This window comes from Pholis gunnellus (assembly GCF_910591455.1).
Source record: "Pholis gunnellus genome assembly, chromosome: 1".
Lineage (NCBI taxonomy): Eukaryota > Metazoa > Chordata > Actinopteri > Perciformes > Pholidae > Pholis > Pholis gunnellus.
The window spans coordinates 13,991,903-14,132,094 of record NC_136528.1 but is presented as its reverse complement, the minus strand read 5'-3'; the positions used below and the strand labels follow the sequence as shown (position 1 = coordinate 14,132,094).

Genomic DNA, 140,192 nt, shown 5'->3' with positions numbered 1-140,192 from the left:
GTCTGCCATGAAAAAGGTGTAAGCCTATTTAATTATTAAAATACACACACACAAGAGAAAAACGTAAAACACCAATAATAAAGCATCTTGCTCAAAAACTGAAAGCAGTATTGTAATATTTTGTAAAATGCTTTGCTATTTGAGTTAAAGAATATCGACCTCTTTAAAATATGAGAACGGTATCAAACTTCTCACCAAGAGAAGATTGCAAGCATAAAATTTGGCAGTTTTTTTGGTGGCCCAACTTTCAAGGAGAGCTTCCTCCAAAAACCTTAAGTCCTTGAATTTATGCTTTATGGATTTGTTGTTACAGTAACTGCATGTTGAGATTTAGTATGGTACAACAAAACATAAAAACAAACTTCTTTTCTGAATGACAGATGCAGTTTATAGAACAGATAATTCAAATCAGTAGCAATGCAGGCCAGCCAACATGAACACAGATACAGATTGTAGGTCTAAATATTAGAATAGCCAATACAGCAGCTACAGTGTAATAGGAAGCTATTAGATGCCTTTAAAAGTTTAAATACATACACTTTAGCTAATAGTGTGACATTACTCGTCACAGCTGCATTAGGTGCAGTTGAATGTTTGTATTTGTATTGAAATATATTACAGCAAATTGCATCATTGTTTTTAAAAAATCCCAAAACGCTCCAATCCCCTACCCTACTTCAAAATTGGTGTGCAACACCAATTTTCCTTTCTTTTCTTTTCATTAGCCAAGTATGCCAGTCACACCACCAAAGAGCAAACTGAAGCAGGGGGAAGGGAAACACTGTCACTCATGTATTCTTAGAAGGGAGGGAAAATAGAGCAAAACACTAACCTGATTCATCCTAACCGTAGAGCTGCCAAGATGCAAAAATCTTCCACAACCTTGACCCCTAATTTGCATGTTGTCAACCCCTCCAGGAATGTGTAGTCATCTGCAGCACATTTCAATTCACAAACTGATCTCTGAGGATGAGCTGGTTGATATAATTTATGGAAAGATGACATCCACCTCATAGTCTGTGTGTATGTGCGTCCACCTAGCAGCTGATTTCTCTTACTGATAATGCTTTGGATTAGGTTAATAAAGGATTTTCAGGGGCGACTAATTGAGCATATGACAGGAAGACGAAGCTCAACAAGAGGAGGATACATTATCCAGAAGTTATGGGCCAAAGGAACAACTGTCCAACTGTGTGATTATGTAATGCAGCCAGCTGTTACATATGACTAACTGACCGACAGACATGAAGCATCCAACCTGGACTTTTCTGTGTCCTTCCAACCAGAGGGCTGTTTATTCTTCAGGGCAAGATTGATGGAAAACACTTCAAGGGATGGATAAGTCATTTGGGGTCGACTGAGTGAGGGAGCGGGTCGTCCTTCAGTCAGAGGGCCGGCGGTTCGATCCCCGGCTCTGCTAGTCCATATTAACCCCAAATTGTTCCCGTAGGCTGTTCCTGCTGTGTATGAATGGTTTGATAGCCCTGATGGGCAGATGGCACCTTGCATGTTAGCCCCCGCTATGAGTGTATTAATGGGTGTGATTGAACATGTGTTAAAGCGCTTTGAGCAGTTGAAAGGCGCCATAAGTACAATTCTCATTACCTACAATTTACCATTCACAGCAGGACGTTTTTCAAGCCAGGCCGAAGATCCAAACTGGTGGAGAGGTGGATTTCTATAAATTTGATATATAAGGTATAAACTTGATTAAAATTACTTTATATGACCTTCAAGTAATATGATACAATACGATGCAAGGTGCAAAAGAATGCAAGCTGCTCCAGTTTTACAGAGTAAAGATAGTCTCATCAAATGCAAATACTATTCATTGAAACGCAGTGTAATACTATACTGAAACACAGAATGAAACATGGAGCAATATTGTAATTCACAGCAGGATGTCATAGTTAATACCTATTCTACTGCATTTTATTCTTTCAGGCGTATGTAAGGCAAATATAATGTAGGAAGCACATTTCTAAAGGGAAAACAGTGCTTCAACAAGAAACACGTATTCAAATATTTATCAAAGAATGCAAACTACATTTAATAAGTTGTATCTGATGGCATGCATATTAATGTTATTTTGATCCTGTGGATTTGAATTTTGACACTTCCCTCCACCAGACCATTTTTATTTGTCAGAGCATGGAAAGCACAGATTTAGAGGCTTTGGACACTTACTCAAGTTAAGTTAATTTATTCGGACTAATGACATTTATAAAGTGATATGCTGTGCATACTGTCTCACTGACACACTTAAATCAGATGGAGCCATAATGTCATTAGTTACACCTGTGTTTTTACCTTCTAAGATGGGTCAAAATTTATGTTGTGAAAAAAAGGTCTTAAAGCTTATATTATGGACTACATTTACCATCTGCCATTTTATTTGAGTGTCACTACATTGTGCACTCAAAAACGTCGCACAATAGGAGTGCATCCCAAGTCTCTGAAATTGCATCCACTTTTCCCTCACTTACGTCTTCTCCTAGCGTCTTGCCCTGCATAACCGATGACGGTATGCAAGGAACAGACGCAAGTCAGGGAAATAGGCATGCAATTTAAGAGACAATTGATGCACCTATGCCTTTTTCACAGCATACATTTTGACTTGACAAAGTAGGAAAAGAACAGGTGTTACTAATAACACTAACGATGACTCTGTTCTAATCATGTGTTCCAATGAGATACAGAGAGCAAGCATGTACAATACCAGGACCCTGAAGTCAAAGCAGCCATCATTCGTTTTACACCTGTGTTTTTAGTGTGACATGTCAAAATGTCTTCCACAAAAAAAGGCCTCATATGATGACTGTTTCAAACAACACTTTAGTTCAGGTGTGCTATTAAGCCAGGCCAGTGAACCAGCGTTGACTGTTTCAGGGTAATAACACTGGCAGACCTAGAATGCCATAGAATACAAGTCATTGATGTTATTTGTCCCACCTGTGTTTGACAAGTGAAAAACAACTGTAGTGAGAAAAGTCTGTATTGTAACATTTCAGTCCCTGCGAGACAGTTCCTTGGATTCACTGCCCTATGAATGCTATCATTTGATACCGTATCATACTTTAGTATTCTTCAGGTGTAGTTACATGGAGAAAACCTGAGATTGCTGCGGATTGTAATTACTGCAATTACCTTTCACACTAGGTGACTTGTTGTCCTTTAATGTCTTACTCTTCTTTCTTGAAAGCCGAGTTTAACCAGCTGGATCCACTCAGACACTGTCCAGTATCACTGTGACAAGTTGTCCAGGATTCCGCCCCACTTCATCTCCCCATGGCTTTCCCTTCCTCTCCATCACTGGACTATAGAGCTGCTCCTTTTCACCTCTCAGTGCTTTAAAAAATCCTCCCGTGTGTCTAGAGGTGCGTGTGTGTGTGTGTGTGAGTGTGTGTGTACGTTTATGTGTACCACATATACAGCATGTATTGTAAGAAAGATAACATTGTGTGACCTGCATGTGGATGTACTGAGCATGTGCTGTGTCGCCATGAATTATATATATATACTGTATATATATAGTATTTGCTTGAGTATGTGTTTTGAGTGTGTCCTATGGGTGTGTACTTGTCCTGCCCTCTCTCCCTAACCAATCTGGCTGAGTTTAATTACAGCTTTATGTGTCTCAGTGGGCACAGGGAGCCTGCTCCTCCTCCTGCCATTAAACAGAGACCAAATCAGGTCTGCAGCCCCAATGGGGAAGAAGGAGCAAACCATTAAAGCACAGAGGTGGACACTATAATTGTTGAACAATAAGTGACGCACCACCCAAGAAGCACAAGGTGGGATCTTCGGGTCATTAGACATGACGAGGTACAACAGAGCTGCCATTTCTGACCCTGATAGATGAGATGTTGAACTGAACCATAGCACTAAGCATCCAACCGTTAGCATGTAGTTGGCACAAACAATGCTGTATTACTTCTGCTGGTTGACAGTTTTATAGCAAACACACATGACAACAAGGGAGGGGGAGACATAATTTATTTCCGTCTGTGATACAGTCATCTGGGTGTAGTTTTCAGTTGACAGCTTTAGATTAAAAGGAAGTGCCTGCAAATAGAATCCGGTCACCATATCGCTCAATGGCAAGTATATCACTTTGATTTGACAAATCATTACATTTTAAAGCCTGTAGCTGTCTTATTCCAGGGCCCTTGAAAATAGCTCAGTTGGGCTCCTGCAACAGGAAATATCTGCAATCTCTTGTTTGCTCTGGAGCTCTGGGGCACCGCAATCATTTGTGAGATGCCCCCAGGTACTTTGCATGACACTTTAGTTAAATTAAAAAGTAAATAAATTCTTTAAAAGTTTTTTGGTTTTGTCCCCTTTATTGTCCTTGCCTGATTAATAGCCAGAGTTTGACTGGAATATGTTTCTGTTTCTGTCTGCACTGGGCCACTGATACACAGCAAAACACAACAGAGGCATTGTTTGTATTCGTTAATGGTAAATCACCGCCATGATTTCAAAGAGAGAACACAGGACATAGGACTTTTTTTTTCATTTATTATCATTTTCCATTTTTCTTTATCTCATGGGAGTCCACAGAAAGAATTTTGATAAATGGCAAGTACACTGTGCTGTATACAAGTTTTTTTTATTACTGCCGCAGTCAGTGAATGCAGTTTTTATTTGAATCTGAGAGAGCGTAAATGCTTTCCATGCAATGTCCAATAGGCATCTCATGAAACAAGAGGTATTTAGGTGCAGGGATATATTCTCTTAAGGAAATTAAAAGCTCCCTGTGGAATGCGTATAGGAGCAATAACACCACATAAAGCTCTAGTAATCACATTGTTTTATATACTGACTAAAGATGGTTAGCCATGGATGGTATGATGGTTTGGCTGTTTCAGTGATGGAGCTCATGGCTCGTGGTAACACTGCCATCTCTCGAAATGTAAAATCAGCCTGCCAGCCCCCTTTTTACTGTGGACCATTATCGATGTGCAACAACGCTTTGAGGGCAGCGAGAGCTCGGTGCGCTGCAGGTCTGAGCGAAGGAGGGATTTAGAGTCCTCCAGCAAGGCCATCTGTTCATGTGTGATTACAGCGTTGGGCCTCAGTTAGATCGTCCTCTGCTCAATCTGAATCCAGGGCCCCCTTCACCGACCTGTAGCCTGGCTGAGAGGTAAATGTTGGCTTTGTCTCTTGCACTGCAGCTTATGGTTTTAAGTCAAGAATGAGCTGTTAAATACCTCTCTAGCTGACTGGATTTATGTATGAGGGAAATCTGAAAAGGAAAAATAAAATGACACTGTGGTTCGTTATTTAAGACAAGAAGTAATGTCTGCAAGTGAGTTTTTTGGCTATTTTTCCTGATAATTTATGACAAATAGCTTATTTAGAGTTGTTTCTATCCAGCAGCCATTAAGATCCACTCTGGAAATTTCTGTCACGGTTAAGGCAGCGTCATGGACTACCATGCCTATAATGTTTTTAATGCCATACAAAATTCTGAGTAGCATCAGGGCTGTCCAACATGTTTAATGTAAATGATGTGTGGAGATGATTGTATGCATGTGCTACCTCACAAATCCACCACCAGTGTAACAAAGCTTATGAAGCCTAGTGGAACATAATCGTATATATGCCACGACTCAGCCACAGTTGTTGCACATGACAGTTTTGCTATCAATCATAATCACTAGATCACAACTTTTCACACTTCATTCTCACACTGTAGGCAACTCGCCCACTTTCTCAATGACACACGGTGTGAATTTCTTTTGTTGCATATGTGCATATCTGTGTACAGGTGTACATTTGTATATGCATGAGTACATGAGTGTCTGAGGGTCTGTGTTTGTGCAGTATGCCATTTTGGATTCAGGCAGGTTGTCAGACCGCAAAGATCAGCTGTGACAGTTTAAGATGTACAACTTCCTAATGGCGACATCTCCCACTCTTGACCATCAATAACCAGGCAGGGATGTACTGCCCAGTTGGAAGGCGGCTGTGTCTCAGTTTCAACATTAGGTCACCACAGTCTGCCCCTGTTTCTGTCCAGACTGTAGAGTACAAAGGAAAGCCCCATGGCAGATGGTCAGAGAGACGGGTTTCATCGCTTTCCACCAAATAGCTTATGTGACCGTGGTTCTCTATATGGAGCACTACAGCGTCCCCAGCCATTCACTCTAACCTTAACAACATGTCTACTTCCACATGGCAAATTATGGCAGAGGTGAGAGGAAACAAGGAAATATGTTTTAAGAGAAACGAGGCGTCTTTCCCTCAGTCGCGTCACGTACAGCGACGTCTGTTTCTGATGACGACGGCCGCTGATCACAGCCGGATCAGCTGTCAGCCGGCTTTAACAGCTGAAGAGACTTTTGATGGAGTTTGTGTCTGCACACATGCACTGTACTTCCTCGTTTCCTCTCTCCTCGCATGGTTTCAAAGGAAGAGATGCAAGGGAGGAAAACGTAGATGCAATTAAGAGACTTGAAATGTACCCAGGGATTTCACATAAGAGTAACCTTTAATTTCTAAGTCAGCAAAATCACAGGCGGTGGAAAAGGAGGCGTTTAGAGGTGTGGGTCATGTTTGATGATTATTGCTGGATTAAAAGTGCAAGGGAAATAAATAGAATAGTTGAGTAGAATTCAGACCAATTTATTATGTTTAGAGAACAGAGAGGCTGGATTGATGTGATGTAATTGAGCGGGGAGGCAGAGACATATCCAGGTTGAGATTTTACAATGATGAAAGATAAATGGAAAACAGGAGTGGACTGGATGTTCTGACTTTATAAGTAGTAAGTTTAGGATGGCCTTTCAAAAGGCAAGTCAACATTTCCGTCTGTATAATTGTAACTTACTAAACAAAACACATTAGCAATAAATGTCCCCATAGTCTTGCAGCTGAAACAGTAGTCTAGTGGATCGATCCAATTCAAGACTATGTGAGCTGTTTTATCCAGGCAAATAGCTGGTCGTTAACCCCGAAGCTAAGTGCTTAGGTAGACTCTCTTTACCTTCATTCTATCATTACATTTTTTTTACTAATGATTGAGAATCTATCAACATTGTTTGGTACTGTTTATAGTGAATACAAATGATCATTTAATTGCATATTGTAGGAAGATCTGGTAATACTTCAAGTACAGTAGGACACTCCTGTCCGAAAGTCTTACAAATCTGAGTCGGAGAATACCAGTTTACCAAGGCGCCAACTTATCTCTAGTTTATTGTTTACGGAATTTTCAGAACAATCTGGTCCAATCAAAATGTGGTTCAGCTTCGAAAGGATACCTCAGTTTGCTGTACCACTTTACTTGAGGAGCACAACAACAAGTAGCCAATGATTATCTAATGATTAATTGTTATGTTGTTTTGTGCCCCTTAGAGGGTGATTCATTGCTGATCCGGAACTACTAATGAAGAAAGTGTCTGTTTACGGATACCTATCATTAATGATTTCTTATTATACCTCCCAGTCTCATTATTATCTACTATAGAGTCCTGGAATCAGAGTTATTTAGGAACTTAAACTTGATTACAATCTTCAAATACATACATAAATGAAATTCGACCTCTGCATTCAACCCGTCCGAAGCTTTTAAGGAGCGGTGGGTTTCTTTGAAGCGCTCTGGGAGCAACTTGGTTCAGTGTCTCGCTCAAGGACACTTCAACATGTGGACATTAGGAGCCAGGGATCAAATCTTGTGGTTAAAGGACAACCCACTCTACCCACTAGGCCAAAGCAGCCCCCATAATTATTAGTCATGATTCATCAATCATCAAGACATTCCTTATTCCGTAGTAACCACTCACAATTTCATGTACCTTATTGTAGTGTTACCCAGCCGAAACCAAATCAAGTGTACTGCTCTTAGGGTCCTTCATACATTCATGGAAAGAATGGCGGTTGAAATAAACCCAGCCAGGTAATGTCATATAATGGTGAATTGTTAATGACAACATGACTGCTGGTTTGTTTGTTTCAGCGCTGAAGTGATGGCCCATTAGAATGTCCTTGGAGATATTGGTTTTATTGGGCCGAGGCTGCTACTGCTGTGCAATAATGAAATGCTTTGGAATGAGGCCACAATGAGTTGAAAAAGGTGAGCCCAAGAGAAGAAAGCTGTAATATTACACACTTTTGTGTGTAACTATTGTTGTGCTTTCAGAAGAGCTGCTGTCAAAATACATCTCACTGATGACTGTCTAGCCATTTATTATCCACCATATCGGTAATAAATTGATTGGACAATTCAAAATATACTAAGCCAAAAAGAACATGTCCGTAGAAAAGTATTCTTTTATTCTCCACATTCAAAGGGCATTGGATTATTTGAAGCAATGGACGCGGGAAATGCAGGCAACTGCATTAAAACTACTTTAAAAACGTATGTATTTGGGTTGGGGGAGAAAACTGGATCACTTAGAGCAGAAAACCCTACATTTAAGGTCGACACAATGTAAACCAAAGCCACAATTTGACTTTACAGACGTCACGTAATACTACACTTTGTTATGAAACAATTACTTTTTAAATGATCTTTTACTTACTATATACTATGAGATTTTGACGAATTGTTTTAACATTCTAAGCTAGTTTTTTTAAAACACACTATTTTATGACTTTTTATCGCACTTTTTAAGATATAATTTCACCATTTTCTTATGATTTGTTATTGTGTGACGTTTTATACATGACTTTCTTATGATGTTTGAAACTATTATTTATGACATACAATAAATCAAGAATATTTTGATACTATGCTATGACATTTTATGATTTTTTTACGTCATACTGTTGATTTTTAATGGCAACGCCAATTTGCTGTTCTTTATGCCAGTTTTTTTTTTTTGCAGGTACCCTGGACTTGCTCCCTCTATCATGCCCTCATTTCCTGCACATATGACTTTGTTTTTGCTATTATTACTTTTTTTTAGATACTATCCTATGACTTTTTTTGTGCCTTTCTTGGGCGGACTATATTGTGGTTTTTTTCTTACGTTTTATTGACATGCTACACCATGACTTTTTGAAATACTATAATATAAATTATTTATTACCTTTTTTTACATACTGTACTTTTTTCATAATGCTATATAATTACTTTTTCCAACATACTAAGACCTTTTTATGACTTTTAAACATACTATACTATGACTTTTTTCAACAAACTATCCAATGACTCTTTTCAGCATTCTATATTATGACTTTTTTTTAGCATGCTATTCTTTGACTTTTTTCGATGTGCAATACTATGGGTACATCCCAAGTCTTAATTGCATCCACGTTTCCCTTGCCTCTTTTCCAAACTATGCGAGGAGAGAGGAAACGAGGAAATATGTTTTAAGAGAAATCAGACGTCCTTTCCTCGGTAGCGTCGCGTGAAGCGACGTCTGTTTCTGATGACAGCGGCCGCTGATCACAGCTGGATTTGTTGTCAGTTGTTTTTAACAGTTGGAGAGACCACTTCACTCTGGTATGAAACTCCAGTGATGTTGAGAACAATCAGATCAGTCCGATCTGCTGCAGTGTCCAATCAAATAACTGATGAACAATGAGGGGGCTTGTCGACCATTAAAACACTTCCTGGAAGGCTGCTCACGTGCATCCTTGTTCAAGGCGACTCAAACTCAACTTGAGAATAGAAACTTGTATATGATAAACTGATAATGTTTGTGCTACATTGAATGCTGACCGGCTGCATAGAAGTGATCCCAAACACCTTTCAGGGCTTGGATCCACGATTGGCAGTTATGAACTCATCTGTCCGTGCTCTCTCCATATGGCTGGGTGTGGAGTGGTGGAGAACCTCTAACCTTTATGGTTGCTTGGGGCCCAGGGAGCTGCCTGCATAATCATTTCAGCTCAGGCAGAGTGTTGAAATCATAAATCAGCGGAGCACGCTCGGGTTGAGCTAGTGTCCTGGTGGCCTCATGGCACAAGTCATTTGTTTGGCTGGGAGTGTGTCAGAGCCTTACTCTTGGACAATGATACTCTGTTAATGTCCCCGCCTAAAAAATCAGTGTGAGATGGGACGCTTGTAAAATGATTAGAGCCTTTCAATATGCCGTTTTGTCCTTACTGTGCTGACCCAAGTCAAATAGTGTTTGCAGATGCTTTATATGAATTTCTTACCACAGTGAAAAAATTAAGCCATTATATTATATGAAAGTCAATTTAATAAAAGGTTCTATGATTGACAGCTTGCAGTACCTAACTACCGCTGACACATTACTCATGGTGCTTTCAGCATTTTGCAACAGTTTTTGGTTGAATGATGTTTCCTCTCAATGGTGTGCAATGTTTTGCAGCAGCCTTATATGCTTGCTTTTGTTTGGTGTGAATGTCAGGGGTGAAACCAATACGTCTGCAATAAAAAACAAGCACTGGCAGTGATTTATATACATACAACAGGGTTCCAAAAAAACATCAACACACCATGACGCACATTTTGCGCTGTAGCCTGTGTATTTGAACCCTCAACTAAACCGTTCAATTTAAATTTTCTCTTACGATAACTTAAAGTAGACACACTGAATGCCATTTATCCATAGTAGTTAAGTATCAATGCTTTCAAACAGTATGTTTAATTAACCCGTTGGACCCTAGGTTACCCTAGCCCTATCCAAAACCTTGGCGCATGCCCCCAAGCGTAAAACCCATTCGCCGAAAATGAAAACGACTACCCCTTCGTCATACGTGCACGTAGAAACTCTTTTTTCACAGAAGGGCAGACAAAGACCGGCAGCACATGGCTGAAAGGATTAATCTGGGATTTTTGGCGATTTTCTTCGAGAAAACCATCTTAAGGTGCGAAGCGTTTACAATTTTTTGCTGTTTGGCTGTGTGTTCTTCTGTTCTTCTTATGGAGTGTAACTTTTTAATGGTTTGAAGGAGAGGAATTTGGAAGCTATGGTTGGATTCAGTGTGGAATGCTCATGCTCTGTGATATGCGGATTGTCCGAGAAAGTGGCGTAGCTTTTGGTTGGTATCGGTAACGGAGTACATAGCTCGCTGTGTCCTGGCGAAAAATACGTGAAATTGTGGTACCACTTATAGTTTATTGTATTACTTTGTGTATAACTGTGTTTTGAGGGAGTAAAATAGCTTCCATGGTCCATTTGCCCAGAATGTCTTCATTACGTAGGTATATGATATATCATAAAATATCATTTTATTCGTTCTCAGAAGTACTTTGTACTACATGTGTGTACTCCATGATTCAAATCACCTAACCTCTGTGTTTATTCTTTTGTTTTAATTGTTTTGCTTTGCAGATGCTCCCAGGTTCGACCCAATAGCAAACAGCCTTTTGCCTTCTTTCTAAATTAGAAGTGAAACAATGAAATTGAATTGACTGATGAAGGTTTTCTAAGTTCTCTTAAATCTCAAATGCAATGTAGAGATTCAGAATGATGCTGTACAAGCATCAATATGTAATTAACCTCTGCCTCTGTTTCCTGTATCTTTCAACACAATGTACCAGCTGTTCTTGTCAGGCAAGTGGAAAGGGAAGGTGCAAAGCATCTTATTATTCTTAGAGATCTGAATTTCACATGCTTCCACTTGAATAGGTAGTATAATTTTCCATATTTAGAAGTATTTTTCATTCATGTATTTGATTTATTTATGTATTGCCAGAACCAAATCAAATATTTCTGCCTGTCAACCTGTCAATGTCTACTGCTGAAATGTTAAAATACTATTGAGAGCCTCTTATGTAAACATCATAAGGTGGAGGCTACACATGGACAGTCTTTTTGCATTAGTGTTAACCAGATTAGATATGCACATTGCAGATCGCACGAAGGAACTGTTTTCACAGTGACTTTGTGATTTTTCTTTTCATACCAGTCGTCTGCAATTACCCCTGACACAGGTTGCAAGTAATGAAACTCACCAATCGACCCCTATCCCCACACTTTAGCCCCATTTGTGAACGATATGGCAATAATAATAATAATGGGACAGAAAAAACTGCAATTCAATAACACATTTTACAGGCACATGGTCCTAAAAGCACCTCACGGGCATAGGCCCAGCAGTAAAAAAGCCATGCATAAATTTCTTAGCAATTTTCTTGACAGTTTTGTGTAAAACCCTTGGGTCAGTGCTGGATCGGTGCAGGTTGAACATACTAAAATATAAATGTAAAGTTTACTGTGTATAGATACAGTCTTCTGTAGCTTAGGGAAGGGCATCCGGCCTGCTAACTATGAGTGTATACATAGATGATGAAGGGGTTAAGTTTATGTCAATATCTGCAGAGATGAAGGGTTATGTGTTTCCAAGAAAACAATAGGCTGTTTTGCGGGAGGTATGCCAGTGATGGGCTTGTCCTTGTCGCTGATGTACCACTGTACTTTGTGTTGCAACATTTAGGAGATGCTGCCAGGTAATAAACTGATATAGATAACGGGACACGATTTTGGGTTTGACAAGATTTGTCAGAGTAATGGTGACCAATCAAGTTTGATGTAGCTTTGGTTGCATTAATGTAAACAGTCTGTGTGGAAAGCAAAATACTGAAGGTGGAATGTATTGGCCAAATTGCAATCTCAACCACACAAGACTAGATTAAACCTTCATTGCACGGGTATCACCAGGATCCACGGAAACTTGCGACGTGAGAAAGCACAGAGACTCCGGTGAAGAAGCAAAGTCAGTAATGTGCGTTAATGATATCGGTAATAGAAAGAGTAACATGAGTGATAATGAAAATGCCTCCTGCCATGGCCCTGCTGACACCCACTGCTACTATCTTTATCATTAGTAGTCGCATTGCTTGTTATTGCCAATACCATTACTGCTTTTGTTATCATTGTTATTGTTATTATATCCACTTCTGCTCTTATTACTTGTAGTCGTAATTTTTCTATCATATACTTACTACTCTTATTATATTAATAATTTCTGTCAAATGCATTGCACGTGTTGTAACTCTATTATGTTGTTCATTCTGTACACATGACACCTATTGGACTCCTGTCCATCCTGGGAGAGGGATCCCTCCGCTGTTGGTCTCCCTAAGGTTTCTTTCTTTTTTTGGCGGGGGGAGGAGTTTTTCCTGTGCCGATGTAAGGGTCCCGGGACAGAGGATGTCGCTTGTGTACAGATTGTAAAGCCCTCTGAGGCAAATTTGTGATTTGTGATTTTGGACTATAAAAAATAAATTGAATTGAATTGAAATTGATTTGGTTATGTAACTTACTTATATAGTTACGTACGTAACTTACTAATAACTCAACATGTTGAATTTTGGTTTCACACAGGACACAAACAGTGGTACCTTGGGTGAAAGTCCTGTGTTTGTTTGACACATCCACCCTGACCCCCTCCCTAAGTAGACTTTATCACTCTTTAAACTATGTCACCCGCCTTCTTCCTCAGCTCCCTTCATAAATAATACACCCACTAAAAGCTGGCACTTAACAACAAACGTAAATATGCATTGTAATAAGCTGCTTGCACAGACCTATACACCTATACAGATGTTTTTCAGCAAGAACAGCTTGGTATTTTCAGGTTATTGAAGGACAGTAGATCAAGCTAATATCCTATGAATAAGGTTTCATTAATATGCAACTATTACCAAAATACACTGCGGGCGAATTCCACCTTGTCTATGTTTTAATCAGCAGTGTTTGATAATGAACATAACTGAAACAACCAATATATATTTTTTTATATTTGTTTATTTCTACAATTCAGCTAATAAAAGCACTTAAGTTACTGGAAGATTAAGGTTATATTAAATTAAAAATAGTAACCAAAAAATGCATGCAAAGTATTATAGTAATACCTAGATCTATAGTACGTATTAAATGCTAGCTTCCTAATGCTAGCATTTGTATTTTTGTTATTAATTAGCAAATACTAAACCCTGGATTTTTCACCACCTTGATGGAGATGTTAGATTATTTGCATCTCTGATCTCTGAGCTTTTCAATAGCCAATGCAGTGCCTAAAATTAAAGGATAGGTTCATATTTTTCTTAAAACAATACTCCCATGCCCATTTCTACTGAACATTGAAAGACTAACTGGTGTCTGTAGTCATTCCCTATCTCTATACTGGCCCTGAAAGGCAAACTTCCTGAAGCAATTCTGGATTTTGTTCCCAATCTTGTATATTAGACTCACGTTACAGGAGGATCATTTTAGGGTCAGTATGGACTAAGGAATGATTTCAGTGACTAAAAACTGTTTATATTCATATGCATTATTTAAAGACAGACTTGAAAAACTGTGAACACTTTCTTCAATCTCATGGGGGTATGTCAGTAAGCTAAATTTGCTTAATGTTTGAGTGTGCTGTGGATTGACACTATTTCTTCACACTGTAATAGACCAGGGAAATGTAGGAGAAACTGCAATAAATCGTGGACAGGGGTGAGACAGCTCCAGGGTAATTTAAATAAAACACTATATTAAATATTTGTTGAAAACTGTGACAATTGATTGACATTGACACATAACTTGTAGCCCAGTTGCAGTGCATCATCAGTAATCAGTGCCAGTAAACAAATACGGGACAGCTGCTATTGCCATTAAGTGTATGCTGTTTTGCTGCTGTAGCCTTCCAGTTTCCAGTTTTTGTTTGTGTGTTTACCTGCCACACACTTGTTCCTATTCTGCCTGCTGCCAGTTACACCAAACTGTTCTTTATTTGTCCTACTACTTTGTAAAGCACTTTCTAAATAGTTCATGGGCAGTTAGCATAATCTGGGATATGTAACTGGAGCTACAGTAGATGACGTTGGTGAACCAACTATCGTAGAATGACACGACGTGACCAACGAGCCAACTCTTGACGTTGTTCTTTAATTTCAAATTCGGTCTAACAAAGCTTCTTAATCAGGGCTCTGATGGTAACACTAAAGCGTATGTAAAATATACAACAAATTATTTTTATTGACATTCTTGGTGCTCTTTATGATACAATGTTAATGGATGGCACGCCTTGCTGTTATCCCTTCTGCCACGAGAAGCTGGCAGAAACATGTGAGTGAATCTAGATAACGGCCGAGTGCTGTGAGACGTGCAGCGCACAACGCTTACATACACTTGGAGAGCTGAAAAGTGGGTCACCCAGCCCACTGAGATTCAGTCTGTATCATTCACTGATGTGGAAATAGGTCTCCTGCATCAGGCCCAGCTAGCAGGATTGCACTACCGAACACTGCCACAGTCAGCAGCCAGCTTTGTACGACACAAACCTCTACAAAGAATGACTCATTCTCACCACATCTCTGTTTAGAATGCAGAACTATAGTCATTGTTTTGTAATATTCAACACATGCTGAGAGGATAAGGTGTTGTGTGCATGGTGCTCAAAACTGTGCACATGTTTAAAATGGATTCTCCTCAAGAAAGAATAGCAGTCTGTTGTATTTCCTCTTCCTTTGTGCAGCAAAGCCAACAACAAAAGCAGGGGGGGACATGTAAAGAGGATACATTGCATCTACCTCATACACTCTCATGCAAGTCCCATATTTCAAAGAGAGTTAGCCACATACAGTTGGCTGTCACTGCTGTTGCTGTAGCATTTTCTGGTAGAATGATATCCCTGGTGTTCAGAGAACCTGTGTGTTTACATGACTTTGCCAGGCTTGGTTTTATGTATGTAGAGATTTAAGCTCTTGCAGCTTTGACACCAGGTCAGAGTTTGATACAATGTAAGGGCAAGTAAAAGCCTTGTCGGATGACTGATGGCCAGGAGCCAGCACTTCACTCTGTGCAAGCCCTAACTGGCAGGCACCATGCAGGCTTTAATCCACATGCACCGCCCAAAGCTGATGGTTTTCATTGCCATATTGGCTCATAGTAATAGTTGGACCAACTCACTGTTGGCCCCATGTAAAGCCAGGGAGACAGGCATGCTGTCAGTCAGATTCAAGACATTCCCTTATCAGCCATGGACCTGTGTGGTTTAGACTAACATAGGAGAGAGACAATGAAGGATAAGACTGGTAGACAGAAAATCAAAAAACAACACCATATTCATTTTAAAAATCCTACATTGGCACTTGTGTCTTTGTACAAAATAAAACTCCTTCATTCAATGATCTCACTTGCTTGGACAAGGGAACAACGATGCACCATTTCTTCACTTCAAAGAACAGTGTCACACTTGGCCCAAGGTTCTAGTATATAAAATTGGTATACAGTGAGTTTCAAAGCCGCTCCCCCTCTGGGGTCCTATTGTAGCCAGCCAACAGTGAATGGAGAGCGGCACACAGAACCCAGGGGAGAGAAGAAGCTCGGGCAAACAGTCCACAGCCATCACTGACAGCTCCCTGGTTTCTCTGCCGGCCATGCCCCTGTGAGCTCACCTTTTACAGCTACTTTATAGGGTATAATAAAGCTTATGGTAAACCACACAGGAATTAATATGATTCCAGAGATATGTAGTCCAAATAAAGCAGATGACTTTTCCCTCATTCATCCTCCTCTCAAATCCCCTGCACGCTTGACTTCATTCATTCATCCTCTGCTTCATTCTCTTTCTCCTCAGGCTGTCGCTTCTTAGTTTGGGGAATATATGATTGGCAGGTTACAACCCACAGTATGGCTGACATTGAGAAAATGTGTTATCCGTTAGTAGCATTACTTCAAATAGTTATTTCAGAGAATAACCAAATGATTGCAGGGAAAGAGAGCGGGCACTATGTAGATATTGACGGAAACTTTCAGAATACTAGAATGTTATTAAAGTTTTCAAATGAAGAGAAGAAAATGGCTTGAATATCAATGACACACATAGCAGGATGTATTGTGTATCCCCGAGCACATTTCACATTTTAGGATACACTCTTAGGTATTTATTCCATTTCTTTCTGGTTTCTTTTCCGGTTTCATTTAAAGGCAAACATTAGGAAAGACAGCAGAGATGGAATGACGTTCAGCTACGGTCATGTGCCAGACCTGTAACCATGATGCCAGCGCCACATGTCGTACACCTACACAAACACTGGCAGCAGCAGACTTTTAGTGTAATGCACATATGACGGGATGGCCATGTTAAATAAATAATGCCTACAAATACAAGACATCATTGGGATCTAATGGCAGAGGGTTGTTAAGTGATTTAATTTATACTTTGGTGGTGGCATTTCTGCTCGTGGTATTTTGAACCGGAACTTTCTTTTATGTACTGAGGTTAACTGGATAGTACAACCACCAGTTTCCACAAGCACAAAATAATTTAAAAGATTTACAAATACTTGCAAACAGAGGGGGTCTTACTGTATGCTTTGAACTGTGAAGAGAGCACATAGAGTACAATAACACATGCAGAACTGAGGCTGAATGTGGAGACTGTAGTAGTACTGTACAATACTACCAAAGCAGAAGCAGGAAGAGGCGTAATGACTGGAGTGATTCAAGAGCTTCGCGCATTTCCCCACAAGTAGTGAGTTGTACTGCACCTCATGAGCCCTCACCTGTCTCGCTGCGCTCCTCTTGCCTGCCGATGAAATATGAGGCATGCTGAACAAGCCCAGAGACCACTCTGCTGCTGGAGGACGGAAACACAATTCACACTTTAACAATACACATTACACATTCAGATAGGTGCATTGGCGAGTGCATATTGTGTGTTCATGTGTGGGTTTCTGCATATGCGTCCTCTTCTCAGAGCCCCGCAGAGGAGCCTGGCCCTCTGATTAACGGTGATGAGTGGCTGAAGATAGTGAGCTTGACCCCTCTGTCGCTCAGCGAGAGCTTTTATCTAACTCCTCTGGGGATTCTGCCACGTGATGTCACCTCACTGCTCCTGTCTTAGCTCTGTGCCCTCATTTCACCCCCTTATCTCCCATCACCTGCCTCTCCCGCGTCAGTCTGTCTGCCTCCCCCGTGCACACGCAAACACACTCAGACCCACCCACCACATGCTGCATATGCACACACAGGCATGCACACCTAGACAGAAGAAGCACAGGAAGACTGACACAAAGATGTATACACATGGCACACATATTTCTCACACCTTTTTTTAAGGGGAAATTGGTGTAAAGGAGAAATTCTTTTATCATTGCTGCTTATCTTGAGGTGATGAATAGTAATGAGGAGGGAAGGAATGCACTATATCCTATACATTTACACAATCCTGCAGCCAAGGCAGGAAGTCAGTGCAGCACATGAGGTCCAAAACTGAGGCAGCAATCTCTTCAAATGGGAGTGGTACCAGGTTACAATGCTTCTTCTCAAGAGTCAATGGGAAGGATCACACTGCCCTCCGGTGGTTAATAAAAGAACAACATCTTCAAGCATGACCAATAATTACGCAGAGTCTCTGCTGGAGTGAAAAGCGTGGGGCACAAAACAACTGAGGGCATGTAAACCTGCTGACGAGCTGACGAGTTCTTGACTCAGAAAAAGCTCAACAACGACATACTAGAAGACTAATACCCTCTCACTTTTTTTGTGTGCACGTCTGAAGCTACAGTCAGCAGCTACTTAGCTTAACAGCAGGAACAGCTAGCCCATAATATCTATCCTCTGCCCAAAGGTAACACATTTTGCCTACCAGCACCTTTTAAACTAAAAAAATGAACATGCTACATTTCATTTGTTTAATTGGTACAACAGCTGAAGTGTAGAAACAAGAAATTGTGGGTTTACAGCACAGACTATTTCTTTAAAGGCACAGTGCGTTGGATTTAACGGAATCTAGTGTTGTGGTTGTAGAGAGCAACCAACTGCTTACCCTTCCGCTCACTCCTCCCTTTCCAAGACAGCAGTAACGTGAGCCGCCAAGTGCAAAACCATGGTAACGCTATTTGTGTCGCTCAGAAGCCACCCTTACCGCAGTAACGCTGGAGCAAAGGAAGTGAGACAGCGGCTGGCGGTACCACGGTTTTTTGCACTTAATCACATTACCGCAAAAACTTGTTGAGGAACTACAGTGGCCTTCGGGTAATGTAAAAACATGGCTAGAGCCGGTGTTTGGTTTGTCCATTTTGGGCTACTGTAGCATCATGACGAAGCAACACGCCAATCTCCGTAAAGAGGGCCCGCCCCCTTTGTTGATTTGACAGGCTCATTCTAAGCTAACGAAAAACAGAAAACATTCATATTCTGGTACATCTCCCTCCGAATGTCTGACCCCCGATCATGTCTGGCCCTGGTAGAAGGTGTTCGTTTAGGCTTGTGCCGATGTACCTTGCAGAGCAGTTGAACACAACACGCAGCTTTTCAGGCTTTTTAGGATGGTATGCCATGATAGGGAATGTATAATCGTTCACCAGGAGTTATCTTTACTTCTTCTACATCCCCTTTCTCAATGACTTCTGTCATGTATGTGTAGTCCTTGTGTTTGTCCTGACAGTCCTTGGCACTGTGACATGGTTCCACACATCCACAACACAGCTTGTTATCCTTCAAGTATGATCCTCAAGGGACTTGAGGAAGTCTGAGAATTTTCTTAACCCTTCATCATCCTTGGGCTGAATTTTTGGCCATTTTGACAGCTTGTCCCTGAAAGCTCTTTGGATGACAAATGGCTGGCCGTAGCATTGGTTGAGCTTATTACATGCATCTCTATATGCCTCATCATCATTTCGATAAAATGTGCCTTTGAGACATTTGTGAGCAGGCCTACGGACATATTTCTTAAGGTTATAAAGTTTATCAGCTGAAGAAATCCGGTCACCAAGTGACCTGAACGAAGCCCAATCAATATACAAGATTGGGTCTCCACTAAACAATGTGGGCGTTGGCATTGGGAGTCTGTTTATGGCTATGCTGTTTTTGATTGCTTGGGCTAGACAGAACATGTCAGTAGCGGGCACTGGTGTTACAACGTGAGGGCTTTGATGGTATATAGAATGGTTGAAAGGGATGATGGGGGGTCTGTTGTTCTGCTGAATGGATTGTCTATTAGTTTCCTCTCGGACTTCTCTGTTGCTGATCTCCAGTCTAGCATGAGCAGCCTCCATGTGTCTTTCTCCTTGTAGATGCTCTAATTCAGACCTCTGCATTTCTAATTCCTTCCAATGGTTTCCTTCCCTTATCCTTATTTTTACCTTTTGCTTTCTTTCTTTTTGTATTATTTCATATTGAGCCTCGGGCTCTGTGTCTGCATCAGTCCTTTTCGCAGCTATGATCGTTGACTCATGAGTAGTGACAGGCACTTGAATGAGAAGCAGTGCCATATATAGAGTATAGCATAGTCGTGGGCAAATAACTGACGGAGACGATGCCTTTCATGCACTGCAGCATAATCGCCATCTACTGCTGACAAGCATTCAATGACTATCTTCATAACGTCTTTATTCACAGCCTCACATGTATCGATCTTGCGTCTCAACTCAGTGGGTGGTGTGGAACGCTCTCTTATGTCATTGTAAGCTCTCATGACATCATCAAAGTCCCTCTTCAATGTTATCTGCTATTGTAGACAATTCAGCGGCTGATATGTCTTTCTCTACATTTTTTTTGGATGTTCTGATTGAAATTTTCCATTGATCGTACAGACTAAGGAGTCTTTTTTCATTTTTATTCAGTTCTTCCTGGTTGGTAGGCAAGCATTTTCTCTGTGTGCACAGGACGTTCTGATCGACTCGGTAATGTTAACCCATCAGCTAGTTGTTTTTCCTTACATTCAATTTCCTCTATTTGCGTTCAAATCCACCATATTCTACGTCATTTTTGCAAAATTGATTGTCTTTTCTAAAGCCAAAACACAAATTGGGTTACTTACATTGTCTATGAATGTAAACCTGCACAACACAATATATCATACACTGATGTTTAACATGAAGGTAAAAATGATTAGAAAATGACAATAAATAACCCAAGAAGTAATCACACAGAGATTTATAGAAAATAAAATAAAAGCTAGATTCAAGTTAGGTTGAAGAGAGCAGATTGTGGCTTAGTTTTTTTTAAATCACACTGACCCTTGCTTCCTTCTTTCTTTGATCTTTATTTACAGAAGAGTAGTTTCAACAGACAACTTGATAGTTGCTATGGGTTTTGACATTTTCAAATATGGTAACACAGTGGAATTTTTTCTACACACCACAAGAATACCTATCCTGTGATGATACCGCTGAACAAGCAATGTTTCTATCACAAATCATGACTACGGCCGCCATGACTAACACTGAGTAATCCATCTGTCATTTACAGACAAAGAAAATTGCACTTCTAGAAATGTAAAGATGACAATCCAAAACTGCTCATGGCCCAAAAAGAAGTACTAATCTAAGTGCTCCTACAATTTGCTCCCACAGTAGCACATTTTGACATGGATGAATTCTTGTCCAGCACACAATGATTACAAAGGTGTCTGAGTATCTGCAAAACAGAGTCCGAGTCTGAGCTTACACATTCTGAAAAGCATGACTGAGCTGGCACACACAAAACTAGCGTAGAAGACAATGTGACATCACTGGACAAAGCAGCTCACCACCGAAGCACCAGAATGTACAGAGAAAAGCCAGAGAGACAGAAATACACTGAGCGATTTTCTACAAAACAAAATATCATGTATGCATAAGGGTTTCCTTGATTTATTTAAAAAAAAAAAAAATGAGACATTGTGTGACATCAAATGACATGTATCTGAGTCGAATATGCTGGCATGATCCTCTACAATTTGATGTAAAGATGGGGCACCTGAGTAGAGAAGAGACAAATATTTTTTAAATGGCTGTCTGCACTGATGTGCATGGGGAGGATGTAACTTCAGCCCTTCTCCCTGTTTAGCACTTCAGTCTTCTGCCTGCTGTTTTTTTAATCAAAAAGCAAGCAGACCCTTTTTTTGTTTTGTTTTCCCCTAGGATTTTTGTTTAAAGCATGAGTACTACACGAGTGAGCCCATGCTTTAAACTCTTTACAATGCTTAGTAATAACTGCTATTGCAAAATAGCAATGTAAAAGTCGATTTAGATTCCACTGACCCCTTCACCACTACACTGGAGCATCCAGGCCCCTGTAATGAGTAAAAACTCTCACCGAGGTAAAATGAAACAGTCGGTCCTGTCCTCTCTTGGCTCACAAAATGGGATGCTTACATATATATGTTCGACTTATTACAAAAATGTGCAGTATCAACAAACTGATCAGAATCAAATCAACAAGTTACCAAAATGAGGTATACTGTTTAATAAAACCCTCACAAAAGATGATAAAATGAACTAAATTATCAAAATAATTATCATCTCCATCAAATGAGAGCATGAGTAATTATCCTCCCAAAAATCTGATTGTTCTAGCCAACAAAAGGACAAACAAAACAATGTAAGTTACATGTATTAAAAAGTTAGTGGTAAAGAGTTACTAGAGCTCATATAAGGAGAGCATACATCCTTTATGCTGGAGGCAGGTTTTATGCTTATCCCCATTTCAGACCCTGTCGGCTCCACGTACCATGATGATCCACTACTGCATCAAGACTGGAAATACAAGCAAACTGGCTTTGTGAAACCCCTCATTTTTGATACTGAATACTTCTATACTATAACCGTTTCATTTCAAACTGTCATTCTATGTTAGATTTTGACATTATCACAAATCCAACTCCTGCATCACATTTGTGTTAGTGTATACTTGACTGCCAAATAGCTGTGGTCTTCCTTCAGTGGCGATAGAGACTTTCCATAGTGGAAGGGTGAACCTTTGATATACGCAAAGCAATAGTTGCTTTGCATCCATTTAGAAATATACATACAAAAGTAAAACTTGAATTATTGTCTTTTGAAAATGGCTATGTTGGATTAAAGACAACTTTTCAAACTTTATACTCAAAAGATTTCAACAAGGTCAATTTCATTTCCGTCACAGTGAATGATAACTTACTTGAAACATTATCTGAAAGGCTCTGAGTCAGTGACCTCCATCCACTTGGTTGTAGTCCCAAGCTTTGCAAACACTGCAGCTCAGGCTTCAGTATCTGCAAATGGTGAATGGAAGAACTGAACTCAGGTCTTCACGAAACCTATCAGAGCAGAGCAGGAACAGAGTCTGGGATTTTAGCACTTCTCTTCTTTAGGTTTATCATCATGGCTGACCTGGACTGAGAGAGGTATGTTTAAGGTATCAAACTGGAATGCTTCTGAGAAGATTATGCGTATTTCTGGATTCAGGATATACAGGATTTGAGGATGATGAGAAAGCATCAACATAGAACAGTGTCGGTAAAGAACCTGGATCAAAAATATACACATATTGTTTTGGTGATTTACTTTAGCTTACTGCATATAAATGGGGCAAATGATCATCAAACCTCAGGGCGGATTGCAGCAACTGCATTGTATTTCTTTACATTTAAATTGTCGTCCAAGTCAATGATGTCACAGCAGATGTTTTCCTTTAACAGCTGATGGAAACCTGCTCTGACATCACTAATTTCAATGGGGCCACAAGTAAAATATGGTTGTCACATTAGTTGAGTTAGTGAGTTGAGTGGTACAGCAGCAGTTTGCTGCCATAGTTGAGCTTGCTGTTGAATTGCTCGTTTGCCAAATAGAGTCAGTCTGATAAGAAGGTATTTATTTCTGTCATTGACAGTTGGTAAAATCTGAATTCTCCAAAATTCGGATTCTCCATTTATCCCCAAAAGATCTTGCAATTAATGTTTGACCCAGGTTTGCTAAAATCACAATCACTTCGGTCACTATATGACTGCTGCTGCAGCAAAAAAACATGTTAATCTTGTTGTGATGGTAAGTACATACATGGAAAGGCTAAAAAAATAATTCTCTTTGAGGTACCAACCATGCATTTTGTTGAAAAAACAACAACAAGAATGATATGATTTTTACAAAAAACAGTTGGTGTCTCATGCATGTCACAAGGGACCATTTACATTTTTGTTGCTGATGTGATTGAGTTGAGCTGGTGAGATTTTGACACTTGACCGGACATGGGTAGAAATATGGGCAGTATGGAAGAGTTTATCCATTCCCTTTTCACTGCTGGATGACAAGAAAGCCACCTGAGAGAGGATGAGACATCGTGTACAACAGAGCTGGACTCAAAGCTCTGCTTAATTCTGTCAATCTTTAAAGTGAATATTATTATTATTAACTGATCCCAACCTTGGCAAATTTGCCATTATCTCAAAGTCATACAGATGTACGAGATTATTTTTTATTTTTTTACAGTTTATATCACTCATTCAGAGTAACCCTCATCCCTTCGTTGCACCAAAAGTGAAATAAGTTTAAGTATAGTATTAGTATCTTTAAAATGTGAAGCACCTAATGGAACCAGCTTGTAACTTACTCACAAACTCTTTCTCATGAGGAAACAATCATCACCTCCTACAGGCAAACAAAAACTGCTGTAATTTTGTACACTTCCGCCACCTACAGGCAATGAAATTACATTCACTCTGTCCACGCAAAATAGTTGGTACTGGAAGCTTGGTGACGCTGTGACTACTCGTAGGGATAGTTATAGCTGTAACTGTCGAGCTTTAAAATTAACATTAACAGTAGCTGGACCGGCCAGGAATTTCATGGAATTAACTTCCTCTACTGGCATTTTGTTCACCATTGCAGACCATTTCGTTCAATAAAGTTATTGAACAAAGAAAATAAAGCTCTCTGAGCTAAGTCAGTTAGCGACTGAGCAAAGCTACCAAGCTAACTGGAAAACAAGTTTACACAGTTTATTTAAATGACATATGTTTACCATCAACTCCTGTCTACTGCAAACCATTGCTCAGACATGAGAGTTTAAATAAAAGTGAATAGTGAAAAAAGCTAATGAGCAACAGTCCGCCATTTTGGACTCTCAAGCCCCTCGAAGGTCAGCACTGTCAAAGTTCACTGAAGTTCACTTAAACAGAGCCTGTAAAAAAGTAAAAGTAGCAGTAACACTGATTGCTTGCAGGTGGCACAAGTGTCCTATTGCAGGAGCGAATACTTTCCTCGCCCATCGGGCTAGTTGGACTGGATCATCAGGTCCAAAACTGCAACTGTATGACATCTGGACTTAGTTTCAGGTGCTTCCTATCAAAGACACTGGGTGTTTAGGTTTTCTGTAGGGATTTAACAGTAACATAATCCTAACCAATACCATCTTTCAGAGATCTGAGAGGAAGCCGCAATGCACTAAAGCAACATAAATTCCTTTAATATAACACAAGAATGTACGAGTGATTACTTCTGCAAGTACCAAAGGCTGTAAAATCAAAGTTGAGAAAATATTTCAAAAGGTGCTATTACATAAAACTAATAAAACCACATTGGAAACTGTCCTGAAAAGAAATGAGGTAGTGTTGTTGATAAGTAGTAGGGATGTACCAGTTCCCTGTTTACACTGCAAAAAACAATACTGAAACACTCAGCTTCATTTATCAGTCAATTATGGTAAGCAATTTGATCGAATACTTAAATAATAAGTTAAACAGTTTGGGGTCAATGTAAAAAAAAAAATTGGACCACATTTATTTTGTTTATTTTTTTCCATCAAACTCCTTTCCTATCTGATAAATGCAGAAATGTATCAGCGTATGTTGATTTCTGGTACTGAGCATAGCAATGTGGAAATGTTCTCATACAACTGGAATCAGAAACACTTTATGAGTCAAGTTGAGTTCCCCTTTGAATTAAAAACATGGCTAGCTTTTCACATAGGAAAATTATTATACCAAGTTTAAATGACAACTAATGGCACAGTATCACATTGGTGCGTCCCTAATTAGGAGTACAATTTAGAAGAGTGGTCTACAGATGTGTTGTTGTAACATCTTCTCTAGTTCTCCCACCAACATAAATAAACCAGTAGCAACATAAACATGTCAATACTTTGATTCCAAAATGAGATATACACCATCTAAAATATAGCAAAAATCACTTTTCAACTGAGTGTCCCTGGTAAAGAAAAAACCATCACACCACGTGGATGTATGGCATTTTGGAAAAAAATACTTCATATGTACCAAATCTGTATCCTCCACTTCTTTTTACATTTTGAGTGTTTTTTCCTTCATTTTGACAGGTGTTTTGTACTTGCACTGAATAGAATCAGCCATAGAAATATACAGAGGTTATAAACGCACCTACAATAATTAGGCACCTGAGACCCCCACACTCCATTCAGGGAATGTGTGTGTAAATGTGTGTTTATGGGTGCGTTTGTGTGACTTGAGCTTTCTGTGTGTGTTTCAAAGTGTGTGAGTGTGTGTGTCTGTGTGGGTGGACCCTGAGACAGCAGGAGGCTGGAGAGAGACACAGGTGTCACTCTCAGAGTGTGCAGATTTTCTTCAAGGCTTATTCCTCAGTGCCACGTTAAAAGTAGCAGTAGCCTGCGTTTCCGATCCTCCCATTCATGATGATAGCCTGTCTCACTCACTCACAGAACATGCCAGGCTCTCTCATAGAACAAAGCCATTTGCGACACAGTGGGAATAGCCTCCTTCAATCCACTTCCATCTGCTTGGTTTAGTTAAATCTTTCTTTTCTTTCCTAAAGACAGGAAAAAACCCAGAGGAAAATGCGGTTGCATTGCAAGAGAATGCATTACCATACACAGTACTCTACCACTAAAAATATACTGTATATGTATACAGTACGTACCAACCTATGAAACAATGGATTCAAGGACCGTATAAACATTTTCCACGGAAGAGAAAGGAATCCAATAATGAGGTGCATAAAAAAAATCCCTAGGGATTCTACCTGGGTACGTAACAGAAAGAGAATCAGTCTGATGTCTGTGTTTGTGTGTGTGTTTGTGTAAGGGTTGCTGCCCTACATGCAGGGGCTACGGGCACAGATAACTGTGTGCTGCTGAGGTAGAGTGGACAAGGCCGGAGCTGACAAACGGGGCAGAGGACATCCTACCAGAGATGGCCTTCCCTGGTGCCGAAGGGCAGTGTCCGGAGTCCCCGTTCTCCAGATGCTCTGACTTCAGCACAGAACGCACATTTTTTGGGGAGTGGAAGCCATTGGTTAGCCCCATGTCCTTCTGTGGCTCTCTGTCTGCGCTCAGCTGGTCTCCCGTGCCTTGTAGCTCCCTGTTGTGATTAGCCACCAACTTTATCAAGGGAAGACTCATGGGGCTTTGGGCCAGTGATAGTTTTTCGAAAATGTTCTCTTCTCCTGGTGGGCTCAGCTGACTCAAAGGGGAATATCTGTCCTCTGATAATGAGGGTCCCCTGGTGGTGTTAGAATCCTTCTCCCTTTCGCTGCCCTCCTCTTCTTTCTCCCTTCCTGGGTCTGACAGCTCTGAGTGAACAATAACTTCTGCCTCCACCTGGTTACTGCACACGGATGTACACAGATGATCTTCTATGTCCTGCAACAAAACAATATCACTTTTACTTCAGGTTGTTCGATTAGTTGATCTACCCAGATCACTCAAACATTTTATGTTTTTGGGTTAAGTACAAGTACCGCATATGATGAAACTTTACATAACTATCAGCAACAATCACAACGGACTGTTCGCTAAACCCCTCCACCAAACAGTGATGGGCAAATCATAGTTAAGTAACTGTAACTGGCCTGTCAAGATTTTTCCACATGCCAAAGGTGAGCAAACAAAGCGCAAAAGTGTAAGGAATGGATTAAATTGTGTTTTTATCTACTCTAACTCTAAGCTTCAATTATTACCATGTCCTACTAACTAGCTTATTGCTCACTATAGTAAGTGTTACTGCCAGGGCCAAGGAGCACACAATTAACTGAGGTCACATTAGTGTGTGAGGTTGGAGGTTATGTTGACAAAAGCCCCAGTCACGACTAGCACATCCATTGTGGTGTCGTTTTACAATAAGTGGAAGACGGTCTGTTAGCAGAGTTCAGCGTAAGGTTAGCAGCTCAATCATGCTCTTTAATGAATTTGGGGAAAATACCATAGCTTTGTTGACTGTGATAGCATTACATTTGCTAACTTCTCCCCTGAGACATGCATCTTAAGCCTCTATCTTCAGCACAACATCATATATGAAGCCATCAAGTGCATATTTAGGAAACCTTTACAGAAATTTTGTTCAAGCTAATCAGCTGGAAAACAGCCAAATCTGTTTTAGTTAACCTGTTACTGAACTTAAGGAGCTATTGTTTAAAAAAAATGAACAAACATTTCAAGTGGTAAATCTGCCCCCGATGACCCTCATTGTATACTGCATATCTGCTGTGCAAGAACAGAAAGCTTGACAGACATAGCAACGGTAAATAAGGGGGGTGGTTTAGCAAACAGTCAATTAATAATGTCATTTAATTTGTGGTGTACAGCTAGAGTTGCTTGTCAGAGACAGGTTGATATCTAAAATAGAATTTAGTTCATTCATTTACCGTGCCATTATCAGTAATTTGCATGTTGAGAGCTCCATTAATGAGTGTTGGAGAGTCTTCTGTTATGGTGTCTCTGTATCTAGTGATTCTGTTGGCCCAGTTATGACTCACAGAGCCATTCCAAGCAGCCTGTAAGACAGTGGATGCACCAAATTACAACTATTATCCCTCTCACAACACGTGGAAAAAAATAACAGAATATCCAAGGCCCATCTGGAGAAGAGCTTCCCCCTTGCAGGTTTTGACCTTGGGATCAGGTGCAGGGGCATCTTCCCCTTTCCCCAGATTAGAACTTGCCATCAGGCTCTGCTCCTCTGGGGCCTCTTCTGGCAGCTGACCAGACTCTCGGACGCCCGGGGGCATCAGTGTCTCAAGCTCGTGGCTATCGCTGCACTCTGGCACGTTGGAGGAAACGGGGCAGCCTCCTCGCCTGTACTGAGGGGTCACAGCTGTGGAGTCCAGGCCCCCAGACACCTCCCTGTTTGGATGAGAGGGATAGTAGTAGTTGGGTAATATAGAGGTCTGAACGTTACGTACAATTTCCTGGATTGTTTTAGCTGGCTTTTAGTTATTAAGACAACACTTGTTGTAAGTAAGTGAAACATTAAACACATTAAAATGTGCATAGGTTCTGTACGACTGCCGACCCTGTAGAGTTACCTTACCTTGATTTGCCGTTACGAAAGCTTAAACACATGCAGAGGAGGATGCATATCAGTCCCAGGCACACACCAACTATGATGCCTGTCACTGCATGGATGTCCAGCTCTGTTCAAATATCAGACAGCATGGAAAAGGAGAAAAACACTGTTAGAATAAATGTAAACAACAATCCGGGAAAAACAGAGTTCACACATGGAAGAAATAGATGCCATATTGATTTTCACATGTGATCTGTTGCCAGTAGCTGTTATCTGGCTCATATATCTCCATCTTAAAAACTACTAAGATACAATGCATTTCTAGTTTGAAATACTGTTAGGCTCAGGCCTGATGTTATGAGACTGCGTATTGAGACCGTCATTTAAGACGAGAAGAGATATGAGGCGACATTCAACTTGGGACAGCAGACCTTCATTGATATTCATTTATGCTAGGTATCTTTGGCAGTCTGGACATAGAGAGGAGAGGAAACAGATGGCAGGAGCTCTCAACCACCAACCAGCCACCTCACTCCCATTCACACTGGCAACACTATTACAGCCTATGTGAACAAAAAAAAACCTGTTACTCTTATTAAGGATTTGGGTAAAACAAAAATACATTTTCACTGCTTATTGCATCAGGAAAGTTTAATGTTCAGATTTTCCAGAATTATGATCTACAGGTTGGTGGATAGCATGCTTGAGACAATATTCTTCTTAGGTACGTATAATAGAAGAAAAAGGCTTAAATGGTCGGACCAATTGAATACTAATTAGTAAGTTAAATAACTTTGTAATTATAATGAGTTTGACAGGCTCATGTTGGATAATAGTTCACAGAATAGTTCTTTATTTATATTTGAAGACAAAAGGAATATTTAATAATTTAAAAGTAAAGCTAAAATGCTGCCTGATGGAATTACAAAGTGTATAATGAGATTGCATGCTTAAACAAAGTGACATGAAAGTAAAGAAAGTGCTTTTCACAGCAATTCTGCACAAAGAGCAGTAATTCAAAGATCTCCCCTGGGGGTGGCTGATGAGGCCCTTTGATACCCACACTTCTCCTCACAATGCACCAGAATAGGAGAAGCGAATAACAGTGTCCGACCGAGCTACACTTTCTCTGCTGGCAGGGACAAATTACCCACTTTAGAGTGATAGAAAAGTGTGTATCGTGTCTGCTTATGAAGATTGCTGTACGATTTTGAATCTCAGAATACTTAAAGAGGCAATATGTAAAATACAGCCACATTCAAAAAACAAGCATTAACATGATCAACAGAATGTGAAAAGGCCTGTCCTGTCTTGCAAAACCACTTGTACCTCAAGAGGCAATAGTGAGTCACTGTCGTGTCCAGACTGCCCCGAGTCCATCGTAAGAGGATGAAGATGTAAAGCTGCCCTAAGGGCTTGTCAATCACTTTGAAGGTACAGCGTCTGTGTGAGTGTTGATAGTTTGTTTATTGGATTAAATTCAAAGTGGCAGAAAAGAGATGATGACTTGTGTTTCTGTCTCGACCTCCCCGCCACCGGGAGGCTGCTTAACACGAAGGAGAGCGGGCGCAGCTCCAGGAGATGGACGGCCCTTCAGTTAGCACTTAGTTAGCAGGCTGCAGACTGGGGGTCTGTCTCCCAGTGCACACTTTCCTCCTGTCCGGGTGGTCTCCTGGCCGCGGGGAGGACAAAACGAAGGTGCAGGTTGTTTTCTTGATTCTGCCACTTTGGAGTTAATCCAACAAACAATCAAAACGTACACGTATTGAACAACCCCCAGGTTAGTTGCACAAACACAAAGATGGGTAATGGAAAACACAGGCCGACGCCACACGAGAAGATCATAAAAAACAAAAACAAAATGATTCATATTCTGTATTCTATAGACTAAAAATAAAAAATAACAATTAGCAATCATGTTGTCATCAATTCATTTTGTGGCATCAATTAAGTATTCTAATACTTTAATATATTTAAAGATATTAAATAAGACATATGTTACATTTCCTCTTTATTCTACTTTAAGTCCATTTCTATCTCAGTCCTAAGCTACAGATATGCCTGTCCCCCTCAGAAAGTGTTGTCCCTTTCTCATTAAGCATTTTCCCTAAACCCTCTTGACGCTGAGACTGCTTCTTTCTTTCCATCCACAAATTGAACCTCTCTTTACTGAGCTACTGCTACTACCACTGTTATAACAACCTTAACTACCGCTACCACTGCTCTTAAAATCACCATCACTTATTTTCTTGTTATTAAGGTCACCTATATATTGCATGAACTTTTTGGCACATACCATATTTCTGAAGGGGGGTGTGAACATCATTTACAGGTGAAAAAGGCCCTGGCCCCACCTCAGTTGACGCTTCCAGCTTAAAAAAGTAACGGGTGCCACTGGACAAACCCTGGACCTCCACACTGGTAATGCTCCCTGAGAGAGACAGACAGAATGTCATTAAGTATTAAACAGGATTATACAAATAAAGGGCTCAGGATTTGTGTCATGCCAGCCAACACCTACCATCCTGATATAGGTTTTCCCACAAGTGCTCAGGCTGGCTGAGGTTGCCACAGAACAAGAGCCTGTAGCTGATGATGATACCGTTAGGCTCCAGCGGAGGGCGCCAGCTCGCTACCACAGACGAGGAGTCCAGAGCGCTCAGCTGCAGCTCCTCGGGAGGTGTGGAGGGTCCTGAAGGAGAGAGGAGGACTAGGTCAGTAATTAGAGCCCAGAAATGAGGCCTCACAGCTGCGGAATGTATATTGTCTTGGTGGGGGATTTGACATGTTGTGTGACAACCATCTGCGTCCTCATGACCCCACCACCTGGGTAACATGAGAGAGGGGACAAGCAGGGCAATGGGGGAATGGGCTTGGGCTCAGGTGATGATACATGGCATTGGAGAGCATAACAGAGTGACTGGTGGTAATAATGTCATTAAAAGCAGCCCACTCTACACTCTCCACCCTTACTTGGCTTACAGGCAGAGCTGCTGGCCAATATGAGAGCCATTACTACACCTGGGTATTTCATTATAGCCAGTTATCAGCCATCAATGCCAACCACGAATTCCCATGTCCACTGGCCACAGGCCAGCCAGCACACTGATCCACACATGAGTGAGCACACACTCGCTTGCAAGCATATATTACCGTATCGGCAGGCTGCAGAAAGCAAAATTGCAACACCTTTACCTTGCTAGCTGGAGACAATGGTTCAAATGATGAAATACAACTCAAGTGCAGCTAATCAGACAAACACATCTGAAAGCATGAATGTGCACTTAAAGAACAAGATGAAATAAATGATTGATAGGGAACATGAGGTAATATACTTTAGCAGACACAATAAAAAAACACAGGTGGGATATATTTCAAGATCAATTGTTAATCTAAGAATAAACAGGTTAAAAATGTATTGTCTCAAAGAACTGTAACTTGAGTTGATTTTGAGATAATTTAAAAGACAATGAACTTTAACCCCTTACTTTTTATTTGACATGTATTCAATCAGAGAATGCTCAGTGTGCCACACATTTACACGTCTACACATGTAGTACTGTTGCTGTCCAGTAGAACTACACTCTTCTCTCTCTCTTTTTTGCATGGTGTAGTTCCCCTTGAATTGTTTAGAAGTGACTTGCTTTCGGGCACTGCAAAGTTGTGAGAGCGAAGAGTGTCTTCCATATCAAGTGAGTGAAAAAAAGTCTCACTAATTACCAAACCAAGTAAATGCCAAAGAAATGGCATAGCTCTGCAAGAATGTTTGAATGCCTTTCTTCATACAGCACCCTTGAAAAACAAAGTTACAAAGTGCCTTTCGCAGAAAAAACAATTAAAAGTAAATACAATAACTGAAAAATCAAGTATAATGTTCAACTATATCAAGCATGTTTTAAAGGCCACAAAATACTACAGGAAACCCCTCAGGGACTTTGATTGTTGGGTCTTTATGATCTAAAACGGAACACTAACTTAAATGACTAGGAGCACAGCAGAGACTCACGGTCAGACAAGGTAGACTCCTCCACTGTGCCGCTGAAGGGTCCCACCACGTCCACACCATTAGACTGCACCGCCAGCTTATAGCGGGTGAAGGGCCTCAATGCCCCGAGCAGTATCTCCTGAGCAGAGCTGCAACATACAACAGCACGGGAGAGTCCTGAGTGTGTGGTGTATGGTCTGTATTCTGAGCTGACAGAAAAACATAACTGACTTTGTTCAATTTTGTCTGGTTAGTTTGGACCGCTCTCGACTTCAATATACATTATCTTAATATTTTACTGTTATTACATGCATTCTACTTGACAATCATTTAATTGTTTATTTTTATTATTGATGCACCTCTTTAACACAATAATTCCATATCCTTACTTAAGATACTTCTTGAATAAATATGACATAATGATGGTGAAGACAAGAGGAATACAGGGTATAGTTCTTGACATAGAGTAATAGTAATAATTTAAGGATAGAGGGTTAAAGAAATCCAAGGGCAATATTATGTGATTCATTTCGATTACTGTATGAATGATGGATAATAATGGAGCTACTCATAGCTACCTGAAAGATAACAGAACTCTAACAACAAAAATGGGTTTTATTGATGGGTTTGGTGTTTGGTGTTGTAAATAAAACATTTTTTATGCAAAGAAATGCAGAGTCTCCTTCAAGAAACTCCCTTCTGGCTCTTTCAGCAGAAAAGCTTAGTGAAGCAATTTATTGGTGTCAAACACAAGCTGATTTGGGCCTGACAAAAAAAGGAATGTCCGACTAATTAAGGGCAGTTCCTGAAGCGTGCTCCTTTTTAGTGACCAGTTTTTATAAACAATATCATGCTACTTCTCAAGGTGTTTCTTTGCATCACAGTTCAGGTTTGTATTATTACTGAATGATGGGTTCACACACAAATACTATTAAAATGGGATTTGCAATACAAACATTAACATATAAGGAGTTATACAGGAAGCAGTATTGCTCAAATGTTGACCATGAACTATGGTGATACGTTTTGAGATATCCAGGGCCATTATCTCTTTAAAATCACAGGCAATTATCAAGTTTCTGTTGTTTAAACTGGTTTCTGACCTGGTATAATAGGAGACCAGGGAGGCGTTGGTGGTTCCAGCTGGGCTGCAGCGCACTGTGTAGTTGATGATGCGTACGTTGCTGAACCGTGGTTTCTCCCAGCGCAGCCAGATCGAGGTGGAGCTGTTGGCCATGGCGTGGATGCTGCTCGGGGGCAATGGAGGGGGGCGCATGGGCGGGAACGACGACGACGCTTTAACACACACATACACATTATTTACCTTGATACAATTTGTCATTTTTTATTATCCCATAAAAGTGATGGAGGGAGGGAATACCTTTTTTTACAAGACGCTCAACAATACACACATGCAGTAAGATAAATCTTACCTCTGTCATGGGTCTTGTCTGTCCTTCCCTTCCACACAGCAGCTGCTCCATCTATCTGCTTGTTGAATGCCCAAACTCTCACCTCGTACTGCCGAGCAGGGACTGACACACAGACACACACACACACACACACACAGCAAAAGAGAGTGTGAAAGACAAATATGAAAAGAGAAAAATAAATGTATATATATATATATATTGTATATGTTACAAAGACATCCATTTAAATATTGAAATTAGGCCCTAGATGTCATCTAAATGCAGTCACTCCATTTTTGGTCTGATATGCTGTACCTATAATGTAACACTAATGGCAGCTAAGCTACTAAATACTTTTGAATGAAATGTTGAATTATTAAATACTTTTCATGAGAGGTGTCTGTCTATTTCGGTTCCTTATTTTTTTTTTTAAAAAAGAGTGCTAGTGAAAGCCACTTTAAATGAAATACTCAACTCAGAGTTAAACAAGGCTCTCCAAAAGCTTAGTGTACTAAGTTTGCAAAAATAGTTGACAAATCTTTATCAAACTTTTTTTTCTACAGCAAAGTCGGCATAATATAAATATACATCTACTTATTTAGTCAAAAGTAGATAAATGCAAAGGTGGCAAAATGACCATGGTGTAAATTTAAATATGAATGCAGAACACACTTAAAAGCATGTTAGATTTGGAGAGGTCTCAGTCAACAACTTACCCAGCCCGGTGAGGAGATGATACCTGGCCTTCTTACGGAGCCTGATGGTGTGGGTCTGTGTTGTCTTTTCTACATTGTCTGATTCATCAGCCTCCACCTCTCGACAGGACAGCTTGTAACCAGAAACCAGTGTGTGATTTGGCGAGGGATGCCATGTCACATTGAGTGTGTTCACTCTGGCTCTGACTTTCAGCTCAGTGGGGGCAAAGATCACTGAAAAATGTTGGGAACAACATAACAAAAAACATGATAACATTATCAATAGCCACAAGCATTTCCCCAGTATATTTTGACCTGTTGCTTGTGGAAAATCCACATAGTCCTGCTAATAAAAGTAAAAAAGGTATACTACAACACCAGTGGGAACTCTGCATAAAAGAAAAAACAGGAATTTTAGGAATGAACAAATGCTAAGAGAGTCAGGTTCTGGTGCCTTCCTTACCCATGATGTGGTCGCTGTAGTTGTAGTGGGCTAATGTTTGGTGCTGGGCCCACTCAGAGGCAACCCCAAAGCCAATGCCTGTCCCAGCTGTTATCCTCAGTCGGTAGGCCTGGTTGGGCTGCAGCTCTTTCAGTGTGAACTGAGTCTCATTACCCCTTACTTCCACAGAGAACACAGTGTCCACTGTGGGAACACATAACACACTTCAAATATGTCGTCTCTAAAAGGACAATCTGTTTTGACAATGCTTCCATGGTTTTTGAGCATCTGCATTCTTCAGCCAATCTGACATATTATCCCAAACAGAACAGAACCATACAACAATAGTAAAGTAGGCTGCCAATATTTGTCCTTTTCTATGAAGAAATTATGTGAAGAAACCAAAATGGGTAAATCTCCTGAATTATACTCAGTGAGTCACTAAATTGTACTTGCACTGGCAGGTCAACTTGATATCCAGACTCACCGTGATCCAGAGTGCTATACTCAATGCGGTAGCGGGTAACAGCCCCTCGACTATGCTGCGAGGACAATGGATGCCACATCAGCCTGATGTCTGTGGGGGAGGTGCTGACTATAGACAGCTGAGGAGGTGCACTTGGTACTGAAGGAGGGAATAGAAGGACATACTGAACTGTTTGATAATGCACATTCAAGGCATATCCTATCGATCTGCACAGCTACTGGACTCCTGTAAGACCCTGCTGATTTCACAAAGACACTTTAGACTGGTTTGTGTTAGCCCAAAGTTACCTTTTTGGTCACCTAGAAATGTCTTATTCAGTGTTCGGTTGAACTGAGCTCCACCCTCTTGTGACACATTTGGGTTAGTCTTTAGACTTTTTTAAAAGCAAAAATGCTCAGTTGAGTCTCCAGTGAGCTACTACTACTACTCTTTAAATAACAAAACTACGACACGTAATGGACGGCTGATACAGATGACTCATAAACTCTTAATAATCTGGAGGAGTTACAAGGTTGGCCCGATGTGATTTTTGCTCTGTGAAGCATCTGTGAAGCATCCAGGGCTGGCCTGAGGTTACCAGTATGAGTTTATGAGTTTGATTACGCACCATCCTCCAGCATCTCTACAGTAACAGGCAGGGATGGGCGACTGGCACCCATGGGAGAGTAAGCCACCACAAAGAATGTGTAAGCAGTATGGGGACGAAGCTCTTTGATATGATATTCTGTGGTGTCGTTGTTCATCGCAAACTGGTACTCCTCGTTATCCGAGCCTGAAATGGATGAAAAATGCCAAATCAAATAAAAACTTTAGGGAATGTGTAGGCTACATACTTACTGTACTGCTATACACAAACACAGAGACAAATAGAGACACACCTGCGGCGCGTTGGCAGTGCACAGAGTAGCCGATGATTTGGTCCGAGTTGTACTCAGGTTTCTCCCAGATGAGCAGGGCAGTTGTGCTGGAGGGCATGACAGACAGGTGGCGAGGAGGACTCGGCAGACCTTCCCTCACAATGACCGTCAGCTTGGCAGTGGCACAGGCCGTGCCCAGCCCATTGTCTGCTATGCACTGGTAGTAGCCCTCATCCTCCAGCGCCAGCTGGTTGATAAGCAGGACTCCAGGGCTTTGGGTCTTTACTCGTCTAAATGACTTGATGGGCTGACCATCCTTAAGCCAGTGCAACACTGGAGTTGGCTCCCCAGAGCTGTTGCATACAAACCTGGCTGTGTTTCCCCGGGAGAGGGACACTGTCTCCGGGGGCTGGAGAATCACTGGAGGGGCTGTTGGAAGAAAGAAACAAATCCAGGATTTACAGGGGAATCGGATTATGTGCACTGTGAAATTAAAAGGGATATCCCAATGATATTGAGTGGGGCGCAATGTTATTTAAAAACGTGCTTGTCTTGGCTTGTGTTATGTCGCAAACTGAAGAAAATGGCATCCAAAAATATGTGTGTGCAGAGGATGTTACAGATGACGATAATTACAGTGTACATTTGATAGTGTTTTGGCTGACTCAGATTTTCAGCCGTATTCAGTCCGAGACAGGCCCCTTAAGGCCGCAGCTGCAGTGGGGAGGTAATGAATGGTGGGGATCCTTTTAGAACCTGAGCTGACGAGAGCTGGTGGTGCCTTTGCTCAAACTGCCTTCTAATACCAACAGAAACAGAATCATTCTGCTGTGAAGAACGTGAGCGTGGGTAGTTTTTGTTGGATACTGTTGCCGATGACAATCCTAAAACAGAGATGTGTGTGAACATGCACGCAATTTTTCTCCTCATCAGTGAAACAGAGGTGTGCTGGAGACCTTCTTCAGGATCAAAGACAAACTGGAAAAGCGATTTTTGTTATTGTGTAATTGCCGGCACGGCAGAGAGAGATACAGCGGGGAAACGGTGTATCGTGGCGGCATATTTTCACATCTTACTCTTGAGAATCAAGAATTTATTTTGATCAACCAGAGTTGCTGAATGCTGGAACAGTGGTAAGACAGTGATTTATTTTTATTCTGTGAAGTTTGAATGAAGTGTGTTTCACAACAAGTGTGTTTGTATCTTAGTAAGAGAGAAACTTGTATTCAGAGGGTTGTATTTTTCTTCCTAGGTGTAAGAATATTTCCTTTATTGACATTTTGTGAGTTTATTTTCTCTTTAAGGGTAAACTGGTGACAGAGACTAGTCTCAATGAAGCAGCACTCAGACATGTCTAATCCCGTCATTATATACAGAACAAAACAGGTCTCCTACCAGGCACATGCAGCTCAGCAGCAGCATTGATAAATTCTCTGGTCTTGGGTTTGTTGGCCCGGCAGACATAGACGCCGGCATGGTGACGCCTTGTGTCCCTAATCACCAGGTTTGTTGCGAGGACAACCACATCAGTGGAAATGGGCTTTCCATCTGATCAAAGAAGAAAGCAACAAAGAACAACAGGACGGTCTCAAATCATACAGAAGAAAGAGATCGGCCTTGAGAAAAGTGAAGATCATTTCTCAGGCTTTCAGTTGCCTGAGAAACAGCACAAAAGAGAGGCAGCAGAGGAATTGACCTGTAATCCCATAGGTTGACCAACAGATGGCTCTGTGACTTTTTAGTCTGGGTCGACTGGCTCACTCCAAGGCTGTGTGTAAAATCCTTCACTATTCACCATATAAACCACTATTTAGTTTGTCCGCCATTTTGTGCTGTTGTTGGATGCTTTACATAGAATGATCATCTACAAGGTGAATTACCTTACTATGGCACATACTGAATAGTAACTGAGCACAAGCTATCACTTTGCATTGCACATGACCTGCATAACATACTGCAGTTTCTGACAGCTGTTACAATGTATAGAATTCCCTAAACAGTGAAATGTTAAATGCTAATGCGGGAAGTATTACAGATGCCACACTAGATGTTGCCACATCACAGCCCAAAGGAATTCCAATTATTATTAATATTACCACCAAGACTGTATGTGTGTGTGTGTGTGTGTGTGTGTGTGTGTGTGTGTGTGTGTGTGTGTGTGTGAGAGAGAGAGAAAGCTGCAGAGTGAATTAATTAAGGTGACAAATCATCTTATGTAAAGCATGACTCAATGCACAAGAGAACAACAGAGGACTAGTTGAGGGGAGACAGCTCTCATCAGCAAAACAACTTTACAGCCACAGGTACGCAAATCTAATACTGACTTGTTGATATTTGCTCTTTGTGTGTGAGAGACAGATAGATAGATAAATGGTGTGACACAGATAATGTATGGAAGTGCACTAGAGGCAACCAAACAAACAGGATGAGAACCACGGAAAAAAAAAGAGCATTTGCAAGCGTTACCTTGTCTGCTCCAGGACACCAGGGGCTTCGGCTGGCCTTGTGCCATACACTCCATCACAGCGGGACGGCCGAGCACAACTGTTGCATTCTGGGGGGGGGAAACAATGGCAACTCCATTCAGGGCTTCAGTAGAGCCTGTAAGGAAAAAAAGAAGTGAAATATTTTTGTAATATTTGTCTGTTTGAATCTTTCGGCTGAATGAGAGACTACATCCTTTTTTGTTTTCAGTAATTCAAATACTTCATTCCTCACCAATGAAGTGAAACAAAATGTCAATTCAGTCTGATTTTATGGCTTTGGTAATATCCCATCTTTGACCAATTACTGTTACACGTGTTGTTCATGTAAACTGCCAACATGAAATACTCATCCACCTTTATATTTTAAAAAAACAAGACGAGACGCAGCAATATTTGCGCCTTAATCTTAGGTGCCAAAAACGAGAGGAACCTCTCATTTTGGACACAAAAGCGGATTAAGAAACAACTGACTTTCAAAGAGAATTGCAGGGGACAACCTGAATACAGATTTCTGTTAGCGTACCCTTTAAATCAGCAGCTAGTTTCTACTCCCTATAGTTGGCTAATTGGTATCTGATGAATATGACCTGAATAGGAAATCTTGATCAGAGAGGTTTTGATGTGAGAGGATTTGCTGGGAAACAGGCTTGAAGCCCTTATAGCACATTTTGTTTACAGGTAGCAGTGCATATCTGACACAACAGGCTGTAGGCATACTGTACATTACCATGAATAAATAAACCAAATGGCTGACTGAGAGGAGATTGGTGTGATAGAGAAAAAAGGTTTCTAAGCGGCGAGAGACACATTGGGGTTTGTGACACGAGTACGAGAGGGAGAAAAAGAGAATCCAAAAGAAAGAATAAATCTAACCAGTTGATAAAACGGCCTCAATAATGGAATTGAGACACATCTCTGCTCTTTAACAGCTACGGATGTTCTTCAAAACATATCGTTCATGAGTTGAAGGTAAAGCTGGTGTTAGAGAGCCTTACTTAGCCCTGACAGTCTCAGCAGCACATAATGCTAATGACCTCCAGCGAAAGGCATTCTGTAGACATATAATAAATTAAACATTGAGATTATATACAGCAATCCTTGGTAATGCATACGGTTTTAAGTGTGTCAGTCCACCTGTGTGAGGACTGCACTGCAGGGTGAGCCTTCATAGAGGTCTAATGTGGATATGATGGGTGTGGGCGTAAAGCATGTAGAAAACTGAAGTTAAAGTAAAGAAGAAATGGAAGAAACTATAAACTAGAGATTTAAAGCAGCTGGAGCACTTGTTAAGTACATGGGCTTGAGTACCTTAACATCAAGCTGTCAAAGCTTGGCTATGGGTGTTGAGGTATGTTAGTCATAGAATTGTGAAGTGTAGGCGAGTGAAGTTATAATGTAATGGCTCGCAGTAGAGCCTTAAGTGGTTTCCTTATTACGATCCACAACAGCAGGAAAAGCACCAAGTGGGAAAAAAAGCCCAGAAACATCAGCCTCCTTGAGATTAGAAGTGTGAAAAACCATTCAAATGAACTGTACATATTCCGGTGTTATTTTCTGTGCTGTAGTGGGTTGTGTTTTCTACCTGCTCTCTCACCAGGTGGCACCCTCCCCTGCTTTGCACCTGCAGTGTGCGATTGTATGCAATTTGTTTCAATCACTCATCAGGGTCTGGAGGACACAGCTTAGTTTATACTCGCCATAGTGAAGCCAGTGCTCGGCGCGCACACCAGGAAATGCAAGTGGTCGCGCCGCTTGGTCGCGCACTTCTGAATTTTTGTAACTTGAAGCGCGCAATCACGTGACTGTCACAAATAGTTCACTGATAAAAACACTATTTACACGTCTATCGATTATATAAAAAAGCTTTTAGATGCTTTCGAAACAGGTGGTCTTAAAAATCTTTATTTGATTAAATATTTTGCCAGCCAAATCAACAGGATATTCAACCTTTGTTTTCTTATAATGCATATAATACTTGACTTCTTTCTTTACAGGGCTTGTACAAAGGCAAAAAAGTACCCATGAATATGAGATTTGAATTTACAGATAACTACAATCCTTTCTAGGCATTGTGGTTGTTAGTTTATGGCTTTTGCCAGTTACACCTACAGTCTATGGGCATATCTATGGGTTTCACTCGTTGTCTTTTGATTCTTCACAGTACATTTTGTTGTACGCCCACTGGCATTTTGGAGATTAATGCAGAGCACAGCGAATCGAGTATAAACGCCTCCGTACACACTTGGAACTCGCGTGCCGTCTGCGGAGGCTCGAGTTACGGCGACTGTAAACAAAGCTTAAGCACAGGATTAGGGTTAGATGATTGGAAGGTCCTAGAGCCTTGGGAGTGGGCTCCCGAGTGTCTAGGAACTTGGGAAGAGGTGGATCTCATTAATGAGCTCACTTCAAATCACATTCATGAGACAATTTGTCTAATTTTAAATGAGATTTTAGAGAAAATGGTGCATTGTTACAAAATAATTTTAAAACATGGCTTTAATGTGGGCTGCCTAATGGCTCAATGCATGAAATCCACTGATGCAAGTCCTTATAGGATGCAGTCACCCTGGGACTTGGATTAAAGAGAGAAGGGTGTTTATATCAAAATTGTCAAATGCTGAGTGTAGACTGAAATATTTGTCTTTATTTAGTAAACAGCATAAATCATTTAATTTAATTGACATCCTTGAGTTTCATTGATTGGACCATTATTAACATTTATCATTTGGTTGTTGCCATATTATTGTAAAATTGATCGACATGACATTTTGAGGATTAGATTTATTTTTCTCTGTGGTTTCGACGTGTAATAAATTTGATCATAGTAAATTAATGTTGAGGCTATGTAGAGTCAGCCCTCTGACACAATTCACTGTGGTTTGTACAAAATGATCAGTGATACAGTTTAAGATTATTGAGAGACAATTAAGTGAATACTACATGAATACATATAGAAATGGTTTCCCTACAGCTCTTACACACAACTTAAATAATGTTTGTATCTGAATTGCACAACTTATGTGTCATGCTCATATTTAGTAATGGAATTGAAATATTAAAACATTTTAAATTCTTCTGCCATACAGGGAGAATGAGTTCTGTGGATGAAGAGATGAACAAACAGTGCCAAGCACGGAGGGCTCATTTGAAAGTGTAAACCTACTGTCTGCCAACACCATTTTCTTGAAACTGTATGTGTTGCAGCAAATGAAGTCTGAAGGACAGGAGAGGTAAATGCACAGCACTTACATTTAATACAAAACATCAGCAGCTCAAAGTGCTTTGTATAATAGAAATGCTGTTAACAAGAAATGAAATGAGAGGGAAATGTACCGCAATAACATCGCATCAAGGACAATGGCAAAGGTCCCTGAAGTTTGAGTTGGATTAAATAGGCAGTTTTTTCAACCACAACTAGTATAGTTGAGGAAAAGTCTCAGATCTTTAAAAAAAGATGTGGTAATTGTATAACCGAACTCTGCTTCACTTTGTTTTGCTCTAATTAAGGGAACAATTAGGACAGTGGCCTCAGGATGACCTGAGTGTCAGACTTCTCTTCAGACAATACATTTGGCTTTGACCGTTTTCTAATTGTGTTCAATGAATTGAGTTGAAAAATGTACAACTCTGAGCTGTAGTTCACCTTCTGTCAAAACATATTTGTATCTGCTGTCCAACTTAATGAAAACAGTTGCAAAGGTGGGTTTTCTAATGGAAACAATTAAATATTCAACTACTCACTTCCCCAGGTCCCTAAGCCATATTATAGTATACAGCAATGGCCGAGGTGCTCAAGTGGTCTATGTATGCAACATTTTCATCACATTACACCCATTCTATCCCCCTCTTACTGTTTATTGTAGAAGGGAATGGATAGAGAAAGTCATAATTCATAATTCCCCATTCAATGACAGCATCTATATGAGCAGCATCAGCTATTCCTACTGCTGGAGTTACTACAGTGCTGGACTACTCAGAGGAAACACAAATGTATACAGAGCCACTGTTTCCTATTGTAATGCAATCCATAATATGGCATCATCCACTCAAAAGATGTGCTTTGCTTCATTTGAGGGTTTGACCTTAACTGTGCAGAATGATGTATGTGCAGAGTCTGACAATAGAACGCTGTATTCACATTTATCTGCTGACGAGGGAACGTTTCTCTGTGCTCAACTTAAATCTGAGTTCAAGGCGTGTATGTGCAATCATGATTTTGTGACATCACAACAAGTTTGGAAGACGATAATGCTTCAAAGTACAACTTACACAAGCGTGATGTGGAAACTTGAAATCAGAAACAAATTATTATTCAAAGCAGAGTACTTAAGTTATCTTAGAAACATGTCTGGGGGGGATCTTTAAGTATTATAGCAACCTGTTATTACCATAGTCCAAATAATGCAAACTCGACATATGTTATGCAAAACAGTTTTGCTGGTTCAATCCGCCAAAAAATTGCCAGAAACAATACTGTTGATATAGATTATTCATTATAGCTTAAAACACACAATACAAACACTGATTTACCCACAACACACAGTGAGAGAGTGCCATTTTGTGAGCACCGGAGAAAAACCTAATACATTTCAAGCATCTAGTCCTCAAACGCACATTGGATGTCTTAAGGATGGCCTGGCAGCTCCCAGTGGGGCCTGGCTGCCTATTCAAACACTATAAAGCACCGCAACACACCGTACCTGTGGTGACAGTGAGCCTGGCTTCATGAGAGATGTCTCTCCTGGCAGAGTTGGACGCGACACAGCGGTAGGCCCCCTCATCCTCCTTGGTCACCTCAAGAATCTGGAGCACTCCGTTAAGAAGGGAAATAAACCTGTTTTGCACAGGGTGAAATAGAGGAGAGGGGGCAGAGGGAGAAAGAGTAAGAAGGCAAATGACAGAGAGAGAAAAGCAACTGAATAAATGGCTTAGTGCCCTGCAGCATGCAAAATACAGCTGATTAACTCTGCAGGGATCCTGACAAATCCTCACAGGACTCCATCCTTCTTTATTGAGGAGAGAGACTATTGTGTGCAACCACTACAATGAAAGGTTGCAATTACAAGTTATGCAACTCAAAACGTGACTTAATTACAGGACTAAAAAGATGAAAGTAGTTCTCTATACAAAGACAACCACTCAAGCTTCATAAAAGCACAGAATACCCGAAAAAACAGTATATACAAATGATACTACTTTAAACCTACGTGTCTACTTATCCCTCTCTTATGGAGGTCATGTTCTGGACACATTACTTAAGGCCCTCAGGGCTATCGCACAACCTCTTATCGTCTTTATCACAGCCTATTAATCCCACCAAAATGTGACCAGTGGTAGCCTGTTGAGGAGAAAAGGAGGGGAAGGGAGTGGAGAGATGGAGAGAAAAAGATAGAGGGAGAATAAAGAGGCAGTAGATGGGAAAATCCAGGAACAGGAAAAAGAAGCGACAATAAGAGATAGATAGGGAGCCATAAATGAAGAGAAATGGGGAAGGACATAGATGTAAAGGGGATGATAGCGAAGAAAAAGAGCAAGAGATGGCAGAGAGGCCATGAGAGAGAAAAAGGCACATTAGAGCAAAAGAGAACAGAGAGAGAAAAAGACGGTGACGCAGCAGCCATCCTTTGGCTCATCTTTGTGAGAGGCCATTAACAGCGCCCGAGGTCGGAGAACCACATCCCGCCAATAAGACCTCATAAGCAGCGAGCTGTTTGCGGGTCATGCAGGGCTACAGCAGCCATTAGCACACAGTCCTGTGCAATAAGACTGGAAACAAAGAGTCACCGTGAAATGTCAATATCGTTAAGTGGCCCAGTAAATGAGACTATTTGTGAGAGCGCGCTGACAGAGAGATCTGTCAAGGATGTGGGAGCAGATCTTTATATTTAGAAAATGTTTTTTCTCACAGAAGGTTCATATTGAACAGTTTGTTATAACCTCAAGGTGAATCTACAATACTTTTCTGATAGTTGTTTAATTCCTGATTATATACTTTGAAATTCATTAAAGGTTGTCGATACAATATTTAGAGAATTAAGTCAGTCTCCCTCTGTGTGAGTTGTAATCCGAGGTTATCTGTGCTTTGTTCCCAAAGCAGGGGTCGGCCACGTGTGCATGTTAGTACATATGAGTGTGCCCCACTGGTTAGCTCGGGGTCACCACTTTGCAAAGCGATCATACGGCAGTTACAGCTTGTTACATCATAGGCCGTCGCAGAAGCGTAGGTAAAACATTGTTAGCTCCGGCAGCACTGTTGAGGTTGTTTGCAGTGTTAGCATTGTATTAAGGCTTTAAGCTAGGCATAATTGAGGTAGCTTTGAGTGAGAGGTGGGTGTCATCCCAGGTTGCCAGCTGCTAGGCTGTCTGCTCTGCTGCGTCACCCGGGCCTGCCTCAGCGCCACCGACAAGCCAGAGATATTCTTTCACGACAGAGAAGCTAATATTGGTAGCGAGAGCAACAAGTTAGCAGACTACCAAGTGCCCACTCAGCTCCGCGCACATGGAATGTGTGTAAGCTCCGCCCACGGTGAAACAGAGATCACAGGAGAGGAGCGTGAAGAGAAACAAGCACCACAGACAGTAAATGACAGCAAAACACAGTAACAACTCACACTGAGCTTAAATGAAAACAAACTGCTGATTATGTTCCGTCACTGCGTCGATGCAGAGTCGTTTAAATCAGCATCGCGATCCTAGAACCGAGAAACTACACCTAACAAACACCACCATAAATATTTGTTTTGTGAAACATAAGTTAAATATAAATGCAAAAGCAATTGGTAACTTATACGGGTCACCCATATATATATATAACCGTATATGTTAAGTATAGTTGGCAACCCTTTAGCAATATTTATTATCTGTCCAAGTGAACGACGTCATCCGCTATCGCGTTACTTGTGGACAAGTAAGGAGTGGATGGAGAGCTCTTCGCTGCCTAAGCTGTCCGGGCTGGACACGTGCAGGACTACGACACGCTGCTACACTCCGTTCACCTGGGACTGAATCACTCTGGGCGACGGATTATTGTACGGGCTGGCATGGAGAATGTTCCCAATGTAACGTGGTGGGTGCTGCGTCACCCATTGTTGGACTGACAGGCTTCTAAAGACACATTAAGCACACAAACCACATGTGGCGAGGTGAACGCCCCCGTCCTCATGCCAGGGTCTCAGAAGCTGGTTATTGTTGTCCAAGACCAACCTCAAATAACCAACACAACATTTAGCCGGCACAAAATGTATGCAACACAACAGATAAACATCTTCCACTGCAATCGGCGAATGATGGAAGTCAACAAAATACCAATGAATCGTTGCATCCCTAAACAGCACCATGAAATACATTTATAGAACCACAAAATCAGACGTATATGTTAGCATGTTGTTAATTGTTTTTTTGATACTCTGCAAAAAGGCGTTGAAGACAAAGCAAGAGATAAAAGAGAAAGAGAGAGGCTGCAGCACAAAATTCATAACAGGCGTTGCATAATTGATAATCATCAACCAACCATCATCCTACAGCACACTCAATTCACAGCTGGGTACAAACAGCATGAGGGGGATGTAAAAAGAAACTGAAAAACTCAAAGGTAATCAACAAGTAACTCGATGCTGAAATAATCTATGTCATGGAAGAATACATTTGGCCCTTTATGAGTGAGCGACAAGTTCCTACTTCCACTAACACCTGTGTAGCATTGAAGGATGAAAGGAAATTAAATATGAAGACTTTTCTACCTTGAAAATCAAAAACAAAGCATTGCGGTGAAAAAACATATTTGCATGTATCAGAACAAAGGCAAGGAATACATATAATACCACAGAGCTAACTAAGCTTGACAGACAAGGTCATTTATGTATGGCATGTGCTTGCATTTCTGATCATTTATGGAACTTATGACCTGTAAACTGAATGACACTACATATGTTATTGTTACAATAACTAGCTTTTATCTGCACTGGGATTTAACCTTACATACAAATGTGGAGGGCCACAGCCAGCTTGAGTTGTATAGTACAGTAGTCTTCACATCATATTCTCTAAGGTTAGCATGCATCAAATCCACTTAGCCTTAGTGTGTTTCCACATTAAATATACCACAAGTTGGAAGTAATGAACTAGAAAGTAATTTCCCATATGACTTATCACGTCAATCATTTTAATGATGTGATGTACAAAAAAATGAATCAGATAAAAAAAGAATAAATATAACAACATGCACTCCAAATAATTGGGTTGAAATCGCAATCTCATCAAAGTAATCACATCGTTCATTGATTGACATTTTAAGAAAATGAATAGACAGAAGAGCATATAAGAACATTAAGTTCAACAACAACACATGAAAGGGTTACCTTATCTCCTCAGGGACAGCCACTGTGTCCTTTTCCCAAGTAATAACAGGTGTGGGTACTCCCTCAATCTGGCACTCGAAGCGAGCCACTCCCCCAGCAGGCACCGTTTGAGGTGACGGCTCCTGATGGAACTTAGACAGACCTGTGGGTAAAGAGATGATAATGGTCAGGGGGGGTATCTATCAAAGCAGACTTGGTGATTTCCCAGAGGACAAAAAGTGGTCCATATATAAATTGCTGTTTGGAAATGGTCTTTTTTAATGATCTGTAATGTGTGTGTCATGCCGGCTACCTCTAGGACACAGTTTGTATGACGTACTAGGTCCCACATAATGTGACTGACTGCTATCATGTCAAACACACACACACACACACACACACACACACACACACACCAAGTACACTAAATAAAATGGACTGCAAAACAAATGTAGCTGGTCACGGAGGAAAAGGATTTGATACACTTATTCTGGGTTCAAGCCTTAATAAAACACAATAAACAACAATTATCCAATTCAGAGTTATTTCACATGATTTACTCTAAAAAACAGCCTGATTAAGTTTAGAATCTTTCCATACTGAATACTGTTTTCTGGCCATTTTAGGGAGTTTAAAAGGCACTGTTTTAAATTTTGTAATTTAATTAAAAGACTTATTCTTATACACGTGAATGTCCTGATTATGAGGAAAAACTGGGGATTTGATCAGGTTTGGCTCGACTATTTCTCTCTCCAGGTGGAGTCTTGGCAGGACTCCAATTTTCACAGCCTCAACACATTTACACACACGGGAAAGCTTCCTCCTATAGATTATAGTGAGCACCAGGAGGCAGCAGAGAGCACTGTCTGAGGGCCTCTAACCTCTGACCCCAACAGACTGTTGGAGAGAAGAACAAAACTGGTTTCATGTCCCAGTGACTTCGCCTGTAGCTCTGACTGAGGAGTAGAGAGTGGGGGGTGGATCAAAGGAGAGCGCAGAGAAAGAACACAGAGAAGGAAACCAAAAGCAAGAAAAAAGCAGGAAAGGTAACAGGGAGAAACTGATATCGTAGGCTAGACAGTATATATGTAGTATTGACAGAAAATCCACATTAGCAACATACTGTAAAAGATTAGAAATCCCCATGTCACATAGATTTTGTGTTTGGTGAAAAAACTACATCTTAACACAAAAATCAGTCATTCTTTCTGGTTTCTTTATCAAGTTCTGAAACACATTTTCTCCATGTGAGGCTAATCACAGAAATGATTCAGACCAGAGCCTGAAAACATATTAGATTACCCAGCAGTGTTACATTTAGAGCTCTACCTTGCAGGAAGGACAAAGCTCATTCATTAATTTCAAAGAGATACTGTTGCATTACCCAATAGATTAAGTGTGAACAAATTGCACAGCTTCTTTACAATATATTTTCACAACAGATTAGATCTTACTTCGGGTAATTTAGGGTAACATGTCATTCCCAATAGCAAGTATTATTATTGACAATTACAGATTGTGCTGCACTGAATCCAACTGATTCTGAAAGCGTTTCTATTGGAAACAGAATGCTCTTTATTTTGTGTTACTCTAGTTTAGACAACACCATGTAAATGAGCCATGCCATTTTAATGCAAAGCTAAGAGCCTAATGGGCTGATTACAAAGAAACATGTAGCTAGAAACGCGTAGTTAGAAACGCGTAGTTAGAAACGCGTAGCCAGAAACACGTCTCTTTGCGATCAGCCCATGAAGGTACCGCCACACATGGGCAAATGTAAACTATTGCTGCTTTGTACATGTTGTGGAAATCACAGATACGTCAGTAAACCAAACGCCGTCATATCAATGTTCACAACATCATCCGGAGGCGCTTAGTGAATTTCCTCGAGCTGTATTTAGCAAGCCACGCATCAGCTGGTTCACTACAGCGGTAGGAACCCAACATAAATATTTGCAATAAATGCATCAAAGGATGCTGAAATAACTGCATCATGATGCTAATTTGTAATTTAATTCATGCTTTCTCAGGTCTGTCTGCAAGAAAACACGTTAAAATGTTTATTTTCTGAGTGGCATTAAGATCGATCAGTGCTAGCCTATGCTAACAATGTAGCTGTTCCATCAACACAAAAAATAATGTCATCTAGGCATAAATACAGCAGCAACACTATCGATTATATCATAGACAGTCTGTGGTTTATACATAGATTCATAGTTTTGTCAGGTCCCTAAATATGAGGTACTATTGTAGAGCTCTGGGTGGCCACGGACACCTACAACATTTTTTTCCCTTCATTACTCATTCAACGACATCAGGGCATCAGTGACGTTAGGAGGATAATCGAAACACTGATAGGTATTGCAAAATTGCATCAAGCAAATTCTCCCTTGAAATATTTTAACTCAAGCAAAAATGCAAATGTTGCCATTGTCAGTGGGACCTTCATAGTATACCCACATTAGCATTTAGCACATTACACCACTGTGTGAGTACAGTCTCGCATACTGCTGCACACTGTGTTTACACCAAACGTGAAGTGGTGTTTTGGCGGGGCATGATAAAGTGAAGAGAACAGAAATGAAAACGCACCGGGCAACGCAAATTATGCGAGTGTTTCTCCTAATAAGCTCCCACTCACAATGCCAGCATGCAGATAAGCAGGTATAATGTTTACCATATTCATAATCTTATTCTAGTTTTGTGCTAATCCATTTAGTGCTTTTACCTGCCAAAATGTCAATATTCAACAAATACGAACATGAAAACGAAAGTTAAACCTAATTCAATCGGCAATAATTGCAGTCTCTCATCCACTGCCGCTCACAACAGCAAGCACGATCGGCCAAAAGCTCTTTTTTTGGTATACTTCTCCGCTGGATGAGACAAAGCAGACAGGAGGACAGAAGAAATGATTCTGTTGTAAACATAACTGTTGCTGTCATGTAGAAGAACCGAGTATTGATAAGAGTAGCTCCTAGTTGCATAAAATCCTAATTATAACTATCCCTACCTGAAGGCCACCTTAGTTCTCCAACACGCTTGAAAAGTAAAGGGGTGAACAGAGGAGTATTTAGTTGGTTGCAATCTGCAACACACCACTGGATACCACTAAATCTTACACACTGTTCCTATGAAAAAAAAATACAATGGAAGGGAGGACTGAGTGCAGAGTCTGACACTAACTCACAAACTTGTTTTGGTTTATGGTTATTTTCTAACTTGCAGTCAATCACGTGGATTCATCAAGATTTCAAGCAACCCCCAATTTTTTGGACAAGATTTCCTCCAAACCACTGTAAGCCAGAGGAGACAAAGGGTGGACTATTCAAGATTACCCTAACCCCTGTCACACCAACTGTTAGTCATGGCAACAAACTGGCCATCTGTGTTTTCCTACTGCGCTGGGGGAACAACGTTTTTCAATGAGTACACAGAGGCTGGCCATAGTAGCAGAATAGTAGAATAGTAGATTCATTTCAGGAAAAACTTGCAATGATGTTTGCGTAGTAAGCTTTGCAGGAGGAGTTGAAGAGTAACCCTTGCCACTTCTTGCCATTACACAGAAATATGCCCTCATGTTATCACACTGCCTGTAACACTGCCAGAGAGTTCTTACACAGGGTGCCAGACACACAGTGTGTGTGTGTGTGTGTGTGTGTGTGTGTGTGTGTGTGCACATGTGTCTAAACTTTGGTTCATGTGTGCCGAGCTACTTGACCTCAGTATTTACTCTAGTGTGGGCCTTGATGCTTGTACATGGACTACTAGTGATTACGTCACTGGATCACTGTGTGCATCTATGTGCTGCATCTAAGAACTGTATGTGGGCGGTGAACAACAGCTGATAAGTGAGAGTGCACATTAGCCCACTCTAATGCAAAGGGCAGTGTTCGAAAAAGACACTTTGCCCATGCTGTGATGGAACAATGGCGACTGACTGGGCTTCCAACTCCACTATGTCAAGCATAATCATATTAGTCTTTTCCCAGGCCTCTATGAGAGCCCCTCGCAATGAAATTCCACAACAGAACAGCCCGGCGACTTGCCGTTTTTCAGACTAACTCTCCCAAAAAAAGGTGACATATCAAGCCACAGGGCCAAACAATATGTCCAATTGTTGCCTAGTAACAAGGTATTTCTATGCTTAAAAAACATTTTCAGGCAGCTCCTTGGGCACTGCTCTATATGAAAAGTGTGTAACCCATCAATGCACTACATACAAATCTCCCCATCTTGCCTTTCTTTGCTCCCTCTCATTTGTCTTTTTCCATTGCTTCTCTCTCTTCTGCCCTTGACTTTGCCCCATACTCTCGCTCTGACTTTGTCCATCCCTCTATTGATGCCCCACTCTTTGGCCCCACAGCTATCAGATTGCAGTGTTTTTACCCTCCCCTTGTGCAAGCAGATAATTTCACCCGTGACCTATTTGCTACCGAACTTTCAGGCTGACTAACAGTGTGAGAACCCATCGAGCATACCCCTAGCCTCAACAGACATTTGTAATTGCAAATGGGAAATAAGTGAGCTGTGAAATTTAAATTTCCCATTTATAGTACACTGGCCCTTTTTAGATTTATAAAGGTGCTCAATGCTATCAGTTTTTTGCATTCATATAGGAATGACAAAAAAAACATTGACAAAAGGAAGTTGATTACAGTAATTCTGTGGTACATCTTTTTTTAATGAAAAATGTTCAGCCTGGAAATCTTCTTATATTATTAGATGTACAAATTGCCATTTCAAATCTTGAAATGTGATTCTCGTCTCCTTTTCATCTTTTCAAAAACATTGGCTGCATAGAGTTGGACATTTTGAGTCTGATAAAGATTGTATTCATTAATATAAGGCTGCCTCAAAATAAGAATTCATGAAAACCATGTGAGGTGAAAAAAACATGTGCAAAGTATCACTCTCTGTAGCTTGAAATGAAAAAGACAATTTTCTACAATGTCCTTTATAAAGGAAGAGCAAAAACATAAACGCGTTAAGTACACATAGCTTGTTTGTATGAAGGAGAGAGATCACTTTTTATGATTATGACATCATCTATTTGACTGTAATGGGTTGCAAAAGCTAGTACGAATTTGGAAATATTGACATTCACCTCAGCAGTCTCATAATGAGAAAGGTTAATTGGTCTAATTGACATTAAAAGCGGCTTTTTTTTCTTCATCAACACTAACCAGTGGACGTGTTTGGAAAATGTAATGTGCACACTGTATTCCCTGTATATGTACAGTCTGGCATTAAGTAGAGAAAAGACTAAGTTAGAGACTGAAATACAGTTTATCTCCATCTAGAGACTGAGACGGTCTCACTGTGTCTCTCCCTTTGCAACACATTCACATATTTCTGGCGAGCCCACATGCATCATATACTGTAACGAGGAAACTGGAGCAGGTGGGTTTCGTAATGTGTTTTCACAGATGTGATCTCTGCTACATTTTGCAGGCGAAGGCGCAGTAGGAAATGAGAATGTCCGTTCAATGACAATGTTGAGGCAGTTCGGCCTCGACCCATTGCACACTGGTCACATCTATCTCATAGGCTCCCGTCACTGATTTAATTCAAAAGCCATGCACACATCCATGCGCATATACACAAATGCAAACTGAAGGTCATTCTTAATGGTCTCTTCAGCCTTTCCTTTCACCATCACGGTAAACTCTCTTCAGCCTTTTCTGCCTTTTCACCATTCATCCCACATCCCCCCTCCCGCTCCTTTAGTCCTTATTGTCCCTCAAACAAGAGATCCTCATAAATAGGCATGTGACAGCTGACAAAAGCAGGGGCATCCACAAAGGGTACTGTCTCATTTTACACAAAGCTAATGACTAAATAAAGACTACCACTTAAGAGTGAGAGAAAAAGAGGCCTCCTTGGAGGGGCGATAAGAAAGCTACAGCCTGTGCTCAAAGCGCTCACACCCGTATCTTCATTCATTTCTTTTATTTCCACCCACATTTCCTCCTTTGCTCTGTGTCTTTCAACAGACTGTTCTCTAAAAGGGTGCCTGTTCTCAGGGCACTTGTTAGCGCTGGACAAGAGGATACGTTTCCTATCTGAGGAGGATTAGAACCAAGCTTATCTCCACCCATGCAAGGAAATTCCATAGACAAGTCTGAGAAATCAAATTTTCTGTGTGTGCATGTATACCCAATTGAATACTTTAAGTGGATAAATTAATCAAACAGATATTCTTTCATAACATCAGTGACACTGTAAAACCTACCTCTTCTTGCACTTCCAAGCATTTTGACTGCCCCGAGACATTCAGACACAACTATACATTTTTAATGGGAAAAATGTAGCTGTAGTATACGATGATGTATATGATCACATTTGTTAGGCAGGAGTACCTTCATAATATTAGCTATGTTCTCTCTTATCCCTCGTCATTGTTACGTGCAATAATCTAACCTCAGGAGCATAGCTCCCACTTTAGGATTACTTTCAATAAAATAAAAAGACATCTCCAAATGTCTTGTTTCACCTAACAAAGAGTAAAAAGAAAAGAAAAAAGATATGCAATTTATAATCATAGAAGGAATAAAGCAGCAAATATCAAAATGTGAAAAGCTGGAAAAATAGCTCTAATTATGAATCTACTATCAGAACTGTTGTGGATATGTTTTCTGTTGGTCAACTAATTGATTAATAGTTTCAGTTCTGCTTTATTAAAGCAGCTCTGCCAATGAAAGATTGTTAAACTATCCATCCATCTATCCATTAACTTTCTACACTTGGGTATTGGAACCTATCACCGCATGCATAGGGCGAAAGGCTGGACACACGCTAGACAAATCACCAGTATATCAGGCCTACAGAAAGACAGGAAAAAAAGTATGCTACACAGTTTTGCACTTCTGCCCTACATTTTCCAGCATACACGCTTTGGTTTTCCTTCATTCTCACTAATCAAAACAAACTGCAGGACTTGCAAATGTATCTGCTGGATACCTACTTGCTAGGAGAACATTTACAGTCCGGCTGGTCAGGGCTCCAAGGGCGCTGGCACACACACAGCTGTAGCCCCCCTCCACGCCCTGGGGAGGGTGGCCGTCCTTAGAGATCGGCAGCAGGAGGAGGGATCCGTTGGCTAAATACTGCAGGAAGTGCCCCCCTTCCAAAGGCAGAGGGTGGCCATCCTGAAGCCAGGTGATATTGAAAGGTGTACCGCTGGCCCCGAGGTTGCAGTCCAGCAACAGGGGCAAACCTGACTCCAACACTACATGGCTGGGCCCAGCCCCGCAGCTCAGCTCCACCGAAACAGGCTTTGCTGTGTGGGACAAAGACAGAAAAGTTTGTTAACCATGCTCAACACCTGCAACCGTGTAGGTTAAGTTAATATTTATTTTTTTAAAAAGACCCTAAATGCTCTCTTTCGAATGCATTTGTCAGTGTTATTTGTGCACAATATTAATAATAACAAAAAACTATTTACATAGCACCTTTACAAGAGAACAACAAAGTGCTTCACAAAAATGAAGAAAGAAAACCAATAAAAAACTGAGTTAAACTAACTAAATTGTCATAAGACATTATAGAAATGCAATTATTAAAAATAAGGTTTTTAAAAGTGATTTAAAAGACAAGACAGAGTTTGCAGCCCTGATCTCCTCATGCATTTCATAACAAAGTTTAAGAGCACCGACTGCAAAGGCTCTATTGCCTTTATGTACGACTTTTGACCACAAGAAACGACACAACAGAGGATATCAGAGTGCGGGAAGGGATACAGGGCAATAAGAGATCTGATAAACACCTTGGTGCGAGGCCTCTCAGGGATTTGCAAGTTATCATAAACATCTTGAAATCAACTCTAAAAGCATAGGTAGCCAGGATCGGTGAAATGAGAACATGTTTCCTAGCCCGAGTAAAAAATCAGCAGAGTTCTGGATGAGCTGGAGGCTGGAGAGGAATGTTTTACTAATGCCAGAGATCAAGGAATCACAGGAGTCTAATCACCGAGTTATGAAGGTGTGGATAACGGTTTCTAGATTTTGGGGAGAATGAAATTATCTAATCCTTGAAAAGTTTCTGATGACAAAAGCAAGATAGAACCATTGATTTCACATGTTTGTATAAACTGAGATTTGGATTTTAAAAAAATCACACCAAGATTTCAACAATGCTGAGTTATTGAATGGAACAGTGAACCAGAACTGTCAGATTTTTGGGTGTTTGCTCCAGGAGAAGAATGGATTCATGGCCAGCATTAGCTGACAGCAATAAGTCATCTAAGACCTTAAGAAGGCCAGTTTCAGTATCGGAACATTGTTCTAAAACCGTAGCTAAAAATGGGAGCTTAGAAATGGGTATTCCTGTAGATGGAGAAATTGGTATAAATGAGACACAATTGGAGAATCTGGGGGAGAAGCGAGACTTCTTATGTTTTAGATCGCCTGTGTAAAAAAAAGAAATACATTCTAAGCATTTCTCTGGGGCATCTAATATCTGGCCTTGAGAGGATTAATGACATGGTCATGAATGATCAACAACATTCTGGGCCTGGATTGATTGTTGTCGATTTAAGTAGCAAGATATACAGAGCCTCTCTGCCAAACTCTGTAGGAACCTTTTCATTGCTCTGTGAAAACAACGACAGCTCAACTATAAATTAGATATTCCCTTTTCTTCTTTGTTGATCCAATTATTCACACATCTGCATCATTTGTCATTTTGGGCTATTTTTGTATACTTTTTCAATTTCAGCGTTTGTCAATTTGTCATTTTATAGCATAACTTCAATAGAATCAATAGTGTTGCAAGCACAGATGGATAGGGGTAGTGCCCTCAGCGGCAGGGTGTTTTGGGGACAGAGAAGAGGCCAGAATAAGAAGAGGAGGAGGAGCTCTGAAAATGAATTGGGTGCAGCGGTATTGAAGGGATTTGTATGTCAGCAGCAGGACATTCAAGTCTGTGAGAGAGGGGAAGTCCTGGAGTGAGAGGTTGATGAGCTGGTGTGAGATGAGCGGAAGTGCTACATAAACTGCACTCAAAGGACATGTTGTTTACCCACAGCAATTGACCCATGCTAAAACTTCATCATTTTTATTCTTACAAAACAAAAGTTTGACAAGGAAGTTGCAAATTATTTGAAACTGAATGCATTCATTAATGATCGTCCTATGTATGTTGCCTGCAGTTTCTCCTTTCTTTATATTTCTGTATCTTACCTGCACATTTGCTATTGTTTCCGTGTTTTTTCACTCTATTTTTCTCAACATTCAGTTCTTTGAAGAACAAGATGGGTAGAAGGTTAAAGGAAATAGTGAAAGATCTTAGGAGAAAAGAGAATTAATGAAAATAATGGGAAAGATCTAGAGGGAATTGGCGATGGAAGATAAAAAAGAACTGAAAACTTCAATACTTGACTGACACGTCGGTAGTTAATTATAGATGAACAGGCTGGATGGCATTAGACGAATAAGGTAAAACCATGAAAAGTAAGGGTCAATAGTAGCTCTAGATTTTCACTATACTTACAGTAGACTTTCCATACTATTCATGATCAGATGCTTACGGTACAATACAGTAAGTCATAATTGCGATGAAACATCACATACGTATTGTTATTGTCTAACCTCCTCTATAAACAAACATGGCGGCTGATTTATTTGTCCTGCTCTCAAGTGCAGCGGCAATTACTGCAGAGTAAGAATTCAACTGAACACATTTACACTGACAGTTTCGGTTGTCGCCAGTAGGCCCTCTGTCAGATGAAAGTAGTCTGTGTGAATGTGGACGCGTCTCAGCATTGGAAAGCACATCGCTACCGTGAGACAATCAGTCATTAAAACTGATTAACCAGATTTTGTAAGGTTCTGATGTCTTAATTTCAAGTCCACTGAAAAGAGAGGAAAGGCTGGTGATGTGAAAGGATTACACTGCTACACTGATTCCTGTTTCAACACATAAAACAACAAGCGAGTGGACTCGTTTCCGCAAAATCTCCAACGTCGAATCCGGTATGTTTTGACCATAGACTGTGTATGAGAAGGTTTTGACACTGTAGGTGCTGGGGTCATAAGTGCCACCTGCAAAAGCTATCACACCAAGTGTGTGGCTAGTAAGCCACACACTCCTTTGCCAAATTAACGTTATCAAGCCCTCCTTGTTGGAATAGAGACAATTACCAGCTATAGGGCTTCAATTCTGAAAATAGTCGCTTGTTTGATGATGGACGAGAGGAAAGCTCTACCGCTGACAGCGGGCGTCACGTCACCGGGGTGGAAGGGGGGTTAAGAGTTGATTCGTGCACACAAGCAGCTCCTTCAGCATGGCTAAGTACCGTTGCCTGACGTTTTACTACATTTTCCACATTGTGCACGGCCATAATCCTGGTCTTTCTCAGCCATGCCTTGAAGTTCCTTTTCCAAGTGAAGACATTATTTGTTATTAATCGTCATTTTTCTGGCATTGGGCGGATTTGCACGTCGTCGAGTACTACAACTAGATGTTTGCAACCTCATATACAGTCTATGGTTGCAACCGGTTGCAACTTAGATGAGATGAGAAAAACGTAACGTCAAGTGATATAACTGATCTGCCCGAACAACCACAGTCACGTTACACATGGTTTTACAAGTGAGGTACCACCACAGCAATGATGAATTGTTTGCTTCCACCTACAGCCCTACTTAGAATCACTTAGAATGTCTTTTCCATGAAGTCATTAATACATGTGCAAGTAATATCATTTTAAGCTCTCCTCTACAGTCCATTTGACAAACCTCTTCATGAATCCAGCTTAGAAACACAATTGTCTCACTTACTCCTACATTAGCACACACACAGAGGCAGGTTTCTTTCAGCTCTTTCTCCAGCGTTGGATTAATTAAGTTAATGGGAGATGGAATTTTTTTCCTTGATTAAATGAGGCTTGACCGGGGGTTCACTTCCTGATGAAGAGCCTGGGTAAGGCTGAGAAAGACTGCACAGCTCTCTGGCACACACACACACACACACACACAGCGTGGAGACAAGACAACATAAACATGCATTATACACACTTACACCCAAAAGCAATACAAACAGAGACACCAAAACACACTTACAATCTTGTAGGAACAAAAAGACTACTGTAAAAGCGCGCCAACACACACTGACACAGATCACCTCCCCAGCTCCTCTCTTCCTCGCTCCCATTTCAACTAATTAGGTCTTATTAAGTAATTAAAACGTTAACAGCCATTTCCCGGCTCACTGCCAATGGTTTCACTTGGCGAGAGGGGGGGGATCATTCAGCATTGGATATGGAAGCCATTACCAAACTGGTGTAGACGTGTGATGAGTTACATGCAAATAGGAGGAAACAGGAAAACACTCATTTTCTTTTAGGGTAAGACACCTGAAACCGTGTAAAACTAATTATATAATCGGATGAAATAATGAATTGGTTAAAAAAAGTTACTGGAACAGTAAAGTCCGGTTACAGGACTAGCATGACCTGCTATCCTTAAAAACACTAGGCATGATAAGCACATCATATTTCAAGTAGTGGCTATTTCATCTAGGAATAAAAACACTTGATACTGAAACACACATTCGCACCAGAAAGCTTGACATGTCCTAGATTTGTGGTCATGTGCAGCAAACACACATATACACACATATTCACATCCTGATATGGAACCACACGCCCATTACAGCACACACACACGGATGCACTCCCACAGAGTAACTGCCAGTGTCTCATAAGGTAACTGCCAGTGTCTCATAAGGACACATTGTGGTAAAGGGGGGGGGGGATATTTGAAGTGGCCATTTTGCCATTTTACTGTAAAAGTGGGAGCTGCTGGAAAGGACCGGGTGGACTCTGGGATATAGTAGCAGCTGTGCGGTTTCCCTGAGCTCTAGTGAATGGATTGTGATGGCACTGAGCCGAGAGGTTCCTAGCTTACTCGAAGTAGACAGAGGACAGTGGTTTACAAAACGGAGAGAATGAAACAAAGCACGACAGACAACAGGAAAAGAACTGAGATAAAAACAACGAGCAGCACCTACGACACCAAATCAGGCCAAGGACTTGAAGTGTGCGTGGGGGGTGGGCAATGGCCTCTTCCCCACTTCCTACACCCCTACTTCAGGCGTCGTTGTTCGGACCCCACCGATCTTTCAACTCGGCCTTCATTTTGAGCTTGAGTAGGCCTCTAACCTGTAAAGTTTTGTGACTACATCTTGCACGGTTGTGACACTATCGTAGTGACAAAATATGTCCACGGACAGACATATATACACCTAGCAAAGTACTCAAAACTGCTTCTGCGGTAGTTCCTGGACCACATTTTGCAACGATGAATCACACAGACTCAGAGGGTGAACACAATACCAGCGTTGTTGTCCCGACTGGTAAAAAAAAGCAAACACACCACACATAAATCTTACAGTGCGCCTGTCGCCATTCAGTAACAATTTTGATAACTTATCTGGATTTGTAATAGCTTTTATGATTGCGCCAATAACAGTAATGTGGATAAAGAATACAGGGGTGATATGATCTCCAAGATTTTGTGAGATGAAATCACATGTTTAGTGTACCTATTGCTATAAATCAGGTGGAAACATGTATAGCTTAAAGATGATTTGTAGTCTTATTTACAATGAAATACATAAAAAAAAGGAGAGACAGACGAGAAATAAAACACACACAGACAGACACAAAAACACACACAATGAAACAAACATTCCCTGTCCGTCATTCAGACAGAGAAGAAGAGAGAAAAGGAAGGGAACATTGAGAAGTTGGGAGGGCAGTCTTGATACCATCAACACTATTCCGCTGGTCCATTTCTGTTAAGTTAATGGATTAGCTTTTTACAAAAAAAAAAAAAGAATTAGAAAGATGAGGAGCAAGAGCAGGAGAGTGATCGAACACAGGGAATATTTCAACCGATCCTGCTTACTGTCAACAGAGACAGCTCAGGTTTCTACAGTCTCTAAAGTGAACCTAAACAATAGCTCAGGCCTTTTAGGAACAACAGATAACCAAACAAAGAGGCTCGGGTTAGAGTCCAAACTAGTGCTTTATATATTTATTTATTTATTTACTTCATTTTCAGATAAATTAAATAATAAGTCCTTGTTATTATTATTATCATTATAATTATTATTATTTTTATTATTATTATCATTATTTTTGTGTTTTACAACATCTCAATATATTATTTAATCACAATAGGATTTAATTGAAGACGATAAATTATCATATTAAATTAGTGCCAAGCCTTATGGTGCGTTTTAATTTCCCGTATATCAATTTGTCACACACCGCCATACCGGTGCATTGCCGAAGCAACTGCTGTCACTCAACAGGCAGCAAAATATATTGTTCGCCACTATAAAGGCGCTGCGGTCGGAGCTACTTGTCTTAAGTGTATTGAGAGGGACCCCTAATCATGGTTATAACTTTATAACACAATAATTAATAACCCACAACTAACGCTCTTTAACAGGGCAAAACACCACGACAGTTTGTGACACATAAACAATTTGTAACACTAATAATTGTACATTTATAAAATTACACCGCCGAACGGCATGCTGGGTACAGCTCGCTAGCTAGCCCGCTAGCACAACAGTCTGTTAACAGCTGGGAGAGGCTCCGTCGCTACAGTAACGTTACATTAAAGAACAGAAAAGAGCGATGCAGGATGAACAAAGACAAACCGGAGATGCACCAATAGAGTCTGTGCCCAAGAGAGGAGCTGTCTCGGCTGTTTGGAAGTGTTTTGGTTTTAAAAAAATCTGACGTCCAGAAGACTATATATTGCAAAGCATGTCGAGACACTGTTGTTGCCGCTGGTGGTAACACTAGCAACTTACTCCATAACCTCAGCAGAAAACATGAGTTGGAATACCAAGAGTGTGATGACAGCCGTCAACCGGTAACGTTAACGCGAGTGAAACAGTGAAGCCGAAGGGTCACACATCGCTTGAAGAGGCATTTGCTCGAGGCGCTGCATTTGACGAGAAAAGCAAGCGGTGGAGCGACATTACGAACGCAATAACAATCCAGCTATGCAAGGACATGGTCCCGCTACAGACAGTCGAGAAAGACGAGCTCAGAGCAATGATTAAAACACTGGATTCAAGGTACGTCTTACCAGGGCGAAAATACATCAGCCAAACTGCTATCCCAACATTATACGAACAAACAAGCAAACCCTATAGTAAGCAAAGCCTTTATACCTGATGACGTTAAAATGTTTTTATATTCTATGTACTCCTGACAGTAGAGTAAGCCACTATAAACCTATATAAAACACAGTCAAGAAAAAATAAAATACCGTGATATACTGTGAAACTGCCAGAATCTTAAAATACTGTGATACAATTTGTTGGTCATACCGCCCAGCACTAATAGAAATGCTTTGAATTTAGTAATGAGTGTCTTTGAAGGATCACCAAAGTTATTACAATTCATCCTAAATTCAGTCCGAGTCTGAACCAAATTGGTGGAACGATCAACAGACCGACATTGCCAACCACAGAACTACACTGCAAGCGTCGCTAAAAACGGGTACAAGTAGGCCTACTACAGTGTAGCATTACCAATTGCCAAGTAGGCTGAAAGAGGTCACAAACAAGAGATGGAAAGAAAGGATACTCTTCAAAGAAAGAAATCCAGTGAATTAAAGAATGAAATACAGGACTGAACAGTGCGGATAAGACTCGGGCCGCCTCGAGACTCAATTGACAGAGAGCAGCGAAATGTGATTACAGACGCTTTTGTGAAGAGGGACCACTGAAGCGCCCAAAAGCAGGGATAACCAGATTGCCTTGTACCTCCTGCTAAATTGACACGGCAGCAGTAGATAATTGCTACGAGTTGTTCCTGAATGATGTAGCAATTTCTTGTATTGTACATGTAGCAGGTAATACTTGTCTCTGTGAAACAGCGTTGTAGGACATCACAATGGACTGAAACCTAAATACAGGCTGAGTGGACGAGGACAGATGGTCTCATTGATAGCACTCGACCGTTTACAGCAGGATAACTCCTGATTGTGTGTGGCCTGGATGCCACAAACCAAACCTCAAATCAAGCTCAACTAGTGCTCATCTGTTGTCTCACCACAGCCTTTGTTTGCTAATTCAATCACCTTACATCGATAAAAACAAGGTAAAAAAAATACCCCAGGCACTTACACATAAACTATCCTGTGCGACTCAATCGATATTTTGAAGCCACAGTTGGGTTGTTCTGAGCAGAGAAGTAGTTAGCGATAAACTCTGCAGGGAAATGGGGGCTCTCAGGTTTCGGTATGCAGGTGGAAATGCCTGTGTAATAACCTTAAAACAGTCACAACCTCACTATCAAGTAGGATTCATCTCTTTCCATGTTAAAAAAAAAAGTAATGTAAAGCACCATCAGGAGTCTGAAGCATGCTGCACAATCAATCCTCTTAATGAGTCTTAAATTGCTCTGATGGCAAATAAAACTCTGTTTACTCGTTAAGCAATGCTTTTTACACAGGGCTCAACATTTCGCTGTTCATCCAGAGTGAGGCTGTGAGTCACTCGACAATCTGAACAGCTGCCGTGTCAGGTGTTAACCGTTCAAGCTGCGTTTCCTCCCATGACGATACAGCAGGGTTCTTCTCACACCCTGTCATCTTAACCACAAACACACACACACACTCGCTCTCAGTGTCAGAAAGCTGATCCAATAAATCAATGGTTTTACTCTTTGTGCATTGGAGAGTTGACTGAGTTTACACGTACTGGCAGGGCTGCAATATTAAAACAACTTGCTTTATTAATGTGCCCTTTTCTCTGACAGAAAACAGTTTGAAGCATCTTTCTAAGTTAAATATTCTGTCACCGGCCTCCAGATCAAGTGGCATATTGGAAATCTTTATTTGAACATAAAAACAAACAAATCTAAATTATTATCATCTAATGACCTCCCAAAAAGCACATTATTGATATTTTATAAAGGTTCTCTGATAGTCAGAGAATAACTACAGCATCAAACAACTATAAATAGTGCAGTAATGTTTACCTGAGCAGAGAATGAAGTCTCTCTCCCTCTGTGTGCGTTGTAATAAAAGCTTCTCTAGTGCTTTGTTTGCCGGGGCCTATGTGCATGTGAGCGTGCCTCCCTGGCTAACTCACGGCTGCCGATCTGCACTGCCCTCATACAGACGGTTACAGCTGATGAAGCCGTCTCCACCCAAGGCATTGCCACGGAAGCGTAACACCCAACCTTTGGGAGCCATCCCCCCAGGTTAACACTAGCACTGTTGCCACTGTTTGCGTTGTTGGCATTGTTATCTGCAAGCCGCCGGCTCGGCCTTTGCCATGTGGAGAGCTGTGTGTATGCACTAGATATGCTCTACGTTTTCAATTCAATAGGTCTATAAAGTAACTAAAAGTGAATGCCCACCACCATTTTCTTAAGCCCATGTTGACGTATTCAAATTGCTTGCATTGTCCCACCAGTGAAAAATCCTAGAAGACTAAGATATCCAGCAAAAATTCACATTTCAGAAGTCGGAACCAATGGATTTTGGGCATTATAGCTTCAGAAATGACTCTGCATTGTTTCAGTACACGGTCCCCAAACATGTGTAATGACATGTCAACCTGCCTTTGCACCTGTCACGCTATACTTAGATAGCGCTACAATAGCTCTACTTTCCAACATCTAATATGAAACGTTTCCATGCTTTGCAGAGAGTAATGAACCATTGACATCAAGTTGACATTTACGATCACCACAATTATACAGTGACTTTCTTCTCAAAGCCAGCGAATAACAAATGGCAAGTGTAGAATGAAAAGAAGTTGGGTTGTGGTGAGGCAAGCATGGCTGTGGCATCCTGTGTCCCACTGGATGTGTGTGAACAAGAGGAGGGGAGAAAGGGAGTAGAGCAGAGAACGAGGGATAGCGAATGAGGGGGGGGCGGGGGGGGGTCCTCATGCCTCCTTCTCTATGTACAGTGCTCATTCATCCCAGTCTGGCTTCCTCCAATCACAGAGTGGCGTTCCTGCATACGGGGCCTCCCAGCAGCATGGGGCCTCCACATGGCCATGTCAAGAGCCAGGCCCACTTGCATGAGTCAACAAAGCAGACAGTAAAACTAACACGGGAGTAGTACTGGAGATCCAAATCAGAATCTATTTGTTCATGCAGCAGCTAAATGAATGTACAGGAATTGCTGCTGGTGATATTGGTACATGCAACGGTACACTGGTTATGTAAAGGCTCCCAGTATGTGGAGAGAAACGCAGGACAATAGGACACACTGGAAGGTTTTATATGGAAAACATTCTCCTCTTACTCAACTCTGCTCTTTGAAGTGAGGGACGTGTACATTATTGTGCTCATGTGAAAGGGTCAGGGTTGAGCATCTCCCACAAGGTCAGAATGATGAATGAGGATTCTATGTGACACAATCTGCTACATACACAATACTGGAATGAGCAAGCTTCACATATTATTATGCTCACAACGGGGATCACAATAATGACATTTTCCATCACTGATGTGAGAGATGTGCCGTGATCTTTGCGGAATGTACTGCATCTGAATGAGAATTAAAAGGCGAGTGTACTCAGTATGAAAGCACAAATTATTCAAGGGATTCATAAATGTGTGCATTGTATGATGGTTAAATGTAATATGAAGAAATAGAAGGACTAAGGTACAATCTACTGCTGCACTTGCACCAAATCCTCTTTTGACTTCTAAGCATTGCCATTTCCTGTACTGCCTTTTCCCTCTGCAGTACCTACTCATCAGTATATCATAACTCTAAAGCTAAACTACAAATCAGGAGTGGCATTGCAATATTTACCCACGTCTTCCCACCTGAATGGCCAGCTTCAGTGTACTGCCTCTGCACTCATGTGACCAAGCAGAGGAATGGAAGGAATGTGAATGCAGGTTAGTTGACCAAGTGAGCGCTGCCAGACTGCTGCTTCTTACACAAAAAACACACACACACACACACGCACACACAAACACACACATACAAAGATAAAGCTACACTGGTAGAATAAAAGCCCAAGCAATGAAATCAAGTTGTACAAGGTATATAGAGCTTACCAGCGTGATAGGTTTAGTTATTAGTGACTGAATGCTATCTTCAAAAATCCCAGAGTGAATTTGTGTAATGACAAAATAACCACTACTATAAGCTGGTTATCTGCCTTCCTTTGGTGTTCGGTAACCTCATTCCAAAAAATATTGCTGCAGCTTCAACATGAATATGAAGTTCAATACTACCACCGCTGTCAGCGGAGTATACGGATAGAACAAGTGCTGGGATTCATGTGAGGTTATTATTGGGCCGTCGATTGTGTTTAGTGCTGGCTTGCTTGGATAAAATACTGTAAACCACCTTCTGTACTGCTGCGACCCTACTCTGAGAATCCGCTCAAATCACATCATTTAATGTTATGAATTGCACTATGTGGCAAACTTCAATGACCTAATGAGCCAACAGGAGGAAATAGCACGATCCATCTGATTTGCATCATTGCAGCAGCAATATCTATTTGTGCTCCTGGGATCTAGGATTTAACAGCCAGCCAAATGACCGAAGACTTGGAAACATTTGATCTCTGTATGCAATAGAGGTGCAACAAAAAGCTGCTATGGGAGCACATTACTGTAGGACCCGGAAGGAATTCTCTGTAACGGCTCAAGTGTGAACAAATGCAAAAGCATTGCTTGTAAAGGCACACTCAAGATTGCAGTGCTCCTACATGACATTTTTGTGTATAGTGTGCAAACTGCTCACAGGAGACTTTGAGGTGAGGCTTTGACTCTGAATGGAACATTTGCGAGCAATGAAAGCTACACTACTTTTTTTTTTTTAATCGTTGGATAATTGGTATGCTGGCCAAGTGAATGCACAACTCTTCTTCAGATGGCAAGACAGCTTGGCAGCACACTGCAATACAGAATCTCTCACCTTGGTACCTAGCTTGTATTGAGGGCCAAATTCCAAATAGCATTGAAGCAGCTCTGTAACCCTTCTGTCACATGAAACTCTTCCATCACCACGCGTGAATGCCAAAAGATGTTACTTAAGCAGAACGATAACCCGTGAAATGTTCAATACATAAAAATAGTTTGTATAAAAACCTACATAATATTGCAAAACAATAAAAAACAGAAAATGAAAAAAAGTCAGGAAATGGAATGTATATGGTCTTTTTCCGTTCATTATACTATCATATACGCTCTGTCAAAGGTTTTGGATGGGAAAGCTAAAGATCCAACCCAGGCTAATTATGAATACATACGTGTCCAGTATGCCTACTTATGCAATATTTAACTCGCATTAGCTCACAAGGTTTTATTTTCAGATATTTGTAAGTGGTTGTGTTCACCCCTGAAAAGAAAACAAACAAAATAAATTCAACACAGCACTTTGAACATCCCAAGAGACCAAACTATTTGAATTCATTGCAGACAAAATCAAGCTCAAGACTTCCTCTCCTTCCATACAAACACTTCTGTGCTTAAGATTCCCTCCCTGGCAGCATGAATAGGTGCACACACAGGGCAACCATAAAAATCAACATATTCCCTGCACAAATATACCCAGCTGAAACTCAGCCCAGGGCATCTTTAAATAATATGCATCCTAATTTAGCATGGAGTCTCTGGGGAAGGGATCAAGATGCACTCACAAATCGCAGCTGACACACCCACGCATACACACAAGCAAGCAGGCAAGCACACGGGGTGAATGTACCTCAACAAACACACTTCATTTAGCGCTAATGCGTAATGAGCTTTTCCACACAAGCACTGCTGTCCACCAAACTCTGGTTTTAAGTCTCAAGAGATATTTGCATGTGTTCACAGAAACACTGAAAGACTGCAATCATTTTGTGTTCAAACAAGGCTAACTAAACATAGTCGTTAAAAGTACAGTTCACATTAGTATGCCGCTTATACATGAATTGATGTAGAAATGCAATTACATGAAGTCATGAATGAGGGGAACTCTTAATCTCCTGCAGGACATGAAAGAACGGAAGGTGAGAATAAGTATCATGCATTTCTCTCCACACTTTGCCCACTGCACTTGTCCACATTAGGCCCACAAATAAAACCAAGACAAAAATATGTTTTGGTGACCTCAGAGCCGTTACACACTGATATAAAACACATGGGCGGTAACAAAAGCTAATGCAAGTGGTTCTACAGACAGCATGCATCCCTCCACAAATTCAATGTTTAATATTCTGTAGCTGCCACTATACGGGAGGTTGAACAGCTGGCCCTCTGGTGTAGTAGACACAACAAACTGGAGCTGAGCACATTTTAAACATTAGTCTACAGATAACAGAAGAGTTCAGGAGGACACATGGTTGTCGACTCTTAGGGGACCTAAAGGTGGAGACTAACATTGACTCCATCTTCCTCCAGTGGATGAGGAAGTTCAGCTTACCAGAGGGGCTGTTTATTCGGATATGACATTCATTATTTTCTGTGGTTATTTCTACATCTATTTGTCGTGCAGATTGCAGCTCCATGTTTGTTTGTTAGTTACAGTGAGAGACAGGGACATCTCCTTCTATAGGCATGCATTGACTGAACACTGGACACCTTGACCTTCTAGTTCTTACACCACGTTGATACCAAGTAGGTGAAGCTGTAGAATGAAGGAAAACCTCCAGAAATACCACTAGACCACTGGCGTACTGACGGCTTGCAGACTGGCGCAACAGAATCAGATTATTAGACAAAAGCAGTCAGCAGGGAGACAACCAGTGCCAGAAACAAAAAAACACAAGCTTTAAAGGAAACTTTCATTTCTGAGCCAGAATTTTTTTTCCATGTTTGGATGACCAATAGAGGCCAATAGACTGGAGTATTGGACTGACATTTAAAATGTGGTGGGGGAATAAAACGTGGGATGCCCATGTTGCTTTGTTTCTGCTGTAGATGCTACACAGAGCTAGCCTGAACAATGTGTCTACATGAAAAGAAAGGAACAGCTTGTTGCTACTCACAGCTCTTGCTCCACTTTCTATTGACATTTCCAGCTTCTATGATGACACAAATGTAAGCACTTGTTATCTCAAAGGTTTGTGTTAGTATCTTCTCTTGTGCTGCAAACTTTCTGCATTTTGTGGTAAACCTTGAGCTTTATTCCCATGACAAATAACCTCGTTCAGACTTTCTTTTAAGTGATACTGTTTGTAACACACCAACCTCACTAGATCCAAAATATCATCATCTGACACTGTGCCAAGCCGCAAAGGTAACCTATTGTGTAACTTTACATCTCCACCATATTTAAGCTAGAGAATGGACTTTGCCTCACAGTGCCCTGGTGTAGCGTGTGGAATAAATGGTTGACTCAAAACACATTTCCCTCCCACCACCATGCCTATCACTGCACAGGGTCACTCAGCAGTAAGTTTCCTACAGCTGTGTTCCTCGGGTGTTCAGTCGAAATATTAACTGCGTATGAAACAAGCTGCTGAGATGACCTGAGACTATTGGAGGAATAACTGTTTTGTTTTCGCCTTTAGCAGTAACTAAAAGTTGAGTTGGAGAGTTATACATCAATTTCACAATAACATATTGTAATTTAATTCCTCCTAGAGCCAAAATCACACTAAGTAGCGGTCTACGGTGATTTCAAAGCAAGCTAAAAACAAGACAGCAACAGTGTGGTGATACTAATGGGCGAAGCATGTGAGCGAATGCTGTTTTTTTGGATACTTTTATTTTGCATGAAGGTCATCATGGTATTCACTTTGCTAAATTGGGTTACACTGAGTTCAAATATTCAAAAACCTGTGGTTAGCCATTTGTCCCCTTTCATTTTATCTATAGATTTATACAAAGTACACATTATCTTTTCACTAAAGTCAACATTATAACTTTGTTTGTCCATGTAGGGTAACATTACAAGTTAATACAGGGAGGGGGAAGCTGTGATAAACAAATAATGTAATCAGAGACACTTTAATAGAACTCTGCAGATTTTCCTTTTGAACTGTTCCTGCCTCAGTGTCCACATTTCTCCTCAGTTACTAATTCACAGGCCGCACAGGCTCTAGAATTTTCTTCAGTTTAATTTCACAACATGAAAATCAAACTCAACAAGATTTAATTTCGGCTTGAGACCCAATTAAATAAAATGAACCGCCAGAAGAAAACACTATTGGGGTTTAAAAAACCAATGGCAATAAAGATGTTGCAAAAGCAGTAACATGTTAGTAACAAGGCAGTAAAGAAGTTTCTCTGGTGAAAAGGACAATGCTTGCGACCCCTAAGAATGGACCCACAGTCCAATGTGTACTGTTCACCAATTGGAAGACATTGTTCTCAACAAACTGCCCTTAAAAATGCTTCAGTTTAGTTTCTTCTTCCTAGTTGAGGGTGTTTTAATCTATCACACCACCTGTGATTTGTGAGAATCAACTTGCATATGGGCAGCACGGTGCCTTTCTATGTGGATTTCGTATGTTCTCTCTGTATCTGCTGACTGCTTTCCTGCAGGCACAGTGGGTTCATCCCATTGAAATGCAGAATAAGCAATTCAAAGAATTGATGGTACTTGGTAAAGGGAAATAAATTAATTGGGGGTACTTTTCCTTTAAATCAATGCATATCACACTATGCTGCTCCAGTGGAATTGCAGGAGACTGGAGGCTGTTGCACTGCATCTCCCAACTGTGTAACTGCATAAGCTGGACAGTGCAGAAAAGCATCATGTGAGCTCAATCAACACTTGCTGGTACAAAGAGTTCATGTGCCTGTTAGAATGTTAATGCTAACAGTAAATACTAATTGGGTGCTTCAATAGAAAATGATCTTGTGACATTATCAGTCGGTGTAGAACCCAATGCTTCATGATGCAACAGTTGCTGTGTTTACAATTTTGATGTGCATATAAAAAGGCCAAAGGCGTTGTAATAATCAGATTAATTTGCTCATAAAGTCTTGGAGTGCTGCAGATGTTTTCTTTTATTATGTCCATTAATAACTATGGAGCGTGAACCAGTGGTGGCGCCAAGGGAGGGGGCACGGCCCTCTCACGAGTCGCATCAGCATAATATGGGATGCTTCTGCGTGGTGTTTCTAAACATGGCGTAGGCTTGTTCCCAGTAATTGTTTTGTTCCTAGAATCAATGTACTCCTTGAAATTAAATTAACTAAAATTGTATTTATTCTTATTTATTTAGTCTATTTGAGGAACAATGAATCATCTATTACGTGTATATACAGATACAGAGCAGATTAAAACAGGATTGTAGTGGAACTCAAATTGTAAACTGTACCGGAATTAGTCTGTGCACAAGCAGTAAATTAGTAACATTAACTGTAAAATAAATATCTAATATGCAATTCCTCAACCCTCATATTGACATAGTTACAACTGCAAAACAATATTTCTCTCTTCTAATTTTGGTGTGCTGCCCTAAGGTTCTCAGGGGCCCCATCTGGCCACCCCTGTGAAACATTACTGGGGGCGCCACTGCTGTGAACACACAGACACTCGGGCACTTTTGTTTCAATCATTTGCTTGTGATATGTTAAGTGAAGTTGACATACTTTCATTTGATCTTTAGAATGGACAAAACAAGCTCTTTGTTTGTGGAACTAAAAAGGGCCTCACCAGCACCCGCTAATTCATCCCTGTCCCAGAATCACCCCCCAGCTCCCACACACCAGCCTCAGTTCCCACAACTACCAACACCCACAACATTCATGCTCCACTTTCTAAACCCAACAAAATACTAACACAGAGAAGCATGCACACCCCGACTCACCCTCGATGACTGTTGTTTACTGGTCTTGATGACTAATAACAATGCACGGTAATTATTTTGGGATAATACATGCATGATGCTGCCGTCGGTGTTTGCAGAGAGATGCCAATGTGGCCTCTCCTCTGAAGCAACGCACGTTTAGATGACAATTCTTGAAGGTCTAAAAGGATGTTAGATGATTTGTTTAATGTTCTTTTTGTCATTTTTTAAATGAGATGTTCAATAAATTCCAAGTCTTTTCAGACAGCGACAAAATGTCAAAACAGTTTGATACCAACTTTCAATGATAAATCTCACAGTGCGAATGAATCAATTTCCACTTCACTGTTATCACTGACAACCTCCATCACAAGCGCCATTTACCTGCATGAGATTTCATCATCTGGATGTGACCGCCCCCAGTGTGGCACTCACTCTCCTGTCAGGAGGATCTCAAGGGGAGTAATTCCTTATAGTCGCTGCTGGAGTCTACGGGGCATGGTAATCTAACTCTATATAAATTGTATCCTCTGACCTTCTCCCATTATATCAGATGGAAGTCAAGGAGGCATACCTCTAGCTGACTCGCTTTTAAGTATTTTATATGCATAACTTAACAATGAATAATGGGACTCCTGATAAAACTACAGTATATCTCAGAGGGAGGTGGTGTCTACATGGATGTGCAAAAGTACAAAAGTACAATCCTTGTGCATGAGATTCCTTTATTTCTTAGCATGGTGTTGGTAGCAATTACTGCAGAGTATGTCATACTAGAGTTGCAGCAGCAGCAAAACTACATGCAGGAAATCTCCAGACACAAGAGAAGGATAACGTACTCAGTGAACAAAACTTAAATAATGCAGCACTACACTGCACTAAACCAACACAGAATGGATTGCACTAAACACAGCTCCACTGGCTAATGAGTGAGACAAAGTGCTATGGTAAGCAAAGTTCGCTCTTCTCTTTGTGTGTTTATGTGTTACAAGAAGAGAGGCAACACCCACAAACAACATTACAGTATAATGTACATCTTTAAGGATTCAAGGGAAATTTATCGGCATGATGCATCACAGGGACGCACAATGGAATGCAGATGTAACCCATTTGCTACACAACCAAAACATGACAACAAATACAGCAGCCAAAACGATGTGCTTTAAATCTGGACAAAGCTTGGTGTCGTATTTGCATGAGCTATCAAATATTCCATACAAAATCGTAGACATCACAGGTATTGGGCACAGGTATAGTCAAAGGTAGGACAATGTGATCTGGTCTCAGAAGAAGTCAAAGATAAATTGATTTTCGTTCACTTCATTTGGGGCCCAATGCTCCACAACAATTGGGTGGCAATTCAAAGTGGGGCTGCAACTAACAATCATTTTCTTGATTAATATATAAATTGAATGTCAGAAATTAATGTGGCGACTTTGATTACATTATTTAATACGACCATCAATCCAAAGCCAATAAATTCACGATAATAGAAGACAAATGAAAGCAGAACAAAGCTGGAGCCCAACATTTGTCATTTTTGCTTGAAAAATGACTGAAGCAATTGATTGTTTATCAAAAATAGTTGATACATTTTCTGTTGTAGCTGTAATCCGACCATGTGCCCAGTCTGAAGATGAATGCCATCTTAGATCTTAGTCCAAAGATAAAACCTCAGAGTTCTGTTTTGCACCATCTCTCTCTCTCTCAATCACACACAAACACACAGTCCAACATGCCTCTTCCTCGAGGTAGGCTCGTAACAGATACATACCAACGTATTAATGTTTAGTTCTTCAAACTGTATGCAGTTATGAACATTTTACCTCAATGAAAGTCAAATTGTTAAAACCTTAAAAACAGAATAAGTTTTCTCCAGTTTTCCATACGTCGGATGACAACTGGTTTATTTGTTAAGCCTTAATTCTCTCCCTAAAGATCTACAAAGATAATAGAGCTGTTTTGCTTCATTCTTGTTTTGGTAGTCTAATTTCATACAGCAATGAAAGACGTCATAACATGGGTCAAAACATGTGTATGTTGATGGGGGTTCTCAATGAAAAACAAGTTTTTAAGAAAAGAAATGCATGGCAGGTTCACTACTTGTATGTAATATCTTATTTCCTTGACAGCATTCGACTGTATAAAGCCCTCCACTGATATTCTACACAGGTCTTTGTCATGTAAATCCTGGGGTCGGTCTTTCAACCACTAGTCGTCGCCTGTGTAGGCAGACTTCCCTCTCGAGCAGCACGCTTCCACTCTCAGGAGCCACAGCAATATCTGAAATAAGAAGTCCTGCTGTGCATCTTTCAGCATCAGCTCTCAGACACATCTTCAAGTTTATCAAGATCGACGTCCTTTTGATGACAGTATTACTCTTTCCACGAAATCCTCTCACTCAACTTTCTGAGCCAGTGGCTAAAGACCAGACGTCCCATGCACACTGTTGTTCTCGGTTATTAAACCGTGAGAGGGAAAACAAAAACTTCAGATGTTTTTTATTGGCAACGCAATCAACACATTTAAGACCGGGCTACTTCCAGGGCCCTCCACTCTTATTAAACACCAAAAGCCGAGCTCACATGTCTTCATAATGAGCCCCATCCCATGTTTGATCGGACTACTCCAGTCCAAGGCAGCTCATCGGGCAGTTTGTGCTGCAACTTCCTAACGCCAAAAAGCCGCACAGCGCGTCCCGACAGAGGCACCCGGCACATACAACCGTACCTCATGCGAACCGGAGAGGCCACACGAGGTGAACACAGAACACGGAGGGGATATTGCACTCACCCAGTAGCTCTCTCCGATCTTTTATCACAGCCCACTTGTGTTCTGAGTAACTGCACTTCAGTGTAATATGAGTGGCCCGCTGCCTCGCACATGCACTCCACTGGGGAAAAAAAACATGCAGATTATTAAAGTGAGCGCTTTACCTTGCTTGGATGGACCACAGAACAGCGAAAGAAGACAGAACAGCCAAATTGTACTCTCCACCGCCATGTACAGCCTTTGATTTCCACCAGTGGGGTAGCAGCGTACGTCTATAGGCTACAACCAGCTATACCGTTCTAGCGACATGCATATGTTGGAATCCGCTATTGTCTCTCCGCCGGTGCGTAAAGGACTCTCTGTGAATGTTTAGGTCTCCTCGGGTAAACCGTCCCCTGGCTTTCCAAATAAGCTTGCATTAGTCGGGGGACAGCCGTCGTGTCTCTCGGCGCTTCAACGCCATGTTGCGAACGAATGTTAAGTGTGTGTTAGCTGCTGGTCCACACACACACACACACACGCACACACACACACGCACGGGTGCGCGCGCACATACGCGCACACGCACGTTCACCAGACACTGGCTGGCTGGTCGTCGCCGGAGTCCTGAAAAGCTGTCGGTGATTCTAACACACCCCTTCTGCCTTATTTTTGTTCAACTCCATGCTCTCCACTAAGACTTGGGCAATTCATATGAGGCGATTGCGTCTGTAGGAACACTTGCAATACCAAATCTGTCAAAAAATGTATTTTACCCCAGGCGCCCTCTCTCTCTGTCTGGAATGATCAATTCGTTCGGGATCCCTCCGAGAGAGCAAAGCGAAGTGTGGAGAACGGTTCTGGCGAAGCGGTTATCTGTAATGACTGCAAATGTGTCGCCCTGTATGAACCCAATGTTGCAGACGCTGGTCGTTTTAATGAGCACTCGCCGCATCCAGATACGCAGTGAAAACCTTCTCATCATGCAAAATCTACACTCATTCATATGATTTAGTCACGATATGTTAGTGTGTTTTTAGTTCTCTCACATGTGTGAGTGTGTGTGTGAGAGAGAGAGAAAGAGAAAGAGAGAGTGAGAGGATGCACCTTTGTGTATACACATGCACATACGTTGCATGACTGCATGAATGCTTGTGTGTAATAAAGCAGGTCTGGGTAAAAAAAAAGGAGAGTAGGAGAGGCACATGTGCTCCCTGAGCAAGAACAGGCAAAAGGAGGAGGAGGTGGGAAAAAAAAGGGGGGGGGGGGGGCATCCCAATCAATCAACCAGCTCGTCGCCTGCACTGAGTGCTGAGGGACCCACTGACTTTTGCACATAGCGGGAGCCAGCTGGAGCCCAGCCTTCCCAGAGCAGACAAAGACTCGCCTCGTGCAGCACTCTCAGCATCACTGATACCAGCAGTATCCCCACATTCACCAGCATACAACGATAGAGCAGGAGAGAAAACCACTTTAACCAATCACATATGATATAAGTATATCAGAGCAGCTACTTGTAACACTGTAATGAACAAAGCACTGTTCTTTTAAGTTTTAAAGTGACATCTACTTATGAATTACTATTTGGGATGACACAAACTAAATACAAAATACCTTTTGTTTGTTTTTTCCCCCAAATGAATTTACAACATGTGGGAGTAGAATGCATTATATATTGCCTACACCATGAAGAAGAAAGACAGGCAATCATAAAAGGCAGTAATGAAGGAGCTCCCTTTTGTAATAATATCTTGTCCGCCCAGATTTCTCGTCTCAGCGTTTTCATTTAATGCTGATATGAGATTGATTTGAGCTGATGAAATGAAATGGGATGGATGCATTTCCCAGGTGTCTGATTAAAGCAAATGTCTGGGCCATCGGATTATGTGATTGCATTGGAAATCTAATAGCATTGCTGTGTCCTCTGTGATTGTGGTCAAGTTGTAATTTCCCTGCTGATCCTTTTTTTCCTCCCCATCTCCCGTAAAATAATGAACACAAACTACCAGCTGCTCGCAAATCACTGTACAGAAGTGCTATGATCTGAAGGCAAAAACAATCTATAATAAATAGCTTTAGTTCATTTTTGTTATAAAATGTTGACAATATTTACTGGAGCTTCTATCCATCTCATCCATCACACTCTCTGTGTGTGTGTGTGTGAGTGTGTGTGTGTGTGTGTGTGTGTGTGTGTGTGTGTGTGTGTGTGTGTGTGTGTGTGTGTGTGTGTGTGTGTGCTGCTCTACAGTATAGTTGCTGTACAAAAAAAGCAGTACAACTGTGCAATGCAGGACATGATAATACAATGTGAAACTAAGTTTACGTTGCAGTCCAGACAAACAAAGTTAAATTGCTGGTGGAGGGTACGACCTGCTCCGAGTTATGTTCTTAATTAGGAGTAACCTGATTCCCTGAAACCACAACCCCACGGAACATGCTGCAGCAACAGTCGATTCCCCTTCTGCAATGTGTTACTCCCGACATACATCTCTGGCCATGCACTCTGTGTATACTGTATGTATTATAAGATTGGTGGCTCTGTGATTCAACATTGGTCTCTTATTATCGTATTCAAAGCAGTTTTTGTTCAAGATAAAAAGCAATGTGCTCTAGGAGTTACAGGATATCGTTCCAACAGGAACAGCTTGCTTTTCACAGTCAAAGCAGGGAAAGCCAGGATAGCCAATAGATAGAGCAGGCCAAGTGTGGAGAAAATTATTTACACATTTGATGCTCTGCCCACTGAGACCAATTAGGATAGTAAACTTGTCTAGCTTGAATCAAACAAGAGGTTTTAGTGTTCTTCTCCTGGCAGTAAACAGTACGTTGGTGTTACTGTTTTTCTTTGAAAGCAAAATAAGATTTTTCTACTGAAGACAATATTGTAATTGGTTGGCGAGGAGCTGAGCAGCGACACTCCAACAAACATCCATCTTAGTAACTGTTGTATTTACGGTGAGAGAAAGCGCCTTTCTTAAAATGAATGCGTGGGATGAAATTAAACACACTTCACGTCTCCAGTGCACTTAATCGGTATCAAGAATATTCTTGAATCAACTGAAGAAATACAATCTGCCATCATCGGGTGTTACAGGTCTTTTTACCGTCATACAAGGCCTTCCGGGCAACCTTGCTGAGGCTGATCAGACCTTGAGCTTGCGTCCAGATGGTTATCTAGCTACTTGCCCCATGGTTCCACTCTCTTGAGCCACAGTCATTTTGATGCTCTCTCTGCCACATCTGTGGTGTCGCGGATGGCTGTACTCACAACACTGATTGCGAATTTGTCTCTCTATCTTGGGTGAGGGATTCCTCCTCAGTTGCCCTTCCGGTGTCTTAGAGGGTGTAACATACTATACTGATTGTAAAGCCTCTTGAGTTAAATTTGTGATATTGGGCTGTATTAATATATATTAACTTGATATGCTTCTGTGGTGTAGGCTCTGGCCAAGGATTGCGCTGCGTTCAACTTCAGCCTGGAAGCACCTTGTCCTCCAGCCACCTTGCTTGCATTTACCAACCAGCCACTCATATTTAGTTGGCCATCTCATAGGCCCGTCCAAGCAATATTTCCAGGGGACTGTTAGCTCCAACATGATAACTTGCCTGGAGGATTCGGACATGAGAATGAGTTAACTTGACCTGTTTCTGCAAATTCCCGCAGATGTCCAAACTGAGGGGCCCATGGCTGCACCCCAGTCCTGGGGAAGGCCTGTCTTGTATGACCTCTCCTCTTCTCTTGCTGCTCTCACCTCGGCCTGAAGCAGGCAGCGCTTCTTCCTTCTCTGTGGGAGTGTCGATCTAGAAAGGTTGAAAAGATTTCAGCCCCAATCTGCCTTGAGCCACAACTCCCACCAGCTTGCTACCGATTTGAGAACATATTTCCCTCTTTAGGGCCTCAACTGGCGAGACTGGCACACCATGAGTGGCCACAAGATTCTGGGCCTGAATGGCATGCTCATCCATTGATCTCAGCCAACGCTCCAAATCAATACAGGTGGATAAGATGAATGATGCATCCCTCAGGGGCTGTCACACACCTCGCTAAAGCTCTTTTTTTTCCTGTGCTTCAAACGGAAGGTTTTGTCAATCTTTCCTCTCTTCAGCAACAATGATCTAGACTTGGCTGGTTTCAAACTCATCCGGGCCTACTCTATCAGCTTGTCTAGCCCCTGCAGTATCCACCTACAGCCTGGTACCGACTCCGTGGGGACTGTGAGACAGTGCACCCTGTAATTATCCCCACTTTGATCCTTTGGAAGCCTGCATGATGTTGCTGCTCCAGAGGAGACTTTCGCCCTAAAGTTGTAATAGTTATGGCATTTCTGGTTCGGCTGGGTACATTTTGTCAGTGTGATCTGTACCAGCTTGAGCTTGTGTAAGCTCCAAATTGTTATTTTAAAAATGAGTACTGGTTGCAAAAACTCACTTTGAACAGACACAAAATCATTTTCTTTTGTTTTGCATTTAATGATCGTATATGAGTGTAGAGCAAGTAAAACCAAACACAATTAACAAATAAATTTAATAGTTCAAATCTATTCTGTATTTTTCAAGCTAATAGCACATTAGGTGGGCTGTCTAATGATGATAACACAATTATTGGTTATTACCGCCATTCTAAAATAACACACTTGCCTAGTGATACATTGCAACCATTGCCGTAAGACATGAAGCATCATAAATAAGCACCATTAGATTAGATGAGTGTATTTTACGGTAAGGAATAGCTTAGACAAATGTATGTGGATGATGTCTTTATGAGGTTCATTAGCCACAGTAGTGCAGTGAGTTCAAGTGTTCATATGCCAAAACAATACATATACCATATATGTGTTAAATAAGTGGTTTAAAATGAGTATTTCAGTATTAAGCTTTTATTAGAAATGTATTCATAATTATATATTTTTTTGCCATATTAAAGAGTTGGAAAGGAGCGTTTCACTAATTAAAACACTCACTTCCATTATTGCCATCCTTACAGCGTGGGATCCCACTGTTTGAGTCAGTGCTGGATTGTATAGAAATCATTGTGGCTGTGTGCCAGTCAATCACCACTATAATTATGTCCACAGAGAAATATGTAAATGCTGATTAGCTGTAGTTCTGTTTCTTGGGTTCCATTATGGACTATCAATCAGTGAACCATTTCACAAGTATTACAAGGAGTAAGAAAACCTTCCTGTTTTCTGTTATATTCTTTTTTTTAAGCTTTATTTGATTTGAAATAAAGTCAAAAGAAGTCATTTGTTGCCTTGCCTGTCCCACTCTTTCTTCGTGTCCTTCTCTCTCGGTCACCCGCGCAACAGTCTTGACTCTGTTAGGTCTGTGAATTTGAATGCTGAGTACAGTTGCCTCCGTTGTGGCTGTCTTTCATCTTCCCCAAGGTCAGAGACACAGAGCTCCATCTGACAGCAGAGCGTCTCCTGAATAGGTAAAGAGATACCACAGACTAACTGACAGACAGATAAAACAGTGCCCTCAGCTGGAGGTGCTGAGGAGTGACCACAGAAGGTCCGGATACAAGCATGCATCCATCATTCATGTCAACGGTACAAAGGGAGCAACGGTGACCTGAATGCTGAGCAATCCCAGCGCACAAGGAAAGATGTTTTCTAAATTCTGAGAAAAGAATAGTAATTTATTGGAACTTTCTTTCATTTGTTTTCTTCAGCTGGTCTTCACTCACACAGTTTGAGAATGATCTAAACCTTTCTGTTGATAAAACATGATAGTGATCATATATCTGGGCTCCATTTCAAGCTGGATTTAGTCACTTATGTGAAATGTTTAGTGAACAAACACTGTATGCTACGGTCCATGGTCCATGTTTGGATATGTAAATGAGGGTTGGTGTATGATTGCCTTGCCACAATGTTATTCCACCTCCTTCCACTGGAGGGGTGCCCTCCACATGCTTGGTCTGGAGGAAAGCGTCTCCATAGAAACCAAGACAACGGTGGCACATGGGCTTAGAGGGCGATTTGGCAAATGTGGTTTTCTTTTGGGGAACTATGACACTAGGGTGCACTGGTGCTGGGCCACAAATGAGAGCATCAAGCAGGGATATTGAGTGTCGAACAACAGACACTTATTTTTACCTAATTTAAAGTGCATTTACACAACCAATGATGAAGATAAATACATGTATTCATGTTTCAAATGCAAAACAAGTGGACTAACGTGTGTGTGCGTGTGTGTGTGATGTTGTACTCTAGATTTAACTGACAAAATGTGACAACGTTTTATGAACACAAGCAGAATGTCCATTAACACTTTTAAAGGATATTATCTAACTGGATGATGAACATAGATCATTAACAAATAATAAACATTGTACTCGGTGTATGGATTATTTGTGGTTTAACTAACAAGAGAGGAAGCACAGTAATCATTTTCACTGATCAAAAGTAAATGTTGTGCTCCAACAAAAAAAAGGCACTCTATCTCTCTGTCTCTGATGCTAAATAAACGTTGAAGCTAATGTCAGGCCCATCTCTCACCCTTCATTTCCTTTTTTCTTCTCTCCTACCCCTCTCATTCTCTCACTGTCTTACGCGGTACTTAATATCCTGCCTTCTGTCTACATGCCATCCAGGAAGATGACAAAGTATGCAGCAAATAGGACCCAGAAAAGACTCATTGTGTTGCATCAATGGTGTGTTTGGAAAGCTCATGGGGAAATCTGACTTTCCCATTCTAATATATGCAGAGTGAAGCACTGTTGGTGAGCTGAAGTGGGAGGGAGACGCCGGGCTCTGTAAATGCAGAGCGGGACCATTACTCCCTGAAAGAAGCAACTCTTGTCCTAATTAGCTTAAAAAGTAGATTCTGAATCTGAAAATAGCAAGGCGTTAAAGAAAGGAGCTCATCTCAATGGTCCTGTCAATAGTGGTCTTGTTTGGTGTAGAGAGAAGACGAGCAGAATGAGAGACGGAGTGAGAAAGACAGACAAAGAGGGAAGAAAGAGAGACCACTTAAATCCAAATCTTCTGTAGATTTCTATTTTAGGCATATGTCATAGTGGCCTAAAAACAACCTGTCAAATGTAATGTAAATGTCAGTGGAGAGAGGAGAGAGGAAATGAGAGACTAGCTGAAGTGACAATGTGAGGTAAGGTCATTTTTACTAGCTTTCCAAACCCATTGGCCTTGATTTGATGGATGGTATTTAAAAAAGTAAAGAAATCACATAAAACTGACTCTTCAGTACATGCAGAGTTTGAGTTTATTGTTAAAAGGACAAGTATTAGACAGTTAAGCACCTACGTTGCACTGCTGAATTCACTAATAGATGTGAATTGAAGGGACGGCATTGATTAGATGATCTGCATGAAACTCAATGAACCTGATGAAAAGGTGTACATCTCACAAATAAACAATTTTCACTCATTATAACAATCTTTAAATAGGTTAGTCAATTTCTAAAATAAAATATTGATTTGAAAGTCTGCAACAAATATACTCTCAGCAATCAAACTCATTTTCACGTTATATTCATTGCTCATTTCTAAAGAAGTATAAATGATTCCACCCTGGATGGAGTTATTTGTAATCCTGGTGATTATTTAGAAAAATGTAGAACACTAAAATGCATCTCCTGCTTGCTTTTGTGTGAATTACTGTTTTAATTAAATATCAATGTCTTATCATCTTACTACTTCTTTCACAATAACATCTTAGAATACACACGCTTGTAAAAATGTACTTTTCTGCTAAATCTTGGTTATATATTTAGCATTTTGAATAAAGGAAAGCTGATTTTTCAATGTGAGGATATACAATTTAAATATTGTATTAATATTTATAACAGCACTTGGTAATAACAATACTATGAAATATGAATGATACGATTAAAATGTTTATTATCCTTATTATATCATATTAGACTCATACTACACTTCAGTTTTACAAGAACATAAACACTTGTTTTGATATGACTAAGTATGACTAAGAATAAGTTTGTGAGAGTTAGTGAAGATTTAAATTGATGTTATGGTATATTATTTACACATTATAGCAATTTGATTAATTGTTCCAGTCAGCGCATTACCATTTAAATAACATTCTTAATCTTTAGTGGAGCAAAAAATTCAGAAATCACAAAAGTACCGTGGGCTTCCTGTGCATAAAGTGAATCCTCTATTTCCCTGCAGAAATCCTTCAATGCCCTCGTCAATTACAGTGGATCCATGAAGAATAAGTAACTGGCTAATTTACAATTGTTGATTGATAAATTGGGTATTATTGCCATAGTGTACGGGCACTGGGAATTTATTTAGCAATTATATTTTGGTTTCTGTTTAGTTGTATGCAGTGGTGGAACATACATGTACTCAAGTACTGTATTCAAGTACAATTCTGAGGTAATTGTACTTATGTTGAATATTTCCATTACATATTTCTCCCACTCCACGACATTTCAGAGGCAAATATTGTACTTTTTACTCCACAGTATTTATTTGATAGCTTTAGTTACTTTACGGATTCAGATTGCCAATACAAAATAATAGCAAACAGCAAAAATAAAGTGATGTATTGTCATAGATTAAGCTACACAGCAGTATATGAAGTACTTAAAGTATGTTTTGATGCCAATATTTTTTCATAAGTGACAGATTTTTAATGCAGGACTTACTAAGTAGTTCTTCACAGTGGTATTGCTACATTTTTCTATAAGTAAATTATCCGAGTACCTCCCCCACCACTGGTTGTATGAATGCTTATCATACTAAGTTTTTCAGCTCTTTGAGATCTGCTATTCTCTACTGTAATTGTACTGATGTGCTCTAGCACCTTACTGAACTGTGTGACTCTGTTGTTGAAAATAGTACTTCTTAGTTAGCCAAGCAAAACTATGCCAACAAGTGTGTTTACTGCCAAGAGATTGTTTCCTGTGGCCTCAACCAAGTTTCCGAGAGTTTCTCACTGCAGTGAAACAGCATCCCCAGCTGGAGAGCTGCAGTCAATTTAGTATTTAGGTCAGCAACAAATTCAAGTCTTGTATTCAGATTTAAGCTAATGACTCGGACACTGATTTGACTGACTGCCCAGGGTGTGGTATAGCTGAATTTGCACAATGCAAAGGGAATTACCAGCCTAATATGTAATTCAACCAGGGTTATCGCTCATACTGCTGCTGATGTAGGCCTAATTTATATCTGTATATTATACATATATTGTATACTTTTTTTTTTTGCTATTGCAAAGTACGTAGGTTACGTTGCTCGCTCACTTGTCACCTTAAATAATAATATAAACTACAAAATAACACAACTATGTGATCAGAAGTGTGACAACATCACTTCAGATTAACTGTAAATGCAAGGTGCTTATCTTACATGTTGGGGAAATGGTCAGCGGTGAGTCTGGTAGTGTGCAGTGAAGAGGTTAACACGCCACACTGTTTACCTCCACCGGTGGGCCAGGTTCAGCACCATGGACAGAGAGCTAAACCCTGATTGGTTAAACAAAAAAACAACGTCAAGGATTAGTTTAATCTGCCTATTGGTCTGAATCAAAGTGACAGCAGACTCACGCACGGTGATTGGTGGAGGGTCAGGATAGTTAGGGATTTATCGCTCTGGTTTTAAAGAAGAAAGTATTATAATAGTCTATTAGTTTGCTTGCAGATATCGTCCGATCGGCAGTCCTTCTCTGTTCCTCACGCAGCGTGAAGCTTCCGTTGGAGACGGTGCATTGTAAACAGAGCAGCTCTGCTCTCCGGAGGAGGTAAGCAGATTACGTTTCCTGTGGAATCCGTAATTCCTGGCTATGATGACCAGCTCTCTGTCAAAATACCCAACCGTCTTCGCACATGTAGTGAATATTGCTGCTCATTTCATCCAGTGGAGTGGAACTTGCGAGTGATTGCAACAACCGCGTGTGACCGGTCTCCCGGGGTTTGTGTTGGCGTTTTCTGGTGGTTTCACTGAAACCGGAAGGATAGGATTCAGTCGTTAAACTCTTACTACAGAGACAGTGCCTGGAGGGCTCACGTATTAAAGCCCCCGGCAGAACGTCTGGACGGCGACGCTTAGTTACAGCACCCTGTAATAAACGCCTTCTATCCATCAAGTAGGCTATAAAGTAGCCGATGCATTGGTTAATGGGCCAACCTCTAGTTTACTCTTATTATATGACATGCAAAATAATTCCACATCGGGTTACGTTCCGGGAACCGCATTATTGTTTCCGAAAAGTGAATATTTCTTTATTCTTTGTTCTTCACCTTGCTTCCACAAACGTGGATCAAACATGACTGACTATGCGGCCAGTGATTTTCAGGTGTAAACCGGACATCAGCACCCAAACAGCATACATCCAAAAACCTATTCTCAGTCTAGTTTGTTCATCTTGTGGTGGCAGCAGAATCCTTTTCTCCTCAACTTCCACCTTCTGATCAGCAATATCCAGAGCCAGCCCTGACCTCATGGGGCCCTAAGCAAAATTCTGCTAAGGGGGCCCTCCTACCTGAACTATCAGCCATGTAAACTATTTCCCACACAGTCACACCTGATACCCCAGTGCTCCCAATACAATCCTCCCTCCTTTAAAACTGTTTGTTCCACCTGTCAGTCTAAGGTAGACCTATACAGAACAGAATGAGGTAACAATATTTATTGAATTGATTATTATGATTATGATATTGTTGATTATGATTATTTATTACAGAGCTTTGGCTCTACTCACAAGCATTGGCATAGCACCTGTAAATTAATAAGGAATTAATATCCACCGGTCTCTCCAAGGCAGTCAAGGTGCTATTCCACCTGTCAGCCCACAAGTCAACTTCATTGACTTGAGGAAGAGGAACACCTTGTCACATGTGTAGGCTATAGATTGATTGCATAATTGACAGGAGGCAAAGTCAGCAGCATATAGGCTTCCGTTCACACAATTATTTAATTCAATCTGAATAACAAAAAAAGGGAATTTCATTATTTTGTGGGCATCAAAAAAACAAAATATTTGAAGGTTCTCCAAAGGTTTTGTAAAAGTACCCTTCAGGACACATTTCCTGAAGGTTAACTGCTTGCTCGGTGGATTATACAAAGGCTACAGAAATAAGTCAGTACCAACGTCCTAACCTCCAGTTTCTTCTTATTTGACAGGCTCAAGAGACAGAAGAAGGAGTAAATCTAAACAGCAAACTCCACACTTTATCCCCATGGCAGGTCAGAGATTATAAAGCAATACCTTATTATAAAGCAATCACCATACCCAAGCTGCTATGTCTAACTGTCTAACTGGAATTACTTGTCTCAGAGGCCAACTTCCCCCCACTGCCGGGATTCATTCCACTCAAGCCATGCTTCTACCAGGACTTTGATGAGATCCCTGAACACCACCGCAGCATGTGCAAGAAAATGTACCACCTGTGGATATGTGAGTGGCTTAAAGTGAGGTTGTATTGTTATAATAGTTGTATGGGATTTCCTGTTGCATTATCCCTGCATCAGGCTACCATATAAACTTTGGAGCTTAAATTTTAACTATGAAACTTTAAACTTTAGACTTTTCATGCTTGACTCTACAATATAACAACAGAAGCCAGCGTTTTCCAGGAGTTTCCATAAATTGTGTTCACCTCTGTGGTTAATAAGAACTATGTAACAGAAGGGCAATGGTTTGCAAGAGTCCCTTTGGTCCAAAAATATATTCTTTTTATTGGCTGTGACTGTGTTATTCTGACTGGTTTATTTGCTAATGAGTCATAGCGCTGACCAGATGGCCTTGGTTTGAGCAGAGCAGTTAACATTGAGATTGTGTTAAACAATTTCAGCCAGAGGCACTTTCATCAAAGTTTATTACACTATAAACAAGCGGGACAATGATGTTTGTGATATTGCTCTGGTCTGGAAGCTCCCTGCCCGTCCATGAAGGCATGCATGGTGGAGTGCAGGGAGTAACTCAAAGCTGCTGCAACATTTATGTAGGTGCAGTGACACTGGCAGTTAGGAGTAGGGCAATGACCCAATATACAGTATAGTAACAAAGATAATGGCAACAAAAGTGAAAGCTGTGGTGTCAAAGCATACAACTGATTTTGGCCAAATATAGCAAAGTGCAGAGGTGCCTCTCCATTCCAATTTACCTGCTGTAAACCACAGCTGATTATGATTGTGTTTGAAGTGCCCAGTCAACAAAACAAAAGATGTTTTTCATTTGAAACAATAATTCATACACAACAAAAAAATATATATTTGTTACTCTAAAGGCGACTAAACTCTCTTCTCTCTGCAGGTGTTGTCTTATTAAGTAAACAATAAACATAAGCAGGTATTCAAACCGCCAATCTGCTTTTGGATGTGCTGTTAATCTCTTTTCCTGCACCAATGTTCTGTATGCATGGCATGCGCATTATTTGCATACTTGCATGTTAGTCAGCATGCAATTTCTTCCTTCTCATTTCCTGTGTAAAAATAATTTGAAGTGTTAACTGTGTTCCTCAATCACTGTCATGTTGCAGCTGTGTTTGGCCTCATCATTCTCTTGTAAACCAAAGATGGGACCAAAGCACAGAGCTACAATTAGAGCCAAGTGCAACTTAAGCGGGGAGTACTGTAGCCTCATAACATTACTGAGAATTAAAAGAGAAGGAGGCCCGAAAAAAGGCTAGTCAGGAAACACAAGCCATGCATTGCAATTACATATGTCACTTTATATGAATTCTGGCTTCTTTCATATCCACATATTAACGCTTTTTCAAACCCTTTTCTGCATGTTCAAGTCTGCACACCGAATGTAACAGTGTGTAACAGTCTGTTTTGGTCTTACAGTGAATAGTGCTACTCTTGCTGTGAATCTCATTGGCTGCTTTGCTTGGATGTTTGGGGGAGGTGGCGTGACCAACTTTGGACTGGCTATCATCTGGCTAATCATGTTCACTCCTTGCTCTTATGTCTGCTGGTTCAGGCCCCTCTACAAGGCCTTCAAGTAAGTCAAATATGAAATAGTAACATTATATCAATATTGTTTAGTCAGTACTCCAGCGGTAACTCATTATAAAGTTGTGTTTTGTCGTTGCATTTTTCTGGCAAAGCTGTTGTAGTTGTTTAAAGTACAAAGCAACACAATAATAACCTTATACATAGCACATATACCATACTAGTAATGGACTAATGTGATATATTGCAATATAAGGTACAAAGGGATAAAGATAAATTATGCTTTTGTGTTTTTTTTCCACTCAACAGAGACAATAACTGTGTATCACATACTGTATAATGTATACTATGTTATCCAATAACACTGAGTGACAAAGAGATTATTCCTGGCTTGACTGTCATTATGGTTGCGAGTACTTCTGTGGTCATTGCTGTAGCCTTTTGGGGTTTCCTCCCTTCTTTATATATCCATATGCTAAAAATATGTGCACATTTGGTAGATCAGAGGTCTACTACAGATCACAAGATATTTCCTAACAAATGCCATATGGGAACATGCACTACCCCTTCACTAATGGGCAGCGTAGAATATCTTCTTAAATCATTCCTTTATCTTCTGGGCTTATGCTATCTCCTTCTTGACGAGTTTCCTGAGTCATGGACAGCCAACGTATTGTCTAGTACAGTAGATGATGCCCTGATGCAAAACTTGGTTCTCACCCGCCTCTCTGGTGAAGATCAAACCAGACATTACCAGACATTACTCCTCATGGTGCAGGGTGGGAATGAACTAAATCACCCTGTAGGCTTGAATGCCTTCAAACCAAATGTATAGATAACATGAATAACATCATGCAAGATGCAACATGCACATACAAGATTAGATGTACAGTAGTGAAACATTTTTTATGCACATGTAAATATTTCTTGATCATCTTTTTCTTTTCTTTTTACATAGGAGCGACAGCTCCTTCAACTTCATGCAGTTCTTTTTTGTGTTCATGGCCCAAGTTGGCATCAGCATCATCCAATGCATAGGCATCCCTGGATGGGGAGTATGGTAAGAGTCACAAATTGAAAATTAATTCCAAATATTTCTTGTAAATAGTTTTTAAATAGAAGATATTATGCATGTTCATCAATCTTTCATTAAAATTAGTCATTTTTTTGTTGAGTCTTCACTTAAGAAAATGATTTACTAAAGTAAGACTTAACGAACTCTAAAGTGAGTGCCATTACAATAAGATACAGAAACTCATACATAGTCTAATGCAACTCAAATACCAGAGCCATTGTTGAAGTTTAGATATTTCCACAAGCGTTTATATTTGATTCATTCATTGTTATGCATGAATTAACATTAAGTATCAGAAGTTGTTTTAATCAAACTACAAAATCTACTTTGAATGAAACATTTGGAGGTCAAGGAATACGTCCTGTCAGGAGGACTATATATATTTTTAAAGACCTTGTGCGCTGCTTTCATTAACACAAGAGGGATGAAACATCAGAAATTGCCCTCATATAACTTTTATGATAGTCCTGTCATTAGATTTTGAGAGGCTGTTAAAGAGATCCTCAAAATGTCACCTCACTCAGGCTGATGATCAGAAATTAATATTATGACAGCCTCCATAAAGTTTGTAAATGTCACCATGTGCAACTGGATATTCTCATGTATGAGCTGTAAAACTTTAAAACTTTATATTGCAGTACTTAAAGTCCACAAAAAATACTGGCATTTAACATCCAGATGTTCAGTGGCGGTATCATGATGAGGCACACCAGACAATCCAATAACAGATCATTATGGTTCATGTTGTGTTCATCATCTAAAATGAATCTTCTTCTTTTGTGTGTGTTAATGGTCATCTGTGTCTTTTTCAGCGGTTGGTTGGCTACCCTGTCCTTCTTTAGCTATAATATTTTCATTGCGCTCATCATGTTGGTCCCTACTATCATGTTCACTGCAGTGGCCTCACTCTCCTTCTTTGCTCTCACCAGGGTAAGAATTTAACTTGTGCATTTATACAAAGGGAAATGTAGACAGGCAACTTCTTTGAATACATTTTCTGTCATTGTAACTTTTATGATGTCTTTTGTCAAAAGATTATTAAAATGATTGTGGCAGAAAATAACTTTACAGGATTTGAGATATCAACAAAGTAGCGTTGTTAGGTTTATAATTATAAATGCCAGAATTACAATAAATCCTTTGCTGTCCTAGAAAAAACAGATTTACTGATTTGGGAATAGAGTTGCAAAACTAAAAAAAAACAACCTATGTGACAACATTAGCTAAAGTAATGAAAACCTCTTACCTTCCACGCGTGAAGGCTTGTTGATGATAACTTGTGAAACCGCCTTGCTTACAGATCCATAATTACTACCGTGGCAGTGGGGCCAGCATGTCCAAAGCTCAGGAGGAATGGACCACGGGTGCCTGGAAAAACCCTCAAGTTCAGGCAGCGGCCCAGCAGGCAGCCATGGGGGCAGCTGCTGGAGCCATGCAGGAGCAGCAATCCAGCCCACAATATAACGACAACCAGATATAGCCTCTTCAAGACACAGCTGTCAAAGAAATGATGTGACAGTTGTGTCAAAGTGAGATCAACAGGGTTAGGAAAATATTACAATTTCCCACAGTATTGATGATTATTAGGTTAAAAGCACTTGCCTATTTTAACATATCCAGTTTTTCCATTTCGGACAAAATCCCTGATAAAGCAGAATTGTCAGTAATTTCAAGCAATTTCATCATTTTACAAACAAAAAAGCTCCGAACATCTGTGGGTTGCTGGTTTTCGTCTTCCTGTATTAAAGGGCAGGCTGATTATTTGTAGTGTTTTATATCATTTCATATGTTTTTTGTGTTTGGAAAGTTGGAATGAAACTAGTTTTGAATGTGTTACTTTAGTGGCTATGAGAGAGCTGTGTGTTAATGTACTCTTTGTGTTGACCTGCAATTTTTTAGCAATTTTTACAAAAGAAAGCAAACAGATTATTTTTGATGTACAATAACTTTTGTTGTGATGAAGATTACATTATTTAGTATTATCTTATGTATTTGCCAATGCACCATTATAATGATACATTGTTGAGGGTGTAAAGTCACTTTAGTTTCTATTGTATTTTGATTTCAAAGGTAAACCAAAGATCCTGTGTATTACTCTACCTCTAGTTTAAATCATGCTTCTTTATGTGAGCAGTATTTCACCATATTTCTATACAGATACACTGTAATGTTGAATTGAAGTCTGTCTGTGTCACAATAAGAAACAGTATTATTGCAAGACAGCTGGAACAAAACAACAGAAACAATCAGACTTACTTGATGCTGACTCTTTGATGTACTTGGATCTTCCTGTTGACATTTCTATTTGCTCTTAAAACATCACTTTTACATCACAGAAGAATTACCTCAGGGGTAATGGCTCTATTTAAATTGAGCACAAAACAAGTGAAATATCGGACCCATGTGATGTATGTCAATTTAAGACAACTTTTCACCTGCAGTGTGGCTATTTGACCACAGAGAGGCGCTGATGGTTTTTAGTATGAAATAAAAAGCTCCAACATTTACAGATTACCTTCATTTATCCTTCACAGATCATATTCTATATTTATGATATACCCTTCTATTTCCTGATTCTCTCTTTCTTTGTGTCAGTCCCTCCACACTGCCTTCTCACTCTCCCTCCCCATCACACAGAATGAGTTCTATATGGAAATCAAGGTGTTATATCGCCGTAATACCAAGTATTGTGCTATGTTGCGCTATTCTTTAGTAGTATTCTGAATCACATTGACACGGTTACACACTTGGTCATTTGAAGTTGCTGGGGACCTGTTGGGTGCTAAGCAGCTCTACGAGAGCAGGCGGGTGTTAACAACCTTGCTCAAAGGTACCTCAAGGAGAGCTGGTAGTGAATAGCAGATCATCGCTAACTCACCAAACTGGACTTTTAAACAGCATATATATTTATATATATATATATATGCTGTTTGTCCATTGTACATACCTTCATGCTTAGGCTGAGATCAGGGATCTTATTGAAAACCCTTATTGTTCACATATAATCTTGAGACGAGCTGCTAAGTTTAACTGCAAACAGTTCACTGTTTTATTATTGTGCAGTTAATAAAGGAGGGTGGTTTTCATGGAGGCTCTTTGTTCCTCGTTTGAGTATTTAGTTATATTTGCCCCATTTAATCAAGACATTGTACTCAATCATTAAAATGTGATTTTGAATAGTTTCCAACACATTATACTGCAGCCATATCTAAATATAAGTAAGAGGGACATTCTTTGCCTTCAGGTGGTAGTGTTGGTTCTCTGTAGTTGTCTCATGGTCACACTGATTGTCCACCAGGGGCACTATATGACCTTTTTTTCCCTCTTGTCAGTGATCTATTTATATAATCTGTAGAAGTGCATAATATATCTGTGATACTGTAGAGTGATTGATACTACTTGCCTGATTAAAATTTTGTTTTTTAAAACTTACATGAGGACAAACACAATTTCCCCCATGACATCCTGTGAGCAGGTGACCATCATAGATCCGATTCAAAACACACTTTAAATGGATTTATCTGTGGCTGTCCTCTCCCCCACAGTCTGCCTCTCCCTGTGCTGTGAGAGTGATAGAATTACTCTGTGGAGAGGGGAATTAAATTATACAGCGATATATATATATACCCAGAGGACCCACCCGCAGCCACCAACAAACGCTGTAATTGCTATACACATGGAAATCTCTTGTGACAAGTGGTGACAGCAAAGACTTGTGCCTTCAGGTATACAGGACTGGTTGTCAGCAACAGAATATAATCATTGATTCGTAACAAATCAAGACTGCACAGATGCTTTTCATTTTTCAATTCAATTATGTCCACTTGTAAAACACGGGTGTAAAATCATCCGACTGCATGCCGCTCTTCATTTAAACAAATGCAGATCTGATAAAAAATTCTTGCTGATTGTATGCTATTGGTTGTTGAGGCAATGTCACAACCAGTTAATCTGGCTTTTGATTTATGATCTCCATACCAGCCGCAATATAAGCCAAGATACTCTTGAGCATCCTTTCTGATCCTTTATAGCCCCTACCTGTGTTGGGGGTGCTGCCCTGGCTTGTTTGTGACACTCTGTTGTGGTGAAGGAAAAGGGGGGAACCATTTGGGGGTGAAGAAAGCTAAATTCTCAAAACACTCTGGTGTTCCACTTGTGTTTCACAACATTTATGTAGTAAGGGTTTTCGTGTTTCTAAACCCACTGATGTTAACAACCGCAGAAACTTTCATCTCGTTGGCATCCGACAGCTGTTATGAGTCTTTTACACAGACATACTGTATGCTGCTGTGTCTGGAGGGACAGTAAAGTTGGGGGCCTCAAAACAAAAACAATGAGCATGTTAGCACATGTGAGCGTGCCCCACTGGTTAGCTCACGACAGCTGCTCTGCACTAGGCTCATACTCCAATTACAACTGATAACCCAGTCAGTCCCGACCAACAGCACCATTGTGGAAACCATAGGCCCAACCTCTGGTTACCAGTCAGGTAAGGATTGTCAGCTGTTGCTGTTGTTTGCACCGTTAGTGCTTTTGCCACTGTCAGCTGCGAGCTGCCGGCTCAGTTGTCGCCATGTTGAGAGCCCTGTAGAGGCACCAGGTATGCTCTCAATTTGAAATTTAGCACCTTTAAAGTTGGAGTAGGCAACTTTGGAGAAACCAGGAAGAGTAAGCTCGATTTTGAAAGTATCCAACTGAAGAAATCCCTGCCCCTCACTTCAGACCTTCCTCCAAAGCTACTCCATCAAAACACATGAGCGTGCACTGCCTGACTACTGCTGGAGGGCGAGTCCACGAGAGAGTGTTGGGGAGACGAGCTGTCTTTACTGTCAGGATGTAAAGACAATTTCAACAAATATAAGAAGAAATACTTCTAAAATAAATTGCCTGTCCTAGTCTTAATGCAACATTAACACCAATAAGAATGATCTGATGCACAACTCTTCCTCATTATCAGTCAACAGGAGAGAACATAGAGGTTGGAGGAAGGAAGGAGGAGGTGAGGTCCACATAAAGGGCACAGTATGACCTAAAGTTGACGGAGCACAGAGGGCCTTTGTTTGATTTCTCAGGAGGGATGGAGATAGAGTGCCCTTTCAGGCTATTAAACACACACACCTTACCATCTGGACAAAGTTACACAGACGTAAAGTCATGCACTCACACAGGCATGCATTTATGCCTGCGTATCACACACAGATACACATGTGCACATGGAGCTGGGGTCCCACCACCCAACATATATCTTTTTTGAGGTCACGGACCCTCTCAGACTTCCTGTGGATGAAATGTAACAGATTTGAGATGAGGAAAAAGGCTAGGTAGGTAGCTCTCTGCTTAACATGGTAATTCAAACAGTGATAGAAATAAATCTCATTGGCCATTTTGCCATTCACCTGTTGAGACTTTCCTTTTTTGGTCTATGGGGGAGGCAAAGTTGACTAAGACGAATAGTGAGCACATGCCAATAATTTGAAACAAATGTTCGGATTGAGTTTACCAATGTACCTAAAGAAACAGAATGGAATCAATGTCTGGGAGTGAGTCATTTACCTCTGCCTCTGTGAATGTGCCTCTGCAGCCTGAGGTTTTGCAAATTGAGTAGTTAATGATCAAGATGGCTTCAAATAGAATAAAAACTAGAATATGTAATTATGTTCATAATTGTTTGCAAAATCGTCCATTTGCATCTCTGTAAAGTGGTTTCTGTTAATTATAGCCCTTAAAGCTGGTGACCCCCCCCAAAAAAACACTGTCTTTGTGCAATCTCACTGCAAGATGTCATTAGTAATTTAATCACTAAAATCAAATAATTTTACTAAGATCATCAAAAGTTTGCTGTGACTTGAAATGGTAACTAAAGCCAAATGATACAGCAGTGTCACTTATCATTTTGTATCTTTATAATCTTACATACAATTCTGTACAAAACTGTCAATTATGTTTTATTTTATCACAACATACAGTAAAATGCGTGATTACACTGCAACACTGAAAATGGAACAGTGCTAATGATACCCTTAAAAAGGAAGATATTCACGTTTCAGGAAGAAATAGAGATACAGTAGATGAGAAGATCGATGCCACTCTCTGAGAATCGATCAGTATTGATCCTAACTCCCGCAAGAAGTGTGTTTGCCAAAAAATAGTCTTTTGACAGTGGCTTCTGGCATTGTCCCGCTTTGGAAACACAACCAGGGTCCCAGCTGACTCTGATATTTGTGTTGACACAAACTCAAAAAAATATACAAATCACCAGCTCCCACAAGCTTTCATGCAGCAACAAAAAAACAACAACAAATCCCATCCTAGATTCCCGTTACATGTGCATGATGAGAGGAGTCAGAGCATCCAGCGAGCTACTAAGGAGGGGTCACCCAGCTGTCTGGAGCACGGCCATGTTAGTCAGCTACAGCGAGGGAGTGCTGCTGCCACCAGACTGTTTCACAGATCTGATGATGGGAGTCATCCCCCTGACAACACAGGAAATGTTGACAGTGGAGGTTGGAGAATGAGTCTGGAGAAATATGGGCCTGTCAGAGGGGCCCGAGCACAGTGGTGCCGGGCCGTTGCTCCCCGTGACTGACTTCATCATTGACACTCCCCATGGAGCCAGTGGAGGAGTAGGTGGGTGGGTGCAGGGCTTTAGCAGGGACCCGATTAAGGCTGGAAGCCTATCTTCCCTCCACAAGATCTCCTCATTTGTTCCAATTGCCTGGGACTATAAACACGAATATCCCAACTTCAATTTCTGCCTTTCAAGGAAGGAAAGCCTTAATGAGAATGTATTGCCTGTTGTTGTAACCATGTGGACTCTTAGGGATGCTGGAGGAATTGTCCATTTGCATACTCCTTCAAATTGATGAAAGTGAGCAAACTAAGCTGTAAGAGAGAGTGCTTTTTTTTTGTTGCAGTTGACACCAAATACAAGCCAGATGTTTCAATGAAGAAGCAGGCGGTATTTAAACTGTCAGGCAGTGCACTCAAGTGTGTCTTGTGTCTATGACACAAGCTGCTTCTTTGTCTCGTATAACGCCCATTGCTTTCGATGTGGAGTGTTAACACAAGAAGGGAAATGTTTGTTAACTGAGATATACAGTATATGGTGGAAACAGTTTTGCATAAAGTGTGCACAAGATGAGGTATTTTCAAAACAAACGAGCCAGCAACTGCAGCTGCATGTAAATCAGAACCTCACTATTCAAGTGTCTGCATCCATTCGCTATCTTCCAGCCAGTGGTTTCTAATCTGCGTCTATTCTACTTTTACAAAGCCAACCTTTCCTCTTACCTTTCCCATGCAACAATGTGTTTATCCCAACGGAAATGAAGAATTCTTCACATCTTTATTCATTTAATTAGGTCGCAAAGCAGCGCTAGAGCCAGAAGATGAATTACCTGTGGCCTTGATATTGTGCCACAGAATCTCTACACAGTAGGCTCTGCAGAAATTAGACCGCAAGTCTGGAGGTGGGCTTTTTGGCAATGTCGGCTCACAGACTAGTCCCTATTCTCTCTTTCTACTAAATTCAATTATCCTCACATAAACCTGCTGGAGTGAAGAATGGAGGTCTCAAGTCATGTCTTTTAGCCCTTTGCATGCTGGTTAGGGTGGAGGGGTTTGAGTCTGTCAATATTTAGTCTTTATATTGAAATAGGGGAAAGTCTAACAAATGTCTAGAAAACTTTGTTAATGTGCTGAACAAAGTTAGTAAGTTATACACTATGCTTTAGAGGAAATATGGTATTCAAGATTACATATATAAATCTTGCAAATACCATAGAAAACACAAAACTGCCAGACAGATACTCTAAACTATTAAGTAAAGATGTATGCATCCAGTAAAAGCTTAATTAAGCTCTTTCACATGCTACATGCAGATTGTCGAGGCAAGCTCCCCTGAAAAAATTAAACACAAATAATAATTATAATTTGAGCACAAACACCCTCATGACGTGACCTCACCATGAACCAATACACACACTGTGGCTAAAATGTGACAAGGGTGGGGAGGGTGAGCAAATTAATGAAGCTGAATGTTGTCACCTTGTCATCAGTGTCACCACAAAATGATGATTATGCGCTGCATGAGTGAAATAAATGTCAAATCAACTAGTGGGAGGGGATAAAAAGAAGCTAAAGAAGATAGGGGCAGGAATGTCATTTTGTAATAATATTTTTCAAAGTGAAGGAAAAGGTTATTGGGAGGACAAGCTTGTGTTATTTATTCACTTTATTTACTGTATTCAATTAATTATTTTGTGTTTATTATCATTTTCACAACTTGTCTAGGGAGCCATATACACTGTGATTATGGTTTAGCAAAGATGGATGTTGGAGAGGGACTGCACTCAGTAGATAATGATAGGTCAAATTTTTCATGACAGGAATAACAACCTCCACAATCTGCCTGTCCTTATCGCGGATCCCAAAGGTCCGACCTCTTTCAGCTTCATCACTGTGCAGGCAGTGCCTCTGTAATGGCACCTCCATCATCATGCTTTACCGGTAATGCCAGAAATGGATGCCAAAAGCCATTCATGAAACTCAGCCCTCAGTTGGTCGTGACTTCAAACACAGAAAAAGGTGTTTCCTCGCGGTTTTCCATTTTCAGCGTCAGCAGCATTATACCCATGGCTCCAGTTCCCTCGGGGGTTCTGTGTATTCAATGACGTCTTGCCACTGAGAATGCTGGAAGATCTAATCAGTCTTGTTTCACTTCACTTGATCTGTTTCCTCAATTAGGTTGCAAGCTCGCAGCTGCAAAACGGCTGTTGCTTTACATAGGTTTGCTGGTAAAGTAAACGCGCCTTGTTGTAAAGGGGAGTTATTTGTCTTGAGGTTCTTTATAGCCCTCCCTACAGATCCTCTGCTTACCCACGATCAGGCATAACATCTTCCTGCACAAAGCAAAGTATTTACATATGTAATGTATTTGCTCTTATCATGTTGCAACCTATTCTGTAAGAGTCATTCCCTTTTTCTCAGGATACTCTTGCCACATGTTTGCAGAGCTCAGGCACTGAATGAGAAGGGGCCCGCAACATTCAAGGGATATTACGACATGCACGTTGCTACAGATTTCAGAAAATGAATTATGAAGGTGCTTCTTGAATTCCCTTGGGATGGAGCCCCGATTGCAGAATGTTTTATGCCACATGGTTTAAGTTGAACTCTTGGATAGAGAGAGCAGGTGACGCTGCACATCCTGTCAGCTGATCAGAATCATCTGTCTTTTACAATCACCTCGTAATCTGACAAGCTGTTCTGACCATACAATCTCTTCCTCCTGCTACATGCAGCTCATTGTGCTAATTTGTCCCCCTAGTCTCCTCCTGCTCTAGTTTCTTATGACCATGCTTGCGTTGGCATTGTGCATCATGTATATTGCATATCTCAGCGATACAGTATGTGTCTGTGGGATTTTGTTCCGTACACCCCTTGGGGTATTTTTATGTGCTTCACTCAGAATCGCACACTGTTTGGATTCATTGGGGAAACACCCTCTAGCACATTCCTGATAAATACAATCGCATATGCATTTTGTGCAAGAAATGGTCCTAAATCATTTAAGAAATTGAAATGATTGCAGCACTGTAAAAGAGACTCCCGGTGGACATTGTGCATTGCTGCCTCTACCCAACATAGGTCGAGGCTTCATTTAAGCTGCTTAACTAGAAGCTGCACAATAACACATAGAAGCAAAAACAGAGGCTAGTTATCAAAGACATACATAACAGTGAGACTTTTCAACAAGACAGGCAAAGACTGTCCATTCTGTTTTGGAACAGTAATACTCCTAAGTAAAACAATGAATTGCATCAATTGGCTTCTCTCCCCCATTAGGAGTAACCTATCTGTCTCTCTCTCTTACACACACACACACACACACACACACACACACACACACACACACACACACACACACACACACACCTACACACATACATAAAGACAAAGCTATGCACAGACACATGCAAACATATTCATATAAACACACACGGTCAAAGTTGGGTCCATGTCTGCACGTACTGCAGCACTTTCACAAAACAACATAATGTGGCATAGAGAGCTGGAATGGGGTGATTTCATGTGGACAGCCTGAACAAACAGCCCATACCAAAAGGAAGTCCCATCACGGGGGCCAGGGTTTAGTTAGGACAGACCAAATATGAGAGTGAGAACAGCGTATCAAAACAACTAGATAATGGATTCTCACTCTCCTTGGGTGACAGGAAATACTTCTACGAGGAATGTCAATGGGTTTTTCAAATATCATATTTCACAACTGAAATTAACTACACTGTTACCAGTTTATTAGGTACACTGCATAAATTAATGCAATCTTATAGCCCTGCAATAAAATGTTATCTTTGCGAAGATAACTCACCACAAATTGCTATTTTTTTCTCGGTCATGTTGACTTAAAAGACAAGATTTAAAATTCAGTTTCATCTCATTTGATAGTGAACCGTGACTCTTAAACCATGGCCCTCTGACCTTCCCTTTCTTGGTCGAGAAAAAAAAGCAAACTACCAGCCCAACTAACTGCCCCTCTTTCTATATTTCTGCACAAGTAGCCTATACTTATGAGATAGTCAGTTCTGAAACAGAAATAAGGCTTTAACTTGTTCGAGCAAACAGCATAGCAGGTGTGGGAGCTATCACAAAAACAAACAAGATAATTTCTTGCAAATGCGAATCCTCCTTACAGATAATCACATCATCACACAAGCTGTGTGTGCACTTCAGCAGAATATGGGCTCATGACAACCACACAAAAACAACTAAATTGAATAAGCCCACACATGACACACACACGCACACATCCATGCATGCACACAGCCAACATAAGCACCACATGCATAGTAATGACTGTTTTCCCAAATAAACTGTAACGTACACAAGAGCAGAGGCCAGAATAATACCAGTTGGCGTGGCGGCCGTAAAAATAAAATCAGAACTAATGACTTCTCAAATAACATTTTTTTAGAACAGCCTATAATAGGCGCATGTCGGTTGCCCTTGCAGAATGTGAATGCACATACACCATGTAGCCATCGTGCAGCTGCTGAGAGTCTGAAATGCAATGAAAGATAAACGGTGAATTTGGAAGGGCAGGTATCTTTCCTTTGCAGACTGTGACGAATAATCGCCCAAATGCGGCGCAAACCCATGTGGGTATATGCATGCGCCGCGTCTAATGGGCGGTTAAGGTGAAGCGTGAGAGGGTAGGAGACCCCAAGTTTAATGAGTCCTGTCACAATATAGCAGTAAAACCCTTACTGTGAAAAGAAAAACATGTATTTTATAGACATACAAAATACAACCACTTAAAGTGGTATGCCCCACCCTCATCAAACTCTTTCCCCGTCATTGTTGTCCACTAATTGGTTATGAGAACTTTGCAACAACGTTGGCGGAAAGAAAAACAGAAGATAGTCAGTGAATCATTTCCTTTCCTGACAACACCGAGAATATAACTTTTTGTGTAGTTCTATGTTTAGCTTGAAAACATTATAAGCTCTTCTCTCACTGTTGCTAAATGATGTTATGTTCTCTGTATTGGCAACAAAAAAAGCTTTGAGGAAATTGAACTTGACGAAATGAATGTGTCTTTGTCTGTGTGGTGAAAACATGTGACCAAAGCAGATTGTTTTAAAAGATGTCCACACATATCGCAACACGTCGACTATAACATGAACGCTAATGTGACTTATTAATTTATGTACAGCACCAGTGCAAACACCCAGTTGTTGTATTCACGGTTTGGTGTTTGCAGGCATCTTATATGCAGTGTGTGTTTTTCTGTTCTCATCAAGTTCAGATTTGCAACCCTGCCTGAATCATGCATCACAAATGACATACAGTAGCTGGGGAGATGCCTTAATGAATTAAACATATGACACCTAATCTCTTATGAAGGGGATGATTTCAGTAACTTGTCACACCTGTCACACAGCATTTCCTCAGAATCTACTGATTATTCCGTATTCTGTGTGAACCTCATACGAAGCACAGGGATCCACTGCTGGCGCATAGTGTGCATATTCCATTGAGTGCACACAGCAGATGTGTAAATGCATTTATTGTATAAGACATTTTTGACAGGTGTTCATTGTTAGAAACATACAAATGTCATCACCACATGACAAAGATTCTGTATTGCTGTCACCTACTCTTGTTCTGTCGCTCCACTGAATGTCAGAATCACATATTGTTGCATCTCGTCAATGAGCGTACAGTATGATCATGAGCTACCCACGTAAGAAAAATACAGATCAAATTAAAGAACTGGCTATTTACAGTAAAATGAGCAATACATTGGATACCAAAGACTAGGTCTATTCTGCATTGAAATAATATAAGAAAAAAAACCTGTTGTATTAAGGCAAACCAAATATTTCCTACTGCTGCTGGTTCACAAAAATGGGGTGACTCAAGCAGTCCTAGGAATCTTTTTGTCAACACGATTAGTGTTAACTACAATCATAGACAAAAATGTGAAAAACAAAACAAGGCGTCAGCAAGTTTTCAGCGGATCAGTTCTAAATATTGTGGGGATTAATGGAACATGAAGTCACAATCACAGTGAGCTGTTGATGAAGAGCTGCAGGTGACAGGCTGTACAACTACAACTTCTCAGCAAGATAACCAACTCCTGTTACTGTGCCCTGCTGTTGAGTAGAAAACTACAATCAAATCAAATCAGATCACAGTTGCTCATGGCATGACGGAGGAAGTCCAATTATTGACCGACTTCTTGAATAAAACTCAGGTGTGTTTAGTTCCACTGTAAACAGATACACAAGTTGCTCTTCTGATGTACTGCTGCTTACAAAGTAACTACTCAAGGAGTGTTTGATGAAGTATGAAACCACATTTGTTCTTACCATCACTAACCACAGGTGTCGCAAACCTATCAGGACTGAAATCTTAAGGATTCCTTTGGAATATTACTTACTCATTGTTTGCATCCTAACATTGTGTGATCTTTGATATATTCAACAGAATTGTGAGTTTTAGCTGTGTGCTGCAACACAGTGGTAGGAGGTCATAGTGAACCATTGCAGGGATTTCCAATGGAAACCAAACACTTAACAGGAAACAGCTCACTCAATTGGAGAGGTAGGTAGAGACGGCTTTCTTACGCTCTGCATTATGATGCTTTGTCTGTAGCCATAGTGTTTTTTTCCAACAACTATTTGAATAATTCAGATTATCAAAGAAAAAAAAAAATGAGTTCATTGAATTTCACAAATTACAGTAACAGGTCAAACTGGATAAACAAAGTACAATCAGTTACAGTAAGATACTATCCATTATTAAAGTCATGCATCACTGGAATATTTGTATATACATTCTTCAAAAGGTATAGATGACCTATGATCCATCTGACCAGTGTTGGTAGTTGAAGAAGAGACCCCAAGACAGTGTAAATATACAGCTTACATAATGTGAGTCTGGTTTCCTGGAAAGCACCATTTTCTGCCAGTTGAGCTTCCTGTTCGTGTTTTACTGAAATAACGAAATGGACGAACGGGGACAAAACACAAATATGCAAGGACCAGTACTGACGTTCTGTTTTCAAGTTGACTTAAAATTTGATGGACTCGACAGATGCAAATATGACCTGCTGTCTTCATCTTGCTATTAACACAACATTAAACTGGACGTGGTCAGAAAATCGCAGTATCCCAGCCTGACCCACTGAGGCAGTGAAGAGAAAAACACCCCCCCAAAAAAACTAACACACATTATAGTTCTTCTGAGTCACTGGGCATCTCTGTCTGTCCCCACACGGCATGGATGAATGTAGCTGGGAAGACTCTGTCTCCTTAATTTTATTTGTTGGATCGCAGCTGAACCCTGACTTGTCTGGAGCCACTCACAACAGAGCCATATGTTTGTGTGCAGATACAGTAAACACCCTTTTTGAGAGCAAATGATGTGTTCCAACATGAACCAAACCAGACTGGTAGAGATACAATATGAGAAATATAGTGGGTAGGACAATCTTTTGATGTACGTACATTGAAGGAATGGGAATTGGTCATTATTGGGATTTCAAGATGAAATTATGCATTATGCTAAATTGTATGTGTGTGTGCATGTCTACTTGAAACCCCCACATTATTTTCAGTGCCAGTGGAACCCTTGTTTGCCATGGGCTCAGGATACCGAGACAGCACAAAATAGTTGAGACAAACAACAAAGAACCAACAACAAATGGATTCCATTCACATTTCAATGGAATAGCAATCAGGGTCACTCGAGTGTGGCAGCCTTCCAGTGCCTGATCAAGACCTGCAAAATAAACAGACACCATTCAACACTTTTGTCAGAGGAATTTTAACATTCCAGGCTCATGTAATATGAGATATTGTACATAATGAACAATTTGACGGTGCCCAAACTAAATAAGATAAGATGCTCAGATAAGGTTATCAACTGTCTTCGACCCTATGAGTTACAAACAATTCTCAATCCATTCACAGGAAAGATGTTTAATGTTTACATGTCATACTTTTATCTTATTCACACCTTAATGTCAAAACTATACAAAAACATTTGCTGTTATAATTTGAATGTAGTTAATAACCAAACACTCAAATTGGTGAGAAGTTTTGCTGTTTACTAAGCCCCACCCTCCTTACTTACTGTTGCTATGCCTATAAATCTTCACGTTCTCGCACCGTACACAATGCAATTTACAGTGATATTAGTGGCGGATTTACCACTATTATTCTTAAATGATTTAAAAAAACAAAAACAATTTTAGGCAGAGGTAGACATAAGCCAGCATCTTTCTTCTAGCTGATGACATAACAACTGTCGCTGGCAGTTTTAAAACGACAAGAAACTTAAACATGCACAAGTTGAATTGTCCAAGTGAAAGAATCAGCATCCTTAGCAGTCTTGTATTGCAGTGCAGAGCCAGTTATTTCTGGTATTATAAGTATCATAAGTAAAAACGTATGATTAGCCTATTATTTCATTTGAAAATAAAAACGTGGACAGCTGGATAGCTTAAGTGCTTGTTCATATTTTAACAGTATGTCTTTCTTTTAACGTTCCAAGCAAAAAAGCTTTTACGATGAGGACTAACCAATGTGTTTGGTGGGAGTTGCTGGAGTGCCAACTTCCCCAAATTTAGCAAACTGCAAGAGAGGGCATCTAAATAAACTCTGAGGATAGCTTCTAGTTGCTGCTGATTGGGCAATCGTTCTTCATTGCAGGGACTTCGCATAAAACACAAGTGTTATTTCCTGGGCTGCTGCATTGAAATCTTGAATCAAATATTTGTGATACACGTGCAATCATTTTACATCAAAACCTTTGTTTTGTGGTCAGTTACAGTACATCAATATATAATACATCAAAAAATATTTTCAGGTGCATATATATTCTATCCCTATTATATTTTAAGCCAATTGTAACAATCAATATGTATTGTTATCAATATGTGTGCTCTTTTGTTTGAAATTACAATGTATTTAATTATGATCATGATGATTATGATCATTTAATTTAATTTGGGCAGAAAATGTTTGTAACCATAAGTGCGGCTACAATTACATACCGGAACATGATATGAATGTTTTTATCTTTTTTCAAATATTGAATCTTTTCAAATATCAGATGTTAACGATGGAAATGGGGCTTGTGGCATCTGCTAATGTACGTATTTTATTGGCATCACTACCTAAGTAATTTATTCTGCTTTCATTAACTCCGAATATGCTTTGGCAAACATATTTTTAAGTGTATCTTTCACTGTACCAGTGAAACTGAGGGAGACCGACTAGAGCACTTGAACCTAATGATGCTTTCCTCATGTAGAGACACTCTCTATAAAGTCTTTTCAAGAGGATATGATAGTAATTCTGAGTGCAATGATACACTTCCTTAAAACATGATTCAAAAGTTCAACACCCCTTCATCTCCCTTTGAGGGAAAATATGAAAGTTTCAGAGATTATTCATCTTAACTGGAGAATGAGAACACAATTAATTTAATCATCAAATATTTCAGTCAGGAACCCATTAAGTCCACTAAGTAATTCAAAACACTACGAGGCTCTTCATAAAACTGTGTTTAGCTGCCACCCCTCATGTGGTTCAGTGTTACTCTATTGGAACAAGACAAAAACCGATTTATGCTTTGCCTTTTAGTTCACATTCTACAAAAACACAATATCTGAAAATTGCGCAGGCTTTACTTGTACAAATAAGCAGCAGATTATGAGAACATTGGTAAAACATGTAAAACTCTCCCAGTGACCTCACTAATTACTATTTAATTACTAATCAATTACCAACTATGTGTTAAAAGTGTGGATGTTCAGTCTTACTTACTGTGTTATCTTGCAGTTGTTTGTTGTAACAAACCGTCCTGTGTAGTGTATGTTACACCTGACCACATTGTTGGTGAAGTCTGATTCCAGCACCAAGAATTTGGGATTAACCTGGAGCTAAGAGACAGAGGATAGAAGACACATTACAACTCACCACAGTCACAAAACAGCTGATGGGCCCAACCAACACTTAGAAATGAGGGTATTTGAGATAGATGACATTGAACACGATCATGTAAAGATCTTTAGTGTGTCCAGCCACACTGACCCAATAAAATATGCATGAAAACAGACAAGAGGATGGATGGGAAACCTCTGAGCCATGAAGTGCTTGCTGTGAACTAGAAACCTAAAACTTTCAGTAACTTCATCACTCTTTTACTACCCAGATCAATTTGTTTCGATTTGGTGGCCTTGACCCTCACCATCTTCCATGAATTGTGCTGCCATGTCCATGCACACTTGATTCTCACATGACTCTTACCTTTAATATGTATTTTCCAGGCTGGATGTCCGTAATATCGATCCATTGGCAGTCAATATCCGCATTGTATGTATCGTAGCAGCCTGGGCTCAGACCCTGAAGAAACAGAGGGGAGGAGAGACGCTCATGAGGAATACTGATCAGAGTCAAAAACAGTTATACTAAGACTATTGCGGGTGACCAAATGAAGCCTACATTTCTAATTTTGTGTTTTGGTTAGCTGTGTTACCTGAGTGTGAGTGGTACAGGCATAGCGTTTCAGGTGGCCAAAGTCACAGGTGGTGTCCTCCAGACAGAAGCTAGCCTTGTGTCCCTCTGCCACTTTACGGCCAGTACTGACCTCCAGTAAATCATAGTGGCTGAACTCATCCATACTGTGGTAGTGCCTGTGGAAAAAGCGAAAGACTGTGAATGTAGCCAAAGGGGAAAGAAACATCTAAGTTTAGGTGGGATATCAAAGTGTTAATTCTAGTGTTATCTGTTATACCATGCCAGTATCTGGGCAGAACATACAGTCAGTTTATTAAGTTTGTTAATTGCATTGCCATTTTTTAATTTATTTAGCATATCCAAGTTGAAGTGTAACTTTAAAGACCATCAGTGAATTGACTGACCTGTTGACCTCATCTGCTAACAAGTGATGTTGCACCTTGACTGAACACATCATGAAGTATCAAAGGACAATGGATACTAATTAATGGCAACAATAAAGTGTTGTTGAAGCACAACATTAACACTCTAATGATGTATGAATATTGTTAATTAGCTTGTATCAGTCGGCAAGATCAGAAGTGTTTGTGTATGAGAGTGTGTGCGTTAGTGTGTATTAATTTATGTGTGTGTGCGCGCGTACACATATCTAAGTGTTTGTTTCACAGTATGTGTGTATTTGTGTGCTGTTTGGAGTGTTTGTTTGCACAGCTTTAGCGGCTTAGGAAAGCTTGTATGCACATGGCCACTGATCATCTCAAGTGATCCGGAATATGAACAAAGTGACTCTGTCAAAAAGCTGGTCCATTTGAAATCATCTGCAATATTAACAGCTATATGGCTAGCATCGCTCCAAAATATCCAAGTGACCTGGGATGCTATTCAGTTTTTACAAGCCAAATTGTCACAGTATAAGCATACATCAAAAGGATATGTTCCTTGTTATGGTTGTTTCTCTGTAAATCAGAATAAGAACTGTTTATTGCCAAGTACGTTACACATACAAGGAATTTGGCTAGGTGATTGGTGCGTTACAGTAAACACAGTGCAATAGTACAAGAAAAATGGAAGGATGGCATATTGCAGCCAATCACTCTCTCAGCAGAGTGAATGATACGTTCCAGACGGTGATGGAGGAGGAGATGATGGACTCAGTGATGGCAGTGTAGAAGTGCACCATCATTGTCTTTGGCAGGGTGAACTCCTTCAGCTGCCTCAGGAAGTACATCCTCTGCTGAGCCTTCTTTGTGATGGAGCTGATGTTAATCTCCCATTTGAGGACCTGGGTTATGGTGGAGCCCAGGAAGCGGAAGAACTCCACAATGTCAACGAGGGACTGCTAGCCCCACGCTAGCCCCACCTGCCCCTATCACACAAGGTGATAGGGGCAGGTGGGGCTACGTTCTTCCTGAAATCCACAACCATCTCTACTGTCTTTAGTGCTTTGAAATCTAAGTTGTTACGTCTGCACCTGGTCACTAGATGGTCAAACTCCCACCTGTAGGCGGATTCATCCCCACCAAAAGAGGAGTCCAATGAGGGTGGTGTCATCCTCGAACTTCAGGAGCTTAAATGGACTGGTGACTAGAGGTGTAGCTGTTGGTATACAGGGAGAAGAGCAGAGGGGAAAGAATGCAGCCTTGGGCGAAACCGGTGCTGCTGGTCCGAGAGACAGACATGTTTCCACAGCTTCACATGCTGCTTCCTGTCAGACAGGAAGTCTGTTATCCACGTGCAGCTGGGCGAGCTTGCCCTGCAGCAGAAAAGGGATGATGGTATTGAAGGCAGAACTGAAGTCTACAAACCGGATCCTGGCGTTGGTTCCTGAGGAGTCCAGATGCTGGATGATGAAGTGAAGGGCCATGTTGACAGCGTAGTCTACAGGCCTGTTGGCTCTGTAGGCAACTGCAAGAGAGTCCAGGAGTGGGTCGATGAGGGTTTTGAGGTGGGACAGGGCAAGGCGCTCAAAAGACTTCATAACCACAGATGTCAGGGCGATGGGCCTGTAGTCATTAATTCCTGTGAACCTTGATCCACGGGGATGATGGTGGCGGCCTTGAAGCAGGCTGTGCATCCATGTCAGAAAGCCAAAGGTGAACCATGTTGTGTAGTCGCAAAGTGCAGAAGTCAACATAATGGCAGAAAATACCCTTTCAACGCCATGATCAAACTTTGCTTTTCCATACAGTAGCTCATAGAAGGTGCTGAAAATCAACTGTATGCTAACTGGTATGCTGTTTGTGGCGCAAATCTGAGCTAAATCTATTCCAGTCGAATCATAGACTGTATGCAAGTAGTGGACGTAGCCACCGAGACGTCACCCATTGCTTTGTTGACTGTTGTTTTGAAGCCTTGAGTTTGGGATTTGGGATTTTGGGATTTTGGGATTTTGGGATCACCATCTTGGTTTTTGGCCATCACCATCATGTTTTCTTGCAACCAGAAGTGACACATGAGGGTGGAACTAAATACAAACGAAAGCTGAATAGGACATTTTTAGGCAACACTGTGAAACACACTGATAGGTTTAAATTTGTGAGACGAAAGCACGGACAAATCCCAGACTGAACAAGCCGTGGCAGCGACCTGTCAATCAAAAGTAAGCCACGCTTTAAATCGTACCCTGCCTTATTGTCTATTTTGCTCTGAATGGGACCATAATTTACTAAATGAACATCATGCTGTTTTGAAGACGACTTCAAACTAGCGGTTAAGACCATAAACTCATGTTTGCAGTGTTAACTGAGGTAATAAATCAAGTGAGAATTGGGGTAATTTCTCACAGACTTTTATACAATCAGACTTATTTTTGCACATTGGTTTCACTTATTTAAACTGAAGGTGTCAACCTGAATCTAATGCAGCAGATTAGCGATACACCCTACCTTACTGAAGGTGAGGGAGGTGTTTATCTAACTCTGTGGTCAGTTTGGAGAATGTGGGTGTTGTATCATATGATCTCATTTTTTTTCAACCCATACTGACAAAATACATACTATGTATGTCTACAACATATATCATCATCTAACAACCATAATAACACAATTGAAAAACACCCCAAATAACAGTAAAACATTCAAAATGAAGCACAGAGTTAAATCAGCTTGGACACAATCTCAACAAAAGCTGAGCAAGATAAACCTTATAAAGTATCTGAGTCATTCACTTAGTCATTGTAAATAGCAACATACAGTATCACAGTGGTATGAACAAGATATATCATCAACTGCCAAATTTCCTCATTTGAAAAACATGATATGAATAGCTATTTGGACAGATTTCTGACCACAAATAAGTGAGTACAATCCACTTGATACAAGGAATATATGGAAAGCAACAACAATAAAAATATGCCCTGGTGTTTGTGTGGACTGGAATACATTTTTCATTCAGTGTGGAGTGAAGGCATGTAGGGAACATCTATAGATATTCACGATCCCATTAGCTGCACTTTGAGTCTTTTAGATGCAAAAATGTCCAACAACAATATGACAATGTTCCTAAAGGGGACACCAAAAAGAAATAATAGATAACAGGATCTAAATACACTTCCAGTAATTGTATGTCTTTATTTTCATTATCCTTTGATTCTTAAATTACTCCATACAGTAAATTTAAGTGGTGTTGACTTTAGTTGCTGCAGCAGGTGAGGTAAGCGCTGGATCTCATGCAGTCACACAAACTCAGACTATATAAACATTGCCCTTTCGTGTTACTTCATAGCCCATGTTACAACATAGCAACAGCTTTTACTGGAACAGTTAAAGATTGAAGGATGACTTGGAAGAAAACATGGCTACTTTCCACTAATGGAGCAAGTGACCATTCAAGGACTCATTTTTTCCATAGGAGAGGCCATCAATTATGAGCTTCTCTCAGGTAGAAACCTGTCAGTTGTTATCTGCAGCTGAACACTATCTGTATTCTGACTAACATGCAAATACACATGACTGAGTGTGTTTACAGGCTTATTCTATATAGGGCACAAGGGCACATATGCATTCTGTGCAATACATGTGTGTGTATGTATTTACACGTGTGTTTAAACCATAAACCAGGGCAGGAGGGCCTCGAAGGTTGAAGCACAGTCTTTGTTTTCCCGGAACTGGCGTTCATTTCAGTGGCAGTCTTGAGATGATTATCAACAGTATATGTGTGTGTGTGTGTGTGTGTGTGTGTGTGTGTGTGAAATAGAAAGAAAGAGTGCGGGAGGCAAGGAAAAAGATTGAGAGAGGGAGGTGCTGGATTATAAGGTTCCTGGAAGGGTCCCCTGCCTGGATCCCCTCACTGACTATGTCAACTGTAGAGAATGTAGTGTTGGAAGGATACATAGAGGATTTAACAAGAGTCATTTGTAATTGTAACAAATACAATACAATTCAAAACATTCCAATCCTTCTTTGAAGTAGTGAGTCATTTTCCACTTGTGTTGCAACAAACAAAACTTTGAGGGTTCCTCAAATTGTAGCACGGGTTCACGGGTTGTAAAACACAGAGAACTATAGTAGGTTCTGTGAGAACTATTTAGCAGCGGCCTGACATTTGCACTCCACAAACAGCAACCAGGATATGAAGACATACGTCCAAGCTCCTGCACAAACAGCAGCCATGATCTCTGACCACTAAGGTCACAAACGGCAATAAAGTTGTGCCATGAGGGACAAAAAATGAACAACACTATGATTAACTTTTGCACTATCAAACAAACGTGTTTAATGACTTCTACTTGTTTCCCACACTGATTGGCATACGAAAATAAGTTCTCATGGAATTCTGTGTTCTCGTTTGTGTAAAGAAAACGTACCGAATTCGAACATTTTCACAGCACCATGATTCTCAAGAGGATGCTGTTCCCGTCCCCTTTTCTAATACTCCAGTGAGAAAGATAGGGGTGGAAGTAATGAAAAGCAAAACTGTCAACTACACAGCTTATTCAACAGAAATGTAGGGCAGGAAAGTTTATTATGAGGATCTGGGCTAGAGATTTTCTTCCCCTAAAGAGAATTCTTTCTTAACAAACACTCTGTCCCAGTAACCCATATCCATGCCATCATACTTAAGCAGATATGTGATCTGGTGTCACAGATCGACAGGAAAAATGGATTGATATGTCATTCCAATCACACAGCCAGTGGAATGATTGTCTTGGCTTTTTGCCTCATGGGAACCACTGTGTAGATGCAGACTGATGTCAGACAGAAACAACACTGCCAATCTCCTAACGGCCAGTCAACATTCCTCTAAGATGAGAATAGTAAAGCAGGGCCTGGCACCAGCGTCAGTGGGCGGACTTGCTGAAATTGAGATGAAAGCCAGTCTTTGGAATATATTGTCATAAAACACTGACGAAACCCCCTCATCAGTAGTCCCCCAGAGCTACGACTGGCTTGCTAAATCAACTACACTGCACTGAGAAAGACAGAGTGAGAAATGTGCTTTCTAAAGTGATCAAACCCACACAACTAGTATTGTATTTTGTCCTGTTGTTGTATTTCTAATGGACTCCATACTGTAGGTTTGGAACTCCAATCTCCTCTTTAGACCAGGAAAATGAAATATATGTGTACTTTCTCAGCCAACCAGGGGAAGTCTTGTCTTTTCTTGCAGTATGACCGTATGGCACACTATGGATCTTATGTGACACCCAATCTGCATTTACCTTCGAGTCAAATTACATTGACATGTGCTTAATCAAGCTTAGTGGACATTAACTCAGTGCTCTGTTAGTCTAGTTTTTTGGGGGTGTTTCCTTATCCAAAGCGAGGGTTCAAGGACAGAGGGTGTCAAGACCCCTCGAGGCAAATTTGTGATTTGTGATATAAATAAAATTGACTTGACTTCACTCTGTGTCTAGGCTCATCTTGATTGACACATAAAATGCAAAACATCATCCATCATGGTTCAGTACTTGGGAGCATTTCTATTTCCTCTCAACGGCTCTCAACATGGCGACGGCTGATCCGGCAGCTCGCAGCTCAAGGTGCTATCAGCGCTCATGCTTGGTTTATGCTTACTGCAGTGAAACAGGCGCAAAGTATGCTTGCCAGAAAATGTCATCACAGCTTTACAGGGGTTGTATAAAGGCAATTAAGTATGTCCATGAATATGAGACATGAGCTTACAGTTAGTTATAATACCTCCTCGACATTGAGGAGGTTGGTTTAAGGCGTACCAACTAGATCTGTCTATTTTGTAATATTGCAGTAACCTTGTTATGCGTAAGGTGATCAACATATACCAGCCTATGTTTATAGATATGAGTTACATAAATGATTACAGTCTGTTAGAATAAAATCAGATAAAGATGCCTGCCAGCTATGTCCCTGGTTGCCACAACAGATAATAACATAGCCAGTAAAGCATTATTATCTGATTCGGTGAAATCTGTTTTGTATTATGTACTTACTGGTGACAGCTATGCCACTCCCAGGTTTGACGTGGCCTGTTGGGCATGAAGTCGGCAGTCCCCTTGTTCTTCACCCTCTGAGGAAATCGCAGCAGGACCCTTACATCGTAGTCTGTGACCTCAGGGCCATAGGCAGAGCTGAATGGTGGACACATATATCAGGACCAAAAACATTGAGGAACACTGTACAACTGGCTGCAAAAAGAATGTCCTTATAACTTAGACAAGGAAACCGGAAAGGCTTGGAGGCAGAAGAATATCTACTAAATAATTAATTCTACAGATTACAACCATCTCTGCACATACTCAGTTTACCCACGGGGAGAGGGAACATGCTGTTGCACGATTCACTTTTTTTTGTGAAAAAGGAGGAACAACCTCGAGTTCACAATGCCACGGAAGATCTAAGCCATTCATCTTGTGGCTGTTGTTGACATTGGAGTGTATGGCAAATTACAACACCCCATCTGTCGATGATTGCTGCAAACTCAGACAGGATATGAAAGGGCTTTGAGGGATGGCTGTGCTTGTGATGGGAAGAGGGCAAATAGAGCAGCCATGGGGACAGCACACTTCCATCATTTCAATAGTGTCTTTAGTACAGAGGCAGTCAAAGGGCCCAGGCCCGGGGCTCAGGGGATGCTATCCACAAAACAGAGAAATTAAACTAACAACAGTCTCTATCCCAGAAGATGACCAGGATTCGGCTTACCTTGAAAGACATTTTTCTTCAGAAGCACAGCGGAGAGAGTACATGTGGGCTCTCTGGATATATGTGGAAGCCTGGACATAGTTGGGATCAGGAACCAGGTCAGGCAAACCTAAAATGATAGACAGACTGCTCAACCTACATTGTAATTCAGCTACTATAAATAAGACACAACCTTGCTTCAACAAGAGAAAGTAAGTTGCTCACAAAAGAAATCTGAAATTGTATAAATCTGCTCCAAATACTGAAAACAAAAGAGTAACTACTTATTGTATTAGTCAAAGGGACTTTTTAGACTCTAACATGATAGTGTATGCCATATTTAAACCATGTTATACACTGTAGTTAAAGCTGACCAACTACATTTATAACACTGCTCTTTCACTGTGATTTTACTCAGTGATTCAATGATTAGTAGTCTGTGACAGGTCACCTTTTGAACTCTTTGAATTCCAGCCCTTACCGTCACGGCCAGCGAAGCACCCCAGAAACAGAAAACTCATTCACATATTTGTCATCAACTTTTTATTACTTGGTATTTATGGTGGTGCTGATCGGTGGATACGATGGGCCCACAGTTCAAGACTGGGTCACTCTTAAAAGAGCTTTTGACCACTAATTACTGTGAATTCCAAATTATTATCATAGTTTTCTAGTGAGACACTTTTGCTCTGTAAGCCAGTCAGACAGGGTGTGTTTGAGTTTTAAGCATAAGAGCTGAAAAAGGGAACCTTTTTTATACCAATAATTTCTTGGCTAATGTCATATGATCTTCCATGTGCACTGATCTTAATACGAACGTGTCACTTTAACTAAACATGTAGTATAGTAAAGACAGAATGACTAGTCATATCTGTTAGGGTTAAGGCTGAACTTGTAAGTATCTGAGCTGCAGTATCACAGGAGAGCTTGTTGTAATGCACCCGGTGTTTTATTTGTACTTTGGATTCTGCAAACAAGTGACAATGATGAAGAGATGAGGGAAGGCACAGGCGCACAGAGATACAGCAAGAGAGCCAGACAGAGACACAGAGAGGGAGAATGTGCGTGCCAGGGCAAAAACAACAGTGATCTCACACCACTGCTGTTTTGAAAATGGGCGACTGACCAAGTCTGTCAGAAAACCTGAGGAACAAGTAAAAAAAGCAGGCCTTACTTGTCAAAGTGAATGTCTGTCTGTCCCGTTCCCAGTAAAGGCCATGCCAGCAAGGGTCTCTGGCGCAACTTATCACCCCTCTCTGTTTAGCATACAAAGACCAGACACGCTTTAATGTGAGCTTGTACAAGCAGCTGAAAGTCAAACCATCCGACCTTTCAGCCTAGAAGTGTAAATAAAATCACAACAAATGATGTGCAACTAGAATTTTTGTTGCTGCCATCTTAAAATATGGAAAAGAAAATAGATAATGGAAAACACACTGTCTTTTGATTTTTGGATCAACACAAAGGGCTTTAGCAACAATCGGTTAATGCAAACCAGACTGGAAGTTTTAGATTGTACATTTGCCCAGTTTAACATCCTGGGAAGTCCTCCCTCTCAGCTCCAAGTTGAAATAAGGGCTTTGCCTTTGCGAGCATTGTGTAAACATCCTATATGACATCTCTCTCCGAGGCAGACTCCTGGGGCACACCATGATGTAAACACTGTAAGACCAGTGTGAATGCAGAGTTTTCCCAGCAGCACTCTCAAGCTATTTCTTTTCTCCTCACCCTAGAATGGCTTTGTTCTCTGCCTCCTAATCTTTTGAAATGTGAAATTGGGTGTCTTTCAGAGGGATCAAGTGTATTGAGAAGCCAGAGCTGATCAGCTTTTGACAGCATGTGACAAAGCCACACAATACACTCTAAGTGGGGCACGGAGAAAAGAAACTGAGTCATGCCATGCATTTTATACCATCTAATATAGCGTAATATAATACATGAGAGATCCCTCAGATGCTCCTGCTTTAAGCGCCTGGCTGTTAGCTGCAGGGGACTGACGGATCAGAAAACTCGAAATTCATTGAGGTAATTTAAAAATGAAAAATCACAATAGTGATGGATGATTAAGTATAACGTATATTACAGCTTTGTTTGCTAGGTAGTTTATTTTACTCCTATCATTAATACAATGTACATCCTATCTTTTTTCATGATTATCAACCATTTTACTTTTGGTCAGTAGATATATTGCAGATTAAGTTTAGTACTAGCGAGGTGCTAAAATCGTTTTTCTTAATTTGAAGATATGATGATTAAAATAACAGCAGCTCTGCCTTTCAGCTGCCTTAATGAATAATATTACAATCTAATTATTCTAATGTACGACTGCTTGTGGCTTTGTCACGTAATATGAGAACAAGTAAGGGTGAGTTGAAATGAAATTGTGGATAATATGCAAACTTTTTTAACTGATCTTTGCCATTATATTTAATTACAAAACCACTGAAACATTGCAGCTTTCAAATCTACACTCAAAAGAGTGCAAAATCCAATTCAGCAACTGGGCAAGAGTACTACTAACAGAGAAAACTACACATGTGAATAGATCTGATTCATCTGAATGTGTTCTCAAATTGAACGTATCGTTGATCAGAGTCTGTTCTTTGTCAGTTTGCCTGATAACACAATGCAGGGATTTCTCAGGGGGACAAAAAGACAATGGATAATGGCTGAGCTTCAGGAGCACACCATCTATTTCTTTAACCTTGGTATTAGAACTGGTGTTGGGCGCCTCATGTCAAGTGGAGATGGCTTAAAGTCATTGCCCCATTACAAACTTGAGTTCAGTTCTTTCACAACAAAAGGGCCTTGATGACTGATGTGAAAGCCAATGTGTATTGAGAAAAGACATTCACAAACTTGATCAGTTGGTCCAATTTTGCACATATGGCAAAATGATATGTTTTTAACACTTTGAACACAGAGTACATACATTGTGCTGTGTAATGTTCTTGCTCTCTTTATGCCCCCTGTAGGGTTGGCTGTGGGCCAAGCCCTATTCATTATATGTGATTCTGGAAACAACTTGTATGTCCAACCATTTGACAGTTAAAGGCAATGACTGGAAAGTGGTTCTGGTTAGTGCACCAATGCTAAACCTACCCTCAACCTATTTGGGTTTTGTTGTTTTAAAAATGTATTTATCTTATTTTACCTGCATCGTGGTCATAGAAACATGTTTATTATGATATATAGCAGTGTACCTTATGTACTTTACTGCCTCTAACAGGACACAACATTGCCCTTTGAAATGGCATTAATATGCTTAATAAATATGCTTGTCTGTTGACTAAAACTAAAGTAGATCTAAAACTTGTAGATCACAATAGTTATTATGGTACTGTAACAGCTTAATGATGTGCCATGAAGCACTACAATAAAAATGTCAGCTTTCCAACAGTTCCCAATGGTGGAATCTTTATCACAGTGATTACTGGGAGCACTCAGGCATCTGCACACATGTTGGCTTTTTGTGCTGTAGAAATGGCTTCCAGCACTAGAGTGGCTAATGAATGATGGTTGCAACACACACAGTACACTAGAGAGACTGCCGCACAGTTAGGCAGATCATCGAGTAACACAAAAGGTAAATCTGCATTATTAAGAGTCTGAGAATCTCATTGGAGGTCCTCATCTCCTGTCAGCTCAGACCAGACACAGCCTCTGGTGGTCAGAGCATAGAAAACCACATGTTGTTTGCATTTAGTTAAGTCATGTTCCCCTCCAGCATTAACAATAAGCTCACTTTTTCCTTAACAGCACTTTATAAATATATTATTTAAGCCAAGGTATTGCACGTATTAACACCCACTCTTCCCCTAAGAACTCTAACTAAATATTTTTTTGATTTCCTGTAGCTGAAGCAATGGACCCCATGTGTAACAGGGACTTTCCATGCTCTCCCTCCCCCTCAGGGAGTGGTGAATTACTGTATCCCCCTCCCTTGCTTCCCCTCTCCTGTCTCTCAAGCCCAGGAGGCAGACATGACCCACCAACACCCCCTGTCACCAGACCCCCTATGAGGTCACCACTACCATTACGCAATTCCACACGCCGCGTGAACCAGTCTACTTTTGTGTTGCACAGACCTCCCCACACAAAAAACACAGTGGTTCTTGTGTGCTCTCTGTACATTGGCAGGGTTTGCGCAACACCTGGTTTCAATAACCATACAAGTGGGAAAAGATGAACCCTGTGTCCACTTTGCTTTGTTTGTAAACTGAAAAACAGGCTGAACTTTGAGTGGACATTTTATTCTGATTACTCCAGATATCTGACAAACATGAAAGAAGAATATTGTAAAAATATGACTGCATGCTTGAGGGGGTGGTGAGCTCTCTACTCCCCTAGGTTTTACAAATTTCGAATACATGTGTCCAGCAACTACAGAAATCAAATCAAAGACAGAAATACCTTTAGGGTGAATGCCCACAAGTGAATATGTTCCCTGTTTCCACTATAAAAGTGCCTTGGAATTGGCTCCAAATCAGACTTCCCACCCATGTGCCTCTCATAATATTATCAAGATTTGAAATAAAGGATACATTGTGCTAGCTCACAAAACCCAAAGCAAAAAGCTTACCGTACCTCTCTGGTCTGCTCTGTACACACTCCCGACATTCACGCTGGGGTTCTCGATGCCAGAGTTTGGAGAATTTCTGCCTGGAGGAACGGGCTGCAGGAAAGGAGGCTGGGGTCTTCCAAATGGAGGAAACTGCTCATACTGAGGGCTCCTGACTTGTGGTTGACCAGCTGGTCCTGTCCTGTCCACTATTACGGGAGCTGCCTGGTTGGCATCAGGGGCAGAGACAGCAGGGACAGCAGGGACAGCAGGGACAGCAGGAGCAGTCTCCCTGTTGAAGATACTGTGAGTGTATCTGTGGTCCAGACCATCTGCAAATGGTGGTTGGGCAGCACGTGCAGGCTCCACAGGATTGGGCCCATAGCCATAAGACTGGTAGTAACGGTAACTATCATCACTAACATCAGAGGGAGAACCTGGGAGCACTGGGGCCAGATCTCCATACACTCCACCAGTATACCCCTGTCCAGCACCATACCCTCCCTGTCCAGCACCATACCCTCCCTGTCCAGCACCAAACCCTCCCTGTCCAGCACCAAACCCTCCCTGTCCAGCACCATATCCTCCACCACCATATACCCCACCGCCATATCCTCCACCAGCAACAGGCTGAAAAGGTGGCTCATAGCTCCTGACTGGCTCTGATCCAAAACTAGGGTTGTAAGGTATTGGTTGTAAGGGAGGCTGTTGAGGAAAAGGGTTCTGTTGGTAGGATGGTATATTATAAGAGGAGGAAGAAAAGGATGATGACGATGATGATGAAGATCCTGTGGATGGCCTAAGGCGAGTGCTAGAGGATCCTTGGAACTGACTACCCCCTGTGCTGCCTGCAGTTTGTCTCCAGTTATCAGGCACTTGCCCAAATCCAAAAGGATGCCTTGCCTGCCCACGGACAGTTTCAGAGGATCCTCTTGGTGGAGCCTGTCGGCGAACATTGCCTCCCTGAGGTCTATGTGAAGAACGTGGACGAGTGTCTGCCACAACTACCCTGGGACCTCTGTCCTGGGCCCCTGCCCCAGCAGGGACATATTCAGCTCCACTATTCAGCAGGCTAAACAGCCGGCCATTGTTCTCCCATTGTATCACCTGCCTCCAAGGGGTGGCAGAGCTGTCCTGCCCCTGGCCCCGACTCTGGCTCTGCTCCTGAGTCTGTGTGGCAACCTGAGCCTGCCCTGAGCCCAGCAGGACGAATACCAAACTTGCCACAACAATAGACGACATACTGGCTCCAAAGATGCCACAGCTCACCACACGGTAAAAAAAACCTCCAGTCCACCAGCAGCTCAAACTCAAACCACCTGTCGCTCTGTCAACAAAACATGTGTATCTTCTTCCCGCAGTTACAGCTTTGGTAAGAGTGTTGAGACAGACGCGGGGTTGAAAAGTAAGCCTGTGGTTGAGTGCATCTGCAGGTCTTCACTGCCAGCAGTAGAGGAAAATGAATGTGCATTAAGTAGCAATCACACCCAGGAGAGTGAAAGTGGGCTTCAGAAGACCCACTGGTGGTGTTACCGTCTGTTGCTGTGAGAATATATCCTGACTTCTTGTGGGTCGGTTGGCTTGCCTGTCAGTAGACTGAGCATTGCTTTCTGCCTTCTGGAAAGAATTGTCTGTGCACTGCACGGCTGCAAGCTTCTATTTGCCTGATTGCTTACAATGGGCTGTGAAAAAATCTCAAACTTTTTTTAAGGAGAGGTCCCACATGGCCCTAGTGCTAGTGATGTTTCATGGCCTGCAGCAGCCAGGGCTCCATGAGGCTTCCACAGTCAACATTACCATCTGCAAAGGCATTCAGACATATCACACATCTCACTTTCAAGGGTTTTGCTTTCTACTCTCATCTTGTGCAGTACAAGCACAGATACTCAGAACATGACCTTGCTTTTTCTAAAGGTGTTTCAAAGTCTTCTTATGTTTTAGCTTTGCCTTTAAACCTTGAATAAATACACTAGCATGTGCAGATAGGAAATGACAGGGACACTCACTGATCAAACAATAAACAGCAGGTTATTTTGCACTTGATCCCACAGTAAAACATTTCATAATACGATGTTGATGTACGGTAAGGCAACATTAGCACAGACAATGAGCAGTTATTAAGGATATACTGTCTGGTAATCCGTAATGTGACTTTATACGAAAACATTAGTCTTATATGTACAACACAATTTGTCAATATTTATGTGTTGCGTATGTTACGACATGTGGTCTTTATCCTCCACCCTAAAAATATCAAAGTGAGGTCAATTAGGAAGGTAGGGAAGCCTCCTCCCACCAAACACACACACACACACACACACACACACACACACACACACACACACACACACACACACACACACACACCAACACCTCTCCACCCCTCATTCCCCTTGCTGCTTGTAGTACGCTCAATGCACAAAAGACATGCATACATTCAGAGCTCCGCAGCAAGACAACAGTGTGTGCTGTTGTCTGTGAATACCATCAAAGCACTGTTGCACTCTGAGACCCTCATTTACACAAATGTTCTGAGAGACAAGTCATTAATAAACACTTTCATGTTAGATTTAAAACCGCTTGTTTCCTGCTTGCCTTGATAGAGTGAGTGCACGCAGAGAGAATCTGATTTCCCCCCGTTATCAAAGTCAGCAGTTTGCAAGGTATTTTCCTTGGCATGGATTGCATGGGCAATAGCACAATGTGCCACAGTCCGAATAAAGGGAAATATTTCTCCAGGGCTGTAGCAGGCAACATTTATATTGCCTCTCTGAAACAGGATCCAGAAAAAACAACCTGATGCACACATGCTGATTTCAATTGAAGTCCTCTCCCACAAATGCACAAGAGAAGCTCCATCATGATCATTCCTGCCCAATGGAATGTAGGGAAAAATCTTCAGGGAAAATATTTTAGCCATGAGAGGAGAGCAGAGGGCATCAATATGGTTATGATATCATTACTATATATGTAACACATCTGGGTCTTCAGACATGAGCTGGTTCCTCATACAGCTATACAATAACTCATAACACATATATAAAAGGCTGACACATTCATGACTGAAAATCAAATGTTATTCACTTTACATTGTATTTTTTCTTCAACTTAAACACAATTAGTTGTACAAATCAGCCTGTTAATGAAATGCACCCTACTCACACAAAATACTAGATACAACTTTGACTGTAACAAGTAAGAATAAGAATATCTGAGAGGTCAACATGTCAACATTTTTTTTTTACAACTTTTATGCTTGTGCTCTATATTCAGATTTGACCAACATCACCACTAGCATATATTCTATTGCCGTGTGACAGGTGAAGTATCTTATTTTTCACGAGCCCCATTCCAGTGTGTGTAGATCGCTTTGCTGTGATACCCAAAGAGAGGATTTTGCTTGAAAGTGACACAAAATGGAGAGATTCCTTAAGGGAGGACAGTGTCAGATTCTTCTGGGCTTATACTGTCCCACTTTGTTCAGTGCTTTTTAAAGACATGCTTCTTGCTATCTTTTGGATCAGTCTTGTTTTCACCTCTCACTCCTGCATCAGTAATACATCCCCTTTCGGCTTTTTTTTAAGCTATATTCAGCTTCAGTTTTTTGTTTTTTTCTTAATTGCAGATTGATCCCGGGGGATTTTCCTCAAGAGATAGAAATTGCTTCTTTTAAGAGGCAGACCAACAGAGAGCCTTGAAATCCTTTCACTGAAACATTCCACAGAGATTAGTCTAAGTTGTGAGGCAAGGTTGGTTGTTTTTGTGTGACTGCTGTGTGCGTCTCCTGTCTGCTGGAAACACCACGTACTCTGTGAAGTTCTGTGAAAGAAAGCATTGATCTGAGTGACTATGCAGCACAGGAGGCAAGCACAGGGAGTTGGCATCCTGCTGAGAGCCACCTTTAGCTGCACAGAGTCAGAGCTATAGAGATGCTATTATATACTTGGAATTACATTCATCCTCTGAGTCAAGACAGTTGATGGAAGTTCTCATATGCGACAACAAACTTATCAGTGTTTTTAGTTCAGAATTCTATTGAACTTTGAATTAGGGACGATGAAAGTACAAACTAATACAATATGTATCAAACTTGTCCTGGTTCTGTGTCCTATAAGGAAACTCAAGCAGTATTGCCTAAAACACGGACCAATCATAGTCTTCTGATTAAACTGACAAAGGTTTTTAACTGATACATCTTTTTTAATCAGGCCAGATACCACATGTCTTTTTTTTCTGTCAAAAGAGATGCCTGTTCTCCATGGAAATGTGTTTGGAGCAGTGCAGATTTCATGCAAATGTTGACAGCTGACAACACAAGTTCAAATAAAGAAAAGAGATCTCATAATTAGGGAAAATATATCTTTCTTATATTAAAATCTTTCAACTGTGCAGCTGTCAGATGTTGCAAGAGTTGCACTTTGCAATATACTTTTTTGATCCTTCCTTATTCCAAAAGACAATTGTCTGATTTACAATCAGACATATGATATACAACAAAGACAGATGAAGAACATACAGAAAAAAGCAAAAGTTAGACTGGCTGCCTGTGTAGAACAGCTCCTATCCTACACATACCAAATCCCCATCCTGCATTTGTGTTTCAGGATTTAGAATGGAACAATGCAGCTACGGTTCAGCTAAATTGTTGGTAAAAAACGAAGAATTCTGTGATGGTAAAGTTTGTGTATTCAATGTCAGACATGATGATAAACCACTTCCCTAAGTTGGTTAGGAATTAAACGTATTCAGCATTTTGTTGTCCAACAGCTTTCCTTCCCAACTGTAATCTGCTGGAAAAACATTAAAAGATTGCTGTGGCTGCATTTTCTGTGGAACATTTCCGGCTATTTTGTAAAGAATGTTGTGGGTCATGGGAGGGGATTCTTTTCATTATTATTATTAAATCTAAACATTAAGGAAAGTGCCATTGCTTAATAAGCATTTATTTTATGTAAGTGTTAAAATAGGTCAGTTGGATTATTCAAACACGGCCGCACTAAAATGAGTTTATTAGTACAGTGAAAGCAGTAAGTGTAACAATACAAACTCTATCTGTAGTTTGAACCTGTAATAACTGTTGACTCCAGAGGAACACATCACATCCCTTCTCTTTCATCTGGTTTACTCCACACTGTCTCTAATATCAACGAATTACTTCCATTCACAATCCTCACTTCCACTTCACCATGGCAGAGACAGCAGCTGAGGTTGGAGGTTGAGAGCACATTTGGTCATATCGTTGGAGCAGTCAGCCTTTCATGTACCCACCTGCTTTCCATTAATTTAATTTTCATTCAAGGTGAGTCATCGGCACCTGCACTCTGTTCTTGGCTCAGTATCAGAAACAATGAGACAGAAACAATAAAAATGCAGAAAGATAAGTGGTTAGGGCACATATCACATGGGCTCAAACGCCCTGAGAAACGAATCCCAATTTGATCCATAACTGGCCGGGCCGTTTGCTGCATGTTATTCCACTAGTCACTCCCCATTAACACTATCAATAACCCAATAAACAAAAACTAAAAAGACACTAAGAGAAGGATCATTTATTTCACCCTAAAGTAGGTGCACTACTACGACTTATACAAGTAGAATGTTCTCTGGATTTCTCCTTTTCTTGGAGCATATTTATTATGTCTTAAATCATTATTACACAACAATAGGACTCTGTTATGAGGTCCTAAATACTTGATGTGTAATTTAACAAGCTACATTCAAATCTAGAAGATTATGGACATTAACACTTGCTTCATAGCAAACATTACAGCAACATATATCATTTTGCATGTGCCAGGCTGAAAAGTTTTATGTGGTATTCTCATGTTTGAGTCAATTAAATTGAGTCTCAATCTCCCTCCCTGTTTATGACTGTTAAGATGTAAGCGCCAAGATTGTCTTGATTGTTCCCAGTTGGATCATGTTGGACACAATAGTGCTGCTTACGTTATTCAAATTCCTCTGGTAATCAATTGGATCAGTCTCTACTATTCTCCTTAAATAGGAAACACATTTGGTTGAAGAAAGACAAATGACCTAATTGCATCTGTAATCACGGCATCAAGTTCAGGACCTTCAAAATACAGTGTGCCAAGAAAGTGAGATTATTTAGTCCCCAGATGATATTGACCTAATGCAGTGGAAATCAGGGAGTAAGGATAGAGGAGGGAAAACACAGATGCTAAATTCCAATCCAGCCCACACCCTCTCCTACTTCCACACCTTTTTGGGTGTTTGAGTAGAGGGTCCGCCATTGTAAGTGCCAACCCAAACCAATTAGCAGGGAGTGGAAGTGGGTTATAAAACCCTCTAACGAGTCTACATTGATACTGACTTAACCAGCTGCCATTACTGACCATGTGCAACGTCGCTTTGTGTTCATCATGGAAGACGCTCTGTACAAATGGTTCGACGACTGCAAGGACAAATATTTACTTGTAAACGGCTCAAACTAAGATAGACATTTAATGTTGTCATACAGAAGTTAACTACTTAAAGGTTACATTGTATTTAGGATTACATATACCCTTGTCTGGTCTATAAAACAGTAGATGTGTTCATTTGATTGTACATTTTTGTATATTTATATACAACACATGTATAACATATATTTATTATTGCTCACCCCAATCAGCAGCTATAACGCCATCATTTATATATTCAGCTGTGCAATACTGACTAAACAGAACACTAATTCAGTACAATAAATCAACTTTCTTAATACTGGTTTACTCTGCAATTAACACTGCATTTATTTATACTGTATATTTAAACTAGTATTCTTATTTATTTACACCTACTCATAGATTCTATTTTTGTATATTATTATTTGCACTGCTGTTGTCTATTGTATACATAATTGACATATTTGTTACTCATAATTTTTATATGTACTGTCATTACATTGTAGTATAATGCACATGTTCTACCTATCTAATTTATATCTTCTTATAATTCCTTTATGGTATATATTTATATTCTAGAATGGGAGCAAATGTAACCCAAATTTCCCCCATGGGGATCAATCATTATTTCTGGTTGTGATATTTATTTATAGTTTCCTTGCCAGAGAGAGGGATGTTTGTCCCGCTGTATTAATACCCAAAAACCTTAAAGAAGGGTGCTTCATTCAGCTGTGAGTGTGACTACAGGGAGGGAGGGAGTGATGTGATTGATGTTAAACTCTGAGGTTAGCAAAGGGAACCCAGAGCTGTGGGGGATATCTGTGCTTGTTTGTTGCTGATAGGTGTGTTACACTGATGAACAACCCACCAGAGAGTAGCAGGTTGATGAGAAGAACATGCAATTGAGCAATGCACAGATGTGCATTCACACGCACATATAGCTGGCTCACACATCCAAACACAGATACTACAGTAGATAGTGTGCATTGAAAGATCCCAAAGCTTCATCATTCCTCTTGTGTTCCCGCATCAAATTATCGAATTTGATGCGTTATGAGCACTTTCACTTCCCTCTTGACCATACAAATGTCTCGATGGACCTTTAGATGGTGGCGTTCACTCCTCACACATCAAGCTGCTCATCTGATCTGTCTCGTAAAGTGTGAGGTCACGGCCTGTAAACCCTCACCTCAGTTACAAACTTCAGAGGCAGGGTCTAATTTGATCCCCAATGACGGTGGCCTTTTGCACACACAGCTCAACCTAGCGGGAAGGACATGGAGGCAACACACAATCTAAATCAGAGATTATAATGCAAACAGCCCTGTGGGGCTCACTAATGACTAAGGTGAGCCTGAGATGCAGCTTCAATCCTGCTTCGGAATATCAATTAGGTCTCTCAGGGACATGGGGATGGAAGGAAGTGACTGGCATAGTAAGCACCTACCGCTTGTCTGTGGGCACCTCTAGCACACGCCATGCACCGCGATGACTGCCGGGAGATATCGAGCAAAAAGGGAAAGAGGGGAAACAAAGTCAAGATGGGTAAGGTGGTGTGGGTGGGGGCAAGTGATGCAAGAGAGAGAATTCCATTGTCATGGGTTTTGAAAAGAAAGAGGAGCCTGGGAATTTGTTAGAGCAGCCTATTCAATTAGCTCCAGATATCCACAGCTGGTCCCCAGAGAGTCATCTCCACAGATGTGTTGTGTACTGTTGTCTCCACATCCCAAAGAACTATACCCTTCCTCTGTTCTCTCTCTCTTTTCTCAACTCTCATGTCCCCTCTTTGTTACATTCTACAGACAACACAACAAGGTCCTCATAATCAGATCCTGGCTGAGCCGGGATACAGAGCATAGAGACAGACAACGGGCTGAATCTGAAATCATCTCACACCTCCGCTTGATATTGTTCAAGGAGAAAGCGTCATCAAAGGTCCTCCTCTGTACAGACACAAAGGCAGGCACACTCAAACACACCCACATTCAGAATAATGTACAAAAAGAATGGAAAAGCCTTCGCTCAGTGGATTTGTGAAGGTGTGGAGTGAATTATCTCTTAGAGGGCAGGGTAATGTTATCATGCCATTAGTGCGATGCAATACCTGCTGAGAGAAGATTAACCACTGGAGTGTAAGTTTGGGTGCTTGATTTCAGATAGAGGTGGACAAAGTGAAGCATCTCATTTCCAGCCTGCGACCGTTGATTTAGCTGGTTTGCTTCAGTCATATTTGATCAGCTGTAGTTAGCTCGCTAACAAAGAGAACATTACCTTCATGGTGACTTTTAATATTTCCAGTTGACTTATTTCATTTTATTGTAACCGTGTTTTGACTTAAAACATTTCAAGAGAAAGGAAGAGAACACTTTCCAATGATTCGCTCACAACCGTAACACCGGTTAAGCATATAACCATTTGTACTCTTAATGCCATTGGAACTATTTGTATTGTAAAACTTTTCAACCAAAATACCTCAGACCTGTCTCATAGTGATTAACAGAAACTCACGCTTGTTGTGCCCTGACTGATGTGACTGATTCATGACAGATCGACGTGATATGCAACACATTATCACTACCAACTCGTCAAATAGCACAGCTCGGTCAGTGGCCCTACGCTTCAAACTGTGGCGCCGTAAGTACTCCTCTAGCGTAAGTTTTAATCTTTTCAAAGTAAATTTCTGTGTTCACAGGAAATGTACATTTTCCGCTCATTGCATGCATACACTCTCTTTTCAAAATAAACTGCCAACAGTTTTATTTTGGTTGGTCGGCGTCGTCTTCTTGTATTTGTATCGGTGATCGACCATGTGAATTGATGATAACATTCTTCTGAACCTATAGTAGCTGTAGCTGGCTCCTTCTAACCCATATCTATGAGAATGATAACCACTGAAAATGCCCATTCAGTTGGCTGAGAGCATTCAAAGTATTTAGCAAATGGTATAAACTAACAAACTATGTTGCCCTGCTTTTTTGTGGAGTGGGTGCATCAATCTGCCTCTACAGTATGCACGATTCCTTAAATGTTCTGTTGATAATATATTGTTGTTATGTATAATAATGGTTATCACTGGTCATGCTAAAATCCCAATTTTTCATACAAAACCCTACAAACTGTGATTACCATATGTATAAGATCTCACTATTTATAAGTTTTGCATTGTGTTTTATCAAATGGAGGAGCAGGTACATGTAAAAAAAAGAGTTTAGTTTTTTCCTACATCTGTAAAGTGTCTCCACCTTCTCTCTCTCTCCTTATCTCTCCCCCTCCCTCCTCACTCAGACAGAGTGATTTATCTGATATGCCATTGAGTCAGATTACATTATGCAGTTCTCACTGATAAGAGAAAAGCGAAACAACTATTTCCTTTCCCCTTATCTCCACCAAGAGGCTGTGTTTCTAAAAGGAGTACTAGCCTTCCTGGCCAGATATCATTATTCATTTTGATCTGAGACCTGATTATATTTGATAGGCTCTGAAATTTCACACCAATGGTCAGCAGTAAGACTAAAATCCCAAATATCTTGAAACCAAGTTACACAAGGAGAGAATCGGTTCAGAAATGTGAAGCATCTTAGTCATTTCTCACAGGTGTTGAATGTGGAGCTTCTTTCTGAAATTCCGCCTTTGAAACCTTGTCTTGCTTAAAGTCAGGGGTTAGGACAATAGGTGTGGAAATCCTAACTTTATTACTCTTTGGGAAGAACCCAGATTATTATCCTTCCACTCCCCAGAGGGGCTGAAGGCAAGAGGTTTATTATTCACAATGATTACAGCAAAGACATAAACTTCACCACAAATACAAGCCCCAATCTACTGTGTACAGTGAAATTACAATATAACATTACAAATCTAATTTCACGGTGATTCAAGACATGTGAAATGAAATCTTTAACCAATAGATGCTGAATAGTCAGGATGACGGAATAGCTCTGCTACATATAATGCAGTCAGAGGCCAACGCTTGTGTGTTTTTTTAAACATTTATTTATCCTGGAAGGGCTGTGCTGAGAACATGTGCTCTGTTTCAATAACGTCCTGCTTCACAGTCACATGCAGTCATACCTAAAGGCTGCTGAGTCCACACACAGTCTTCTACTGTTGGCCCCTGTGCAGCTTCACTGAACGGTTTGGTGCCTTGCTCTCGAGCACTACAGTTGCAGGGAAGCAGGGGTGTGTAATAAATATTTCACTAATACATGCTGCCTTGGCCCAGTGGAATGGCAGAGTATTTCTGTAATGTATGCTGCTATGCGGGATCAATGCCAAAGTGCTACAGAGAAAAGAAAGAGAGTCAGAGTGCTGTGCAAACCCACTGCAGAGGCCAAGCCAAAAAACAACTGGAATATTTGCTCTGGGCTGCCTGATTTAGTGTTCTGGCATTTTGGATTAAGATGGGCAGGTTAAAACACTTCCCAGGCATTTCCTGATGATCACATCGTAGGCGGATACATGTTGGCAGACAAACCTATGCACATGACCTAAAAGAGATGAAGACGTGAGGTCATGCTCTCTCCTCCCTCTCTTCACTGTGTAGGGTCCCAAGGAAAACTCAAATCTATTCATTTCCTCGAACTGAAATTGGATTACAAGTAATTTTCAGTGAAAACGCTTGTAGACTTAGTTAGGTGGGGTAGTCTAAACAGGGTCTGTTATTTTTCCAGTAATTGCAACAGCTCTTTTCAATAAGTTGCCAAAACCCCCTATATTATAAATGAGCTTTTGATGGAAAGAGGGGATGACAATAACATGCTTGGCCTAATGGTCAGTTTTAATGGTCTTACATGGTTTCTTGTTTCAACCCATTACTGGTGCAGTGGAATGCTCCTCAACTTTGCCTTACAGCCACATCTAAACTGACAAGGACATCTTAAAATGACTGCCCCCTTGTGGGTCCATTTATGGTTAAATGAGTTCTAAGACACTAATGCCCCCTTCACATCGTCCATAAATGTTTGTCACAGAAAGGTTGTCTGAATAACAATGATTTCTTTTATTTTTACAAAGCAGAATGGCGTCTAGCAGGTTTTATTGGTACCCAGAATTGTTACCTTATAGACCTGTCAACGCACATTCCCTCATAATCCTTTCACACTTTTATTTATCTTGCTTGTGTCAACTGTAGTCATGAAAAGGAAAATCCTCTTTGTCCTCATCATGAAGATAATCTCAAATAAGCGATAGAATAACCGGCATTATTCTCACTTTAAAATCCCGAAAATGCAGAAGCCTTATCTGTCTGTGATAAATTGCACTATATGCGTGACGACAATGAGCTCACATTTTGCTTTTGTTGGTGAGCGATATGCACATGATGCAATGATGAGGTGATAGCATGTAGCCCAAGGATGACTGTACACACTGAGGCTTTATAGTGCAAATGCACCCTCTGATTTTATGTGATAGCTACTAAATATAGTTTACAGTATATTACTTAATGTAAACAATTCAGCATGGGGACATTCGACTACTCAAGCACTGGTCAACACCTTTCTGTTTCTAGTTTTCTTGTGTATGAGCTTTCCTTGACAGGCATAATTGCTCTGGAATGCTGACTTGGGATCTGCTTTGCCAGACCTCTCTTCTCTTGTTAACAATTTTGAGTCCAGGTCTAAATCAAAAAGCAGTTTCTGTACTTAAATAAAAAAAGCTCATATAAATCACATAAGGAATAATTAATTAGAGCGTTTCTTATAGCACAAAATGCTCATGAACATCTAGACAGACTGGGCTTGATGATCCGTGATCCCAGTCTTCAAAAAAGAAAAAAAAAACTATTCAAAGTAAGTAGTTGTAAAAGCGATCCAACTGCAAGTGCTTTGTGATAAATCTGGATTATCTTTGCTTCTTTAGTGTGCCCTTTGCAGGTGGTGGGATGCCTTAACCAAATAATAAATATACATGCAAAGAAACCAATGACAGGAACAGCTTAAGATTCTTGTCATGGCGCACTTCTTGGGGTTTTATCAAGCTGCAACCTCCCCCCCATATTTTCCAATGCCGTTACCACTCACACCTTTCAGCCGAAGTGGGTGGAGTCTCCTATTCATGCCAGATAAGCAGACTCCTTTTTTCTTCACTGGGGAAATACGAGAATAAGAATTCAGGATTTGTCCTCTGTGTAAAAAAAACAAAAAAAACAGGACCCTGGCTCCTTGTCCTGCAGCTGAAAATGTCATCCTGGCCCAGCAATAAATCACATGGGGTTGTGATGTGTTTACTTATTACAGTGAGGTGCATTGCTGTCATCCACACTCCTATTTACTCCCCTGGCCCTCTGCACGCCCCCCAAAAATACTTCCATTTCTGCTACATTGCCCTCCCCTTCTTCTAACTCACCTTTCCTCTCTTTGTGTCTCTCACACTCATTGCAAATGGTACGTGTGAATCAATAATCACAAGCGTTTGTTTAAAATCACACACAGCACACTATTCTGTCTGAAAAAGTCTAATCTAGCAAAATCTTTCAAACAATAAAAGACACTAAAATTGAAAGCCTGTACCTATAGTACCCCAAAGAGAGTTTGCTGCCATTAGGAATGGTGCAGTCACTGTATAAGTGTCTTAACAAGTTGGCACTAGACACCAAAACCAATTCACTGTAAAGAGAGAATAAGGCAGACTATTTTTATCCGGAGATAGAAGCTCTTGTCAGACAAACACAAAACTAAATTGGTAGTAATAAGCACAAAGCCACATTTTAAGTCAGTGACAAAGACATTCTCCTCAGTCTCACTCGACTGGTTATCCCACACTAGATAAAGTGAAATAATACAATGCCCTCTCCTGTTGAGATGTCTTTAAGCAAGGCAACTACCCTATTCTTGCATCATCGAAGGTTCTCAGTGGTGAAAAAACTAAGAGAAGGATGTTTGCAATAGGATGTGATTGCTTCTGGCTTTGCAAATGTAGCATCAGTGGCGCTTCGCAAACTCTTTCCCAAAGTAAGAAAAACTACATTGTTTCTGTTTACTCTATAGAGGTTCCCAGGGGTAAGAGTAGGGCAGCGAAAGGAAGCGCGACATGAAAGTGGCAGGAGTTTGATAAGAGCAACAGAAGGCAATTACAGTTCAGCAGCTCACCAGAGAATTGGAGGCTGTAACCTGTTGTTGGGAGAGAGCCATCACTAAATCTGTGGCCAACGGACAATGCTGCCTGATCTGTTATTTGCAGTCTCTTGCTTTTACCTTCAAATTTTCACAAGTCAAAATATAGGTCTAGTTTTCTCCAGTGTCTCCAAACACCATAGCAACCCCAGTATTCAAGTCTGGCTAGGACATTCTCTCTGACCTATCAACAGTTCGAGCTTGCAACTATATCCGCAATATATTTAATCACAATGTTCATAGATTTATCTGGATGTGCAATCACCACACTTTTTCCCATTTTACTTAAACAGCAGATAATTGAATGGCATTTAATCCTACTATCTTCCCTCTTCATTTGTAGTTACTACAGCCCAAGTGCCCTCCCTCCAGCTCATTTGATTCTAGATTAGTTGTGGCTGTTGTTGCTGCAAGATGCTGCAATACTGAGTGAACAGAACAAATGATTCTTTGTGATATGATCCTTTGTATTGTTTGATTTTGCACATAGTAAAATAACCACAAATAGGACAGCCCTTTCTGTTCCATTTCTCACAATAGGTGCAACAAAGATTTAACTATAACACTTATATGCATGGCAACTTTGAGTCTTCATTTACAGTACATGGGACTGTAACCAACATTATGCTGCAAAGTTTTAAGAACTTGTATATGATGGTGACAGGAGCATCGGCAAAGCCTCTCTTGATGTTATGAAGGAAAACAGGTCAGTGAGCCATACCAGCAAGCTGTTCATCGAACTACAAAACCAAATCTATCTGCATGCATCTATGCTCAGAAATGGATCTGTTCTGTGACAGTTAAGACCTCAAGAAGTAGATGATGGCTCCTGGGTATTTGAGGAGAAGCCGCAGACCTGTGTGACTCTATGGGGTCAAAATGGATTAATTGCCAGCCTGCTGAAGAACTTGCGCTACTATCTAGGGTCTGTATACTATGGAGGGTGAGGTGAAAGTGAAGGGGCAGGAGAAAATAAGGGGGGATGTTCTGCTCCCTCTAATTACTGAAAAAGTTTTCTTCAGAGAGTATTGTTATATCAAATAAGCAAGAACAAAATAAGATAATGGTTGTGCACAAAGCTGTGTAAGAAATGACTGTAAAACAAAAACACTGGTTTAATTAAACAGTGGCGGACCGTCAGGGCCTGCAAAGCCTTCTCTGCTGGCCTAAACAGAATCACAAAGTTATAGCTATTTTATAATGTAATAGTTTTTCTTAAATACACTACATGTATTATAATTTCTAAAAATATTTTTCCCATGATCTTATTTTCTCATTGCACAGTTACTGTCTTCCTCAGTTGCTCTGCTTCCAGTGCAGCTTGTTTTAAGTAGAGCTTTTATCCAATCAGATGTCACCTCTGTGTCTCTAGGTAAGAAGAGAGGCCCCAGGCCTGCAGACTCACAAGTGAATCCCTTTGCAGTTTATGTTGATTGTCATAGTCTTCAACCAATCAGATCTTTAGTTTGACATGTTGGGCGTATGCTTTGATGTGCCAGAGCCGTCTAGCTGGCCTACAAGTACGTCAGCATTACGTGCAGCTCAGTTTACAAGTGCAGCACTGCAGTAAGGTGCAGCGTGCGCTGTGATTGGTCAGTGGACGAGCACGTGATCGAAACTTAACATAGCCAGCAAAGCTTAGTCAGAGTAGTAAGAGTTCAAATTGAAAGATATGGAAGAAATTATGACAATTTTTGCATTTTGCTCAGTGTAATTTTTTTTTTTTTTACCTAGCTTTGTTTTTTTAACACTCAATGGCTGAAGGAGGAGGAGAAACAGATTTGTGAGTTGGGATTTAACTGTGGGATTAAACTATTTGTCAACAAAGAAAGGAGGATGGAGTTTGTCTTTAAATGAACAGCATTTGGTAAGTCAACTGCGTTTTTTTTTTTACATCTAATATCTGAATGGCCCGTGCCCTCGAGGGTGTAGCAGAATGCCTGTTGCTGCTGTTGTTTTCCCGTTAAGCTAGTTTAGCGTAGCCTCCCAGAAGTGCAGTGCCTCAGCTGTTTTTTTTTTTTTGTTCCGGTTCAGAGGTCACACAGCCTGTTGTCTCCTACGTGAGCGCAGAAAACATTATCTTTCCTACAATTTAAGCTTCTGCATTTTCCAAATGCACTAGTATTATTCAAACGTATTGTTCGGTTCGTAAGCCTCTTACCGAACGGTTTAATACGAATACGTGTATTTGTTACACCCCTAGAAACGAATAATAACCGTAGCTGTGGCACCATCATGAGGTTATTAGGTGATGTTTCAGCTGCTGGACAGCAGTGAAGGCCCAGGTATAAAATGCACGGCCCGCCACTGCATTTCAGGATCACTTTCCATTGATGATAAAGCTAAAGTGTGCTGTTAATTTACTGGTTTTGTTGATAAATACCGCAATGTATAAATGTATATATGGCTACTGGAGTTATTTATGTAATTTACTTTTAAAATCCTAAACATAACACCATATAGTCTTTCTCTGTTTGCAGAAGGTCTATCGTAAGCAGGTTGAAATAATAGGATGCTTAACTCAGTGAGGCGCAAAAACTTCAATATGTGCAATTAAAGCACAGCAACACTCATTTTCCAATCCAGTCATGCCTATCAAATTCATCACGCCTTTTTCCATTTTGTATATAGTTCATTATTAAAGTCTTTTTTTACACATACATAAAACGGATGGGTCAGCAGTTTCTATTTGTGTACCTTTCCCGTTTGATACTTGGTGTTTCCAGATTATGATGTAGTGCTGCCAGCAGATGAAGGATTGGAGAAGTGGAGCGGGGGCCTCAGGAGTGCTGCTCAATGGTTACATTGTATGTGTCAGCAAGATACCACAAATGCCCAGCACACACAAACCTGTCTTTTAGATGATGCCTTGTCAAGAGGAAGGTCAGATGAATGTGGAAAGTAGACAAATTACACATCACCACTGACAAAGGAGCAGGAGAGCAGGAGAACAACACTGCGAGTCCCAGAGCCTGGATTTGTCTCACATGACTAATGATACTGGCCGATGGTGGATCATACATGTCATCAGTGTTCAAAGCCTCAAATCCAGTCCCTGAAAGGATTGTTAGTTTTCCTCCTGGGTGGTCATTAGAGATGGTTCAAATCCCTCCACCTATCCACCAGTAGATGGCGTGGGCGATCTGACTGTTCTGCCAGAGGTAGTGGCTAAAGATGGAGGCTCTCTGCCGTCTCTGACTGTCTTCATAATGATGCTGAGTTACATAAGAGTGCAGTATCTCTCAGCAGGCTCTCCATAAGAAATTATGCGTTAGATCTCAACCCAAACTCCCTGCTTTTATTTCTTTTTGTTACTGCGCAGAGCTGTAGCAGAGAGCTATTAAAATGTATTTTTTCCCTCCCTTCCCGAGTGATAGAGAATTCCTGCTTTGATCACTGACCTAATTAATGAAGCAATTGATGAATGTAAATACCAGATTAGTTATGCAAATGTTCACACCACAGCAAAAAAAATAAAATACGTTGCCCCCGTTAGGAAGTTCTGAGGGCACAGAAATTATGAATGCATGAGACAAGATCTTGTTCATGATAAATTTAAAGAAAATACAGATAAACAAAAATAAATCTGTGGATTAGAGACTGTGGCAGAGGGGTGTTAGGGTAAGAGTGATCTGAATGACGATGCAGGACGAGGAGCTTTGCCCTTGCTCTCCCTTCCTTTTTCTAGCTGTGTAATGAATCCACTTTCTAAAAGCAATCTCTGACATTTGCAGCCCTGTATTAGGCAAAAGAGTTAGTGCTTTAGATTGGCACTCATACTAGCATTTAGTGTTGCTGACATGTGGGTCCAACTAAGTTTGAGGATGGATGCACATACTAGACAGTAATGTATATACAGTATATACTTAGAAGTTACATTTAATTAATTAAGAGACTTAAGAGACTAATTAAGAGATGTGAATGGATGTGTCGGTATTTGTGTTGGACAGACAAGGGAAAAATAGTCTACAGCGATGCTAGCAAGCTCCGGTAGCATTTGCTACTTCGTACTTTTTAACTTTGCAGGTATTTGGCCATAACTCAAATTATTATCCGTTCTCTACACTGGCTACCTGTAAGAGCTCGCATTCCAGTTTAAGACGCTGGTGCTAGCCTACAGGGCAGTGAAAGGAACAGCTCTTTTCTATCTACAGGCCATGGTCAAGCCCTACACCCCCGCCCGACCACTTCGCTCTGCTGCCCCGGGGCGATTGGTTGCCCCGTCGCTCAGAGGTCCCTGCGGCCGATCGACCCGGTCACGGCTTTTCTCTGTCCTGGCCCCACAATGGTGGAAGGAATGAACTCCCCACTGACGTCAGGACAGCGGAGTCGCTGCCCATCTTTCGGCGCAGGCTGAAAACCCACCTCTTCAAGAAGTGCTACCCTGAGCCTTCCTCTTAGCACTTATTGTATTCGTACTAGCTTGTTGCACTTATTGTATTCTTTTGTTTCTGCACTGTACGTTTTTCTCTGGTTTATGCTCTTAGATACTTGTTTAACAAAGGAGATGTACTTATGACTTCTGGTGACTAGTAGTTCCCTTGAATACCTATGTTGAATACAATTATTGTAAGTCACTTTGGATAAAAGCGTCTGCTAAATGACTGTAATGTAAATGTAATGTAATATTATACGTATTATAATTTTAATCTGACGATGCAACCAGCTACCAAAAAATCAAAAGATAGTGCCCTGAGAGTGACACGGATGCACCCAGGCACCATTTAGCATCTGTGTGGGACGCACTGGCTTTCAGCTTACTCCAATGTAAACCCATTCGCTTCATTATTAGACAGTCAAAACAACTGTAGTATAAAAAGCAACAAAAAGTCAAACAAACACAGGACTTTCACCTGGAAGAACGCTGTACATGTAGCGTGTGAAACCAAGTCAATGTTGACTTATTTTACCGTAGCTATGTTACGTAACATACGTAGGCTACGTAACTAATGCCAGTTACTTTACAAATATATACTATTTGAACGCAAATCACAATCTTTTCCTAAAAATTCCTTCGAGGAAAGTTCACTTCTACCCTCTTTCTATGATCACAGGCTCTTCATCCTGCTTTCAAGTGTTGACACATTGTACAATCTATGTATTTTCAGTATACTAACACCTTTGGGCCAACTAGATTAACTCTTTATGGGTATTGTATATTGACCCTCATCCCCCCCAAATCCATCAGGATCAGTCTGCAGCCATAACACTTGAAAGAATGAAACCAATGTGTTTCCGTGGAAGATATTTTTTCATGAAATTTTGTGATATTTTCACTTGCAACGTTAAAACATATCCTCAAACAACAGTTTGAATGATGTACATCCATATAGTCTTTTCAAAATAAACTTCATAGGAAAAGCATGATTTGAGTAAAACTAACTAGGGCAGTGGGGTAATGTAAGTACAGAGGTTATGTGATTGATAATACAACGTTTGGGTTTAAATAACTATGAAAGTTATGTGACAAATAAATCAAAGTTGTGATTTCTGGTTACAAACACGATCAATGGTTTCCTGGACAAAAGACCAGTGTTTTACCCACCCATCTAACCCAATGACCTCTCTACAGTGCATTATTCTTGTAGGTATAGCAATGAACGGTGTTTGAGAATAGTCTGACCATTAAGTAAGTGGTATTTGACTAATTTAGATGGACATACAGACATCCATATACAAATCTGGGATTCAAGACTTCATATGGATAGTTTAATTCTGGTGGTTTTGTTTTTACAATAAAATATTTAGATATTGGCATTTCCGTATTTGAATCAAGTAGAAATGGTTTTGGTTGGGATCATTGCAAACAGCTTTAGAGTTTATTTTGTAGGGATGTGAGCTTAGATATTCAGTCTGTGATTGGGGGAGGTGTATTCATCCAGCACAGAAAATCATAGTTCATTGTTTTGAGCAGTGGGGTGCAGTTAAGGTTGAACCACTCTGGGTACAAATGTTATTAATAGCTAAATATGTGATGTTGCCAGTACACAGAAAGATAGGTGGTGTTTGGGCTGCTGCATCGCATCCACTCAGGCAGAGTGGAAGGATTTATTCCAGACGATGGAGTAATTTGTGATTTGGGAGAACGCTTCACTAAACTGGATGGTCTCTTGTTTCCAATTTTTACAGCTATGTCATGATATACCAGAGGAAGTCAAATGGACCAAACTGAAAGCCAATGGCAGCAAATGTGTGACTGGAAGGTTGCTGGGTCAAAAATCCAGCAAAGTTGGCTTTGAAAGTGAATGAATAATCCCTTCTTCCTAACCCCAACAGCTTAAGTGGAGCTATTTAGAGACCTGCAGTCGAAGACTGTGGTCTTAGTGGGCAGCTCTAACACATGAATGAGCAGTGAGCGTAAAGTAGGGCATTTCTGCAGAAGGGGACACATACACAGAAAATAATCTCTGAACAAATGAAAGTTAATTCTTAACTTTAAATATTAGGGAAAACGTGAGGTATATATATATATATATATTTCATCTCTCCTTTAACCCTTTTGTAAAAATCTGAACAAATTGTTCACTGAAGGAAGATTTTACAAAAGAAAGAAATTAAGCTTCATGGGCCATGATGTGGGGAAAAATAATGCTAAAACCAGAAAAGGCTTAAAAAAAAAGTCCTTTCTAAAATTACCTGGATTTTTCCGTCCGTCTGTGCCGTGTACTAATAAGGATCAGAGGTCCTCCATATGCTCCTCATGCCCCTTTCTACACTGGAGACTCCAGGGATTAAGAGGCTTGTGCTGCAAATGAAGCCAAACTGGCCTCGGCTTTACCAGAGCATATAGACAGAGAGAGATCGAGAGAGCATGAGAGAGGCAGAATAATGCTCGTTCTCACCGCTGTATTTTCACTTCTTGATTGAACGCACACAGACTTATGGCCGACTATGGCTTCCTCCATTAAATACGTGTGTGTAACAATTTTCAGTTACTGTATGGAAGACATGTATACCAAGGCATTTGATACCGTTACCTCAAGGATTTAGAGTGTTGGCTTCTTCATGTATGAATGTAATCCTTCCAACCACTGTATAAGAATGTTCATCTTAAACCTTTTAGAAAAGATCTCCTCACTCCTACTATGACGGTGTACAGAGTTTTCAGGGTTATCAAGGTAGTACAGAAACTGTTGTGCCTGTACGTGCAGCCATTAATACCATTATCTGGAAAGATTTGCATGGGTAAGTGTGGCAGCTTTCTAGTGTAGCTGAAGAGTTGTGCAGGAGGATTTGACCCGAGGCCAAGAAACAGACACAAGTGGTCTACCCGCCTGCTAAGACAGGGCCTAAAGGCTTACTCTCCCCATTTGCCCTATTCTATGCTCCTCAAGAGGCAGCTTTCATCTTGTGCTACCAGAGAGGAGAACATTTATATTCAGTGTTACCACTTTCATAATTGATACCATGCTGTCAACAAGAATGTCTGTGACTGAAAAATATTTTTTTCATGTACCATCAATATTTTTAATAAACAATGGATCAAATGACTGTGTAACGTGAAAGGGGTGCCTTTTCGTGAAAAGAGTGATGCGAATGCAATTAACAACTTAATATTTGAAACGTTTTGTTGACAAGATTTACTGCATTTTGCCCCTTAGCTGTAGTTTTTCAAATTCTTAAATGGACACTAATTCACTCTTTCACTGATTAACTTCAGACAGTACAAAGAGACGACAAAGTATGTCTACTGAAAACTATCAACGCCTTGGGCTGTGTTAGTTGGTCACGTAATCCTCAACATGAAGATAGTGGGGATAGGGGGGATCCGGGGTCTATGAAGAACTTTGAACTCTTGTAAACAATGTTGTGCTCAAGTAAACAATTTAGTCATAAACACATTGGTCATAAAAATATAAATGGTGATGAAATGAGAAAAAAGTCACACCCACAAAGCATGGTAAACAAGAGCCCATTATGAAACTGTGGCATCTCGGAAATGAATGGGAAACACTGACACAGGTCCCTCAGAAGTCTCCCAAAACAGCTTTGTAAAGTGAAAATATGTCAATGCTGTGTTTACAGCTTGTCGTACTCGCCCCTGTATGTAGCCAAACAATTATTAGTGGAAGTTTCTGTTGAACTTGAGCTAGGGATAAATAACACGTTGTTCATGGATCAACTTTGTGACAAAAAGCTGGTCTAAAGAAAATGCTATCTGTTATGTCTTGTCTGAAAAAATAATGTGTTTGTTCAGAATGACAGAGATGTTGGAAGGCTGAGGAGTCCAGGAAAGGAGTGCAGAAAGTCAGCATGAACTTAGATAGATCATATATATATATATATATATATATATAATTACATCTTTAAAACTTTGAATGACTGAAAACTCACAAATCCAATCATGAACATGATTTTCCCTTCTGATGCATATTAAGCTTGGTACATTTTGAAGGATGGGCTTGGACCTAACCTCCAGTAATCTAACGGATTCACTTAGACCTCCATGGATAATGGTTGTCTTCTTTGGCTGCGGTAGAATTTCCTGTACCCTTTCCTTAACTTCTCCAGGGTCATGATCCATTAATGACTAAAAACAATCAAAGCAACAACAGGAATGTGCTTCACTCAGCCATTCCAAAGTCAACAGGGGCTCATGACTTTAACTAACTCCATCAAGAAGGGCTGTGACTTAATTAAACCTTGCAAACAATGTCACGGACCACAGGGGCTGGCACTGCTGCCTTGCCAGAACTCAAAATGTGAGAAAAATGCCATTACCTAAAGTTACTTTCCAAAGATTTTTTGTTTTCTCAGAGGAACTCATATTGCTTATGGCTATGATTCTTGAGCAGACAATCATCACTATTGGCCACTAATTAGGTACTTTGTATTCATTTAGTATCCTAAACTTTTGAAAATGTAATGCAGAAGAGATGAAAACTGAGTCAAAAGTATGTCCCTTAGGTATCATAGCAGCTGCATAACAATGTATAATTTATTAACTGCATACTTTATAATTACAGTTTTTTAAGTCAAACAATAACATTTGACAGTACAACTTGGAATACAATGTGTTGACTGCTGGCTTCACCACCTCAGGACTTATTTATATGGTTGTAGGCCATTATCGACTGATCATTAGAACCAGTTCAGAAACGTGGAAAATGGGATGTTCAGCGTTTGTGGTTACAGGTTTGTGAAGCGGATTGCTTTAGCTCTCGCCATGAAGTTACAAAACTCAGAGGTTGCTTAATTAAAAGAAGCCAGCATCTGTTCAGTGAGCGGTTAAATATGAGAGGCATTAACATGTTCTATTTAAACTGAATTTGGCTCTATGATTTCTTTAACAGATGATTTAGCAAACAGCTGTTGGTTTTTGTGAAATGAGTTTCCATCACTCTGCCAAGCCACTTTGTTAAGATGCTATTTTCTACGCTTCAGGTGCTTGTAGCCCATACGTTTTGCTTGATAGCGATGGGTAGTTAAGAAGTTGCTTCTTGGGTCAGGCTGGCCGACCTAAGTAGCAATTGTCAGGCTCTGGACTGCAACATAATTTAATTAATGATCCGTCACCATCTCATAGTGATGCACACTGCAAATCTGTTTTACTGTTTGCTAAGATTTTAGCAGTCAATAAAGATTAAGCAGCCAACATACACTAGAGAGCAACCTGAACATATAAAGTTGAGTAAATCATTTGGAAAAATTTTGACTGAGCTATTCAAAACAAAATCTTAACTTTTTTTAGTATGAGAATTATGAAGTATCTTTTAACTTTTAATGGAGAGTTGGGACTTCAACATGTGTTTAAAACAAAGAGAGAGGCCTGCATGTCACTTTGAATGCCTAGATTGTGAAATCGCGCCAAACCAAAACAACCATATATATTGAAGTAGCCAACCGTTGTATTAACGTCTGCGTAGTCAACAACTGACTGTCAAATCAGATAAATAACCTTCAAATGAATAATATCTAAACAATATTCATTATTACAG

General features: G+C 40.6%; 3 protein-coding genes across 4 annotated transcripts; 1 reads left to right on the top strand and 2 right to left on the bottom strand.

Annotated features, from left to right (window-relative positions):
* Nucleotides 1-26,667: 26,667 nt before the first annotated feature.
* Nucleotides 26,668-74,333, bottom strand: igdcc4 (immunoglobulin superfamily, DCC subclass, member 4). Its single transcript, XM_079163221.1, has 20 exons — nt 74,254-74,333; nt 54,543-54,857; nt 47,597-47,738; nt 43,940-44,073; nt 39,220-39,354; nt 38,149-38,301; nt 36,775-37,182; nt 36,504-36,668; nt 35,897-36,034; nt 35,431-35,613; nt 34,989-35,201; nt 34,294-34,395; nt 33,964-34,156; nt 32,882-33,009; nt 31,397-31,567; nt 31,172-31,306; nt 28,900-29,002; nt 28,481-28,712; nt 28,235-28,363; nt 26,668-27,233 (listed from the first exon to the last, which is right to left on the bottom strand). The coding sequence occupies exons 1-20, from the start codon at nt 74,318-74,320 to the stop codon at nt 26,700-26,702; spliced, it is 3,780 nt and encodes a 1,259-aa protein (XP_079019347.1). The 5' UTR covers nt 74,321-74,333; the 3' UTR covers nt 26,668-26,699.
* A 10,904-nt stretch (nt 74,334-85,237) lies between these two features.
* On the top strand, nt 85,238-89,512 carry LOC306696931 (secretory carrier-associated membrane protein 5-like; the record flags this gene model as incomplete). Its single annotated transcript, XM_079160657.1, has 6 exons — nt 85,238-85,244; nt 85,336-85,455; nt 86,850-87,006; nt 87,916-88,017; nt 88,845-88,962; nt 89,333-89,512. The coding sequence occupies 6 exons, from the start codon at nt 85,238-85,240 to the stop codon at nt 89,510-89,512; spliced, it is 684 nt and encodes a 227-aa protein (XP_079016783.1).
* Nucleotides 89,513-102,248: 12,736 nt separating this feature from the next.
* LOC306695763 (lysyl oxidase homolog 1-like) lies at nt 102,249-118,075 on the bottom strand. 2 transcript variants are annotated; one of them, XM_079159100.1, is made up of 7 exons: nt 116,768-118,075; nt 112,202-112,310; nt 111,490-111,627; nt 105,103-105,259; nt 104,874-104,969; nt 104,391-104,506; nt 102,249-102,339 (listed from the first exon to the last, which is right to left on the bottom strand). In XM_079159100.1, the coding sequence occupies exons 1-7, from the start codon at nt 117,981-117,983 to the stop codon at nt 102,333-102,335; spliced, it is 1,839 nt and encodes a 612-aa protein (XP_079015226.1). In that variant the 5' UTR covers nt 117,984-118,075; the 3' UTR covers nt 102,249-102,332. The 2 variants fall into 2 exon arrangements, with proteins under 2 accessions (XP_079015226.1, XP_079015227.1); XM_079159101.1 differs by lacking the exon at nt 116,768-118,075 and adding an exon at nt 113,355-113,374.
* Between the last annotated feature and the right edge of the window lie 22,117 nt (nt 118,076-140,192).

Bases quoted from the DNA above. Each gene is read 5' to 3' on its own strand.
- LOC306695763 (XM_079159100.1), bottom strand. From the start codon at position 117,983: ATGTCGTCTATTGTTGTGGCAAGTTTGGTATTCGTCCTGCTGGGCTCA. The intron at 112,311-116,767 runs GTACGGTAAGCT...CTATCATTTTAG, and splicing joins GTACAGAGCAGACCAGAGAG to GTTTGCCTGACCTGGTTCCT. The intron at 111,628-112,201 runs GTAAGCCGAATC...TCCACCATTCAG, and splicing joins GAAGAAAAATGTCTTTCAAG to CTCTGCCTATGGCCCTGAGG.
- igdcc4 (XM_079163221.1), bottom strand. From the start codon at position 74,320: ATGGCGGTGGAGAGTACAATTTGGCTGTTCTGTCTTCTTTCGCTGTTC. The intron at 47,739-54,542 runs GTAGGTATCCAG...CTTTACCCACAG, and splicing joins TGTAAATGTTCTCCTAGCAA to GTCTGTCTAAGTTCCATCAG. The intron at 28,364-28,480 runs GTCAAAACCTGC...ACTGTCTTACAG, and splicing joins CCCCTGCACCTGATCCCAAG to GCTGCTTGGAATGGCTCTGT.